The sequence below is a fragment of the Mobula birostris genome, chromosome 29, assembly GCF_030028105.1.
Source record: "Mobula birostris isolate sMobBir1 chromosome 29, sMobBir1.hap1, whole genome shotgun sequence".
Classification (NCBI taxonomy): domain Eukaryota; kingdom Metazoa; phylum Chordata; class Chondrichthyes; order Myliobatiformes; family Myliobatidae; genus Mobula; species Mobula birostris.
Window position 1 is genome coordinate 30,025,575 of NC_092398.1, and position 144,179 is coordinate 30,169,753.

General features: G+C 49.2%; 3 protein-coding genes across 8 annotated transcripts; 2 read left to right on the top strand and 1 right to left on the bottom strand.

Annotated features, from left to right (window-relative positions):
- Window positions 1–6,339: 6,339 nt before the first annotated feature.
- LOC140190193 (RNA-binding protein 10-like) lies at window positions 6,340–67,621 on the top strand. 5 transcript variants are annotated; one of them, XM_072246708.1, is made up of 27 exons: window positions 6,340–6,567; window positions 26,044–26,135; window positions 28,892–28,973; window positions 29,881–30,067; window positions 32,730–32,903; window positions 34,906–34,975; window positions 39,008–39,081; window positions 42,780–42,866; window positions 43,975–44,035; window positions 47,203–47,367; window positions 48,184–48,344; window positions 48,516–48,613; window positions 49,503–49,590; window positions 50,855–50,962; window positions 51,277–51,370; window positions 52,141–52,277; window positions 53,875–54,022; window positions 60,109–60,200; window positions 61,299–61,457; window positions 61,864–62,013; window positions 63,335–63,418; window positions 63,764–63,949; window positions 65,207–65,281; window positions 65,970–66,052; window positions 66,576–66,669; window positions 66,760–66,798; window positions 67,424–67,621. In XM_072246708.1, exons 3-26 carry the CDS (start codon window positions 28,957–28,959, stop codon window positions 66,760–66,762), a joined length of 2,595 nt encoding a protein of 864 aa, XP_072102809.1. In that variant the 5' UTR covers window positions 6,340–6,567; window positions 26,044–26,135; window positions 28,892–28,956; the 3' UTR covers window positions 66,763–66,798; window positions 67,424–67,621. The 5 variants fall into 5 exon arrangements, with proteins under 5 accessions (XP_072102809.1, XP_072102808.1, XP_072102810.1 ...); XM_072246707.1 differs by lacking the exon at window positions 26,044–26,135; XM_072246709.1 differs by lacking the exon at window positions 26,044–26,135 and having other exon boundaries at window positions 61,317–61,457.
- A 2,867-nt stretch (window positions 67,622–70,488) lies between these two features.
- On the bottom strand, window positions 70,489–93,370 carry tpk2 (thiamin pyrophosphokinase 2). Of its 2 annotated transcripts, none has more exons than XM_072246603.1 (9): window positions 93,246–93,370; window positions 92,173–92,420; window positions 91,054–91,117; window positions 90,657–90,787; window positions 89,923–90,041; window positions 88,052–88,184; window positions 73,207–73,303; window positions 72,649–72,885; window positions 70,489–70,712 (listed from the first exon to the last, which is right to left on the bottom strand). In XM_072246603.1, the coding sequence occupies exons 1-8, from the start codon at window positions 93,316–93,318 to the stop codon at window positions 72,839–72,841; spliced, it is 912 nt and encodes a 303-aa protein (XP_072102704.1). In that variant the 5' UTR covers window positions 93,319–93,370; the 3' UTR covers window positions 70,489–70,712; window positions 72,649–72,838. The 2 variants fall into 2 exon arrangements, with proteins under 2 accessions (XP_072102704.1, XP_072102705.1); XM_072246604.1 differs by lacking the exon at window positions 93,246–93,370 and adding an exon at window positions 93,181–93,220.
- A 21,079-nt stretch (window positions 93,371–114,449) lies between these two features.
- Window positions 114,450–137,992, top strand: LOC140190174 (protein SET-like; the record flags this gene model as incomplete). The annotated part of the gene is made up of 7 exons (XM_072246685.1): window positions 114,450–114,695; window positions 124,577–124,654; window positions 126,364–126,475; window positions 127,805–127,965; window positions 128,735–128,820; window positions 132,815–132,921; window positions 135,605–137,992. Coding segments are annotated over 7 exons (897 nt in total), but the record flags the coding sequence as incomplete, so codon positions are not given.
- Window positions 137,993–144,179: the final 6,187 nt, after the last annotated feature.

The following is a 144,179-nucleotide window of genomic DNA, read 5'->3' on the forward strand; positions in this document are numbered from 1 at the left end:
TCTGGACCACACAGTAGCAGCAGCAGTGAAGCAGGCATTTCAGAAGTTTCACCAGATGTTCCTCCGCGCTCTCACGTCCGTCTCCATCAAATCAAGATTGTGCATGGCACCCTACTTGACAAATAACAGACATCACCACTGGAGTGGCCGCTGCGAGCCGCGTATGGGGTATGGAGTGAAAGCAGGGGAGTGGGGATGACTGGAAGAATTGGATCAGCCCATGATTGAATGGTGGAGCAGTCTTGATGGGCCAAATGGCCTACTTCTGCTCCTATATCTTATGGTGTTATATATTTAATGTGGAGGTTGATAGTTTCTTGGTTAATCAGGGTGGTGCAGGAGAATGGGGTTGAGGGGAATGATAGATCAGCCATTAAAGATGCTGGAACAGACCTGATGGGCTGAATGGCCTAATTCTATTCGTAGATCTTATAGCAATCCGAAAGATGTCGATGGGGTGTTCGGGCAGGGTGATATAACGGTGTCACTCTTTGCAGAAGATGCTGATGTTAAGATAGCTCTCCTGAGGGTAGAGAGATTGGATTTATTTTCCCTCACATACACCGGGACACACGGTGAAATGCGTTGACGACCAACACAGACCAAGGACGAGCCTGCAAGTGTCTCCACGCTTCTGCCTCCAACATGGCAAGCTCACCTTACCTATACACTGTTGGAATGCGCGAGGAAATCATAGCACTCGGAGGAAATCTACACAGTCACGGGGAAAATGTACAAACTCCCTACAGACAATGGGAAAAATTGAACTGGGGTCACTGGCATGGTACAGATTTGCACCAAGCATTACACTGCCTTACCATGCTGTCCCAAGATCTGCGAAGTCCCCTCAACTCCTGGTTCTGCAGTGATCGCTGTAGGAACTCTGCTTTCACATTTCTTCCCCTTAGACTAATGACCAACATTTCATTTACCTTCGTTGATCGTAGAAAACTACAGTCCCTTCGGCCTGCGATGTTGTGCTGACCTTCTAACGTACATCTTCCCTCGCACATCACCAATGTGCCCATTGCAGAGTTTGTTAAATGTCCCTAACGCATCAGCCTCGCATCAGGCAGCGAATTCCATGCACTGTCCATTCTCTGTGTGAAAAACACTACTTCTGTGTGCTAAACCATGTATGTATGTTGTAACTCGGTTGCCTGTCTGGACACACACCCCTGCTGACTGCCCCTGTGGCTCCTCCCACAGAGTCCTGTATAAAGGTGTTCGCCTTGCCCCTCCCCCTCAGTCCGGGGGCAGACACTCACTGTGGAGGTCGTATTGTACAGCGAATAAAAACCTTTCAGTATTTTACCAAACCTCTGTCTTTTGGAGTAATTGAAGGTGCTTCAATTTTATTCACTGTACATTTTAAAACATGGAACAGACCCTGAGACCAGACAAGTTAGACCTCGATCTGCAAATGCCTGACGCTGGAAACGCTTTCGAACTCTGGCTGGCCTGCTTCGAAGCGTATCTAGAGGAGATTAAAGCGACCGACCCCGTAGCGAAGCGCAGGGTTCTACTCTCCAGGGTCAGTCCACGGGTCTATTCACTGATCAGAGACCAGCCGAACTACGACGGCGCGATGAACGCACTCAAAAGACAATACCTGCGGCCGATAAACAGCGTCTATGCTCGGCATCGCTTAGCAACACAGCAACAACGGTCCAGGGAATCGAGTGCTGAGTTTGTCCGGGCCCTACAGACACTCGTGCGGGCCTGCAATTGCCAGGAGCTGATGGCGGTGCAGCATGCAGAACTCCTAGTGAGAGACGCCTTCGTTACGGGGACCAGGTCAGTGTACGTGCGCCAGCGGCTGCTGGAAAAAGCCGATCTTACCCTAAATTCGGCGATCGAGCTGGCTGATACGTTGGAGGCCGCTCTGCATAACTCTGAGGCTCTCCAGGCACGCGATCCCCCGAAGCCCTCGTGGGCGCCGCAGACTCCGCAACCTGCCGGCGAATCGACCTCCGCTGCCGCCAGTCGTCAGTCCGCGAAGTGCTACTTCTGCGGACTGGAGAAGCACCCCCGGAAACGCTGCGCAGCCCGACAATCTACCTGTTCCAGCTGCGGAAAGAGGGACCACTCGCCAAGGTCTGTAAGTCAAAACCGCGAGTGAGATCGAGCAGCGCCGCGTGCGAGACATGGGGGTCGCCATTTTCCCTGCACGCCGCCACCACGTGCGAGACATGGGGGCAGTCATCTTGGTCAGCGCCACCTCCCACCGCCTACAACCAACGGGTGCTCACGGGCCACCCCACTGCGCCGGACCAAGACAGCGACCCCACCCTGGCTTCCGTGACCCTCGACCAAAGTGCTCCCCACCAGCTCGCAAGGTCAATGATGGACACCCTGGTGGAGGGGCACAGGACAAGCTGCCTGTTTGACACAGGCAGCACGGAGAGTTTTATCCACCCGGCCACAGTGCAGCTTTGTGGACTCATGATACGGCTGGTAAGTCAGAGGGTCACCGTGGCCTCCGGGTCGCATACAACAGACATCTGGGGGGGTTGTGTAGCGACGCTAGTGGTGCAGGGCACAGAATATCGGGACTTTACGTTACTGGTCTTGCCTCAACTGTGTGCCCCTGTGCTGTTGGGGTTGGACTTCCAGAGCCACCTGAAAAGCGTGACAATGAAGTATGATGGGCCCCTCCCGCCAATTACTGTCATAAATCCCCTGTTTTGTAGAGATATGTCACGTACCCCGCTACTGACCACACACACACACCGACCCGCGCATCCCACCCAACACCATGCCAACTGCCACACTACCGACACCACTTGCGGCCTCTCCACCCTCAGGATCCCTCCCCCACCGCTGTTCGCCAATCTGACCCCCGACTGTAAACCTGTTGCAACTAAAAGCAGGAGGTACAGCGCGGGGGACAGAGCTTTCATTAAGTCGGAGGTGCAGCGGCTGCTCAGGGAGGGGGTCATTGAGGCAAGCACAAGTCCTTGGAGGGCGCAGGTGGTCGTTGTTCGGAACGGGGAGAAGAATAAGATGGTCGTGGACTATAGCCAGACCATCAATAGGTTCACGCAGCTCGACGCGTACCCTCTACCCCGCATCGCGGATATCGTCAATCAGATAGCACAGTACAAGGTGTACTCGACCATAGACCTAAAATCCGCTTACCATCAGCTCCCCATCTGCCGGGAGGACCGCCCTTACACTGCCTTTGAGGCAGACAGCAGGCTTTATCAATTCCTGCGCGTCCCCTTTGGTGTCACGAATGGTGTATCTGTCTTCCAGAGGGCAATGGACCAGATGGTGGACCAGTGCCAACTGAAGGCCACGTTCCCATATCTGGATAACATCACCATCTGCGGTCACGACCAGCAGGATCATGACAACAACCTCCAAAAATTTCTCCAAGCGGCCAAATCTTTCAACCTCACCTATAACAAGGACAAGTGTGTATTTGGGACCACCCAACTTGCTATCCTTGGGTGTGTCGTGGAGAATGGAGTAATTGGCCCTGACCCCGACCGTATGCACCCCCTGTTGGAACTCCCTCTTCCCAACACCCTCAGAGCCCTCAAAAGGTGCCTGGGCTTCTTTTCATATTACGCCCAATGGGTCTCTAACTATGCAGACAAGGCCCGCCCCCTGGTCAAGTCCACCACATTCCCCCTCTCTGCCGAGGCCCACGCGGCCTTCAACCGCATAAAAGGGGACATTACCAAAGCAGCAATGCATGCGGTGGATGAGGCCATTCCCTTCCAAGTAGAGAGTGACACCTCCGACTTTGCGCTGGCTGCTACCCTCAACCAGGCAGGAAGACCAGTGGCGTTCTTCTCCCGTACCCTTCAAGGCCCTGAAATTCGGCACTCTGCGGTAGAGAAAGAGGCCCAGGCCATAGTGGAAGCTATAAGGCACTAGAGGCACTATCTTGCCGGCAAAAGGTTCACCCTGCTAACTGACCAGCGCTCAGTCGCGTTCATGTTTAATAATCAGCAGTGGAGCAAAATCAAAAATGATAAAATTCTGAGGTGGAGAATCGAACTCTCCACCTACAACTATTACATCATGTACAGGCCTGGGAAGCTCAACGAGCCCTCCGATGCCCTATCCCAGGGAACATGTGCCAGCGCGCAGATCGACCGGCTATACGCCCTACATGTAGACCTTTGCCACCCGGGAGTCACCGGGCTTTTCCACTTAGTGAAAGCCCGGAACCTGCCTTACTCCCTTGAGGAGATCAGGATGATGACCAGGGACTGCCAAGTCTGCGCAGAGTGAAAACCGCACTTCTACCGACCCGAAAAGGCACCACTCATCAAGGCCACCCGCCCCTTTGAGTGACTGAGTGTTGACTTTAAGGGCCCCCTTCCCTCCACCGGCCGCAATGTGTACTTTCTTAACGTAATTGACGAGTACTCGCGGTTCCCCTTCGCCATCCCCTGCCCCGAAACCACTACCACGTCAGTTATAAAAGCCCTGCGCAAGCTCTTCACTCTGTTCGGATACCCATGCTATATCCACAGTGACAGGGGGTCCTCGTTTATGAGTGACGAGCTGCGCCAATATCTACTGGCTAGGGGAATTGCAACCAGTAGGACCACGAGCTATAATCCCCGGGGGAATGGACAGGTGGAGAAGGAGAATGGCACTGTGTGGAAGGCCACACTCTTAGCCCTCAGGTCAAAGGGACTGCTGGTCTCCCGCTGGCAGGAGGTCCTTCCCGAGGCACTCCACTCCATCTGCTCCCTGTTATGCAAGGCCACCAATGCCACCCCTCATGAGCGGCTGTTTTCGTTTCCCAGAAAATCGACCACCGGGACCACCCTACCAACTTGGCTGATGTCCCCGGGGCCAGTGCTGCTCCGGAAACATGCGAGGAGCAATAAATACTCCCCGATAGTCGAGAGGGTTCACTTACTTCATGCGAACCCCCGGTATGCCTACGTGGTTTTACCTGATGGGCGGGAGGACACGGTCTCCATCTGTGACCTGGCGCCCGCAGGAGCTCCAGGCCCCTACCCTGAACACTCCGTGGTGACTATTGACCCCGTACCCACGAATGTATGTACCTACGAGACACTGTGCACCCCAAACCCTATACAGACACCACACGACACTCCCATACCGGGCGCGATGCACACGCACGAGGGATTACCGACGCCTAACGTGCTTGGCACCTGAAGTCAGGCTGGAGCCAGCACAACCGCCATCGCCGGTGCAATCACCGCCGGTGCTACGTAGATCACAGCGACGGACTCGACCGCCTGATAGACTTAACCTGTAAATATACTTCTTGTAAATATTGTCAGTCACTTCACCCCACGGGACTCTTTTTAAAAAAAAAAGGAGGGGTGAATGTGGCAAACCATGTATATATGTTGTAACTGGGTTAACTGTCCGGACACGCCCCTCTGCTGACTGCCCCTGTGGCTCCTCCCACAGAGTCCTGTATAAAGGTGTTCGCCTTGCCCCTCCCCCTCAGTCCGGGGGCAGACACTCACTGTGGAGGTCGTATTGTACAGCGAATAAAAGCCTTTCAGTATTTTACCAAACCTCTGTCTTTTGGAATAATTGAAGGTGCTTCACTCTGACACCCCCACACCTCTCCTTTCCTAGTCACCTTAAAATCATGTCTCTCCCCCCCCCCCCATATTAGCCATTATTGCCTCGAGGAAAAGGTCTCTGGCTGAATGCTTTATCATCAAATCTCCTGTCATTGTCCTTCGCCCCAAGTTCACTCAAAGTGCTCTCCAATCCAGGCAGCATCCTGGTAAATCTCCTCTGCATCCACTTCCTATAATGACGCGCCCAGAACTCGATACAATACCCCAAGTGTGGTCAAACCGTAGTTCGTTGTAAAATAAATGTTCTGAAAGATACAATGCAAATTTGACGTCGCATTTATCAACTTTCTAAAACATCACTGTTACTATCTTCCCAAAAATGTTTTCATTCATAAATTCTGCGGCAAAGAACTGCGACGTCCATTGGTGAAGAGTGCGGCGGGGAAGGGACCAATTGAAATGATGCGTGGTTCCGGCGGTGGAGTGGGAAGAGCCAATTGAAACCGAGCGTTTTGAAGTGGGCGGTACCCACTTGAATAAGCCATTGCGCCGGAACCGCCTGGTAGGCGGAGTCTATATGCAAATAGGGAGTCTTGTCTGAGACATGAAAATTTGGCGAAGGAAGGCAGGTTCGCGAGGGGCGGTGTCAATTTAAATAAGGCCGCGCTTTTCCACCAATCACAGGGGGAGATCCTCAGCAACGGATGGAGCGACAGCGAGGGTAACCCAATCATTTGGCCGGCGGCCCTGAGGGGCAACCAATGGAGAACCGCGGCGATGAGGGCGGGACCACGCGGAGGGTGAGGGGAGATGGAAGATCCGCGCCGCCATTTTATGCGTGCGTGTGAGGCGAAGGCGAGGGGCTGAGGTAAACCCCGGCGACGAGGGGTAGAGCAGCCCAGCCCGGGTTTAGAGCGCCTCAGCATCGCCTCCTTGTCAGCCGCGGCTTCGTTTTGTTTCGCTCTCCTGTCTGTTGGGTTGTTTTTATTTTCAGTTCCATTTGCGGAGCGATGGTGGCAGCAGCCATTTGAAGGTAAGACATGGCTGCATGTTAACCTCACCTCCCTTTGCAAAACACTTCGGGGCAGAGAAGAAGGACGGAGCGAACGAGAGGAAATATGAAGGGAACGATTGTTGCAAGTTAAATAAATAGTGGAGCACACAGGCAGGGGTGGTTCGGGTCTTCAATTTGTCTAGGCCACAAACCTGGGCATGCAGACCAGAGCTGAAGGGGGTGAGGGAAAGAATTACCAGGATATTGGCGAACTTCGAGCCAGAGAGGCTGGATGATTGCCCCATGAGTGAAATGCGCGGATGGGCGAGCATGTAAACATCATGAGGGAGGGGGCGTGGATCACTGACCTTACCCCACCGGTACCGTCCCGTCCCGTACCCCGGTGTTACACCCTGACAGACCCGTCCCCACCGGTACCGTACCCCGCTGTTACACAGTGATAGACCCGTCCCCACCGGTACCGTACCCCGGTGTTACACCCTGACAGACCCGTCCCCACCGGTACCGTACCCCGGTGTTACACCCTGACAGACCCGTCCCCACCGGTACCGTACCCCGGTGCTACACAGTGACAGACCCGTCCCCACCGGTACCGTACCCCGGTGTTACACAGTGACAGACCCGTCCCCGCCGGTACCGTACCCCGCTGTTACACAGTGACAGACCCGCCTCCACCGGTACCGTACCCCGGTGTTACACCCTGACAGACCCGTCCCCACCGGTACCGTACCCCGGTGTTACACAGTGACAGACCCGTCCCCGCCGGTACCGTACCCCGCTGTTACACACTGACAGACCCACCCCCACCGGTACCGTACCCCGGTGCTACACAGTGACAGACCCGTCCCCACCGGTACCGTACCCCGGTGTTACACCCTGACAGACCCGTCCCCACCGGTACCGTACCCCGGTGTTACACAGTGACAGACCCGTCCCCACCGGTACCGTACCCCGGTGTTACACACTGACAGACCCGTCCCCACCGGTACCGTACCCCGGTGTTACACACTGACAGACCCGTCCCCACCGGTACCGTACCCCGGTGTTACACACTGACAGACCCGTCCCCACCGGTACCGTACCCCGGTGTTACACACTGACAGACCCGTCCCCACCGGTACCGTACCCCGGTGTTATACAGTGACAGACCCGTCCCCACCGGTACCGTCTCCCGGTGTTACACACTGACAGACCCGTCCTCACCGGTACCGTACCGTACCCCGCTGTTACACAGTGACAGACCCGTCCCCACCGGTACCGTACCCCGGTGTTACACAGTGACAGACTCGTCCCCACCGGTACCGTACCCCGCTGTTACACAGTGACAGACCCGTCCCCACCGGTACCGTACCCCGGTGTTACACAGTGACAGACTCGTCCCCACCGGTACCGTACCCCGGTGTTACACAGTGACAGACCCGTCCCCACCGGTACCGTACCCTGGTGTTACACAGTGACAGACCCGTCCCCACCGGTACCGTACCCCGGTGTTACACAGTGACAGACCCGTCCCCACCGGTACCGCACCCCGGTGTTACACAGTGACAGACCCGTCCCCACCGGTACCGTACCCCGCTGTTACACACTGACAGACCCGTCCCCACCGGTACCGTACCCCAGTGTTATACAGCGACAGACCCGTCCCCACCGGTACCGTACCCCGGTGTTACACAGTGACAGACCCGTCCCCACCGGTACCGTACCCCGGTGTTACACAGCGACAGACCCATCCCCACCGGTACCGTACCCCGGTGTTACACAGTGACAGACCCGTCCCCACCGGTACCGTACCCCGCTGTTACACAGCGACAGACCCGTCCCCACCGGTACCGTACCCCGGTGTTACACAGTGACAGACCCGTCCCCACCGGTACCGTACCCCGGTGTTACACAGAGACAGACCCGTTCCCACCGGTACCGTACCCCGGTGTTACACACTGACAGACCCGTCCCCACTGGTACCGTACCCCGGTGTTATAGCGTGACAAACCCGTCCCCACCGGTACCGTACCCCGCTGTTACACAGTGACAGACCCGTCCCCACCGGTACCGTACCCCGGTGTTACACAGTGACAGACCCGTCCCCACCGGTACCGTACCCCGGTGTTATACAGCGACAGACCCGTCCCCACCAGTACCGTACCCCGCTGTTACACAGTGACAGACTCGTCCCCACCGGTACCGTACCCCGGTGTCACACAGTGACAGACCCGTCCCCACCGGTACCGTACCCCGGTGTTATAGCGTGACAGACCCGTCCCCACCGGTACCGTACCCCGGTGTTATACAGCGACAGACCTGTCCCCACCGGTACCGTACCCCGCTGTTACACAGTGACAGACCCGTCCCCACCGGTACCGTACCCCGGTGTTACACAGTGACAGACCCGTCCCCACCGGTACCGTACCCTGGTGTTACACAGTGACAGACCCGTCCCCACCGGTACCGTACCCCGGTGTTACACAGTGACAGATCCGTCCCCACCGGTACCGTACCCCGGTGTTACACAGTGACAGACCCGTCCCCACCGGTACCGTACCCCGGTGTTACACAGTGACAGACCAGTCCCCACCGGTACCGTACCCCGGTGTTACACAGTGACAGACCCGTCCCCACCGGTACCGTACCCCGGTGTTACACAGTGACAGACCCGTCCCCACCGGTACCGTACCCCGGTGTTACACAGTGACAGACCCGTCCCCACCGGTACCGTACCCCGGTGTTACACAGTGACAGACTCGTCCCCACCGGTACCGTACCCCGGTGTTACACCCTGACAGACCCGTCCCCACCGGTACCGTACCCCGGTGTTACACAGTGACAGACCCGTCCCCACCGGTACCGTACCCCGCTGTTACACAGTGACAGACCCGTCCCCACCGGTACCGTACCCCAGTGTTATACAGCGACAGACCCGTCCCCACCGGTACCGTACCCCGGTGTTACACAGTGACAGACCCGTCCCCACCGGTACCGTACCCCGCTGTTACACAGTGACAGACCCGTCCCCACCGGTACCGTACCCCGGTGTTACACAGTGACAGACCCGTCCCCACCGGTACCGTACCCCGGTGTTACACAGCGACAGACCCGTCCCCACCGGTACCGTACCCCGGTGTTACACAGCGACAGACCCGTCCCCACCGGTGCCGTACCCCGCTGTTACACAGCGACAGACCCGTCCCCACCGGTGCCGTACCCCGCTGTTACACAGCGACAGACCCGTCCCCACCGGTACCGAACCCCGGTGTTACACAGCGACAGACCCGTCCCCACCGGTGCCGTACCCCGCTGTTACACAGCGACAGACCCGTCCCCACCGGTACCGAACCCCGGTGTTACACAGCGACAGACCCGTCCCCACCGGTACCGAACCCCGGTGTTACACACTGACAGACCCGTCCCCACCGGTACCAAACCCCGGTGTTACACACTGACAGACCCGTCCCCACCGGTACCGAACCCCGGTGTTATAGCGTGACAGACCCGTCCCCACCGGTACCGTACCCCGGGGTTACACAGTGACAGACCCATCCCCACCGGTACCGTACCCCGGTGTTATAGTGTGGCAGACCAGTCCCCACCGGTACCGTACCCCGGTGTTACACGGGCTGTATCCTCGTGCCACACAGTTAGAGACCCAGACTCGTAACCTGCTGCCATGGTGACAGCTCTCCCCACCTCTTGTGAGATTCCTGTTCTGTATTGCAGTTGTACATTGACAGACCTGTTGCAAACACTAACCAAGTGCTGGATGGGTTCTCTATTCATATAGGTGTTTTACATTGTAAGACATGAGGGCAGATTTCTGAGGTGAAGTAGGTGGTGGTTCCCAAAGTTTTTTTATGGCATGGACGAGCAAGGTGTTCGTGCACTCTGGGTTGGAAGCCCCTGAGCGGCAGGTTTCAGTTGTGGCCATACTGATCTGCCAGGGGAAGTGGTAGAGGTGGGTGCACTTCTGTTTGAAACACTTCTGTGTTGGTGCACTGAAAGGATAGGTTTCGAAAGAAGTGTGCTAAATGTAGGCCAGCGGATGGGTTGTCCCTGAGTGAGGGATGTAAGGGAATGATTTGAAGGGGATGCTAGCGGAGAGTTTCTACACAGACATTGGTCCTTGTGCAGAATGAGGAAGTTGTACTGTTGGGTAAAGTTTTAATATTTTGATCTCATTTGGAGAGATGCATTGGTAGGAAAGTTTTTGAGGGATTTCAGCCAAGCGCAGGCAGGTTTGTAATTTTGCTGTTGTCAGCATGTCACAAGATATAGTGAAGAGCGTTTGCTTGTGTGCTATGCATTCAGATCATCCCCTACATCAGTATGTCGAGGAGTACAAAGGGAATACAGTCCCTAATTTGGTGTAGTTTGGGTGGACAGATAAAGTGACAGCCAAGTGGAATTGTCAGTGCACAAGAATGTGTATCCACAGGTGCAATGAACAGCTTACTTGCTGCGGCATCACAGGCACCCAGCATCAGATAAGCAATATTCACATTTAAACTTAAATTATGCACAGTTTTTACAATGAAAAGAGCAAGAGAAAATCAAGAACAAACTCCATGTTAGTGCAGAGTAGTCAGAGGGGTCACAGTGTTGCTGCACTGAGGTAGTGATTAGGGTTCTGCCAGTCGGTTCAAGAACCAAATGGTTGAAGGGAAGTGGCTGTTCATGAAACTGATAGTGTTGGACTTCTGGCTTCTGTGCCTCCTGGCCTGATGGAAGTTGAAGACAATGCCATGACCCAGATGGGGTGGAGGGAGGGGGAAATCATTGATGACGGACGACACCATCTTGATGCAGTACCTCCTGTAGATAATACCGAGGATGATTGGGATGTACCTGTGACATATCAGTCAAGTCCACTACTTCAGCAGTCCCCAACCAGCGGGCCGCAAGGAAACGACATGAGTCAGCTGCACCTTTCCTCATTCCCTGTCACGCACTGTTGAACTTGAACATAGGGTTGCCAACTGTCCTGTATTTGCCGGAACGTCCTGTATATTGGGCTAAATTGGTTTGTCCCATACGGGACCGCCCTTGTCCCGTATTTCCCCCCACTAAGGTAGAGCGTTCCTATGAAACCTTTCATGCCAAAATGGCATGAAGCGAAGAAGCAATTACCATTGATTTATATGGGAAAAATTTTTGAACGTTCCCAGACCCAAAAAATAACCTAACAAATCATACCAAATAACACATAAAACCGAAAATAACTCTACCATACAGTAAAATCAGGAAAGATATGATAAATACACAGCCTATATAAAGTAGAAATAATGTTTGTACAGTGTAGTCGGGAAGATTAAGCCAAAACCAATTTGTGGGAAAAAAGTTGGCATGTACGTGCATGCGCACGTCACATATGTGAACGTCACGCATGCGCACACAGGTGCCCACACAAAACTTCATGGTCATGGTAGTCTTTCTCGGCGTAAACAAGTGCCCCTTCAACACACACAAAAAATGCTGGTGAACGCAGCAGACCAGGCAGCATCTATAGGAAGAGGTGCAGTCGACGTTTCGGGCCGGGACCCTTCGTCAGGATTTGACTGCTACTTTTGCCCCTTATTTGGGAGTGAGAAAGTTGGTAACCCTAACTGTAAAAGACATGTTGAGGTGAGTTTAACCCCACTTGAACACCCCCCCCCCCCCCCACCACCACCAATGGTCAGCCGGTCCGCAAGAATATTAATCATATTAAACCGGTACGCGGTGCAAAAAAGGTTGGGGACCCCTGCACTACTTGACTGTGCATTTGAAATGGCATACCAGACCATGATGCAGCCAGTCAGGATGCTTTCAACAATACATCTGTAGAAGTTTATTCAGAGTGTTTGATAATAAGCTGAATTTCCTTAACGTCCTAAGAAATGAGTAGCAGAGGACCCTGCTTCCCTGTGATTGCATGTGTGTGCTGCTCCTAGGACCAGCATCTGAAATGTTAATCCCCAGTAATTTAAAGCTACTGACCACATCCACTACCAATTCAGAATCAGGTTTATTATTACCAGCATATAAGACCATAAGATATCGGAGCAGAAGTACGCCGTTCGGCCCTTCGAATCTGTTCTGCCATTCAATCATGGGCTGATCCAATTCTTCCAGTCATCCCCACTCCCCTGCTTTCACCCCATACTCTTTGGTGCTCTATCTAATCAAGAACCTATCTATCTCTGCCTTAAATACACGCAATAACTTGGCCTCCACAGCCACTCGTGGCAACAGATTCCACATATTTACCACCCTCTGACTAAAGTAATTTCTCCACCTCTCAGTTCTAAAAGGACGTCCTTCAATCCTGAAGTCGTGCCCTCTTGTCCTAGAATCCCCTAGCATGGGAAATAACTTTGTCATATCTAATCTGTTTAGGCCTTTTAAACATTTGGAATGTTTCTATGAGATCTCCCCTCATTGTCCAGAACTCCAGGGAATATAGTCCAAGAGTTGCCAGACGTTCCTCATGCAGTAACTCTTACATTCCTGGAATCATTCTCATGAATCTTCTCTGAACCCTCCAATGTCATTATATCCTTTCTAAAATAAGGAGCCCAAAACTGCACACACTACCCCAAGTGTGGTCTCACGAGTGCTGTAGTGAGCTTCAACAGCAAATCCCTGCTCTCTTATTTTATGCCTCTAGAAATGAATGCCAACGTTACATTTATCTTCTTCACAAACAACTCTGGAGGTTAACCTTTAGGGTATCTTGCACAAAGATTCCCAAGTCCTTTTGCATCTCTGCATTTTGAATTCTCTCCTCATCTAAATAATAGTCTGCTCATTTATTTCTACCACCAAAGTGCACAACCATACACTTTCCAACATTGTATTTCATTTGCCTCTTCTTCGCCCATTCGGCTGTTTGTTTCCTCAACACTACCTGCTCCTCCACCTATCTTTGTATCATCGGCAAATTTAGCCACAAATCCATTAATCCTATTCCAAATCATTGTCATACATCGTAAAAAGCAGTGGTCACAACACCGTCCCCTGTGGAACTCCGCTGGTAACTGGCAGCCAGCCAGAATAGGATCCCTTTATTCCCACACTCTGTTTTCTGCTGACCAGCCAATGCTCCACCCACGCTAGTAACTTCTCTGTAATTCCATGGGCTTTTATCTTGTTAAGCATCCTCATGTGCGGCACCTTGTCAAAAGCCTTCTGAAAATCCAAGTACACCACGTCTACTGTATCTTCTTTGCCTACCTTGCTTGTAATTTCCTCAAAGAATTGCAGTAGGTTTTTCAGGCAGGATTTTCCTTCCAGGAAATCGTGCTGGCTTTGGCCTATCTTGTCATATGCCTCCAGGTATTCCGTAATCTCATCCCTAACAATCGATTCCAACAACTTCCCAACCACTGATGTCAGGCTTACAGGTCTATAGTTTCCTTTCTGTTGCCTCCCAGCTTTCTTAAATAGTGGAGTAACATTTGCAATTTTTTGGTCATCTGATATATGCCAGAATCTATCAGTTCTTGAAAGATTATCATTAATGCCCCTGCAATCGCTCTAGCTACTTCCTTCAGAACCCAACGGTGCATTCCATCAGGTCCAGGAGACTTATCCACCCTCAGACCATTAAGCTTCCTGAGCACCTTCTCAGTTGTAATTTTTACTGCACAAACTTCACTTCCCTGACACTTGAATGTCCAGTATGCTGCAGACATCTTCCACTGAAAATACGCATTCAGGTCCTCTGCCATCTCTGCATCACTAATTACAATATCTCCAGCGTCATTATGCATTGGGCCTATATCTACCCTTGACTCTCTTTTACCCTTTATATACTTAAAAGCTTTTAGTATCTTCTTTGATATTAGTCGCCAGCTTCCACTCATAATTTATCTTTTCCCTCAGAATGACCTTCTTAGTTTTCTTCTGCAAGTTTTTAAAAGCTTCCCAATCCTCTATCTTCCCACTAGCTCTGGCTAACTTGTATGCCCTCTCTTTTGCTTTTACTTTGGCTCTGACTTCACTTGTCAGCCACAGTAGTGTCCTCTTTCCCTTTGAAAATTTCTTCTTATTTGGAATATATCTGTCTTGCATTTCCCTCAATTTTCGCAGAAACTCCAGCCATTGCTGCTCTGCTGTCCTTCCTGCAAATGTCCCTTTCCAGTCAACTTCAGCCAGTTCCCCTTTCATGCCATTGTAATTTCCTGTATGTCATGAAATTTTTAAAATTTGTGGCAGCATTGCATAATAATAGTGAAGAACTATTCCTATAAATGTGAATAATTCCTATAAGTATAAATAGAAATAAAAAAGTAGTGGGGTGGTGTTCATGGGTTCAATGTCTATTCAGAAATTGGATGGCAGAGGGGAAGAAGGTATTCCTGAGTCGTTGACTTGGTGTCTTCAGGCTCCTGTACCTCCTTCCTGAGAAAATGGCATGTCCTGGGTGGTGGGGATCCTTAATGATGGCACCGCCTCATGAATTTTCCCCCAGTGTAGACTGGTACATGTTCACACCCACCCAACACCCTGTCATCAACAATCGGCTATTTAGTTCATTCCAAGATGATGGGAGCTCAGGCAGCATCTGTGGAGGGAAATGGACAGTTGTGAAAGCCTCCAGCTTTCTGTGTGTTGCCCCAGACTGTAGCGTCTACAGCCACCTCCAGGAGAGTGATACAGACCCTTGGCAGTCTGTCAGTGCGGCCTGCTGTCCCACCTTTCGTCAGAGTTGGAGAAAACGGATAGCTTCACTACAAGCCCTGACGAAGGGTCTCGGCCTGAAACGTCGACTGTACCTCTTCCTAGAGATGCTGCCTGGCCTGCTGCGTTCACCAGCAACTTTGATGTATGTAGCTTCGCTACAGTTGGAAGGGGCACATTGACTTGTTGGGGGAGGGGTGTGGTGAGGCAAGACCACTGGAGGGATTAAAATGGTGCAATTTCAAGACAAGGGTATGGGGGCTACATGGTGGAGCTAGCCAGTGTGGTTCAGCAGACCCAGGGTGGATGAATATACAAATGCAACCACAAATGTTCTAGTGCATTAGGGCCCTGTTTATTTTCATCCACTTACTTGGTATGAGTGACGTTGAAGGAACTCGGCAGGTCAGGCAGCATCTATGGTGAGGAATAAACAGTTAACGCTTCAGGCCGAGTCCCTTCATTTCACTAGGGCGTGAAATGTGTCATTATTTGACACAATATTTCGCGTTTAATTGTTTGATGTGAAGCATGCAAAGATATAGAATTACAGTGAATTCTAAATATGATTAAAAAGGAGAAACCAGGTGGAGTTCATGGACCGTCTGGAAATCTGATGATGGAGGGGAGGAAGCTGTTCCTATGACATTGAGTGTGTGTCCTCGGCTCTTGTACCTCTTCTCTGATGATAGTAATGAGAAGAGAGCATGTCCTCGGTAGCGAGGACCACCAATGATGGATGCTGCCTTCTTGAGGCATCATCTTTGAAGATGTCCCTTGCTGCTGGGGAAGCTTCCAAATTAAATTTATTATCAAAGTACGTGTAGCACACCATATACAACCTAAGATTAATTTTCTTGTGGGCATACTCAAATCCATAATAGAATAATAACCATAATAAAATCAATGATCTATCAAATTGGGCGTTCAACCAATGTGGCAAAGACAACAATATGAACAGATAGAGAGATACAGTGGCATGTAAAAGTTTGGGCACCCCGGTCAAAATTTCTGTTACTGTGAATAGCTAAGTGAGTGAAAGATAATCTGATTTCCAAAAGGCATAAAGTTAAAGATGACATATTTCTTTAATATTTTAAGCATGATTACTTTTTTATTTCCATCTTTTACAGTTTCAAAATAACAAAAAAGGAAAAGGGCTTGAAGCAAAAGTTTGGGCACCCTTGCATGGTTAGTAGTAACACCCCCTTTGGCAAGTATCACAGCTTGTAAACACTTTCTGTAGTCAGCTAAGAGCCCTTCAATTCTTGTTCGGGGGATTTTCGCCCATTCTTCCTTGCAAAAGGCTTCTAGTTCGGTGAGATTCTTGGGCTGTCTTGCATGCACTACTCTTTTGAGGTCTATCCACAGATTTTCGATGATGTTTAGGTTGGGGGACTGTGAGGGCCATGGCAAAACCTTCAGCTTGTGCCTCTTGAGGTAGTCCATTGTGGATTTTGAGGTGTGTTTAGGACCGTTATCAGCCATCCTCTTTTCATCTTTAGCTTTTTTACAGATGGTGTGATATTTGCTTCCAGAATTTGCTGGTATTTAATTTAATTCATTCTTCCCTCTACCAGTGAAGTGTTCCCCGTGCCACTGGCTGCAACACAAGCCCAAAGCATGATCGATCCACCCCCGTGCTTAACAGTTGGAGAGGTATTCTTTTCATGAAATTCTGCACCCTTTTTTCCCCCAAACGTACCTTTGCTCATTGCGGCCAATAGGTTCTATTTTAACTTCATCAGTCCACAGGACTTGTTTCCAAAATGTATCAGGCTCGTTTAGATGTTCCTTTGCAAACTTCTGACGCTGAATTTTGTGGTGAGGACGCAGGAAAGGTTTTCTTCTGATGATTCTTCCATGAAGGTCATATTTGTGTAGGTGTCGCTGCACAGTAGAACAGTGCACCACCACTCCAGGGTCTGCTAAATCTTCCTGAAGGTCTCTGGCAGTCAAATGGGGGTTTTGATTTGCCTTTCTAGCAATCCTACGAGCAATTCTCTGGGAAAGTTTTCTTGGTCTTCCAGACCTCAACTTGACCTGCACCGTTCCTGTTAACTGCTGTTTCTTAATTACATTATGAACTGAGGAAATGACTACCTGAAAACGCTCTGCTATCTTCTTATAGCCTTCTCCTGCTTTGTGGGCATCATTTATTTTAATTTTCAGAGTGCTGGGCAGCTGCTTAGAGGAGCCCATGGCTGCTGATTGTTGGGACAAGGTTTGAGGAGTCAGGGTATTTTAGCTTTGAGATTTGCATCACCTGGCCTTTCCTAACGATGACTGAACAAGCCATAGCCCTAACAAGCTAATTAAGGTCTGAGACCTTGGTAAAAGTTATCTAAGAGCTCAAATCTCTTGGAGTGCCCAAACTTTTGCATGGTGCTCCTTTCCTTTTTTTCACTCTAAAATTGTACAAAACCAAAATAATACACTAATCTTGCTTAAAATGTTGAAAAGAATGTTTCATCTTTAACTTTATGGCTTTTGGATATCAGTTCATCTTCTACTCACTTAACTATTCACTCTAACAGAAATTTTGACCGAGGTGCCCAAACCTTTGCATGCCACTGTACTTTATTGATCCCAAAGGAAATTACAGTGTCACAGTAGCATTATAAGTGCACAGATATACAAATATTAGAGGAGAAGCAAGAAAAAATAAAAAATAAGTTACCACACTCTAACAGGAGGGAGTCATCACTTCCCTGGCTATAGGCTGACTCATTATGGAACCTAATGGCCGAGGATAAGAACGATCTCGATAGTGCTGTCTGGAGCAGTGCAGTTATTTTAGTCTATTACTAAAAGTGCTCCTCTGTTCAGCCAAGGTGGCATGCAGAGGGTGAGAAACATTGTCCAGAATTGCCAGGATTTTCCGTGGGGTCCTTTGTTCTACCACGGCCTCCAGTGTGTCTGGTTTGACTCCTATAACAGAGCCTGCCGTTCTAATCAGTTTATTGAGCCTGTTGGCATTACTCATGTTGATGCCATTACCCCAGCACACTGCTGCATAGAAGATTGTACTGGCGACAACAGACTGGTAGAACATGTGAAGGAGAGGCCTGCATACTCCAAAGGACCGCAGTCTCCTCAGGAAGTGGAGGCGACTCTGGCCCTTCTTGTACACGGCCTCTGTGTTGGTGCTGCACTCAAGGTGTCATCTGGGTGCACCCCCAGGTACTTGTAGATCCTCACCACATCCTCGTCCTCACCATCAGTAGTAACGGAGCAGTGCAGGCTTAGTCTTCCTAAAGTCCACCACCATCTCCTTTGTCTTACTGATACAAAAAGAAAGAAATGGTAAGTAATAAATATTGAGAACATGAGATGAAGAGTCTTTGAAAGTGAGTGTGACAAGTGAAGCTGATGACTCCCACCACCCAGGACATGCTGTCTTTTCATTGCTACCATCAGGAGCCTGAAAGCACACACACTCACTGATTCAGGACCAGCTTCTTCCCTTCTGCCATCCAATTTCTGAATGGACATTGAACCCATGAACACTACCTCACTTCTTTATTATTCCTATGTTTAACTAGTTATTTAATTTAACTAATATATATATTTACTGTAATTCTGTTTTTTTCTCTATCATTATGCATTGCAATGTACTGTTGCTGCAAATTTGACATATGTCATGACACATGCTGGTGATATTAACTCCTGATTCTGAATCGCAGTGGAGAGATCAGGAGCCTGATGGTTGAGGGTTAATAACTGTTCCTGAACCTGGAGGTGTGGAGTCTCCTGTACCATCTTCCTAATGGCAGCAGTGAGAAGAGAACGTCTTGAGTGTTGAGGGTCCCCGATGATGGATGCTGCTTTCCTGCGACAATGCTTCCTGCTCAGTGGTGGATGGGCCGCACCCACTACTTTTTGCAGGATTTTACTGTTCAAGGGCATTGGTGTTTCCATACCTGGCTGTGATGAAGCCAGTCAATATATGGGGGGTGATTGATAAGTTTGTGGCCTAAGGTGGAAGGAAGGATTTTAGAAAACCTATTTATTTTTCAACATAGTCCCCTCCTACATTTACACACATAGTCCAGTGGTCGTGGAGCATACGAATCTTGTACCTCCAGAAAGTGTCCACAGCAGGGGTGATTGGTAAGTTCGTGGCCTAAGGTAGAAGGAGATGAGTTATTAACTTCAAACTTTCTGCATAATCACTCAAAGAGTTGAACTGCACGTGCATGTAACGAGAGCTGTATAACTCATCTCCTTCTACCTTAGGCCACGAACTGATCGATCACCCCTCGTTCTCTACGTGTGCATGTAACGAGAGCTGTATAACTCATCTTTTTCTACCTTAGGCCACGAACTGATCGATCACCCCTTGTTCTCTACGTGTGCATGTAACGAGAGTTGTATAACTCATCTTCTACCTTAGGCCACGAACTGATCGATCACCCTCATGCTCTGCGTGTGCCCGAGATGGAGCTGGCTGAGCCTGCAACCATCTGCAGCCTCTTGTGATCCACAGGAGTGATGCAGCCAGTCAGAATGTGCTCCAGTTGCTTCAGTCTGTATTAGTCTCATATACTATAAAGCAGCTGGGAGGTGTGGTCAGACATGCTGCATTCTGATCCCGGAATATGTGCCAGCAAAGGATTGGGGACAAACTATCCCAGTTTGCAAAAGTTAACCTTGTGGGAGATCCCCTCTGACTTTCCCGGAGCAGCACTTGTCCTTGCAATCATCCCTTGGTCCTAACATAGTGACCATTTTCTCAAGGCAAATGGTGACCCACTTAGCACTAAGACAACAACCCCATACAGGAGGGTGCTCATGTTCTCAGTATAATTTATTTACTTTTTTTTTGTATTTGCAGTCTATCATCTTTTGCACATTATCAATCTTTGTACGTAGTTTTTCATTGATTCTCTAGAATTTCTTTGTTCTACTGTGAATGCCTGCGAGAAAATGAATCTCAGGGTCACATGTACATATTTTGATAATCAGTTTACTTGAATTGAGAATCTACCCCAGAGGTCAGGGTTGTCTGTTACTTGTGCATTTGGGGCTCGGATTGACAGGTTTTCTGTCATGTCAAGTGGGTCTAGTGTTTCAGCTTGTGATTGGGAGGTGCATAGAAGGGCATTGAGGGAAGAGAAGAGGGAGGAATCAGGAAGGGAGTGGGAGGTGAGATGATAGAGGAGCTGGGAATGAGGAAGAGGGAGGGAACTGAATCAAACTCTCAGAAGTTGCAGGGCTCAAGTGTGACTCTTGCAGACACTTCTGACTCTGAAGCAAGTTGTGCTCACATTGAGCTGTCTCCAAGCTTTTATCTTTGACTCACAGAGCCATTAAACCCCTTGAATCTATACTTTTCACCAATCAGCCTCCATCATCTACTTTGTTGTCCTCACCATTGGATCCACTCTGTAGACCCTACACCAGTCCAGAAGTTCCTCTCCACCACCTTCCTCGTGGCTCTCTGAATGAGGGCCGGTAAATCTCTCAACTTTCACCGTTCACTCTGAACTTGAGTAGTTATAAACAGATTGTACTCGAGCAGATGCACACCTGGGGCTTGAGCTTCAGGACGCAATGGACGACTTCTTCAATGCATATGAGGACGGGGACCTTGCACCAAGCACCTGAAAGACACAAGTTCCTTTACCAATCTGCCCTTTGACACTGTCATAGTAGGCTGCTTTGCTAGCCAGGGAGCGGGGAGGGAACCAACATGCTGGTTTATTATTGTCCCAAGATACAGTGAGAAGATCCCCTCATGTTGATCATGAAAATCAAGTTATCCAGTGCATTGAGGTACAACAGGGTACAGCAATAATAATGCAGAATTAAGTGTAACAGCTACAGAGAAAGTGCAGTGCTGGTAAAACAAAGTGCAAGATTATAACAAGGTAGGTTGTGAGGTCAAGGGTCCATCTTAAGAGTACTATTTAGAGTACCATTTAACAGTGGGATAGAAGCTGTCCTTGATGGTATGTGCTTTCAGGCTCTATCCTCAGCCTAATGGGAGAGAGGAGAAGAGAGAGAATTTCCAGGGTGGGTGGGGGTCTTTTATTATATTAGTTGCAGCGGGAAGTGTAGACAGAGTCCATGGAGGGGTGGCTGGTTTCTGTGATATCCACAACACTGTATTTTCTTGTCATGGGCAGAGCAGGTACTGACTGAGCCGTTATGCATCCAGACAGACATGAGATTCTGCAAATCCAGGGTAGCGCGCACAAAATGCTGGAGGAAGTCAGCAGGTCGGGGAGCACCTATGGAGGGGAATAAATAGTTGGCATTGTGGGCTGAGGCCCTTCATCAGGACCAGCATTTACCATGTGATGTGTTCATATGGTGCATTTTGCACCTGGGGAAATGAACATTGAAGATGAGAGTTTTAAAACTGTGGCTGAGAGCCGTTTGCTCAGCAAGAGTCAGGGCGATGAGTAAGAGTACAGTGAGAGAGCTGGCAGCAGAGCTTTGGATTAGAACATGTATAGCCAAGGTGCAAGAGAGCATTCGAATGGAAGTGTACCTGTGTAAATTGGAGTTCCTGGCAACATAGGTAGACGTGATGGTGCGGAAGAGGTTTTGCATTCTTGCCTTCATTAGTCAAATATAGAACTCAGGACTTGGGATGTCGTGTTACAGCTATGCAAGACTTTGCCACTTCTGGAAACCTGGGTGCAATTCTGGTCCCCTCTGTATAGGAAGGATGCATTAAACTGGAGGGGGTGCTGAAAAGATTCACGAGAATGTTACTGGGGGAGGGCTGGGGTTATAAGGAGGCTGGATAGGCCCCCCCACACCCTGGGGTGTAGGAGTTTGAGGGGTCACCTGCGGATACGAAGAACCAGAGTCACATGTTCTATGGAAAAGAGTAAAGAGTTGACGTTTTGGCCAAGACCAGTAACCGAGTGCTGATGAAGGTTCTCAGCTTGAAACATCAACTGTTTAATTCCTCTCCATGACCTCCTGAGTTCCTCCAGCATTGTGTGTGGGTGTGTGTACAGAGATTTATGAATTCATGTGGAGCATTGAAAATGTGAATAGCCAAAGTCTTGTCCTCAGGTTGGGGGGAGGTTCAAAACTAGTGGGCACGGGTTTAAAGTAGGAGTAGAATGTGAACCCCAGATTGGGTACCCCTGATAAAGAGGCTGCTGACTATAAAAGTGCTGCCAGGACATGAGGTAGAGGAATGAGGTAAATGTTGCACTTGCAACATTTAAAAGGCATTTAGATGCATGTGAACAGAAAATGTTTAGAGAGGTACAGACCAAATGCAATAAACAGAGCGGGCTTTTGTAGGCAACTTGGTCGGCACAGACGAATTGAGCCAAAAAGTCTGTTTTTCAGTGCTGTGTAACTCTTAAGAAATTTACCGTACTGCTCCAGGAAACCCATTTGATTTTTGAAAAATTGGTAGCTAAAGAGCTTGACTTGCTTTGTATATATGTGATCTCTACTGGTCTGAGGAAGCGCTCTCTGAGTTGGTGTTTCATTGTGAGCACTTCGTCATAAACCATTGTCAATAAATAAAATTTATGGCAATATGATGCAGAATTCAGCCCACTGGTGACCATAATATTGATGAATAGATCCCGGCTCCATGTTGCAGCATGTTAACCGGACCAACTTTCAGATGCGCAGTAAACCCCAAAAGATCTGCATGAGAGCCTTGCAAGAATATGCACTCATACCCAGTGGCCACTGAATGTATGTTGGTGGTTGTCTGCTGTTGTAGCCCATCCACTTCAAGATTCAGTGTGCTGTGTGTTCAGAGATGCTATTCTATAATGTGTGGTTGAGTTACTGTTGCATTCCTGTCAGCTTGAACCAGTTTGACCATTCTCCTCTAACCTCTCATTTTCACCCACAGAATTTCTGCTCACTGGGTGTTTTTTTTTCCTCCGTAAACTCAATACTGTTGTGTGTGAAAATCCCAAGAGATCATCAGTTGAGATACTCAGACCACCCCATCTAGCACCAACAGTCATTCCCTGATCAAAGTCAATTTGATGACGTTTCTTCCCCATGCTGATCTGAACAAAGCTGAACCTCTTGACCATGTCTGCATGCTTTGATACATTGAGTTTTTGCAACATGACTGGCAGATGAGCTATTTGCATGAGCATGCAGGTGTACTGGTGTATCCATAAAGTGGCCACTGAGTGAGTGTGTGTGTGTGTTCTGTGCGAACTTCATCACTGACAGAATTAGTTTATTATTGTCACATGTGCCGAGGTAGTGAAAAGCTTCTCTTTCATACTGTTCGGACAGATTGACTCATTACATCAGTACATTGATGTAGAACAAGGTAAAACACTAACAATGTGGAATAATGTGTAACAGTTACAGAGAAAGTTGCAGTGCAGGCACACAGTAAGGTGCAAGATCATAAGAGGTAGATCATGAGGTCAAGAGCCCAATTTATCATACTGCGGAACTTTATTAATATTCTAAAAAGAGTGGGGTAGAAGCTGTCCTTCAACTTGGTCATCCATGCTTTCAGGCTTCTGTGCCTTCTGCCCGATGAGAGAGGGGAGAAGAGACAATGTCCATGGTGGAGTCTCATCATTTCTTTTCCAAACCTTCGGGTCCTTTTCCTACTCAGCTGCCTGAAATGATGAAGGACAAATCTCAACCTGTGTCTCGAGTGCACTGAACCACAGAGGTCAGGCAGCAGGTGTCTTTTGCCACATCACCACCAATGAGCTTCCCATTTGCACACCACCCTGAGTGTAAATTGATTTATTTTATTCACCTGTAACACATATATTGCGTTCAGTTCTGGTCTCTGTGAGGTAATGTTACAGCTCTTGTGCGGGGGAGTGGATTTGAGAGCTGGTGTTCTTGTGTTTTGTGTGTGGGAGGGGGATTTGGGGGTCGATGTTCTTGTTGCTTTTTGAATTTGCACAGTTGCATTGGTTTCAATAGGTACATCTACTGCCAGAGAAATGTATACAATTTATATCCTGAAATGCTTTTTCTTTGTAAACATCTGCAAAAACAGAGGAGTGCCCCAAGGAATGAATGACAGTTAAATGTTAGAACTCCAAAGCAACCCCCCCCAGCTCCCCCTCCCATGCACAAGCAGCAGCAAGGCATTGACCCCTCTCCCACCAGCAGAAAACAATGGCACCACAGAGCACTCAAACTTACAGCAAAGCATCAATAATGACACAGACTTGAAGTACCCCAAAGACTACTTGTTCACCCGGTATTTGACATACCACGGGCTCTCTCTCTCTCCTTAATAAGGGAAAAAGGGGTGTTCCCATTTCACAGCGAGAGGGAAGACGTAACAAAACAACTTGCTGATTTCAGAATCAGGTTTACTATCAGCAGCATGTGACCTGAAATTTGTTAACTTAGCAGCAGCAGTTCAATGCAACACATAATCTAGCAGAGAGAGAAAAAAATAAAATAAAAATAATGAATAAGTAAATCAGTTACATATATTGAATAAATTTAAAAAGTGCAAAAACAGCAATACAGTATATTTAAAGAAAAAAGTGAGGTAGTGTCCATTTAGGGATCAGACGACAGAGGGGAAGAAGCTGTTCCTGAATTGCTGAGTGTATGCCTCCATGCTTCTGTACCTCCTACCTGATGGCAACAGTGAGAAAAAGGCATGCCCTGGGCACTGGAGGTCCTTAATAATGGACACTGCCTTTCTGAGACACTGTTCCCTAAAGATGTCCTGGGTACTTTGTAGGCTAGTACCCAAGATGGAGCTGACTAGATTTACAACCTCCTGCAGCTTCTTTAGGTCCTGTGCAGTAGCCCTTCCATACCTGTGATATAGCCTGTTGGAATGCTCTCCATGGTGGAATTATGAAGTTTTTTGAGTATATTTGTTGACATGCCAAATCTCTTCAAATTCCTAATTAAGAATAGCAGCTGTCTTGCCTTCTTTATAACTGCGTCGATGTGTTGGGACCAGGTTAGATCCTCAGAGATCTTGACACCCAGGAACTTGAAGCTGTTCACTCTCTCCACTTCTGATCCTTCTATATTTATGGTGTTAAAAGTCTGTTGTGTTGCTTTATCTGAGCTCTGTGCCTCTGGGCACACAGTCAGCAGCAAGCCCACTGCTTCTGATCTACCTTGTTCTCCCACAGCGGCACCAGCCTGTCTCCTGGGCCGCACCCTTGGGATATCGAAAAGCGGCCGATCGTGAGGCCCTGAGAGCGAGTCCCATTCCTGCAAAGAACCCTGAAAGTGGGGGGGAAAAAAAGAGATATCAAAGATAACAACAGAGCTGTTTCCGAAGATGCAAGCAAAGGAGATGGCTTTCAGTGCCATCGTCACTCAGCTCTGCCTCTTCCAATCCCAAGTTGGAGCGGTCTTTCATCAATTGAGGAAACCCACGCAGTCGGGGGGAGAACGTACAAACTCCTTGCAGGCAGCGGCGGGTAGTTACAGCTGGGTCGCTGGTACTGTAAAGAGTTGTGCTAACCACTATGCTACCCTGCCACCTCTGAGCTTGCTGGGGCTTGGCCTTCAAGCGAGCTGCACGATAAGAGGCATAGCCAGAGCGGGAATGCCTACGCCGTTTTAAGCCGTTTGAGGTGACTGGAAGAAACCTTGTGGGGGGGGGGTGGAACAGAGTAGGTTATGAGCTATGCAGGGCAGATGAGATATTTAGTTGTGGAGTGGGGTAAGATGTTGGTACAACATTCTATATTCTACAACCTCATGGAGGTGGACCATTCAGTCCACCATGCCTGCTAACCATTGAGCGTCCATCTCCACTAATCCTGCTCTCACTTGCTTCTCCATTCACCAACCTCCCCTGGCTGCTTAGTGGGACACTGTCCACACCAGGGGCAGTTTATATTAAAATACCAACAGACACATCCTTTGGCATTCCAGAGCTCTAGGGAGAAGCTAACAGAGTCACAGGGGAAGATGCCAACAGCACACCAACATTATCTACAGTCAGGATCGAACAGAGCTGTGAGCCGGCAAGTATCACAAACTGCTATGTGCAATCTGTACATATTATCCCCCATCAGGAAAGTCTCAAAGCTCTCCGCTTCTTTTTGCCCTATATACTTCCATCCCCCATCAGGAAGGTCTCAAAGCTCCGCTACTTTTTGGATTCCAGACCTAATCAGTTCCCCTCCACCACCACTCTGCTCTGTCTAGCGGAATTAGTCCTTACTCTTAATAATTTCTCCTTTGGCTCCTCCCACTTCCTCCAAACTAAAGATGTAGCTATGGGCACCCGCATGGGTCCCAGCTATGCCTGCCTTTTTGTTGGCTTTGTGGAACAATCTATGTTCCGTGCCTATTCTGGTATCTGTCCCCCACTTTTCCTTCGCTACATCGACGACTGCATTGGTGCTGCTTCCTGCACGCATGCTGAGCTCGTTGACTTTATTAACTTTGCCTCCAACTTTCACCCTGCCCTCAAGTTTACCTGGTCCATTTCCGACACCTCCCTCCCCTTTCTAGATCTTTCTGTCTCTGTCTCTGGAGACAGCTTATCCACTGATGTCTACTATAAGCCTACTGACTCTCACAGCTTTCTGGACTATTCCTCTTCTCACCCTGTCTCTTGCAAAAATGCTATCCCCTTGCAATTCCTCTGTCTCCGCCGCATCTGCTCTCAGGATGAGGCTTTTCATTCCAGGACGAGGGAGATGTCCTCCTTTTTTTTAAAGTAAGGGGCTTCCCTTCCTCCACTATCAACTCTGCTCTCAAATGCATCTCCCCCATTTCACGTACATCTGCTCTCACTCCATCCTCCCGCCACCCCACTAGGAATAGGGTTCCCCTGGTCCTCACCTACCACCCCACCAGCCTCCGGGTCCAACATATTATTCTCCGTAACTTCCGCCACCTCCAACGGGATCTCACCACTAAGCACATCTTTCCCTCCCCCCCCCCCCCGCTTTCCGCAGGGATCGCTCCCTACGCAACTCCCTTGTCCATTCGTGCCCCCCATCCCTCCCCACTGATCTCCCTCCTGGCACTTATCCTTGTAAGCAGAACAAGTGCTACACATGCCCTTACACTTCCTCCCTTACCACCATTCAGGGCCCCAAACAGTCCTTCCAGGTGAGGCAACACTTCACCTGTGAGTCGGCTGGGGTGATGTACTGTGTCCGGTCCTCCTGATGTGGCCTTCTATATATTGGCGAGACCTGACGCAGACTGGGAGACTGCTTTGCTGAACACCTACGCTCTGTCCGCCAGAGAAAGCAGGATCTCCCAGTGGCCACGCATTTTAATTCCACATCCCATTCCCATTCTGACATGTCTATCCATGGCCTCCTCTACTGTAAAGATGAAGTCACACTCAGGTTGGAGGGACAACACCTTGAATTCCCTCTGGGTAGCCTCCAACCTGATGGCATGAACATCGACTTCTCTAACTTCCGCTAATGCCCCACCTCCCCCTCGTACCCCATCCGTTATTTATTTTTATACACACATTCTTTCTCTCACTCTCCTTTTTCTCCCTCTGTCCCTCTGACTATACCTGTTGCCCATCCTCTGGGTCCCCCCCCACCCCCCCCCGGTCTTTCTTCCCGGACCTCCTGTCCCATGATCCTCTCATATCCCCTTTCCCAATCACCTGTCCAGCTCTTGGCTCCATCCCTCCCCCTCCTGTGTTCACCAGCAACTTTGATGTGTGTTGCTTGAATTTCCAGCATCTGCAGAATTCCTGTTATGTGCAATCTGTGTTCTTTCCTCATTGCCTGGACTGAGTTCAGGAACGAACTGTGCTGCGGCATGCACTGTCACCAGAAGGACTGCAAAGGGTCACTTGTCCTCCCGCTCCAACAACACACCCCAACATTAAAGTAAAATTATTATCCAAGTGTATGTATGTCACCATATACAACTGAGGAATTTAAGGGAATATAAAGGTTAAGAAAGTTCAAAGAATATTGGCTTTCCTAGAATAACCCCAGACGACAGAATTGAGCACAACACTGGGGTATCGGTCTTCTGTCGCTGTGTAACACCGGGATACGGAACTGGTGGGGGCGGGTCTGTCACTGTATAACACCGGGGTACGATACCGGTGGGGTAGTGTCTATCACTGTATAACACCGGGATGTGGTACTGGTGGGGACTGGTCTATCACTGTATAACAGCAGGGTACGGTACCGGCAGGGACGGGTCTGTCACTGTGTAACAGCGGGGTACAGTACCGGTGGGGACGGGTCTGTCACTGTGTAACACTGGGGTACGGTACTGGCGGGGACGGGTCTGTCACTGTGTAACACAGGGGTACGGTACCGGTGGGGTCGTGTCTGTCACTGTGTAACACCGGGGTACGATACTGGTGGGGTCGTGTCTGTCACTGTGTAACACCGGGGTACGATACTGGTGGGGGCAGGTCTGTCACTGTAACACCGGGGTACGGTACTGAGACCTTTCTGTCTCTGTAATGTAATTGTGTTTATAACGATAGAGATAAGAGGAATTGAAGGCAACTGAGTGAGTCATGAATTGGCTGTCATCTTGTTGTGGAAAATCAGGTTTGTTTCCAGCTTTACAACCCCTCTCTACACTGTCCTCTCCGCTTTCCCCACTTCACCCCACAATTGTCTTTCTCAAGTTCACCGAGGTAATTTGTGACTGTTTCCTGGTTCAGACATTGAACTGGCATTTACTGGTTGAGTTTTGGGTGGGTGTAGTTTGTTTTTATTCTGCTGTGCACAGGGTGGGCCTGTCAATTATGGTGACTTTATCTATATTGCAGGAAAGCTGCGAGGAAGACAGCTGTTGCACAACGAAGTTCTTGGGCACACCATCTGGTGGTGAGAGATGGAGTACGACAAACGGTAATTTACTAAACTCAACTGACCATCCCCTCCCCTCCCCTCCCTTTATGGACTACCTCTAATGGTATTCTGCAGTCAAACTCCAATAACCTGTTATTAAACTGGTACCAAATCCCATTGGCATCTGGCTGTCCTCCCTCATTGCGTATCTGGGCCCAGCTACTTGTGATGTTCAGTGCACAGGGTAACTGCTTCCTGTCCTCCTTCTGAACATTGTCTCTCAGTTCCCAGAGCCCACTTTCCCTTAATCTCACTGGGGACCAGGTCCCGCGGTTCCTTTAATTTCAACAGGAACTAGGCCTCACCTTCCCTTTAATCCCACTGGGGATCAGACACTGTGATCACTTTAAACTTGACGGGGACCAGATCCTGTGATTCCTTTAATCTCACTGCGGACCAGGCCCCGTAATTCCTTTAAGCTCACCAGGGACCAGGCCCCGTAATTCCTTTAAACTCACTGGGGACCAGATCCTGCGATTCCTTTAATTTCAGCAGGAACTAGGCCTCACCTCCCCTTTAATCCCACCGGGGACCAGACACTGCGATCACTTTAAACTCGCCGGAGACCAGATCCTGTGATTCCTTTAATCTCACTGGGGCCTAGGCCCCGTAGTTCCTTTAGGCTCACCGGGGACTAGGGCCCGTAGTTCCTCTAAGCTCACTGGGGACCAGATCCTGCGATCCCTTTAATTTCACCAGTGACCAGGTACCCCTGGTTTCTCTGCTGCTTTCACTGGAGCCCTAATTCCCTTGCTTCCTTTAAGCTCCCCGGGACCTCGGTTCTCTGCAATCCCTTCATTTTTGCGGTTGTATCCATGTGTGAACAGTTAGTCTCCACCTCATACTGTTGATAAGGGAAAGGGGAACTGGGAAGTAATCTGCTGTGTTTTCCCGTCTCTTCCTGCAGCTCAAGCCGCAGTGAGCGGATGGGACGCTATGGGAGTGACCGGTGCAAGGACGACCTGCGAGAATCCCGTGATAGGCGGGATCATGACTACAGGGACATGGATTACCGGTCCTACGACCCAGACTATGAGTGCGACACTGGCAAGGACTACGGCCAGCAGGATAGCTGGGGCTATGACCACTCTGAGGTACGCTTTTGCGTTGGGGGTGAGGTTCTCGCTTGGTTGTTTACAAGGGGGCCAGCATCCACGCTGCAGCTGTAGTGGACATGGGGTAGGCGGATTTGCTGAAGCTGAGCCTTGGTTTACAGGTTGGAAGACGGTGAGTTACTACACTTATACAGTGGTACTATTCGCATGGCTGTAGCTTCTTGGTGTTGGAGATCCAGGTGCAAACCTGATCTCCTGCCCTCTCTGTGCAGACTATGCACATTCTCCCTGTGACCTTGTGGGTGAAGATTGCACGAAGACATGGGAGAGAGTCAGTACATTAACTGGCTGTTGTGAATAGCCCACAGTGTGAAGAATGGGTGGAGTGGCTGGCAACATTGTGTGGAAGTGACTAATACAAGGGAGCATCACTTTAGGGTACTTCCTGTTATACTGCTGGCATTTCAGGTAGCATTGAAGGTTTTCTTCATTGCCTGTGCCGTAACAATTTTCTTTTACCAGTTAAGGTTGTTAGCCCTTAGCTGAACCCCTGAACCTGGAGGACTGGTGGATCACTTAGTCTGGCCTCTACCCTTTGACCTGTTTGACTTGGGTGACCCTACCATGAGTCAAAGCAGAAAGCCCTGACGCCAGCCACCATAGCTCTCTGGGTCATTGAGGCAAGCAAACCTCCAAACCATGACAATTTTAAGGTGATTGGAGGAAAATATAGAGGGGATGTCAGAGGTAGATTTTAAAATTTTTTACAGGGTGTTTACCGAACAGAGGTAGTGGTGGTGGAATAAATACATCAGAGCAGGGGTTCCCAACCTTTTTAATGCCTTAGATTCCTAGTATTAACCAAGGGGGTCTGTGGGCCCCAGGTTGGGAACACCTGCATTATGGACATTTGAGATGCCTAGATGGATGCATGGATGGATGGAAGAGAAGTTGAGGGCTGCGTAGGGAGACTGGTTAGATTGATCTTGGAGTAGGTTAAAAGGTCAGCACAAAATTGTGGGCTGAAGGATGTATATTGTCCTGTGCGTGTTCTGTGGAGTCTAATGTGAGGTGATGTGATCTGAGAATAAGATCAAGGTGGATGGAGCAGTTCAGTCACAAGTAAAGTCTGAGTCTGTGCTTCCTGGAGTGGAAAATACTGGGAGAGACACATGAACATGAGTGAAGTACATAACATTCGCAAAGGATATAACGTGGACTGCAGCAAATGTTCCCTCTCATCATCATCATTATGCCCTGTGTTGTATGACATGGGCAGTCATGGTCTTTCCATGACTATGATTGTTCTTGGCAAATTTTTCTATTGAAATGGTTTGCCATTGCCTATACTCTACAGAGGTTGTCTACCTGGCGTCAGTGGTCGCATAACTAGGACTTGTGATATGTACCAGCTGCACATTTGACCCTCCACCACCTGCTCCCATGGCTTCACGGTGACCTTGACTCGGGGTGGGGGGTGGGTTGCTACACCATGTTCAAGGGTGACCGGCAGGCTAGAGAAAGGAAGGAGCACCTTACACCTTCTTAGGTAGAGATGTATCTCCACCCTGCCACCGCCCCCTAATATAAGATTTGGATAAAACGCAAGGACTAAGTTTTAGGGTGGGTAGCTGAAATGGGATTTAGACAGGATCTGAGGGGATGACCACCTTGGTATTGGTTTATTATTGTCAGAGTCTTAAATACTGTTCATATATACCAAATCATTACACAGTGCATTGAGGTAGAAAAAGGTAAAGCAATAACAACACAGAATAAAGTGTAATTTACAGGAGGTAATTCAGAATCTTATAAAAGGGTAGAAGCTGTCCTTGAGCCTGGTGACACATGATTTCAGGCTTTTGTAAATTCTGCCCAGTGGGAGAAGGGAGAAGACAGAATGTCTGGGGTGGGTGAGGTCTTTGATTATACTGGCTACCTTACTGAGATAGCGAGAAGTCCAGACAGAGTCCACAGAGGAGAGACTAGATTCTGTGATGTGCTGAGCCATGTCCACAACTCCCTGCAGTTTCTTGCGGTCTCAAACAGAGCAGTTGCTGTACGAAGTCCCATAGAATGCTTTCTGTGGTGCATCAATAAAAATTGATATGGCTCAATATTGACGTGCTGGATTTCTTTAGCTACCTCAGGAAGTAGAGGCATTGGTGACCTTTCTGTCGCATCTATGTGGTTGGACATGGAAAGTCTATTGGTGACATTGACACCTAGGAACTCGAAGCTCGCAACCTCAACACGTTGTTGTAGAAAGGAGCATGAATAATCACCGCCCCCACCCCAACCCCATTTGTGAAGTGAATGACATTGAAGGGAAGATTGTTGTATTGACACTCTCTGTAAGCTTGTGTTATGGCAGCAAAAATCAAGGCTGTCTTTGTTGAATCACAGGTGGTTCTTAGCAGAGAATTCTGTTTAAGTATTCGGCTTGAACTGGTTGGGCCACAGTTAGGGCCAGTTATTTGCTATTGTGTTTCACTTTTTTTTGTTCTGAGCATCTAATAAAACAGTGTAACCACAAGATTTGCATCCCCTTCTTGCTTTCTGAAGAACCTGGAGAATATCATCTTCAGGTCCAGCGCTTCCCTCTGCCTTCTTGCCAGCCCATTGACTCCCGCTCTTCTCCTTGACCACTACAGTTCTCAGCCTCACACTGTGTTGTGTCTGACTCCCCCACTTACTGTAGGATTACAGAGAGGACGGCGACGGTTACAGAAACTACGACAACCTAGAAGACGCCTTCAGCTTCCCAGGGGACGGGGATTACAGAGACCAGGACTATCGGAATGAGACTGGAGAGGAGAAGGCCAGCAGGATCATCATGCTGCGGATGCTACCCCCCTCTGCCACCGAGAACGACGTACGTGAGGGAGCAGGGGATGCATGTAGAGCGGGGTTCCCAACTTTCTTTATGATATGGACCCCTACCAATAACTGAGGGGTCTGTAGACCCTAGCCTGCAGGTTGTGCTGTGAGGAGGGTTTGGCAGCACTGAGAGATGGAAGTACCCTTAATTGCAGGAATCATGGTAGCTTTCGCAGTAAAATGGACAAGGAGGTTTCCAGTCAGTGTTCAGAAGCGACACTTGTTTAAAAAAACAATCATATTATCTAGTCACAGCCATTTTGTTATTTAACAGACACTTAGTGGCCACTTTATTAGATAGAGGAGTGGAAATTGGTGTAGGCTGCTGCTGGTATAGACCATCCACTTCAAGGTTTGATGTGTGTTGAGAGATGTTCTGCTGAACACCACTGTTGTAACACATGGTTATTTGAGTTACTGGCTCCTTGTCAGCTTGAACCAGTTTGACCATTCCCCTCTAACCTCCCTCATTAACAAGGCATTTTCAGCCACAGAACTGCCACTCATTGGATGTTTTTTTGTTTATTGCACCATTCTCTGTAAACTCTGGAGCAGGGAGTCCCAACCTTTTTTATGCCATAGTCCAATACCCATTAACCAAGGGGTCTATGGACCCCAGGTTGGGAACCCCTGCTGTAGAGACTATTGTACATGGAAAATTCCAGGAGATGAGCAGTTTCTGAGATAACTCAAACTACGCTGTCTGGCTCTAACAATCTTTCCACGTTCAAAGTCACTTAGATCACATTTCTTCACCCATTCTGATGTTTGGTCTGAACAGCAGCTGAAGCTCTTGACCATGTCTGCATGCTTTTGTGCATTGAGTTGCTACCACATGAGATATTTGCGTTAATGAGCCAGTGTACCTAATAAAGTGGCTACTGAGTGTAAAACAGCACAGTAACAGGTCCTATGGCCCAGGATTTCTGTGCCAAGAATGACACTGAATTAAATTAAATCTCAAAATCCCTTCATTACTTGCATATGCAAGTGTCTTTCCGCTAGCTTCTTAGTCCCCTGTATCTGTGTCCATCACCATCCCAGGCACCCTCCACTCTCTCAAAGACAAAATAAAAAGCAACTTGCCTTGCACATCGCCTTTAAACTTTGCCCACTTGCCTTAAATGCCTGTCCTCTGATACCTGACATTTTGACTCTGGATGAAAGATTGTGAACATCTTCCCTATCTCTGCTTCTCATAATGTTATAGACCCTTGTCAGCTCTCTCATCAGCTTTTTGCCACTCAAGAGAAAACACCCGAGTTTGTCCAACCTCTCCTTATACGTTATACCCTCTAATCCAGGCCACATCCTGGTAAAGCCTCCTCACTATCCCTGTAATGGATGAGCAGAAGTGCACACAGTGCCCCAAATACAGTCATACACTTGCAACATGACATCCCGCCCTTCAACTGGCCGCTCTGACTGACGATGCTGTACCACCCGATCTTCCTGTGTTGCCCTTGTGGGCATTCTTCCCAGGTGAAGCCCGGCAGACTGAGCCAACTGTGACTGTGCTGCAGGGAACAAACACACAGGGATTTTAGTTTTTTAAAATTTAGACATACATTGTAGAGCAGGTCCTTTTGGCCCAGTGAGCAGCACGGTCCAACAACCCTAGCCTAATCACGGGATAATTTACAATGACCCATTGACTTGCTAACTGGTATGTGGGAGGAAACCGTAGTATCCTACACGATCATAGGGAAGAACGAACAGACTCCTTACAGATGGTGCTAGAATTGAACTCTGGACTGTCCTGAGCCTACTGCTGCACTACCTGGGTCACTGTATTTCCTTATCCTACTCTCATTTTCGACCTGCACATTTACAATGATGCCAAGTTGTGACTTCCTTACCCCTGTTTTGGCTGGGCATTATTGGTTACAAGTTGCTTGTCCTGATTGTAGGGAGTGGGGTGGTGAGGAGTGTTGTGTTGCTGTGTAGAAACTCCACCAGTCCATTACCATGTTTCCTTCTGCCATGTCTCCTTTCAGATCCGAATGCAGCTGCAGTATGCTGGTTACCAGCCTCGGGAGGTGCGCCTAATGAGGAATAAATCCTCAGGTGAGATTCCGTTGTGGGTTTTAAATGACGACTCTGGACTCTTCCTCTTTGCCCCAGCATTCCCTTCCCTCCTAACTTGTTTTGTGGCCCGGATGCTGAGTGGCTCCGACAGTTGAAGTAAACTGTGGTGATCTTGGTTATGTGTAGTGCCTCAACTGAACGAGGGGTTTGCTGTTGCCTCTTGCTGTGCTCTGTTCAAAGATAAAACAGAAAAGTACTTCTGTGACATTCATACACAATACCTCTCTCCCAAATCTTCCCACCCCGTCTGGTTGAACTTGTCGAGTTTTAAAGTATTTCAGCTTCATCATCTGAGGTAATTCCATTCTTGTTCCCTGCGTGCCTCAAAGGGATTTCTTGCATGTCGGAGTTCTGACCGTCACCATTGAATTTTGCACAGCCAAAGCTGAGCCCCAGGGGGCTTGTTTCAAATGGGACAGAATTGTAAAACAGAGCATTGTGTTGGTCTTCAGTTGGAGCAGTGTGCACAGTTCTGATGATGTGTGGAGGCACCAGGGAAGGTGCATGCAGGTTCACAAAACAGTGCCTAAATGGCCAGACTTTGCTCAATGGCAGTGAGGCTTCCACCTCTGAGGCATGATCTGGCAGAGGTCTTTCACATCACAAAAGACACGGCAGGGGGTGGGGGGGCAACATTTTGCTTTCCTTAAATTTAAGGTAATTGGGGGTTCCAGTCAGGTTAGGGAGAGGGGGAATGGGGGAGGGGGTGTCCATGGGGAGTCATTGCAAATGGTGCAAGAGGAAGAAAGGAACAGAGAACAGGATGACAAGGGGCTGTGAAGGCTGGTACAGTGTCCAGTACCAGCGACAAGCAGCTGGAGGAATTTCCACTGCGGCAAGTGGGCAGTTGAGAGCCTTCACCATGACTGGGCCCACAGCCTCAACTATCTATTGCCCCCCTCCCCCACGGATGCTGCCATGTCCTGCTGAGCTGCAGACTCCAGAATCTGCATTGCATTGTGTCTCCACTTGGCCTGTTTTGTTAAAGCTGGCGGGACAGGATGTGCTAGTGTTGGGTAGGGTCCAGAGAAAGTTCATGACAATTATCCTAAGAATGGAATGTTAATAAACGACGAGCATTTGATCGCCGAAGTTTAGAAGAACTGGTGATTGGTGGGGGGAGGGGGGGTAGGTGGTTGTCATTGAAACATCAAATATCGAAAGGTCTAGATAGAGTGAATGTGGAGAGGGTGTGCCCTATAGTGAGGGAGTCTCAGACCAGAAGGCAGAGCCTCAGAATTATTGAATGGTGGATCTGTTGAATGGGCCAGATGGCTGACTCCTGCTCCAGTTTCTTACTTTTGCATCTTCTCTGAGCTGAGAGAAGGGGTTGATGGAATGAATAACCCAGCTATTCAGGGCTGTTTGATGGAAATCATTGTCTGTGCCACAGGTGCAAAAACTATGGGCTGTGGGGTTGCAGCTGCTGCCTCTCAGTGCCAGGCATTGGGGATTCATTCCTGCACATGGGGGAGTGCGGTGTTGTGTGTGCGTGGAGTTTGCACGATCGCTGTTACCGTGTGGCTTTCCCAACAACGTGCTGGTGGGCTAATTTGCCTGTCAGCTACCCACCAGTGAGCAGAGGAATCGGGGGAGGGGTGGTATGAGTTGACAAAAGCGTGGGGAGAATTTTAAATCAAACCGGGATTGTTCTTGGGTGGTTTGATGGCTGTGACAGACCTGGCAGGCTGAAAGGGCATTTCCCATGCAGTATTTCTCTACAACTAAATGTCGGAAGCCCTTGGATCAGAGCAAGGTGGTGGCCCCCAGGAATGAGTTAAATGTTTGACCCAAGACCTTTCCTCAGATGGAATTCAGTGGATGGGTTGCAGCGTAGGGCTAGTAAGGATTTTCTGTGTATTTACAGAACCAAGGTTATGTGGGAGCTCTCGTGAGGTACCCGAAAGCCTGCCTGGCAATTGCCTACAGGCCACGGCTTCCCCCTCCCGTTTGTAAGGTGTGAGGGGCTAAGGACAGAAAGACAAAGTTGGTGAGTTTGTTAAGAGCAGACAGGGTTAGATGAACCATTCTATGTAGACAGGACATTGGCGGTGTTCAAACTGCACAAGACTCAAGTCAGCTTCGCATGCGGACCTTCCCTTCCATTCCACTTTGTTTTCAGTGCCCTTTGGCTTCGGATCTGGCTGACTGTTTTATTTCTGATCAAGAGATTCTGCAGATGCTGCAAATTCAGAGTAACGGTGTCAGTCTCGGCCCAAAGAGTCAGATCCTCATTCCCCTCCATAGATGCTGCCTGACCTGAGTTCCTCCAGCATTTTGTGTGTTACTTCTGATCAGCTGCTCTCATTAGGGACTGAAAGTCAGGGAACAGTTGCTAGTGGAGGTGGGAGGGAAGTGGGTAAATGGACAGGCTGTGAGAGACTGAGCGGCCAGTTGTCACGTGTACCTCTTGCCTTGGGTGGGAGTCAAGGAAGCAAGTGTGACTGCATTACACAGAGGGGATGGCCTCTTTCCAGCTTTGATATGGAGGCAGCTGCAACTTCACGACTGCACTATTGAGGGATTGGAATACTGTGCTGCCCCAGAAGTGGAAAGCTACCGTAGTGTTTTTACAAGAAAGTGGCTGCTTTGTGATCAGAAGTGAGATTAGCTTTTATTTCTAGATGTTTTATCTCAGTTTCTTAAATTGCCCTAAGAGTATTGGTCTGTTCATGTCTTTGGGACTCTTTATATCTCATTGCTGGCCCAATATTAGAATCCGTGCTCTCCCATATCCTGGACTGTGGGATTAATACTGCCCCATTTCACATCAGTAGTCCGGTAAAAGAACCCCATCCACTCCCATTGCCCCATCCCTCAACTCCTGTGAGATGTTGGTGAGGTACATTTGGAATATTGAGTTCGCGCCTGGTCACCCTGCTGTCTGAAAGAGTGCAGAGGAGATTGACAGAGGATGTCGCCAGGTCGTGAGGGACTCCGTTATATTGAGCAGGCTCGGACTGAAAGGTGACCTTGTCAAGGTCTGTAAGATCACGAGGAGCAAGAATAGAGTGAATGCACATAGTCTTATTCCCCAAGTTTGGGGAATCCAGAACCAGAGGACATCGGTTTAAGGGGAGAAGAGAGAGACTTAATAGGAACCTGAGGGGCAACTTTTTCACCCAGAGGGCAGTGTACACGTAGAATCAGCCGCCACAGGAAAAGGTGGAGGCGGAGACATTAATGTCGTTTAAATGACAATTATGTGGATAGGAAAGGTTTAGAGCGACAGAGGCCAGACAGAGACGGATGGGACTAACTTAGATGGGCAGCATGGCCCGGTTAGGTCAAAAGCCAAAGGGCCAGTTTCTGTGCTGTGGGACACAGCTCCTGAAACCTGAACCGTTGATGTCTGTCTCTCCTTTGGAAGGGAATGTGACTGTTCTCCATTGGATGATTGGTCAGGGTGGGCTTAAGACTCGGGTGGAAAGGAGGGGGCTGTAGATTGGGGATGGCATGTGCCTGGGGTCTGTCCGTGGCCTGTAAGCCCATGGGCCACTTACCCCCAGGACATCATATTTCAACCCAGTCATATGTCCACTGGGCTTCACGGAAGCAGTTCACAAAGTCAGGGACAGTGTGGGCTGGGGCAGAGAGGGCCTTCTGTGGAGTCGAGGGGTGCAGTGGAATTTTGTGGTGTTTGTCCCCACCCCGGGGGTGGTCTTTCTGGTCTCTTTCCACTCCGACTACTAGCAGATGGTATGAGGGGTCCTCCCCTGCTCCTGTTCTACAGCCAGGCAAAGACATCCACATCAGATCTGTACGGCAGACTAAAGGGGCCCCTCTACCCCCCCCATTGTACTTCTGGCTTGCTCTGCTGCGGGGTGTGTGCGTGTGACCGCGTGATGGGGAGGGTGTCCCAACACACCGGGTGATGGTGTTGAGATTCTGATTCAATCCTGCCTGTGCAAAAACAGGGTTTTCTGATTCTGCTGCGTGAAAAATAAAGAGAGAAGGCTCCTTTAATGCCGTGACTAACACACTGCGTCTATATTTGAATGCTGTCTCCAGGTCAGAGCCGTGGTTTCGCCTTCGTGGAGTTTAATCACTTGCAGGACGCTACCCGATGGATGGAAGCCAATCAGGTTGCTTTGCTGCACTTGAACACACAAGTACTGCCTCTGTTAATTGGGAGACCCAATGCCTGACTCACACGGGCTTAAGAGTCGGTCCCCTGAGCTGAGCTAAAGGCGGTCCCCCACCTCCTCCCCCGCCCCAGTTCCCTTGCCTTCCCCACCGAATGTGCAGAATCCTGAGCACTCTCTAGGTCCCTCCCCAGGCAAGGAAATCAGGCCTAGCCTTTCCTCCACCAGCACCCCCCACCCCCCAGTCCTCCACACAAGATAAGGCTCAGGTGGAGATTCCCAGAGATTCAGATGGGGCAGGGGAGTTGGAGAGATGGGGAGGATGTTGTGCGACATTATTTCTGCCAGTTTTTTCCCTGTACCCCCTCCCCCTCCCCTACCCCTACCCCCTTTGCTTTCTCTGCGAATGGATTGGGGGGTTGGGGAGAGGAGCACTGACTAGACCTACTGGGGGATGAGGGGTTTGCAGAGCCTTCCCCGAGTTCGTCTCTCAAGTGCACGTGACTTCCCGTGTCCCTGCTGCTGGCATGGAGTGGGTGGAAGGGAGGCCTGGTCTTTCTCTCACTGAACCGTCAGCACCAGCGCTGACGCCGCCCCCACGCCAGCCCCAGCACCTTTGCGCTCTCTCTGTAAGCCAGCCGACTCATTGCAGGAGTTTTGTGTGGGCCAGGCATCAGTGTCTCTTAAGATGTGGAATGAATTGTAATGTGTCAGTACACAAACACACACACATACACATACACAAACATGCAACATTTCTTTTGCCACAGAGAATATTTACCTTCAAAGTGTGGATAATTTTGGCAGTGTGATTATATTTTATGTCTGTTTTTGTTTTAAAAATGAGTGCATTTCCCCACCATTCTTGTACAAGTTGTAATGCATTGGGGGAAGCTTGCGATTTCCCTCTTTCTCTCCCAACGGTACCCGGCAGCTGTTGCACGTTAGGTTTGAGGGTGTGTACTCCCTCGCACGCCCACTTCTCCTCCTCCCCACCCCCACTCAAATTGTTCATGGTTGCCAGAGGTAGCCCTTTTGTGGTTCTTTTTTGTCTTAGTTACTCAGTGATATCTGCTGTGCGGTGTGCGATGGTGCAGAGGAGCTGTCGTGGCGTTTTTGCAGAGGTCCACGCTGATGCTTGGCCTCATTTGGAATTTGGCTTCCGCTCTTCCAGCGAGGTGGGGGGTTGGAGAAGACCACTTTCACTCCTTCCCTCTCTTTCTCACTTGGCCTGTTTCTTGGCACGTTCTGGTGTGTGTGCTGGTTTGGCCTTGATGGAGTGGCAGAGAGGAGGGGAAGAGGCTTGCTGGTCTACCCTTCTGCACCCTTGATGGCTTGGTGGATGTGAGAGACCTTGGATTGAGATCAGTATGGAGTAGATGGAATAAGTAGCCTCTCGTGGTGTGACAGTTAGACCTCCAGGTTAATGGCTTTGCGTCTCTTGAGAGTTGTGGTGATTAACTTCTCTCCCTTCGGGAGGGAAAGCTTCTGGGAGTGTGTGTTTGTGTGTGAGAGAGTAAAATGTTTGGACATGGACAGGCGGTTTTGATGTCTCTGGCTGGTAATGTGCCGATGCCCTGTTAAGTCCCACGCAGCCTGCTGTTAGAGGATCCTGCTTTTAATCAATGCCCAGTGACCTCAGACAGGGAGTTATTCTTTATGTAGCCACAGGCACTGAACTCCTGGACTAGATCCAAACCTTAACCCAATCCCAGGGATCTGTTATTCTATATATAAATCCCCTGAACCCCAGATTAGATTGCTGTCTGTAGTTCACTCTTGGGATCTGTTATTCTATATATAACCCCCCACCCCTTCCTCCTTCCGCCCCCCAACCCCTGGATTAGATCCCAACCTGTAAACCACCCCAGGGATGTGTTACTTTATATATGAACCCCTGGATTAGATCCCAATTTGTAATCCACCACCAGGCATCTGTTGTTTTACATCTGAATCCCTGGATTAGATCTCAGCCTGTAACTTCCTCCTGCGTGGCTCCCGGCACCCATTCGCTCATGAACCAGGAATGTGGATTGAGACAAGCTTTGGCTTTGATGTCGGGAGGAAAGTGAGTGACTTTTCATTCTGAAGCAGTGTCATTGCATTCCTGTTAGTGGTCACTTCATTTCAACTCTCTCACCTCCGCGTGCCCCCCCCCCCCAAATCACGGTCTCTATTTCAGAGGGTCTCATTTAAAATGAAAAGAGTTGGGGGCTTGTTACCAAGCCACGGCTGGGATCTGCTCTGCTTGGGCTGGGGTGGGGTGTGGTGTGAGGGGGTTCTGTAGAGTGACGCAGAAGACAAAGCATTGCTGCTGCAGTCAGGTGAATCATGTCCCTGTTAACAGGTGCAAGTGGAGAGGTCTTCCCGCGGTCAGATAGCCCTTTCTGTGCACCGTAGCCTGGGGTCTGTTTGGACAACTGCCGCCAGCCTCTCCCTGTCAGGAGGAGATGACTCTACCCCCCCCCCCCCCCCCAGTCTTTAGAAGGAACATTAAATAAGCTAGCCAAAGCTCACGCTATCGGTCACTGGGTAGAGGCAAGGCGGCCCTGTAGGACCAGGATGAAGTAAAAGTGGGGATTTATCCAGCCATCTTGCTCCTGGGAGTACAGGTCAAACATTAGCTTCTCTCTGTCTCTCTATCTTCTCATTCCCATACCCCCACACATTTGTCAACACACATCTCCTCTGGCTTCTGATTGCAAGCCTCTTGGTGCTCAGCAGTAGCCATCTGGGGACTGTGGATTGCTGGGCGGAAGCTGTAACCCAGGAGTTCGGGGAGGGAGCTTGGTCGGGAGTGAAAGGGTTGGGGAGGAGCTCAGAGAAGCCAAGGCTTCGGGCTGGCCAGAGTTGGCTGTGCACCTCACTGCTGTCATCACAGTGTGTCCTACTTCATCTTTCTGGGTGTTTATGGGGTGTAGTCTGGAGATTTTGGGTACAGGCAGACCCTTAAACAATGGTAGCTTACGACCTGGCGTACACGGGCTGACATTTCCCCTTTCCTGAATACTCTACCCTCAATGCCATTTTCTTCTTTCCCACGCCCTTGCCTTCTCTTTCCTGACATTGATGCTGCAGGGGAGGTACCGAGTAAACCCAGCAGGCAGAGTGGCGTGACTCCCCCTGGAGTACAAGTAGCTGCGGTCTGTGTGTGTGTGTGTGTGTGTGTGTGGTGCGGCATAATTGCCCTCAGCCCTCCTTCATCTGTGAAGGAATCTCTGACTCCGTTGTTTCTGGCTTTTAAAACAAAATCAATCATGCAAAAAGTTTGGCCTCTCAGTGGAGGCACGGTCGCTCCTCCTTATCCCTCTCCCAGCCAAAGGTGTTTTTGTGTGTCCAAGGTGAGGTTGGTCGGCTCAGGGCCGGGTGCCTTCGTTCCACAGTTGAAAGGTTACAAACTTTTCCATTTTTATTTCAGTTGTTTCTTTTTTGTTCTCCGATCTGTTCTCTCTTTCTCTCTTTCTCTCCCCCTCCCACCTCCCCATCCCCCACCTACTCTCTCTCCCCCCCAGCCGCACTCCCCCACTCCCTGACCCCGCTCTCCTCTCTTCCTCTCTCTCTCTCTCTCTCTCTCTCTCTCTCTCTCTCTCTCTCTCTCTCTCTCTGTGCAGAAGGGTTGTTTCACGATAAGTGGCATAAGGTTGGCATCTTTGCTTAGTGGGAGCCGACTAATTTTGTGCACCTTCTGTTTCTTGCAGCACTCCCTCATTATTCATGGCCAGCAGATCTCCATGTACTACAGCGACCCCAAGCCCAAGGCTAATGAGGACTGGCTCTGTAACAAGGTAGTGGCCTGGCTGGATGAATGGAGAGTGGGGGGGAGGTCAGGGGGGAAAGGTAGTCACAAATTCCCCTCCTCGATCACAAGGTACTGCATTGCTAGCGCTGGGCACCTGCACCACCTGTGACATTGTAGGGGCAGTGGTGAGGGAGTGTGGGGCTGTGGGAATGGGTAAGTGGAGGGATTCATCTCGAGGCACAGAGGGAGTGCCATCTCATGGGAGAGGGTTAATGCTGGGGAAGAACCACACTTTGATAGAACCAACAGTGAACTGCCATTTTAATTCAAGTTCATGGGAGTGTCCGTGGGTCTTATTTTCGCTGGAGTCTGTGACTAGAGGTGCTCTGCAGAGATTCAGAAGACTATAAGACATTGGAGTAAAATTAAGCCGTCTGGCCCAGTGAATCCACTCCACCATTTAATCATAGCTAATTTCATATCTCTCTGAACACAATTCCCCTGCCTTCCTCAGTAACCTGTGATGCTCTATCAGCTTGAGATGAATTGATGGCTCGGACTGCAGGGTATTGTTCTGTGAACGGTGATAATAGAAAGGCAGCACCATACTTGCGAGGGAGTGCTCCAGCAGCGCAGTTTGCCAAGACAGTAACAGTCAGCCGCTGGCACTGTCTTCCAAAACCCTGCTGCACTTTCAGATGGGCATAAAGGACATCACTCCTGGCCGAGGGGCCCCGCGTTCTCTCCAGTCCCTCAGCCAGACTGTAGAGCAGATTCATATTGCAACTGACCTGACCTGCTGTATGACGGGCAATGTCAAAGGGGCTTCTAACCCTGGGAGTGTGTGATGGGACGATGTGGAGGGAGCTTCACTCAAGTGTCTGACCTTGTCAGTGTGTGATGGGATGGTGTGGAGGAAACTGTGGATATGGACTAAATGTACTTTTTAATGGTTGACAGCTTCATCTTTTGGCTGTAGTGCACTAATCTGGCACGGGTTGTTGTGTTTGACTTTGCCCTGTACAAACTGGCCAGGATGATTACTGTCTAAAGCTCTGCACTTGCAGTAATATCTGTCATTGTGTGTTCACAATGCTGTTGGTACTGTTGCCAGTGATTGTATGTTGTGAGCCATATTTCCCTCTTATTTGCAGTGTGGAGTGCAGAATTTTAAACGGCGTGAGAAATGCTTTAAGTGTGGTGTCCCCAAGTCGGGTAAGTGTCGCACGATGGAAAGTAGGGAAAAAAGTACTGAAGTTGGAACTCTGAAACACAAACAGTAATTAGCAGAATTATCCCGTGCATTGAGCAGTAACTGTGGAGAAGTTTCTGCCTTGATGAGAGAGTAAATGGGAGGGCAGGGTTCTGGCCAGATGGGAGTGGGTTTTTTTCCATGCAACATCTCTCCCCACACCCCGAGCCATGACAGACCAAGGTGGAGCCAAGTGGAGCTGGAACGCTCACTGAGTCAGTGAGGACTTGCTGGCTGTCCACGTCCATCCTCTTCCACATGCCTGTGCTCTCTATTCCTGACTGACAAGCAGTTGTAGAGTCACAGAGCATGGAGAGAGGCCTTCAGGCACACCATCAACATTGTGAAGAACAGGCCAAAGTTTACGCTCAAGGTGATTGTACACGGCAGAAATAACCATGAAAATTAGCTCAGTACATTACAAATATGAATAAACTTAAATTGACAAATTATATATAATTTGCTATGTTGGCCTTCATCAGTCAGGCATTCAGTTTAGGAACAAGGGCATGATAAGTTGGTGAGGCCACATTTCGGAGTATTGTGTACAGTTTTGGTCTATTGGATGGACATGGTCAAGCTGGAGGGGTTGCAGAAGAGATTTTTAGATTTTGAAGACACGCAGTCCTCTTTTACTGTGATTTAGTAATGCATGCATTAAGAAGTGATACAATATTTCCTCCAGTGTGATATCACAAAACACAGGACAGACCAAGACTGAAAAACTGACAAAACCACATAATTGTAACATATAGTTACAACAGTGTAACAATACCATAACTTGATGAAGTCCATGAGCACAGTAAAAAGTTCAAAGTCTCTCAAATATCCCATATCTCACGCAGATGGGAGAAGGAAGGTCTGCCATGCCGACCACACTCCGACTCTGAGTCATCCGAAAACTTCAAGCCTCCGATCAGCTCTCCAACACGGAGTACTGAGCGCCATCTCTGTCCGAACGATTCGACCTCAATCTTGGTCACCAACAGCAGGCAAAGCCAGGGATTTTGAGGCCTTCCCTCCGGAAGATTCCCGGCTGCGCAGTAACAATAGCAGCAAACGAGCGTTTCAGAAATTTCTCTAAATGTTCCTCTGTGCTTTCACGTCCGTCTCCATCAAATCAGAATTGTCTACGGCCTCTATTTAACTGATACGATATCATTTTTCACCGGAGGGCTGCGCAAGCACAGCGCACTGCTCTCTCTCCTCCCGCCTCCATTTCTGAGAATGCTGCCTAGATGACAGAGCCTTGAATTAGAGAGAAAGGGAGGGACTGGTCACACTGGATCTTCACTCCTTTCAGAGCAGGAGAATTAGATTAATTAAGAAACAGAGCAGAATAGACCCTTCTGGCCCTAGACACGCCACCCAGCATTCCTCTGATTTAATCCTCGCCTAATCATGGGACAATTTACAATGTCCAATTAACCTACCAACCGGTACGTCTCTGGAGTGTGGGAGGAAACCCACGCGGTCATGGGGAGAATGTACAACCTCCTGACAGGCATAGGTGGGAATTGAACCCAGTTTGCTGGTACTGCTAACCATAGAAATTCATGGACAAACTGGGGGCCCTGGTCCTTACTTTGGGGAGTCCAAAACTTAAAGGTGCAGATACAAGAGGGTATATTCGTTAAAGAGGACTGAGAGGTACAGGTACTAGTTTATTCAGGTGGTAGTGCGTACCTGGAATGAGCTGTTGGAGGAAGCAGCCAAGGTAGGTACAGATGCATCAATTTGGAGACATTTGGATAGGTACATCGAATGGAGAGGTTCTGAGCTGAAAGCTAGCAACAAGGATTAGGAAGGATGTTGTGGTCAGTATTTACCAGTTGGGCCAAAGGGCCTGTATGACTTCTCTGACAAAATGAACAAATATAAAGATAATGATATTGGTGCATGTCAAGGGAAGTCATGTTAGTGCTGGAACCTGACGGCAGTGGGGTGGCATAGTGATTAGCACAACACTTTACATTACCAGCGACACGGGTTCAAACCCCACTGCTGCCTGCAAGGAATTTGTATGTTCTCCCCGTGACTGCATGGGTTTTCTCCGGGTGCTCCGGTTTCTCCCAAAGACCTGCTGATTGGTAGGTTGATTTGGGGGTTGCTGGATAGTGCGGCTCAAAGGGCCAGAAGGGTCTACATGGTGCTGTGTCTCGGTAAGTAAATAAATAAGTACAAGAAGCAGTTGTTGAATGTTGAGGTATGGTGTTCAGCCTCCTGTACCTCCTGCCTGATGTCTGCATCGAGAAGAGGGCTTGTCCCGGGTGGCGGAAGTCCCTGAAGATGGATGTTGCCTTCCTGAGACGTGGCTTTGATAGTGGTGGCAGCTGTAGCTGTGATGGAACTGGACGCTCTCTGTAGCCTCTTCCGTTGGTGTGAATTGAGAGTTCCAATACTAGGCCATGATGTACCCATTTATCACTGGGCTTAGGACAGATCACAGTGTCATACAGCAGAGAAAGCCCTTTCGGCCCAACTGGTCCATGCTGGCCCAACCAAGCTAGCTCTCCAAACTTTTTTGTTAATGAACCTGCCTCAACTACTTGCTCAGTCGATATGCCCATCTATGGGTAAACACTTTGCCTCTAATCTTTCCAAGCTGAATTTCAGTCCTTGTATTTACCCATACATCTATGGGTTTCTTTTTTGTGTGTTTCTCCTTAAATTTTTACTTCATTCTTTGTATCAACTTGCCTTAAATTAGAACAAAAAAAAATCTCAGACGCCTATTAAATCTCTCTCCTTTCACCTTAAACCTGTGCCTTCTAGTTATTGAATCCCAACCCTTTCCGCGCCCGTTGTGATTTTATACACCTCTATAAGATCACCCCTCGTTCTCCTACACTCCAGCAGGAAAGTCTCAACCTGCCCAATCTCTTTCCCCAACTCAGTCCCTCGAATTGCGACGGGGCCCTCGTAAGTTTCCACTGCGCTTCTTCCTGTAACAGGGTGACCAGAACTGAACACAATCCTGTAGACACGGCCTCCTCAGAGATGTTGACAACTGGCATGCAGAAGCTGCTTCCCCTCTGTCAATCTGTGTCGTATCCTGAGCTCGGGGATTCTCGTCCGCCCATGCCTGCTGTTGTAATGTGGATCACTCTTTCCCTCCCCTCCTCTGCAGAAGGGGAGATGCGGCTAGTGCCCGGCAGAAAGGATCTGCAGCAGCCCCTCCCGGATGGACCCACACCCCTGCTGAAGCTACCCCAGCCATTCCAGCCACCGCAGCTCAACCAGCAACACCCGCAGCACAGCCAGAACCAGCAGGCAAACGAGAACGCTAATGACAGTAAGTTCAGGGGATGCCATTATGCCATCTCTGTGTGGGGGGGTGGGGAAGAAGGGGGTCAGAAAATCTGCTAACATCTGTTCCCACACAGGTGCAAAAAGCTGAAGCATCCACCAGCCTCATCTTGCATCCAGGGTGGACAAGCTAAAGAAAGAATGCACAGGAGCATGTTATATTGAATGTGGAGTAGGCTAAAGGGTCAGCACAACATTCTGGGCCGAAGGGCATGTACTGTGCTGCACTGTTCTCTGTTCTGCATAAAGTTTTGCTGAATTAATATAAATCCACCCAAGTTGATTTAATTCCTTGAGACTACAGATATCTCTAGAACAGGGGTGCCCAATCTGGGGTCTGTGGACTCATTGGTTAATGGTAGGGGTCCATGGCCCTAGAGCATGAGCAAAAACATGTTGTCTTTTTCCTCTGGGTCGGTCACTGTGTATTACTGAGGCACGGTACCAGTGGGGACGGGTCTGTCACTAACACAGGGGTATAGTACCGGTGGGGACAGGTCTGTTACTGTGTAACACCAGGGTATGGTACCAGTGGGGGACAGGTCTGTCACTGTGTAACACCGAGGTACGGTACCAGTGGGGATGAGTCTGTCACTGTAGGGATATGGTACTGGCGGGTCTGCGCTGTAAAATGCCCCTCCCATTTAAAATATAATGCTTGTCCCTCAGCCTCTGCTGATGTAGGGTTAAAAAGCTGTCAGCCTATCCACTCCCTGCTGATAACTTAAGCCATCTAGGCCTGGAAGCATCATCTGTGATTTAACTTGCCTAACTTATCATTCTTTGTTATTTTCCCCTGAAGCCGTGATCCTACGTAATCTGAACTACCACACCACCCAAGAAACAATCCTCAATACCTTGGCTCCCTATGCTGTGCTGTCGCCCTCCAACATCCGCCTGATCAGAGACAAGCAGAGCCATCTAAACCGGGGCTTCGCCTTTATTCAGCTCTCGACGATTGTGGTGAGTTCCTGTCTCCTGCTGTGCTTCCACCTGGGACTGGAACCTCTGCTCGCCCTTACCCTGCTGGATTCAGCCCCTTCTGTAGTGGGAAAGGGAGGGCTCGGGGCTCGGACCTCAGGGACCCCAGGGTTGATGGGGGCTGCCTCTCAGCTTTACCTTGTGTACTTGCAGGAAGCCTCCCAACTGCTCCAGATCCTGCAGTCGCTGGAACCCCCTCTCGTCATTGATGGCAAGACCATCAACGTGGAGTTTGCAAAGGGTACAAAGAAGTAAGCAGCCCCCTGCCATCAGGACGGCTCACGGGCAATTGTTCGGCAGGTTTGAAGTGTCGGCGCTGTTGTGCTTCAGAAGTATAGTCATTGTTATAAAATACATAATGCTGTGACATACTGTGCATAACTGTACCCGTGTTGTACAGTGACAGACCCATCCCCACCGGTACCGTCCCGTACCCCGGTGTCATACAGTGACAGACCCATCCCCACCGGTACCGTCCTGTACCCCGGTGTCATACAGTGACAGACCCGTCCCCACCGGTACCGTACCCCGGTGTTGTACAGTGACAGACCCGTCCCCACCGGTACCATACCCCAGTGTTGTACAGTGACAGACCAGTCCCCACCGGTACCGTACCCCGGTGTTGTACAGTGACAGACCCATCCCCACCGGTACCGTAGCCCGGTGTTATATAGTGACAGACCCGTCCCCACCGGTACTGTACCCTGGTGTTATACACTGACAGACCCGTCCCCACAGGTACTGTACCCTGGTGTTATACAGTGACAGACCTGTCCCCACAGGTACTGTACCCTGGTGTTATACACTGACAGACCCGTCCCCACCGGTACCATACCCCGGTGTTATACAGTGACAGACCCGTCCCCCGCCGTCCCGTACCCCAGTGTTATACACTGACAGACCCGTCCCCACAGGTACTGTACCCTGGTGTTATACACTGACAGACCCATCCCCACCGGTACTGTACCCTGGTGTTATACAGTGACAGACCCGTCCCCACCGTCCCGTACCCTGGTGTTACACAGTGACAGACCCGAGTCGTGCAGAGTATGGCAGTTGTAGAGTATATCTGTGGATTTCTCTGATGGGATAATGAGTGTATCTATCAGGCTGAAACGCTCCTTGTTCTCCACTCCTCAGGGATGTGGTCCTGACGGATGGTAGCCGGGCCAGTGCCGCTTCAGTGGCCAGCACAGCGATCGCTGCAGCTCAGTGGGCAGTCAACCAGGTGAGTAAGCTGAGAAGAAGGTCCCAGGCACTGGCTGTGCTGCCTTGCGTAAATGTGAGGAATTTGTACGTTCTCCCTGAAAACGCAACTGTTTTATGTGGCTGCTCTGGTTTCCTCACACTATCCAGCAGCAGGAGGATTGGTGAGTGTTGGATCCTGGCAGTGTTGCTATTTGGAGCTTGCTTTGGAAGTCAGGAGTGAAGCTTAAAACTTGTTACTTTCAGCTCTTAATATTGAGCGTTAGAAGAGCTAAGGATGATCAAAGGAAAAGAGGAAGAGTAAAAAACAAAAGATAATAACATTCCAGTGGTAGCTGTTTACCTGTAAAATCACCAGAATCACCAGCCTTAGAAACATTAAGAAGCTACACTACATTAGGCACGTATATATCCACTGTATTTGTCAACGTGGAGCAGTGAGTTTGCTAATCTGTCCAGTGCAAAGGGTATTGGGAATGGCAAGGGTGGAGCAGCAGAGGAGGGGTGTGGGGGGGTAGCGGAGGATGGAGGTGTGGGGGGGGGAGCGGAGGATGGGGGTGTGGGGGGGGAGCGGAGGATGGGGGTGTGGGGGGGGAGCGGAGGATGGGGGTGTGGGGGGGGAGCGGAGGATGGGGGTGTGGGGGGGAGCGGAGGATGGGGGTGTGGGGGGGAGCGGAGGATGGGGGTGTGGGGGGGGGAGCGGAGGATGGGGTGTGGGGGGGGGGAGCGGAGGATGGGGTGTGGGGGGGTAGCGGAGGATGGGGTGTGGGGAGGTAGCGGAGGAGGGGTGTGGGGGGGGTAGCGGAGGAGGGGTGTGGGGGGGGTAGCGGAGGAGGGGTGTGGGTGGCGGAGGAGGGGTGTGGGGAGGTAGCGGAGGAGGGGTGTGGGAAGGGGTAATGGAGGAGGGGTGTGGAGGCAGACACACCTAGCCCTGACACACCTCTGACATCACATTTCTGAAGCATCAATGACAGTAGCTGGCTATTTCTCTTTTACATGTTGTTATGTATTGCACTGTGCTGCTGCCACAAAAGAACAAATTTCATGACACATGCTAGTGATAATAAACCTGATTCTGACCTACCGGATCTCCTCAAGCTCTTTCGGAGATCTGGAGGCTGGTGTGCCTCTGTCGTAACCGGAAACATCACGTTTTCCCCTTCCCACAGGTGATGCTCGACCTGCTGTGTTCCTCTGCTGATAGTACGTTGCTCCAGTTCCAGCGTCTTCTGTCTCTGGTATTTTACTGCAGGTTACACTGAACTTTCTGCTTCTCCCCCCTGCAGAGTTCCGATTCTGATAACCAGGGTGCGTGGCTAAACCAGGACAACCAGCGAGACTACTCGTACTACCGGGGAAGCCAGGATGACAGTTACCTGCGGCAGTACGCCCAGGTCAGTGACGTGGACTCGTATGCAAGCAGGTTGTCCAGCCCTTCTGCCCTGTCCCACCCCTCGAGCTGACCTGTCCCCTCGTGCTCCATTTGGCTTCACCCTCTGGAGATCATACCAGCCCCCAAAGAAACGCCCAGCCATCCTCGGGAGGGAAACTGAGTCTGTGTTTGACCTGGAGACGCGCCCGGCTCTCCCGTCTGATGGCGAAGTCCCTCCTTGTCGCTGGTCCTGACCCTTTTCTCCGATCTGCCTATGGGAGGGAGGGCGGTGCTGTGGAGAGAGCAAGCTCTGACACTTTGTTTTAACCGGTGCAGCGGTACGGTGGCCACTATTCCCAGGATGACCAGCAGAAATCCAGCAAGCGTCCTGTGCTGCCAACAACGTACGAGGCACCACCTACTGTTGCAGGTGAGTTGTTAACCGTCTGTCTGTGTTACTGCTGGGTTGCATGATTATTCCCATTACTGCCTTGAGAGGAAGTTTCACTAGTTCCAAGTATATCGTTGATCCTGATTTCACCAACACTTCCAGAATTTATTCAAAGCCTGCAGACAGGTAGACTTGGAGGGGGATGTTCTCCAGGCCTAGATACCTGCAGAAAGCCACAGCCAATGATCACAAATTATTGTCGCAAAGTCTCAAGCTAAAGAGAAGTTGCAGGTCACAATAAATTCTCACACTCACTCCGTGTGTCGATTTGTTCAGAAAGGTTATCATTCCTCTTACAGGGTGAGTGTGGTTGATCAGGACAGTGAGGAAGGAGCCTGTGTGTCTAACACTGGTTGTATGGTGTGGAGGGAGCTTCACTCTGTGTCTGACCCCAGGATTGTATGATGGGATGATGCAGACAGAGAGCTTCACTTTCTGTCTAACCCAGGAGTGTGTGCATGATGGCGCAGAGAGAGTTTTGCCTTGTGTCTGACACCAGGAGAGTGTAAAAGGATGGTGTAGCCAGAGCTTCACTCTGTGTCTGACCCTGGGAGTGTGTGATGGTGGTTTGGAGGGATTTCACTCTGTATGACTCCTAGAGTGTGTGTTGATAGTTTGGAGGGATTTCACTCTGTGTCTGACCCCGGGAGTGTGTGATGGTGGTTTGGAGGGCTTTCACTCTGTATGACTCCCAGAGTGTGCTCCTTCAGTCCTGATGAACCGAATAGATTGATTACGTTCTCCTGTAGTGTCGGAAGCCGCCTCGGAGCCTGGCATTCCAGGCGTCGATCCTCTCCCGAGCCCGCAGTCAGGGCAGGCAGAAGCTGCTCCACAGCTCTATCAGAAGTCATCCAGTACCTCGTCAGACAGCACCCGCACCACACAGGTAGGTCATGGTGTCATTCCACCCCACCACCCCTGAGAATTAACACTTCAAAAGCAAAGATGACACTCTTAATCACTGAACAGCCAACGGGAAGGGCCGACTCGCCATGGGAGAGCACGGTGGAGAGAGGGGCCGCCTCGCCGTGGGAGAGCGCAGGGGGGGAGGGGCCGCCTCGCCGTGGGAGAGCACGGTGCAGAGAGGGGCTGCCTCGCCAGGGGAGAGCACGGTGGAGAGAGGGGCTGCCTCGCCAGGGGAGAGCGCAGGGGGGGAGGGGCCGCCTCGCCATGGGAGAGCACGGTGGAGAGAGGGGCTGCCTCGCCAGGGGAGAGCGCAGGGGGGGAGGGGCCGCCTGGCCGTGGGAGAGCACGGTGCAGAGAGGGGCCGCCTCGCCATGGGAGAGCACGGTGGAGAGAGGGGGCGGCCTTGCCGTGGGAGAGCGCGGGGGGGAGAGGGGGCGGCCTTGCCGTGGGAGAGCGCGGGGGGAGAGGGGCGGCCTCGCCGTGGGAGAGCGCGGGGGTAGGGGGGCCGCCTCGCCGTGGGAGAGCGCGGGGGAGAGGGGCCACCTGCTGCAGGAGAGCACGGGGGGGAGAGGGGCCACCTCGCCAGGGGAGAGCACGGGGGGAGAGGGGCCGCCTCGCCGTGGGAGAGCGCGGGGGGAGAGGGGCTGCCTCGCCGTGGGAGAGCGCGGGGGGAGAGGGGCCGCCTCGCCGTGGGAGAGCGCGGGGGGAGAGGGGCCGCCTCGCCGTGGGAGAGCGCGGGGGGAGAGGGGCCGCCTCGCCGTGGGAGAGCGCGGGGTGAGAGGGGCCGCCTCGCCGTGGGAGAGCGCGGGGGGAGAGGGGCCACTTGCTGCGGGAGAGCACGGGGGGGGGAGAGGGGCCACCTCGCCAGGGGAGAGCACGGTGCAGAGAGGGGCCGCCTCACCATGGGAGAGCGCGGTGGAGAGAGGGGCCGCCTCGTGGGGGGAGAGGGGCCGCCTTGCCACGGGAGAGCACGGGGGGGGGAGAGGGGACGCGTCTTCATGGGAGGGGGGAGTGGCCACCGGGTTGTGGAGAGTGCAGGGGGGAGAGGGGACGCCTCGTCATGGTGGGTGCCGCCTTGACGTGGGAGAGCACGGGGCGGGGGGAGAGGGGCTGCCTCGTTGTGGGAGGCTGTGTGGGTGGGGATTGATTTGTGTCTCTCAGTGGGAAAGGGGCCGCCTCACTGTGGGCGAGTGCGGCTGGCAGTAGGGCTGCCTCGCCACGGGAGAGCGCAGGAAGGGAGGTGAGAGGAGGAGGGATGGAGGAAGTGAGAGGAAGAGATGAGAATTGATGGAAGGAGGGAACATCTCACTACAGAAGGGAGGGGTGTTGGGGAAAGAGTGTCTGTTGGCAACTGGTGGCGGTGTTGGAACATTGAGGGAGAACCTCACCCAGGAGAGTGTCATCTAAATCATACTTGACTTTGTCTTTTACAATGATCCTCCTCTGGGAGGAACAATTCCCTCCGATACTTTTCCAATCCCCCAGCACCCCATCCAGTCCATCCATCTCACCCAAGCAACATCAAGCCTCCCTATCTGTGTACATGAGCCCTCATGGAGTCACGTCTTCTCTCACAGACCTCCCGCACCCCTGGAAGCCAGAAGGTGGAGAATGTCCCAGGTCTGCCCCTGCCCCAGGTCAGTGCCAGTCATGCCTCGGGAGCCAACAGCAGCAGCCACTCTCTGACCAGCTCCTCTACTGCGACTCAGGACTACACCCAATACCGTAAGTACAGCTGCCCCTTGTGTGTCAAGGCCATCCGTGCCCCCGACAACGGAGACCACAATAATACAACAACAGACCCTTCAGCCCACTATGTTAGTGCTGAACATGATGTTCCTCTCATTCCCATCATACTACAGAAAGTCCCCGGGTTACGAACGACTTCTGATCCTAAGTCTGTCTTTAAGTCGGATTTGTACGCAAGTCGAAACAGGTACATCTGGTATTATTTAGCATCAGTTAGTCAAACATTTGTCTTAGTATATGTTTTACTTTTCTATGCATGTAAAACACTTAAGAAACATATGTATTTCAATAATTAAACCACTGCATTGCTTAGTAATAATTGTAGCTTTCATTGGGGCAGGGCCTTTCGCATGCTTCATTATTCTCACTTTATCCTTTAAAATTGTTCCGATAGTTAACGGACTGTGGCCTAACGCTTTTCCATTGACGGATGGGCGTTTCACCTCTTTCCGATAGCTTTATTATTTCCACCTATTTTCAATCGTGATCGTTTTCCGTCAACGGAACAGAAACACTGCGGATCAGCAGCAGCCGTGGGCAGTGGGTCCTGAGCTCCCCCAGGTCCTAAAGTCCACCCGCACTGAGACAGGTTAAATGGGGCAAGTGGGGGCGATGCTGACTGGAAAAGTTGTGGGGGGGAGGTGTTCAGGGTGAATCTTGCTAAGAAAAATTTAAGCCAAATACAAAGTTCCACACTCAACACAGCGTTAACAGCAACAGGATCCGACTTAAAATGGTGGACGGCGTTCTCCTTCCTCGAGCTGACGGATTTTTAATATAAGCTTTATGGCAGGCTGTTCGTAAGTACGTGTTGTTCATGAATGGGACGTTCGTAACTCGGGGACACCCTGTAAAAGATTAAACACTAGCTTTATTTGTCACATGGACATGGAAATGTACAGTGAAGTGCGTCGGTGAACCACACGGTCCGAGGATGTGCTGGAGGGGCAGCATGCAGGTGTTGCCCAAAGTAGCATGCCCACAGCTTGCAAACCCTGACTGGTGTGAAGTTTGTGCTATGGGAGGAAACCTGCATGGTCACGGGGAGAGGATGTACAGACAGCGGCAAGAATTTAATCCAGATCGATGCTTGCTGGCACTGTAAAGCAATGCGGTAACTACTACGCTGCCAGGGCACGGTGTGTGTCTGAAAGCCCGTATAAAAATAAATCACTGTCGTATCTGCTTCCATTGCTTGCTCTGGCAGCACATTCATACATCCCCTTTAAACATCCCCACTCTCACCTTAAAGTTAAGTTGGTAAATTGCCTTATGGTTACATTAGTGTAACATAGAACCTCACACAATGTGGCCCTTCGTCCCACAATGTACTAACCTCTTAACCTACTAAGATCAATCAAATCCTTCTCTCCTACATAGCCCTCCATTTTTCTGACATCCATGTTCTTATCTAAGATGCTTTTAAATGTCCCTGATGTCCCTCTACCACCACCCCTAGCATTGCATTCCATGCACCTCCCCAACTCCCAAACTGTGTTTTCAAAAAAAATCTAGCTCTACCAGCCCACCTATACCTTCTTCCAAACACCTTAAAATCATGCAACACACATCAAAGTTGCTGGTGAACGCAGCAGGCCAGGCAGCATCTCTAGGAAGAGGTGCAGTCGACGTTTCAGGCCAAGACCCTTCGTCAGGACTAACTGAAGGAAGAGTGAACTTCTGCCCTGTTGAAAAAAGTATCTGTATATGCCTCTTATTGTCTTGTACACTACTATCAAGTCATCTCTCGGTTGCCTTTGCTCCAAAGAGAAAAGCCCTAGCTTGCTCAGCCTATTCCCTAATCCCAGCAGTCATGCTCTCTAATTCAAGCTATTTCACCGCCATTAACTTGGGTTCAGTTCCCACCGTTATCTGTGAGGAGTTTGTATTTTATTCCTGTGATCACGTGGGGTTCCTCCAGTGCCGCAGTTTCCTCCCACATTTCGAAGGTGTATGGGTTAGTAGGTTAATTGGTCTCATGGGTGTATTTCAGCAGTACGGGCCTATTGGGCCGGAAGGGTCTGTATCTCTAAAGCTAAAATCCTAAGACCTAATTTCCTAAAGTTTACAGGAGTAAGATATGGTTGCAGGAAAAAGTTTGTGAGCCCTTAGCGTAATTAGTTTTCTGCACTAATTATGCATAAGGTGTGGTCTGATATTCATCTAAGTCACATTAATAGACAAACATCATCTGCGTAAACTAATAACTCAGATAATTGTACTTCCTCTCGTCAATACTGAGTACACCATTTAAACAGTCACAGTCTGTGTTCAAAAAATTATGTGAACCTCTGGGTAATAGTTTCTACAAAAGCTATTTGGAGTCAGGTGTTCCACCCAGTGAGATGAGATTGAAGGTGTGGGTTGTAGAGGTGCCCTGCCCTATATTTAAAAAAAAAAGACACACAAAGTCAGGTTACTGACAGAGCCTGCTGTTCTCAAGAAAGGTCTGTTTACGTGCACCATGCCTCGATCAAAACTACTTGCAGAGGACAATAGAAGAATTGTAGAGATGCATGAAACTGGAAAAGGCTACAAAAGCATTTCTAAAGACGTCGAGTGTTCATTAGTCTGCTTTCAGAGAAATTGCCTACAAATGAAGGAAATCCAGTAATATTCTATTCTCCCCTAGGTCAGCATTGCATGTTGTGTTCTTGGTATGAAGGAGGCGCAGAAGAAACCAAGGATAACAGCAAAAACCCTGCAGAAATCTCTAGAACTTGCTAAAAACTGTTCATGTGTCCTCCATAAGAAAAACACTGAACAAGAATAGTGTTCATGGAAGGAAACCACAGAAGAAACCACTGCTCTCCTAAAAGAAACATTGCTGCGTGTTTCAAGTTTTCAAAAATAAAACGACCTGGCTGTTCCACAGTGCTAATGGGACAATGTTCTGTGGACAGATCAGACAATAGTTTGGCAGAAATGCACGCTGCTATGTTTGGAGGGAAAAGGGCACTGCACACCAACACCAAAACCTCATCCCAACTGTGAAGCATAGTGGAAGGAGCATCATGGTTTGGGGCTGCTTTGCTGCCTCAGGGCCTGGACAGCTTGCAATTGTTGAGAAAACAATGAATTCAAAATTGTATCAAGAGACGTTACAGGAGAATATCAGGGTAGCAGTCCATCGCCTGAAGCTTTATAGAAGTTGGATGATGCAACACAACAATGACCTGAAACACAAGAGTAAATCAACATCAGAGTGGTTTTAAAAAGAAGAAAATTCATGTTTTGGAATGGCCAAGTCAGAGTCCAGGCTTTAACCCAATTGGGATGCTGTGGCATGACCTGAAGAGATAACGTGCAAGGTATCCCAGAAATATTGATGATCTGAAACAGTTTTGTATAAAAGGTGTGGTCCAAAATTCCTCCTCATCGTTGTGCAAATCGTATCAGCAGCTACAGGAAACGTTTGGGGGAGCTTATTGCTGCTAAAGGAGGTTCTTTCAGTTATTAAACACAAGGAATTGCATACTTTTTCCGGCCTGGACTGTGAATGATTAATGTGTTCAACAAAGGCATGAAAAGTACAATTGTTTATGTGTTATTAGTTTAGGCAGATTGTGTTTGTCTATTATTGTGACAGATGAAGATCAGACAACATTTTATGAGTAATTAATGCAGAAAACCAGGTAATTGCAAAGGGATCACAAACTTTTTGTTTGCAACTGTATATCAGCTAGTTGAGTGGAGTCGCAGCAACAACCTTGCACTCAATGTCAGTAAGACCAAGGAACTGATTGTGGACTTTAGTAAGGGGAAGCTGAGGAAACGTACACCAGCCCTAACAGGGATCAGAAGTGGAAAGGGTGAGCAATTTCAAGTTCCTAGGTGTTAATGTCTCTGCAGATCTCTCCTGTGCCCAACATACCGATGCTGCTACAAAGAACACACAACAGTGGCTATATTTCGTTAGGATTTTGAGGAGATTTGGTATGTCACCAAAGACACTCGCAAACTTCTATGGTTGTACAGTAGAGAGCATTCTAACTGGATGCATCACTATCTGGTATTGGGGGCGCGTGGGATAGGTCTTCAGCACAGGATCACAATAAACTGCAAAAAGTTGTAAACTTAGTTGGCGCCATCATAGGTACCAGGCTTCGGAGTGTCCAGGATCTCTTCAAGGAGCGATGCCTCAACAAGACAGTATGTATCATTAAGGACTCCCATCACCCAAGACGTGCCTTCTTCCCATTGCTGCCATCAGGGAGGAGATACAGGAGCTTGAAGGCGCACGCTCAACGCTTCAGGAACAGTTTCTTCCCCTCTGCCATCCGATTTCTGAATGGACATTGGACCCATGAACACTTCTTTTTGTATTTCATGCTTTTTCTCTATAATCATGTATTACATTGTATTGCTGCCACAAATACAACAGATTTCACAACATATTCGTGATATTAAAGCTGCTTTGAAGTCCTGAGGTACAGTGGAAAAATGTTTGTTTTGCCTGCCATCCATACAGCTCATTTCATCACATCAGTATATGGAGGTAGTACAAGGGAAAAGGAGCAACAGAATAGAGTGTTACAGTTAGAGGGAGTGCAGTGCAGCAGACCGTATGGTGCAAGGGCCACAGTGAGGTAGATTGTAAGGCCAGGTGTCCATGCCAATTGTTTAGGACTCTGTCCAATGGTCTTTTAATAGTGGGATTTTATTTATTGAGGTACAGCATGACCCTTCTGGCCCTTTGAGCCGAGCCACCCAAAACCCCCCAATTTAACTCTTTACAATGACCAATTAACCTACCAACAATCTTTGGACAGTGGGAGGAAGCAGGAGCACGTGGAGGAAACCCTCACAGTCACAGGGTGAACCTACAAACTGCTTACGGAGAGCTGCGGGAATTGAACCTGGGTCACTGGTACTGTAAAGTGTTGAGCTAACCACTGTGCTACTGCACTGCCCCGATAGAAGCTTCCTTGAGCATGATTTTACATACATTCTGCCCATGGGGGGGGGAGGGGGGTGCAGAGAATATCTGGAGTGGGAGGGGTCTTGAGGCAGTGAGAAGATATGCCTTCTAGTATTTGACATTTTACCCTGGGTAAAAGTAAGACTTCTTGATGAGGAAGGAATCCCATTGGACCCCAAGCCTTAGGATGCCCAAACCTAACGAGGATAGTCTGTTTCCACCATGTTAGGGTGACAAGGTGGAGCACAGAGCTGTTGAATGGCCTTGGGGTGAGGGGGTTAGAGAGGGTCCAAGGAGGAACTTTCCCTCCCAGAGGTGTGGAGAGACCAGACTGGGAACCTGGTAGAGGCGGGTGGAATGGTGAGAGACAGCGACAGGGTGGAGAACAGAAATCACCCCATAGCAGAGGTGTCTCAATCCAGAGGGCATTGGGTTATAGTGAGGGCTGCAAAGGGGATTCTAGGGAGGAATTCTCCCAGCCAGGGGGAGAGGCTTGGATTTGGAACGCACTGCCTGAGGTGGTGGTGGAGGCAGAGATTCTCACAATAGACATCCATTGGCTGTGAATCTGCAAGTCCACTGGAAGCTGGGTTTTGTCCTGGGGTTGAAGGACTATGTGTGTGGGTAGGTGGGAGGAGTGAGGCTTGTTTTGTTGCTTGTGTTGTTCTGCTGAACATTGAGAACATGCGATGTTGCTTCTAGACTCTGGTGACCCTTGCTGGCTGCCCCCCACCCCTCAAGCATATCCTTGGGTTGTTAACGCAAATAACACTTTTCCCTGTATGTTTTGATGCACTTGCGATTAAATAAGGAGCCCAAGTGCCCGAGGATGTGTAAGGGTGAGTGCATCTCTATGTCATGGGAGTAGTCACCTCAGACTGCGTACAAATAGCCCCTGAGACCTACCCTTAACATCTGCGGACGGAGTTTCGCAGGTGACGTTTCAAGCCAGAGGTCATCGGACCCAGAAAGAGGCCTCTGCTTTGAAATGCTAACTCTTCATCTCTATCCACAGATGCCGTCTGGCTTGCTACATGTTTTGATCTAGAGTCCATGCATGGTCTCTCAGCTGCTAGTAAGGGGTGATTATTTAACCTGACCTGTGATATTAACCCCAAACCTGTTCCCTTCTCTTTTACAGCCGTGCCTGATGTCTCTACTTACCAGTATGACGAGATCTCGGGATATTATTACGACCCCCAGACCGGACTCTACTATGACCCCAACTCACAGGTAATGAGGGGGAATGGGGGGGGTGCATGGTGCTGACCTTGCTTGTCCGGGGTGGGAGGGAAGCATTGGAGGGTGGTGGGGGACAAACGTAAGAAGGCCATCCATAGCCTCCACGCTCCTTTGAACCCTTTCTGGGATTAATTTGCCACAATGGCCCCTGTTTATAGTTGTCACAGTATCAGGTGCTCCAATAGTCGCCATAGGACAGAGGAGCAGAATTAGAACCATCAGCCCATCAAGTCTGCTCCACAATTCCATCTTGGCTAATACCCTTCCCAAACCCCACTCTCCCGCCTTCTCCCTGTAACCTTTGACGCCATTACTAATCAAGAACCTATCACCCAATGACTTGGCCTCCACAGCCATCTGTGGCAATGAATTCCACAGATTCACCACCCTCTGGCTAAAGAAATTCCTCCTCATCTCCGTTGTAAAGAGACATCCTTCTAACTTGAGGCTGTACTCTCTGATCCTAGACTCTCCCACTGTAGGAAACATTCTCCTCACAACCCCTCTATCTAGGCCTTTCAATGAGATTCTCCCCCGCCCCCCTGACCTCCATTCTTCTAAACTACACCGAGTGCAGAGAGTGTCATTAACATTATTGACATGAACACGTGGCTGAAGTGTGTTAGGGGGTCAAAAGTGCATCAACAATGCAGAATAAAGTGCAGTGCAGGTAGACAATTAGCTGCAAGATCATACCGATGTAGATTGTGAGATTGAGACTCATTGTTCTAGGGGACTGTTCAATAACAGTGGCCTAGTGATACATGCGTTTTGGCTTTTGTATCTGCTGCCCGATGGGAGAAGGCCCAGGGTGGGTGGGGGGTCTTTAATTCTGCTGTCCTCAGTGAGGTAGTGTTGACAGAGTCCGTGGAGGGGAGGCAACACATCTTGCGATGCCCGCAACTCTCTGCAGTTTCTTGGGGTCAGATGCAGAACAGTTACACTTCCAGATAGAATTGGCCCTGTTCACCCCTCCTCGAGTGTGTGTGTTTGTGCTTGTGGGAGAGTAAGAGTGAGTGAGAGAGAGACCCACCACCCCCTGGTTTGAGCCTCCCGCGTTAATAGCGGTCTCTGTGTACATACGTGCAGTACTATTATAACGCACAGACACAGCAGTACCTGTACTGGGACGGGGACAAGCAGACCTACCTACCGGCCCCTGACCAGAGCGCTGATTCCAAAGACGGGTCCGGCCTGAAGGAAGGCAAGGAGAAGAAGGAGAAGCCCAAGAGCAAGACAGCTCAGCAGGTGAGAAGCCGAGGGCGGGTGGCGTGTGGGGCTATTCCACTGTCTGCCTCCGCCAGCACCCTCCGATGCTCCAGTCCTGGGGGTGTGGTGGGGAGGGGGCCATGTGTCCACATCCCAGGACAAGGGCACAGCGCGCCCACACCCATCCCCCAGCTAACTCTCCCTGACACGGTGCAGGCACAGTGTTTCATATCCAAGTCCAGATCTAACATACCATATCCTTGTTCCCAGTGTAGCAGGCTGGAAGCCCAGGGCCAGAGGCACCAAGCTTTGCCAGGGCCATGCGGCCATCTGGGGGTGGGGAAGAAGTCTGTGCTGTGGGGTGCTGCGGGGACGAGGGCTGCTACTGCAGCAGCTGTCAGTATGACTGCCTTCCTTCCCTCCCACCACCACCCTCCCCCCTTAGATCGCCAAAGACATGGAGCGCTGGGCCAAGAGCCTGAACAAGCAGAAGGAGAACTTCAAGAACAGCTTCCAGCCACTGAGTTACATGCGAGAGAACGAGCGCCGGGAGTCGGCCTCTGCCGACGCGGGCTACGCCATGCTGGAGAAGAAGGTACCAGACTAGGCCAGGAGGGAGGGGTGGGGGGCACCTCCTGCCAATACTCCCAATCCTGGCTGGGCTTTCTGCCTCCCCTCCCCCACCTCCCAGCCACCCGTCCCACCTCGTCTGATCTCTCTCAGAACTGTATACCGCAGAAACAGGCCTTTTGGCCTATCTAATCCAACCTCCAGTTTCTTCTGGAGCAGAGGAGGCTGCAGGAGACCTGATGGAGGTTTCTACATTACAAGAGACAGTCGCTATCTGTAGTTAAGGTGTCTAATGCTACAGGGCACACATTTAAGGAAGTTCAAAGGAGATGTGTGGGGAAAGGTATTTTTTCACAGGGAGTGCTGGGTGCCTGGAATGCTCTGCCTGGGGTGGTGGTGGAGAGCGATACCATTAGAATTGTACAGTATATGGTGAAATTTATTGTTTTGAGGTAGCAATAGAGAGTAAGACAGTTAAAAAAAAATTACAGTAAATTACAAAAATATATAGTGCCAAAAAAGGAATAGTGAGGTAGTGTTCGTGGATCTGATGGATCAGAAATCAGATGGCAGAGAGGAAGAAGCTGTTCCTGAATCATTGAGTGTGTGCCTTCAGGCTCCTGTACCTTCTCTCTGATGGTAGCATTGAGAAGAGAGCGTGTCCTGGGTGATGGGGGTCCTTAGTGATCAGAATCAGGTTTATTGTCACTGAGGTACGAGTGAAGTGTGTTGTTCAGCGGCAGCAGTACATACAGTCCGATGGCATACCAGTCAGTAGGTTAATTGGTCATTGTAAACTGTCCGGTCATTCAGCTGGGGTTAATTTGAGGGTTGCTGGACGGTGCGGTTCAAACAAGTTCTTCCTGTACTTCTGTGTTCTGTGGTCCCTGCTGACCAAAATGGTTGTCGAAGCAAGTCCCGTTTACCTGGATTTAGTCCGTCACCCACCCTTTCCAATCCACGAACCTGCATAACTGTCTCTTGGGCGCCCCTACCGTACGTACCCACCTCTATTTCCGCTAGCAGTTCCTTCCACCTAGCTTTGGTCCCGCCCGTCACTGCGAGGCACCTCCCACGCAGATGGTGACAACCCCATGGGCTCACTCCACGGCAGAGATGGGTGAGCAGTGAATGTGCAGTCCTGTCCTCCCCCCAATTACCTCACCCCACAGAGGAGGTTCCTGTTGCCTCAGCCCCAGCCCATGGAGCCATTCTGCCCTTCTGGACTGTACTGACAGCCGAGGTGAGGGGAAACAAAACTCCCTGCAGTTTGTGGACGGGAGGTGGGGGAGGAGTGGTCTGTACCATGCAGACAGTTTCACATGATTGTTCCTCCCGCACTGCAGAGCACCCTGGCTGAGCGTCAACACGTCATGATGGAACACCTGAAACGCACCAGCGACAAGATGAGGGACGATGACACTCGGACGGTAGGGAGTGACCAGGGTTGGTGAGGGTGACCGTGCTGAGTGAGAGGCGATGGGGTCGGTCACTGTTGTTTTCGGTGGGGGGGAGGGGAGGGTCTGTCTTCTCCCCCTTTCAAACCCCTTCTATCTCCCTTCCTTCCCACTTAACTTCCCTGACTGTCCTCTGCCCCTGCACCCCTCCTTCCTTTCACCCCCTCCCCGTGTTTTCTCTGCCTCTCCCACTCCCCACCGTGTGTCCCTCCCCCAGCTGTTCGCCGAAGATATGTGTTGCAAACTTGAGTGTATTGGCGTTCACCTTAATGTGGCATGGGTTGGTCCTTACACCTGTGTACTCCCCCCGCCGAACAGAAGTCGAGCCCACTGCGGGGGCTGGTGGCAGCCTACAGTGGCGAGAGCGACAGCGAGGAGGAGCCAGAGGAGGAGCAGGAGGAGAGGCTGACCGACTGGCAGAAGCTGGCCTGTCTGCTGTGCCGCAGGCAATTCCCCAGCAAAGAGGCTCTCATCCGTCACCAGCAGCTCTCCGAGCTCCACAAGGTAACAAGCCTACACTCCAAACCCCAAGCCCCTTCACCACTCCGTCCCAGTGGTCGGAAACGCGTGTCAGCTCAATTCCAGAACCCACAGGAGAGTGTAAGACCCTGAGTCAGTCCCCCCGGGGCGACGGGCTGTGGTTCATGACACACACAAGCAGAATTAGGCCATTTGGCCCATTGAATATGATGCACCATTCCATCATGGCTAATTTATTATCCTTCTCAACCCATTCCTCTGCCTTCTCCCTGTAACTTTTAATGCCCTAACTAAACAAGAAACTATTAATCTTCGCTTTAAGCGTACCCAATGACTTGGCCTCCACAGCCGCACATGGCGATGAATACATTTTCATACACTATATTTCATTGCCATTACTTCACCCATTCTAATAAGCCCTGCTTCCTGAACACTACCTGCCCCTCCATCTGTTTTTATATTGTCTGCAAACTTGGACACAAAGCCATCCAAACCATCGGCATAAGGTGTGAGCTTTCTTTGTCGCATGTGAATTGCGGTGTTTGCATCAATGACTAACAAGGTTTGTGGATTGGGCTGGGGCAGCCGGCACGTGTGGCCATGTTTCTGATGCCCATGTGGCAGACACAATTCCCTGACCCTCATCCTTACCTCTGGAATATGGGAGGAAACCGGAGCACCCAGAGGAAACACACAGTCACCTGGAGAATGTACAAACTCTTTACAGACAGATTGCAGCTGCGATCATAACATTACGCTACTGTGCTGCCCTTGGAGTTATAATTGTAGTCTCTCCCTCCCCCCCCCCCCACTACACCCAGAGTGAAGGTGTTGAGGTGAGGGGATCCTTGTTTCCAACGTTCCTGGATCACCCCTATCCTCATCACCCTCGCTCCAACCCCCACCACCCTGCATCCAACCCTGTTGGTGAGAGGCAGCCAGCGTGTGCCAGGGCACCCTCCGTGTGGATTGTGGGTCTCCATCCGCGGACCTCCTCTGCCCCAGCCAGTCCCATCTCAGCCCAGACCTCGCCTGTCCAGGAACAAGGGATGTGTCTGCCACTGCCTGAGCAGTTCCTAGCATCGGGCTTTCCTGTTACCGATGCCCCGTGGTTCTGCCTGTGAGGTGCATCTGCCCCGTCTCTGGGTGGGGCGGATTGTGCCAATAATCAGTGGGCCTCTGCAGCCGTTATCGGGGGCGTTCTGTGTCTGTGTGTGTGTTCTGTCTGTGTGTGTGTTGAGTACAAGTCACAGTTCAGCTGATCAATCCTCCATCTTGCAGCAAAACCTTGAGATACACAGGCGCTCGAAGCTGTCAGAGGCCGAGCTGGAAGCCCTGGAGAAGAGTGAGAGAGAGGTGCGTGTCTCTGTGCATTCGCTAGCGAAGTCGTCTTGTGGATCAACAGCGGAGGAACAGAGGGATCTTTGGGTCCACGTCCATTGATCCGTCAGAGTTGCCGCACAAGTTGATCGGGTAGTTAAGAAGGCGTATGGTGTGTAGGCTTTCATTAATTGGGGGTAATGTTGCCGCTCTATAAAACTCTAGTTAAAACACACTGGGAGTATTGTGTTCGGTTCTATTCACTTCATTATAGGAAGGATGTGGAAGCTTTACAAAGGGTTCAGAGGAGATTTACCAGGATGCTACCTGCATTAGAGAGCGTGCCTTATGAGGATAGGTTGAGTGAACTAGGGCTTTTCTCTTTGGAGGGAACAAGAATGAGAGGTGACTTGGTAAGAGGTTCTCCCGGTGTGGGTTTGACCCATGAGATATGGAGATAGAAGCTGTACATGGTGCTCCAAGTGTGGGTCCGTTCCAGGGATGCAGGGATGGGAACTGTGCACAGTGCTCCTAGTGTGGCTCTGACCCAGGAGTTACGGAGACGGGAACTGCACGGTGCTCCAGTGTGCTGTGAATGAGTAATCTAGATGAAGTAGTGCACCATTTTGTGCCAGTTCACCTGCCCATGGACACCTCACAAGTGAATGCAGTTGACGAGTGCCCTCTGTTAATCATCCCCTCTCCCTCTCATTGCTGCCCACAGCTGAAGTACAGAGCAGCAGAGAGACGGGGCAAGCTGCCCATGGCTGATGTATCGGAGCCCAAGAGGAAAAGGACACAAGCAACGTATGCTGCCTATTGTTTAATGTTAACGTGCTGCTTGACTCCTCGGGCCCTCCTGTCTGCCCTCGCACTCCCCTCTATCCACTTGCCCTCCCCTCCAACCCACCGTCGCCCTTCCCTCTGCTCGCATCCTTCTTCCCCACTCGTTCACTTTTAACAAGTGAGTGGTGGTTCATTGCCTGAACCATGTGCGTGAAGCTGAGCCCCTTCTCCCTCTCCCCCCTCATCCTCGTCCCCTTTGAACATGAGTGGTTGTTAGATGTGAACCCGCTGAGCCCCCACCCCTCCTCTCTCCCTCTGCTCCGTATCTTCCTCTCTCACTCCCTCCCTCTCCCATTGTTTCCGTCTCTCCCACACTCATTAGTTGTGTGTGGAGCTGAGCTTTGTCTCTCTCTCTCTGCCATTGTCTTTCTTCCTCCTCTCCCTGTCCTCCTCCCTCCTCCCCCCCAACTCATTAGTTGTGAAGCTGAACTGTGTGTGGAGTTGAGCCCCCCCATCTCTCTCTCTCTCTTCCCCACCCTCTCAGGTTCGATGGACTAAGCCAGGACATTGGAAACCGTATGATGGGCTGGAAGGCCGGCAGCAGACTGGGGAGCAAAGACTCGGGCCTGTCCTCTCAGGTACCTCCCCCCTCCCTCACCACCCCACGCCCCCTTGCTTCACCCCGGCCGTCCCACAGCACCAGCTAAACTCCCCTCTTCTCTCCGCAGTAGCCCTGAGGCTTCGTGGGAACCTCATCGTCCGTGTCGGTAAGTATGCTGAGGCTACATGTGGTGCCTGGGTGGGGATCTACTCCAGAAACACCGGGTGGCTGTGACACATAGCATGGATATAGGCCATTGGGCCCAACCAGTCTGTGCTGACCAGAGTGTCCACCCAGCTATTGTAGCTGACTTAACCACTTCCTGTCATATGCTCACCACCCTCTGTATGAAAAGGTGGGTCCTTGGGTCTCTTAAATCTGCCTCTCACCTGAACCTATACACCGTAGTGTTAGACTCTTCTGCTCTGGGGAAAGGATTGTTCCCATCCCCGTTCACCCTATCCAGCTTTAAAAATACTTTCTTGTGTGTCGTGACAAGACTGTGACAGCCATTCAGTCTCTGGTCAATCCCCTCAACCTCAGCTCCTGCCAATTTAGCAAATCAGCGATCCCAGAAGTCACTGGGACATGAGAGGAACATACACGCGTGCGCACGGAGTGGGTTCTGTCCCACTGCCCTTGGGGACTGGTATCGGGGCCATGTCCACCCTGTAATGCTGCCATTAATGGCAGCTCGCTGAGTTGGAGGGTGGGTCACTGTACTGTCTCTGGGACCTCCGCTGCATGCACTGCTCCTGCACCTCTCATTTTGTTTGTTTCTGTCTCTGCAGTTGCCTGGAGAGTGTGGTGAGCGATGCCCAAGACTCCCACCCACCCCACCGGTGAAAGGCAGAACACCTCTGCTCCCTGGGAGTCCACAGCACTTGCCGTTCATCCTGACCAGCTCAGAGAAAGACTGTAAATATTTTTATCAGCCTCCAAAATATGTACTTTTTTTTTCTACCAATTAAAACTAAACTGTTTCTGAAGGTGTCGAGCAGTTGGCTGTGGTTTGGTGGTTGGGGGGCTTGGGGTGGAGGACGGGATTTGGGTTAAAGCAGGGCTCCATGGCATAAGAAAGATCGGGAGCCCCTGCTGAGGAGGGTACTGGACACGTAGGGGCACAGGAGATGTTGGAAATCTGGAGCATCTTTTGAGGGTGCGGCTAACTGGGGAGGAAGCAGGGTTAGCTCTCCGGGACAGTCACTCAGCATGAAACAAGCCCTTGAACCCAGTTTTTCCATGCTTTCCCAGCTAGTCCCGTTTGCCCATAGCCCCAGATGTGTGATGGCTTTGCAGAGCATTTGCTTGGATTAGAGGGCATAAGCCATTGGGAGAGGTTGGACAAACTGGTTGTTTTCTCTGGGGGGGGGGGGCCTTAGAAACCTAGAAAATAGGTGCAGGAGTAGGCCATTCGGCCCTTCGAGCCTGCATCGCCATTCAGTATGATCATGGCTGATCATCCAACTCAGAACCCTGTACCTGCCTTCTCTCCATACCCCCTGATCCCTTTAGTCACAAGGGCCATATCCGACTCCCTCTTAAATATAGGCAATGAACTGGCCTCAACTGTTTCCTGTGGCAGAGAATTCCACAGATTCACCACTTTGTGTGTGAAGAAGATTTTCCTCATCTCGGTCCTAAAAGGCTTCCCCTTTATCCTTAAACTGTGACCCCTCGTTCTGGACTTCCCCAACATCGGGAACAATCTTCCTGCATCTAGCCTGTCCAATCCCTTTAGAATTTTATACGTTTCAATAAGATCCCCCCTCAATCTTCTAAATTCCAGCGAGTGTAAGCCTAATCAATCCAGTCTTTCTTCATATGAAAGTCCTGCCATCCCAGGAATCAATCTGGTGAACCTTTGTACTCCGTCTATGGCAAGGATGTCTTTCCTCAAATTAGGGGACCAAAACTGCGCACAATACTCCAGGTGTGGTCTCACCAAGGCCTTGTACAACTGCAGTAGTACCTCCCTGCTCCTGTACTCGAATCCTCTCGCTATAAATGCCAGCATACCATTTGCCTTTTTCACCGCCTGCTGTACCTGCATGCCCACTTTCAATGACTGGTGTATAATGACACCCAGGACTCGTTGCACTTCCCCTTTTCCTAATTGGCCACCATTCAGATAATCTGTTTTCCTGTTCTTGCCACCAAAATGGATAACCTCAGATTTATCCACATTAATCTGCATCTGCCATGAATTTGCCCCACTCACCTTAACCTATCCAAGTCACCCTGCATCCTCCTCACAGCTAACACTGCCACCCAGCTTTGTGTCATCCGCAAACTTGGAGATGCTGCATTTAATTCCCTCGTCTAAATCATTTATATTGTTAACAACTGGGGTCCCAGCACTGAGCCTTGCAGTACCCCACTAGTCACTGCCTGCCATTCTGAAAAGGTCCCGTTTATTCCCACTTTTTGCTTCCTGTCTGCCAAGCAGTTCTCTATCCACATCAATACCTTACCCCCAATACCGTGTGCTTTAAGTTTGCACACTAATCTCCTGTGTGGGACCTTGTCAAAAGCCTTCTGAAAATCCAAATATACCACATCCACTGGTTCTCCGCTATCCACTCTACTAGTTACATCCTCAAAAAATTCTGAGATTCGTCAGACATGATTTTCCTTTCACAAATCCATGCTGACTTTGTCCGATGGTTTCACCGCTTTCCAAATGTGCTGTTATCACATCTTTGATAACTGACTCTAGCAGTTTCCCCACCACCGATGTTAGGCTAACCGGTCTGTAATTCCCTGGTTTCTCTCTCCCTCCTTTTTTAAAAAGTGGGGTTATATTAGCCACCCTCCAATCCTCAGGAAGTAGTCCAGAATCTAACGAGTTTTGAAAAGGTTTAGAAGATTATGCAAGGCATAGATGCATGTCCGGTGTGTTTAGTGCCAGAGGTGCTGGGGATGGGGGGGGGGTAAAATCTGTGTAGGGCAAATTTTATTATATGCAGGTATTGGCGGCTGCCTGGAACAAGCTGTCAGGTGGTGGTGACACGAGTGCTGTGTCCAAGAGGCTCTTCAATACAATTGATTGTGGATTTCAGGAAGGGGAAGTTGGGAGAACACTGGAGTCCTCATTGAGGTGGGGGGGGCGGGAAGCAGCTACAAGTTCCAGGGTTCCAACATTTCAGAGGATCTCTGCTGGGCCCAACACATTGTTGCAGTCATGGAGAAGGTACTCCAGTCGCTAGCCTTCATCAGGAATATGAGGAGATTTAGCATGTACTGTGCAGAGCATTCTGACAGGTATGGAGACACCAACACAAGATCATAAACTGCAGAGGGTTGTACGTGCAGCCAAGTCCATCGGAGGCACAACCCTCCCCACTAGTGAAGTGGTTCCTAATGAAGGCAGAATCCATCAAGAGCCCTCACCACCACCAGCAAGGAAGTAATTTAATACCTTTATGACATTGAACTGCAAATGTCACACCTGTGATGATGTGCAGACAGTGGAAGGCTATGGACTATGTGTAGGCAAAAGGGACTAGTTTGGTTAAAAGAGACATGTTATTGGTTTGGCACAACACCATGAGGCAAAGAGCTGGTACCGGTTCATATCCAACCCCTATTCAAATACATTTTAGATGCTGTAACATCCCCATCATCCTCATGCAAACATTACACCTCACATGTCTCATGTCTGGTTTTAGAACCCCCTTACCACCACACCGATACCTCCTGAACATCCAGCCCACATTGTTATTCAGGCTGACCACCACAAATCTAGAATGACTGGGGCCTGTGCAGTGGTTACATTAGGTTTAAGTAAACACCTCTAAACCACTAGATGATCACCTCACCCATGGATGATAAAAAGAAACAACAAATGAAAAGCAAGTGATATTTATTGAAGTACAGTGCAGGCAAAATATCTTACAAGGTATCTGCATTTACTTGCATCAGAAGGTTGGTTATTGACACTTCCAAAGCACAGTGACATGTCTGTAAGTGATGGTCATCAGGATTGACGTCTTTCATCTTGAAAGATGTTTGAATCTTCACGACCTGGTGGTGGTGGTGTTGAGGTTGACACAACATCTTCAAGAGGTTGCAGCACATCTGTGTGAGCCGAAGTTGACAGCAATGAATTTTTCAAGTGTTGACTGGTCTCGTACTTAGCTATTTTTGTTTCATGTATGTCTGTCTGTGATCAGTTCATCTTGCGACACGTGCACATTCATTACAGTAATAAAACTACGATGCTCAAGATCTTGTATCAGTTCACCTGTCCGATCAAGACATTCTTTTGGCTACCTCTTCCTCGTTTTCACCCCACAGTCTTTTGTCTCTGGGCTCACAACCATCTGCACAATTTCAATGTCAGTATGATGTTGAACAGTAGGCTCATTATCATCACTACCCATCCACCCTATTATCTGCATCCATTACAGCAGCATCACTTACATCTTTAGCAATTAAACCCTAGAAAGTCATTTACAATTTCCTCACCAGGTGCAGACTTGAACATTAAACCCAAACACAATTTATATTATCTATTCTTCAGGTTTGATGCTTCTGCTGCCTTCCATAAGTGTACAGTGAGGTAGTAGTTAAATGGTGTAAACATTATTCTTTACCAGGAGTTCTGCTTTTGGATGTGCAGGGCAGCTATCTAAAATCAGCATGATGTTACAGTTTTTGCCCAGTCACTGTGAGCTGTTGCTTCCAGAATAAAGTAACATTCGATCCACTGCAGTGTAATCCACCCCTTTCCGTTGAGCACGGTAAATTACTGGAAACTGCTTCATACCTTTGAAAGTTCTGGGATGAAAAAATTTGCTGACTAACAACCTATAGGTTCCTGCAGGTTTAGAGCAGCCCAACACAGTGGCACAATCAGTATTCCCTTATACAAGGCAGTTTCATCTGCATTGTAGACCTGCTCACGACTTATATTTTCATCAGAAACTAACTCTATTTCACCACACACTGTTGAAATGCTGAAGCTACTCTTCACTGTAATCACACTCAGAATCCAGTCCTAATTCTCCTTAGATAATTTTACCTGTTCATCTCTCCTGACAGTTCTGCACCTTCACTGATGCAAGGTTTAAACCTCTTGATAACTTTATCTAGTCATGAACATCTCCCATCTTTCATTGTTTCCCTCTTGCTCATCACTGTTGGCAAAGAATTGGAGCAACTTCTTGTTTCTTTACATCATAAACCATGGAAGAGTCACATATGCTTTTCACAGAACCTCCACCTTGTCTTCGATAGATAACATATGGTGTTTGCGTTTTACACCGGGGAAGCATTTTCTTTATTCAATGAGCACAGGTTATAAACAAATGCAGAATAACACAGAGGAATGGCTTGCTTCTTTTAAAGATGCCACCAGAAAAGTGACCACACGTTGGCACAGCGCCACAGTAACAGGCTGACAAAAATTACGTTCGAACCAGCACTGGGACTGGATTACTGATTTGCCGGATTCGAGGTGGTCAACTTACTCCAAACCAGCTAAAAAGTAAATCAAAAACTCATCCCTTCACCCTACACCATGTCGACAGCCCCCCATCTTCCTCATATCCATGACTCTTCGAAGGGTCTAATGTACTTGCCTCCACCAACACCCCAATACCTCTCCCCAAGTAAAAATTCCACTTTGAGCCTACGCCCTCTCACCTTCAATGCCTGCCCTCTGGTATTAGACCATGAGGGGTGGAGTGAAAACAATCCCAGCCTTGTGATGGGTCTCCTTCTTCCACAGAAACCAGCCCTACTAATGCTACCTCACCCCTTGTGCCCGTACAATGTCCATACTCTGCATTTTCACTTGCTTGTCACAACCTCCACCACCATGCTGCTGTGCATTCCAGGCACACACCTTGCCTAGTGCACATCCTATAAACTTCACATCCTTTTCACTAAAACCCTCTGGTATTGGACACTTCTACTGTGAGGAGTCAAATTATCTCTCCCCCTGAGTCTTTGCTGCTCCGAGTGTGCCCCCCCCCACCCCGTGGTTAGAATATGTGATTTATACTCTTACTCCAAATCTCCCAGAGGAAACGACATGCAGGGAGAGCACTTTAATCGTGGACCCCCTCGGTCAGTCCCCACCATAGTTCTGCTCCCAGAATTGGACGGGGAGAGGGGAGAACCAGCAGCCGGGGTTCCTGTCAGTCAATGGCTCGATGCTCGAGAGATTCAGCGACAAGTTCTCATGTGGAGGTAATGTCTCACAGTTCCCGGTGCAGACCCTCGATGAACTGCTGGTAGTATCGCTCTGAAACACAGAAGAGGGGTTGGAGTGAGAGGCGAGGCTGAGAGAAGGGGAGGGAGTGCCGTGCTCATGGAGGGGAGCGAGCTGGTGATGAGGAGGGAGCCCCATACTGGGGCAACACCATTGTGCACAGCTCCAACTCTGAGGTGACTATCCTCAGTTGAGGATGGGGGGTGGGCGAGAATGTGCTCGGTGATGGAGTGCACTCATTGTTCTGCCGCTGTGACTGCCCCCACCCCCATCTAAGCCCCTCAGTGGGAGGCGTCCACTTCCCCGAGCAACTCAATATTAACCTTAACCCCAACCCCCTCGCCTCGCACTCACCTCCATCAGCATCAACCACTCCGTGCCGGATGAGGAAGTCCAGGGCCACCAGGGCACAATTGGGTTTGAACTCCGAGCCCACAATGGCCTCTCTCACCTGGGGAGGGAACAGATTGAGAGAAGGCAAGGTCATGGCAGGGTGAGGGAACAAGCACTATTTCCTGTCCAGCACTTGCACCACATAACCTGGGCTCCTGCTGGCACTGGCATGCTCTCCACAACCCCTACGACACAGGTGACCTCCGGAACATTTAAAGCCTCCCCTTCCCATGCCGGAGTCAGCCAAAGAGCCATCAAAACTTCCATACACCATGCCACTCCCCTGTTCCCTGCACTCCCTTTCAACTCACCCAGGACCACAAGACAAAATTAGGCCGTTTGGACCACCCAGTCTGCTCCACCATTCCATCATGTCTAACATACTATCCCCCTCAACCCCATTCTCCTGCCATCTCACCATAACCTTTGACACCCCGACTAAACAAGAACCTGTCAACAACCACTTTAAATATACCCAATGTCCTGACCTCCACAGTCTGTGGCCATGAATTGCACAGATCCATCAACCTGTGGATACAGAAATTCCTCCTCTGCTCAATTCTGAAGGGATGTCCCTCTGTTCTGAGGCTGTACCCTCTGGTCCTAGATTCCCCCAGAAGAAACATCCTGTCCATGTCCACTGTCTAGGCCTTTCAACATTCAATAGGTTTCAATGAGATCCCCCCCGCCCTCATTTCTTCTGAGCTCCAGCGAGTACAAACCCAGGGTCAAACACTCCTCATGTGTTGGGCCCCTTCATTCCCACAATCATTCTGTTAGCACACCATTTCTCCCTTCCCATCCCCTATAAACTCAGCGAGGGCCCTCTCCTGTTCGCTATGAACCTTACCAAGATCACCTTCTTGTCTCCTGGAACCTCACTTACTGTTCAACTGTGAACATTGTTTAAATAACTGAACGCAAAGTATTATGAGGAGGTTATACACCCCAGGGCTGTGTGCCGAGCCCACTGCTCACACATGACACACTGCACAGCCAAACACCCGTGAAATCACATTGTCAAGGTCACTGATGACTCAGCACGGGTGCAGCTCATCACCAGTAACGATAAGACACCCTACAGGGAGGAGGTGATCTCTTCCCCAATATCAAGAGAAGGAGATGGTTATCATCTTCGGGAGAACTCACACTCAGCACAGCAGGGGAAACTGTCAGCAGTTTCAAGCTCCCACAAGTGCACATCTCGTGGTCCGAGAACACATTCCACACAATCGGGAAAGCTCACCAACACCTCTACTTTCTGAGAGGAGGCTGAGGAGAGCTGGACTCTGCACGTCTATACTCACCCACTCTACAGATGCACAGAGGAGGAGCCTCATACGGAAAATGCACTGCAGTAGGTGGGCGGCAAGGCTCATGGACAGGTAGCCAAACTGCCCAACGCCTCTGTGGCACCTGCCTGCCCGCACACAGTACATACAGAAAGGATCCCTCCCGCCCTGCTCATGGACCGTCTGTCTCACTCCCATCAGGGAGGATGCCACGTAGCATCCACGCCAGGACCACCAGATTCAAAAACAGTTTGTGTCCCGTCCTTTGTGATTTTTTTTGTGCTGTATCAGATCAGGAGTAACTATTCTTTTGTTCTCTTTTACACTTGAGTCCTGGAAATGACATTTAAAAAAATATTGAATCTCAAAAACAAAAACAAGCAGACTAGGATTTTAAAATTTTCTAGCAAGGCAAACTGTCAATGATTAGTTTGGTTAAAGCACAAGGTACAAGTGTGTTTTGCAGCATCTGACATATGCAGCAAACATTGTCAGATCTTTTCCCAAAATCCCCAGTCTGACAGAATGCAGATTGAAGCCAATGTTTTTTTTCTTTCTTTTCAAATCTTTATTATCCAAAATTAACAAGAGTACATCGAAGTAAGCAACACTTACAATGTCTCAAGAAAAAAAACATTTTAAAGATTGAAAAAATTTGGTTATTAACAAAAACCCTACTAAGCAAGAAAAAGTGGGGGAAAAAACCCCATTGTACAACCCCGGTGTCATGCGTCATACAAAAAGCTTCTAAAGATAAACATCAAACTGCCAGCAAGAAAAAAAGTACCAAAAATTTACAATTAGATCATGGAGGAAATCTATCGATTAACTCAAATGATAGTGAAGAGCAAATGAACCCTATCTTTTCTCAAAATCAAACATAGATTCAAAGGTTCGACTTCTAATTTTCTCCAAACTAAGACATAGCATCACGAGAACCATTGTGACAAAGTGGGAGCTGATGTTATCCCTTTACTCTGTACAGAACATGTACGGCATAATTAAGGATCTAAGAATATGCATGATATTTACGCAGACAGGTAGAGAGCATCTCGTTTCCCTGCGGTAGGGGGGCCAAAGGCAGGAGGGAAGAGGTTTAAGGCAGCAGCCCAGCTCAGCTCCTTCAGGCAGCTTTTGCGTGTGTATGAGCTTCCGTAGCTGCTGCAAGTTCAAATCCGTCAACAGTGCAATCTTCTTTGCTAGCCGCTATCCCATCTTTCATGCCAGGTATTACTACTTCCCCCAGGTCCCCCTGAGAAGATGCCCTGGCCACTAAAGGTCAAGGTGAAGGAGGTTTGACGGAGACCTGAGGGGTGAGTGTTTCACACGGGGTGGGTGATGCTGGCAGAATCAGACACAATCACAACATTTAAAGGGGAGCAGAAGTTGTGGGAAAGCAAGGGTTAACAACATCCAGGCAAGGGTAATTTATAGGACAGACAGCCCAGGCAAGAAAGGGTTTTGTAGGGCATAGCCACCCTTTGAGCACCAGGGGTCTGGAGACCAGATTACAGTCACAGGAGGATTCAAGCACAACACATCATCAAAGGGATAATTACTAACTTCAAAGCATCGTAGGTTCCAGATATTTTTTTAATACCCGTGTTGTAAACAACGATTGATCTAATTCTAGCAAGTAAGGAATCTAATTATTTAGCACCTTTACCAGCCACAACCCGACAACCCGATTTAACCCTAAGCTAACCATGGGACAATTTACAATTACCTATAAACAAACAACCTGGCGAGTCTTTGGACTGTGGAAGGAAACCCACAGAGTCCACAGGGAGGACGTACAGATAGGGGACACCGGGACTGAACTCCAAAGCCCCCAGCTGTAAGATCACCCTAACGTACACAGTTTACCAACTGGTCAACACCTGTAACCGACAGCCAATTCTGTACAAAAATGGAATTTCTCTGCTCAGTATTCAGAACAGTGTGGGTGACAGGGGACATGTGTGCACGAGTAAAAGGAATGAGTGAGTTTTCAGAGTCCAGTTCACCAGAGATTTGAGTAGACAAGGTACAGAGGATATAGTCCTGATGCGGCCAAATGGAATTGGAGGGAGAGGCGGGCAACACAAAATACTGGAGGAACTCAGTGGATTGGAGGAAAATTTATAGTTGACATTTCAGGTCGAGACCCTTCATAAGGGCTGAAAGGAGGGGAGGTAGCCAGTGTATTTCAAAAAAGATCATAAAATACAAGAGCAGAATTAGGCCATTTGGCCCATCCAGTCCACTCCATTTCATGACTGATTCATTCCCCTCTCAGTCCCAATCTCCTGCCTTTTCCCCATATCCCTTCATGTTCTGACGAATCAAGAATCTATCAAACTCTGCCTTAAATATACTGAATTGGCCTCTCCAGCCACCTGAGGCAATGAAATTCCACAAATTCACCACTAGCTAGCTAAAGTAATTCCAACTTGCCTCCATTCTACAAGACATCCCTCTATTCTGAGGCTGCGCTCTCTGGTGCTAGACTCCCCACCATAGAAACATCCTCTCCACATCCACCCTGTCAAGGCCCTTCACTATTCAACAGGTTTCAATAACTCTAGTGAATACAAACCCCGAGTGCTCTTCACGACATGCCATTCAATCCTGGAATCATTTTCCTGAACCTCCTTTGACCTCTCTCCAACGTCAGCACATCCTTTCCAAGACAATGGCTCACGGGATGGATCGGAGTGAGGGAGTGGGAAGAGTAAAGGCTGATTTATACTTGTGCGTCAAACGGACGCCATAACCTACGCAAGTGGCCTACGCACACTGTCAGCATTTATACTTGTGCGTTGGTGTGTCTGCGTCGCTCTGCAATTCGGGCACGTCGCGCATGTACACACACCTGCCCGCGTGAGGCTTCATGGTCATGGTAGTCCTTCTTAGGGTAAACAAGTTTAAAGTGAGCATCTTTTTTTCGTAAAAGCGAAATGTGTCCTCCATAATTTCGGAGGTCTGTAAAGCTTTATGGAAAGCATTGCAGCCAGAGCTCCTTCCCTGCCCTTCAGTCGCCCAATGGGAAGCTATTGCAGCGTAGGAGGAAATGCGATGTTACCAAGCGGACCAATCACAGTTGTTGCGGTCTGCGTTGCCGCGACGTGTAGTTACATTTTGGGAGAAGTGCGTGTCAGGCTACAGCGTACGGATCTGCGTAGGCACTGCGTAGGGTTCGCGGCGACGCCGTACTTGACGCACAAGTATAAATCAGCCTTAAGGATCAAGCAAGAAGCTTGAGAGGTGATGGGTAAAAGTGACAAAGAGTGGACCACGGAATAAAGGTGAAGAGTGTAGATGGGAAAGGTCAGCATGAACATGTTGGGCTGAAGGGCCTGCGTCTGTGCTGGACATCTCTGGATCCCAGTGTTTGGACTGGTAGGAATACATCCTGTGAGTCATCGACTCGACCGTGTGCCACTCAAATCGGTCACCACTGATCTGCAGTCATTTACCTGTCTCGCTCTTCAGTCTCTCCACCATCGCCTTAAGAATATTTACAAACCCTCCTTTTACCACCAAGTTCCAAAGCCCTGAAGTTACCTGTCGACAATTTAGATTCTAAACAAGGACCTCTAGTTCCCAACCTCCCACATGGTTGGTTCCCCACAGTAGGCTCATAGAGGAAGTCAGGAGACATGGGGCTCAGGGAAACCTGGCTGGGTAGATTCAGAATTGGCTTGCCCACAGAAGACAGAGGGAGGTTGTAGAAGGAGTGTATTCTGCCTGGAGAGCAGTGATCAGTGGAGTTCCGCAGGGATCTATTCCGGGTCCCCTGCTCTTTGTGATTTTTATAAATGACTTGAATGAGGAAATGGAACAGTGGGTTAGTAAGTTTGCAGATGACACGAAGGTTGGAGTTGTGGATAGTGCAGACGGGGCATTTATAGGACACAGATGGGCTGAGAAGCGGCTGATCAGTTCAAAGAAGAAAAGTGTGAAGTGCTTCACTTTGGAAGGTCGCAACGGAAGGCAGGGTACAGAGTTAATGGCAGGATTCTCAGCAGTGTGGAGGAACAGAGGGATCTTGGGGTCCACATCCACAGACCCCTCAAAGCTGCCGGGCAAGTTGAGAGGATGGTTAGGAAGGTGCGCTGGCCTTCATTAGTCAGGGAATTGAGTTCAAGAGCTGTGAGGTAATGTTGTACTTCTATAAAACCCTGGTTAGACCACACTTGCTCTGACTTCTCATCTTTCTTTTCCAGTCCCGATGAAGGGTCTCGGCCCGAAACGCCGACTGATAGAGGCTGCCTGCGGATTTCCTCCGGCATTTTGTGTGTGTGTGTGTGTGTAGGGGGGGGGGGGCTTGGTTTGCCTTGAGTGTTCCAGTGTTGGCTTTCCTCATTAGCTCAGACTTCTGATGACTATTTCTGTTCCTTACCGTATCTACATGTTTTTACACCTCCGAGGTCATGTTGACTGGCTGGCAAGTTACCCTTGTACAGGGGGTACCACATTTGCAGTTTCCTCTGCTCCATCCCCTCTCGACCTGACAAGGACTGTAAGATTTCTGCCTACCTCGCCCCGCTTCCCTCAGTGATCCTGGATGTGTTCCATCCAGTGGCTTGGTTACGTTTAGGACTCCCTTTCTAGTGCCCTGTTTCGCAAAGTGAAGGTCACAACGTACGAGGGGTGATTGATAAGTTTGTGGCCTGGGGTAGAGGGAGTCAATTTTAGAAAACCTAGCACATTTATTTTTCGACATAGTCCCCTCCTACATGTACGCACTTAGCCCAGCAGTCGTGGAGCATACGGATCCCTTCTTTGTAGAAGTGGTCCACAGCAGGGCCTAGGGTGGAAACATAGGCAATAGGTGCAGGAGTAGGCCATTCAGCCCTTCGAGCCTGCACCGCCATTCAGTACTATCATGGCTGATCATCCAACTCTGAACCCTGTACCTGCCTTCTCTCCATACCCCCTGATCCCTTTAGCCACAAGGGCCATATCTAACTCCCTCTTAAATATAGCCAATGAACTGGCCTCAACTGTTTCCTGTGGCAGAGAATTCCACAGATTCACCACTCTCTGTGTGAAGAAGTTTTTCCTCATCTCAGTCCTAAAAGGCTTCCCCTTTATCCTCAAACTGTGACCCCTAGTTCTGGGCTTCCCCAACATCGGAAACAATCTTCCTGCATTGAGGCTGTCCGATCCCTTTAGAATTTTATATGTTTCAATCAGATCCCCCCTCAATCTTCTAAATTCCAGAGAGGATAAGCCTAGTCGATCCAGTCTTTCATCATATGAAAGTGTTTTGGATCTCCAGGTGGTCCACCGCAGGGGTGATTGTTCAGTTCGTACCTAAGGTAGAAGGGTATGAGTTATACAGCTCTCGTTACACGCACGTGCAATTCAACTCTTTGAGTGATAATGCAGAAAGTTTGAAGTTAATAACTCATCTCCTTCTACTTTAGGCCACAAATTTATCAATCACTCCTGCTGTGGACCACCTTCTGGAGGTCCAAGACACCGACTTCTACAAAGAAGGGATCCGTATGCTCCACGTCCGCTGCACTAAGTGTGTAAATGTAGGAAAAATAAATGTGCTTAGGTTTTCTAAAATTGACTCCTTCTACCTTAGGCCACAAATTTATCAATCACCCCTCATGTTATGTCACCATATACTCCCTTGAGATTTGTTTTTGTGCAGGCGTTTACCAAAAAATAAAGAAGTACGACAGAATTTACAAAAGAAATTAAACACAAAGCAAGAATGGCAAACGACCAATGTGCATAAGAAGACAGACTGTCTTCACCGAAGGAGGTGTGAGGTGATCCTTCCCTCCGCTAGCCTGCAGGTCACCCTTGGGCAAGGTGTAGCACCTGCTTAGTCCCCGATCAGGGTCACATGAACCCATGGGAACAGGCGGTGGATGCTCGTACGAGCGGCCGGTGCAGATCACAAGTCCTGGTGATGCGACCACTGATGCCAGGCAGACAATCTCTGAATAGTATTGATAATGGCTGGGGGGTCACCTATCTTGTAAAGACACTGCCCAGAAGGCGGCAACGGCAAACCACTTCAGTAGAAAAGTTTGCCAAGAACATTCATGGTCCTGGAAAGACCATGATCGCCCACATCATGCGGCATGGCACATAATGATAATGATGATGTTATTAGTAAAGAAAGCATTCATTATGCTGGTAATGAATTGGGAGACTTTCTACAGGATCCCCTCAAGTTTAATTTGCAGGTTGAGTCAGTGGTGACGAAAGCAAATGTAATGTTAACATTCATTTAAAGAGGACGAGAACATAAAAGCAAGGGTGTAATGTTGAGATTTTGTAAAGCATTGGTGAGGCCTCACTTGGATAGTTGTGAGCAGTTTAGGGCCCTTTATCTAAAAAGAGGATGTGCTGACGTTGGAGAGGGTTCTAAGGAGGTTCATGAAAATGATTCTGGTGTCGAATGGCTTGTCATATGAAGAGTGTTTGATGACTCTGGGGCTGTACTCACTGGAATTCAGAAGAATGAAGTATTCAGTGGAGTATTATGTTCAGTTCTGGTTACCTCATTATAGGAAGGATGTGGAAGCTTTGGAGAGGGTGCAGAGATTTACCAGGATGCTGCTGGATTAGACAGCATGTCTTATGAGGATAGGATGAGCGAGTTAGGGCTCTTCTCTTTGGAATTGAGGGTGAGAGGTGTACAAGATAAGAGACACAGATTGAGTGGACAGCCAGGGCAGAATGGCTAATATGACAGGACGTAAAATGATTAGGGGAAAGTTTAAAAGTGATGGGATGTCGGAGGTAGCTTCTTCCGCCCCCCCCCCCACATAGAGACACAAACACACATGGAGTGGTGAGGTGGTGGGTGTGTGAAACACCCTGCCGGGGTGGTAGTACAAGCAGATCCTTTAGGGATATTTAAGAAACTCTTGGGCACAGGGTGAAAGAAAAACAGAGAGCTATGCGGGACTGATCTGGGAGTAGTTTAAAATGCTAGCACGTCACAGGCCAAAGGGTCTGTACTGCGCAGTTCTACGTTCGAGGAAACCCTCTCATCCGCTGTTTCTAAATCCAGTAAATCTGTAAACAGCTGTCCCTTGCACACTGGTCAAATGCCCAAGCCGGTGTGGTCTTTCATTGATTCTGTTATGGGTTTACTGTGAATGCCCACAAGTAAACAAACCTCAGGGTTGAACGTAGTGACACATGTGTACTTTGATAATAAATTTACTTTCAACCTTGCTGCCAATGTTTTAACATCCTTCCATACACAAGGAGCACGATAACATCTATTGTTTTTTACCACACTGAATCACAGTGAATATAATTTGGCTTTTTTTGACACTGATCAGCAGAAAAAGAAAACAGAAATGAAAACAGATCTCTACAAAAATGGCCTAAATTAATTAAAACACAAAATAATTAATTGCACAAGTATTCACCCCCTTGAAAATGAGACACGAAATCATCACTGGTGCAGCCAATTGGTTTTAGAAGTCACATAATTAGTTAGATGGCGATCACCGTGTGTAGACAAGGTACTTCAATTGATTGTAGCTAAAAAAAAACCTGTATCTGGAAGATACAACTGCTGGTGAGCCAGTATCCTGGCAAAAACTACACTATGAAGACAAAAGAACACTCCAACCAACTCTGCAAAAAGGTTATTGAAAAGCACAAATCAGGAGATGGATACAGGAAAATTTCCAAGTCACTGAATATCCCTTGAGTACAGTTAAGTCAGTCACCGAGAAATGGAGAGAATATGGCACAGCTGTAAATCTGCCCAGAGCAGGCCGTCCTCAAAAACTGAGTGTCCGTGCAAGAAGGGGACGAGTGAGGAAGGTCACCAAGGGACCTATGACAACTCTGGAGGAGTTCCAAGCTTCAGTGGGTGAGATGGGAGAGACTGTGCATACAATCATTGCCCAGGTGCTTCACCAGTCACAGCGTTATGAGAGAGTGGCAAAGAGAAAGCCACTGTTGAAACAACTTTGTGTGAAATCTTGGCTAGAGTTTGCCAGGAGGCATGTGGGTGACTCTGAAATCAACTGGAAGAAGGCTCTACGGTCCGATGAAACAAAAATTGAGCTTTTTGGCCAACAGATTAAACACTATGTTTGGCGTGAGTAGATCATCGAAAACACACCATCCCTATCGTGAAGCAAGGTGGTGACTGGATCATGTGGGGATGCTTCACTGCAGCAGGCCCTGGAGTTGAATATTGACTTGAAGGGGGTGATTAATTATGTAATCAATTATTCAGTGTTTAATAACTGTAATAAATTTAGACCAAATTGTAGAAATTTGTTTTCACTCTAACACGAGTCATTTCTGTTTATCAGTGTCAAAAAAGTAAAATTAAATCCACTGTGATTCAACGTTGTAAAACAATAAAACATGAAAACTTTAAATACTTTTTATAGGCATTATACGGACTGAGTTTGTCCGCCATTTCTGTCCCTCATTACCCTCTCCAGCATCACTTTCGTGGTCTGATATGTACTCTCACCTCTCTTTTACTTTTTGTATAGCTGAAAAAAAAATTGTGTCCTCTTTTACATTATTGGCTAGCTTATCTTCATATTTCCTTTCTTGCACAAGATGAGCGAGATGAATAACAACAGACAAATAACCAGCCAATATGCTGGACGAGTGCAGCTATTGGTATCTTCTGTTGGTTTCTAAAAGCTTCCCACTAATTTTGGTATATCTCTTATTTTTATACTGTCATTGACTTCCCTCGACAGCCACGGTTGCCTCATCCTCCCTTTAGAATACTTTACCTTTGGGATGTACCTTTCCTGTGCCCTCCCAGAACCTGTCACTGCTGTTCTGCCATCATCCCTACTAATGTTCCCTTCCAGACAACTTTGGCCAGCTCCTCTCTCATTCCTCCAAAATTCCCTTTACTGCACTGTAATACTGACGCATCTGACTTCACCTTCTCCCTCTCAAACTGCAGAGTGAAATATATATTACAACTACTGCCTCCTAAGGATTCCTTTACCTTAAGCTCCCTAATCAAATCTGGGTCATTACATAACATCCAATCCAGAATTGCCGTACCCCTAGTGTGCTCAATCACAAGTTGCTCTAAAAAAAATCTTAGAAACATAGAAACACAGAAAAATTACAGCACAGTACAGACCCTTCAGCCCACAATGTTGTGCTGAACATGTACTTACTTTAGAAGTTACCTAGGGTTACCCATAGCCCTCTATTTTCTAAGCTCCATGTACCTATCCAGGAGTCTCTGAAAAGACCCCATAGTATCCGACACCACCACCATTGCCAGTAGCCCATTCCACACACTCACCAGTCTTTGCGTAAAAAAACTTACCCGACATCTCCTCTGTACCTACTTCCAAGCACCCTAAAACTGTGCCCTCTCATGCTAGCCATTTCAGCCCCCGGAAGAAGCCTCTGACTATCGACACAATCAATGCCTTTAATCATCTTATACACCTCTATCAGGTCACCTCTCATCCTCCGTCGCTCCAAGGAGAAAAGGCCGAGTTCACTCAACCCATTCCCGTAAGGCATGCTCCCCAATCCAGGCAACATCTTCGTAAATCTCCTCTGCACCTTTTCTATAGTTTCCATATTATTCCTGTAGTGAGGTGACCAGAACTGTGCACAGTACTCCAAGTGGGGTCTGACCAGCGTCCTATATAGCTGTAACATTACCTCTCATCTCTTAAACTCAATCCCATGGTTGATGATGGCCAATGCACCGTATGCCTTCTTAACCACACAGTCAACCTGCACAGCAGCTTTCAGTGTCCTATGGACTCGGACACCAAGATCCCTCTGATCTTCCACACTGCAAAGCGTCTTACCATTAATACTATATTCTGCCATCATATTTGACCAACCAAAATGAACCACTTCACACTTATCTGGGTTGAACTCCATCTGCCACTTCTCAGCCCAGTTTTGCATCCTATCAATGTCCTGCTGTAACCTCTGACAGCCTTCCACACTATCCACAACACCCCCAACCTTTGTGTCATCAGCAGATTTACTAACCCATCCCTCCACTTCCTTATCCAGGTCATTTATAAAAATCACGAGAGAAGGAGTCCAAAACAGATCCCTGAGGCACACCACTGGTCACCGGCCTCCATGCAGAATATGACCCGTCTACAACCACTCTTTGCCTTCTGTGGGCAAGCCAGTTCTGGATCCACAAAGCAATGTTCCCTTGGATCCCACACCTCCTCACTTTCTCAATAAGCCTTGCATGGGATACCTTATCAAATGCCTTGCTGAAATCCATATACACATTTACTGCTCTACCTTCATCAATGTGTTTAGTCACATCCTCAAAAGATTCAACCAGGCTCATAAGGCAAGACCTGCCTTTGACAAAGCCATGCTGACTATTCCTAATCATATTATGCCTCTCCAAATGTTCATAAATCCTGCCTCTCAGGATCTTCTCCATCAACTGACCAACCACTGAAGTAAGATTCACTGACCTACAATTTCCTGGGCTATCCCTACTCCCCTTCTTGAATAAGGGAACAACATCTGCAACCCTCCAAAACCTCCCCCGTCCCCATTGATGATGCAAAGATCATCGTCAGTGGCAAAGCAATCTCCTCCCTTGCTTCCCACAGTAGCCTGGGGTACATCTCAACCGGTCCTGGAGACTTATCCAACTTGATGCTTTCCAAAAGCTCCAGCACATCCTCTTTCTTAATGTCTATATGCTCAAGATTCTCAATCCATTGTAAGTCATCCCTACAATCGCCAAGATCCTATTCCGTAGCGAATACTGAAGCAAAGTATCCATTAAGTATCTCCACTATCTCCTCCGGTTCCATACACACTTTTCCACTGACACACTTGATTGGTCCTATTCTCTCACGTCTTATCCTCTTGCTCTTCACATACGTGTAGAATGCTTTGGGGTTTTCCTTAATCCTGTTTGCCAAAGCCTTCTCATGGCCCCTTCTGGTTCTCCTAATTTCATTCTTTAGCTCCTTCCTGCTAGCCTTATAATCTTCTAGATCTCTATCATTACCTGTTTTTTTCAACGTTTTCGCAAGCTTTTCTTTTCTTCTTGACTAGATTTTCAACAGCCCTTGTACACCATGGTTCCTGTACCCTACCATCCTTTCTGTCTCATTGGAACGTACATATGCAGAACTCCATGCAAATATCCCCTGAACATTTGCCACATTTCTTCTGTACATTTCCCAGAGAACATCTGTTTCCAATTTATGCTTCCAAGTTCCTGCCTGATAGCCTCATATTTCCCCTTACTCCAATTAAATGTTTCCCTAACTTGTCTGTTCCCATCCCTCTCCAATGCTATGGTAAAGAAGGTAGAATTGTGATCACTATCTGCAAAATGCTCTCCCACTGAGAGATCTGACTCCCGACTAGGTTCAGTTCCCAATACCAGATCAAGTATAGCCTCTCCTCTTGTAGGCTTATCTACATATTGTGTCAGAAAACCTCCTGAACGCATCTAACAAACTCCATCCCATCTAAACCCCTCACTCTAGGGAGATGCCAATCAATAATTGGGAAATTAAAATCTCCCATTATGACAACCCTATTATTATTATTACACCTTTCCAGAATCTGTCTCCCCATCTGCTCCTCAATGTCCCTGTTACTGTTGGGTGGTCTATAAAAAACACCCAGTAGAGTTATTGACCTCTTCCTGTTTCTAACCTCCACCCACAGAAACTCAGTCGCCAATCCCTCCGTGATTTCCTACTTTTCTGCAGCCATGACACTATCTCTGATCAGCAGTGCCACACCCCCACCTCTTTTGCCTCCCTCCCTGACCTTTCTGAAACATCTAAAACCTGGCACTCTAAGTAACCATTCCTGCCCCTGAGCCATCCAAGTCTCTGTAATGGCCACAACATCATAGCTCCAAGTACTGATCCACGCTCTAAGCTCATCCGCTTTGTTCATGATGCTTCTTGCATTAAAATAGGCACATCTCAAACCATCGGTCTGACCGTATCCCTTCTCTATCACCTGCCTATCCTCCCTCTCGCACTGTCTCCAAGCTTTCTCTATTGGTGAGCCAACAGCCCCTTCCTCTGTCTCTTCAGTTCAGTTCCCATCCCCCAGCAATCCTAGTTTAAACTCTTCCCAATAGCCTTAGCAAACCTTCCTGCCAGGATATTTGTCCCGTGATTCAATTGCAACCCATCCTTTTCGTACAGGTCACGCCTGCCCCAAAAGAGGTCCCAATGATCCACACATCTGAATCCCTGCCCCCTGCTCCAATCCCTCAGCCAAGCGTTTATCCCCACCTCACTCTATTCCTATACTCATTGTCGCAATGTCTTGTAGGCATTCTACAAATTTCCCCTCTTAGGATCCAGCACCAACCTGATTGTCCCAATCTACCTGTATATTGAAATCCCCCATGACTATCGTAGCATTTGCCCTTTTGACATGCATTTTCTACCTCCCATTGTAATGTGGGACAATCCTGGCTACTGTTTGGAGGCCTGTATACAACTTCCATCATGATCTTGATACACTTGCAGTTTCTTAACTCTACCCAAAAGAATTCTGGATCTTCTGAACACGTCATCTCTAAGGATTTGATTTAATCTTTTTTTTAAACCAACAGAGCGAAGCCATACCCTCTGCCTAACCTTTCCATACAATGTGTATCCTGGGATGTTAAGCTCCCAACTATGACCCTCTTTCAGAGATGCCTGCCAATCTTTAACTGTGCTATAAGGTCATTGACCTTATTCTGTACACTGCGTGCATTCAGATATAACACCTCCAGTCCTGTATTCGTCACCCTTTTCGATTTTGTCCCATTACACTTCAACCCATCCCACTGACTGCAATTTTGCCCCATCGTCTGCCTGTCCTTCCTCAGTCTCTCGTCACACTGCCTCAGCTTGTGCATCCTCGGCCCTGCCTGTCTCTCCCCCTGCCAAATTAGTTTCAACCCTTCCCAACAGCTCCAGCAAACCGGCTCGCAGGACCTTATTCTCAGGACTTCAGGAGAATGAGGGGAGATCTCAGGAGCAGAATTAGAATCTTAGGGAGGTATACTGAACTATGAAGGGTTAGGGTGAATGTAGACAGACCTCCTACCCCCTCGGGTTGGGTGAGACTAGAACTAGAGGTTTTAGATTTAAGGCGAAAGGTGAAATGTTTAAGGGAAACTTCACTCAGAGGGTGGCAAGAGCGTGGAAATGATGGACGCAAGGTCAATGGGAACAGAAATTTGGATTGGTGTACGGATGGGAAGGGAGGGGGACTCTCATTGAAGTCTACCGAACATTGGAAGGCCAGGATAGGCTGGACATGGAGAGGATGTTTCCAACAATGAGGGACTCTAGGACCAGAGGGCAGAGACTTAGAATAGAGGAACTTCTTTAGCTAGAGGGTGGTGTTTCTGTGGAATTTGTTGCCACAGATGGCTGGGGGATTCACAGAAATTGATAGATTGATTGATTGGTAAGAGGTCTAAGGTTATGGGGAGAAGGTGGGAGAATGGGATGAAGGAAAAAAATGAATGGGGGACATTGGTGCTGAGAGAGAATTACAACCCCACTTACTTGCTCCAGAGGCCAGAGGTAGAATTCCAGCATCTCTCCGTCTTCCACCTGCGGCACCAAGTCTGCAGGGACCTCCAGGTCGTAGACAAACTGGCACTCGGGAAAGATGCCACGCTCATCTTCGTAGGTGTAACTGCGGTCCAAAGGAGAGGGAGAAACCATGGGTGGGAGGTGGCTCGCCCGAGACCCCTGCCTTGCGGTTGCACCCCCAGATCTCAGTGACTGTAGACCTGGGTTTCAGAATTTCCTTCTGAATGTCTCCACCCCCATCTCGCCCTATCCGGTTGCGCCCGGCTTGGTACGGCAACTGCTCTGCCCGAGACAGCAAGGGACTGCAGAAAGTCATAGACACGAGTTTCTGCAGACGCTGGAAATCCACAGCAGCATACACAAAACGCTGAAGAAACTCAGCAGGCCAGGAAGCACCTGGGAGGGGAATAAACAGTCGACGGTTCGGACCGAGACCCTTCATCAGGGCTTCAGAGGGCGTGGACGTAGCTCAGCACATCACGGAAACCAGCCTCCCCTCCATGGACTTCCCGCTGCCTCAGTAAAGCAAAGATCCTGGACATTCCACTTCCTCTCCCCCAGGTCTGAAAGCACGTCCCACCAGGCTAAAGGACAGCTTCTACCCCGCTGGTATCGGACTATTGAACGGTTCCCTAGTACAATAAGATGGACTCTCGGCCTTGTGACCGACCTCATTATGATCCCTGCAGCTTATTGTCAGCCTGCATTTTCTCTGTAAGCGTTACACTTTATTCTGCATTGGTATTGTTTCACCTTGATCTACCTCAATGCTCTGCGTAATGATCTGATCTGCATGAAAGAGGAGCTTTTCACTGTATTTCCATACAACCATATAACAATCACAGCACGGAAACAGGCCATCTCGGCCCTCTAGTCCATGCCGAACTCTTACTCTCACCTAGTCACGCTGACCTGCACTCAGCCCATAACCCTCCATTCCTTTCCTGTCCATATAGCTATCCAATTTAACTTTAAATGACATCGAACATTTTCAACCACTTCTGCTGGAAGCTCATTCCACACAGCTACCACTCTCTGAATAAAGAAGTTCCCCTCATGTTACCCCTGAACTTTTGCCCTTTAACTCTCAACTCCTGTCCTCTTGTTTGAATCTCCCCCTACTCTCAATGGAAAAAGCCTATCCACGTCAACTCTATCTATCCCCCTCATAATTTTAAACACCTCTATCAAGTCCCACCTCAACCTTCTATGCTCCAAAGAATAAAGACCCAACTTGTTCAACCTTTCTCTGTAACTTAGGTGATGAAACCCAGGTAACATTCTATTAAATCTTCTCCGTACTCTCTCTATTTTGTTGACATCTTTCCTATAATTCAGTGACCAGAACTGTACACAATACTCCAAATTTGGCCTCACCAATGCCTTGTACAATTTCAACATTACATCCCAACTCCTATACTCAGTGCTCTGCTTTATAAAGGCCAGCATACCAAAAGCTTTCTTCACCACCCTATCCACATGAGATTCCACCTTCAGGGAACTATGCACCATTATTCCTCGATCCCTCTGTTCTGCTGCATTTTTCAATGCCCTACCATTTACCATGTCTGTCCTATTTTGATTGGTCCCAAAATGTAGCACCTCACATTTGTCAGCATTAAACTCCATCTGCCATCTTTCAGCCCACTCTTCTAACTGGCCTAAATCTCTCTGCAAGCTTTGAAAATCTGCTTCATTATCCACAACACCACCTATCTTCAGTACATGTGACAATATTAAACCAATTCCAGTTCCCCCTCAACACATCTAGGGGGCTGAATGACCTGGCCAACCCCCCCCACAAAAACCCCAGGGAAGGGAGCCAATGGAGCAGGCCTTACCTGACACTGCCGACCGCTCTGGCCCTGCTGGCGATGCACTCCGGGATGGACGCCTCCTCCGCGCACTCCTTCACCAGGGTCTCCTTCACACCCAAGCCAGCCGCCAGTCCGCCCGCTGCCTGCCCAGGACGGAGAGGTCAGTCTGAGGAGTCGGCGGGGGGAGACAGATGCTGCCAACGCCCGGCGGGGACAAGGCTGACGGGACAACCCAAGACTGCCCGGAGTGACCCCAGTGGCCTGGACGCACGGATGCAGTGGTAGATGATCCCGCACCCAGGCGGGGCAGAGCGATGGACAACTGGTGAGTCTGGGTCCTGCTTCCGGGGGCAGGGGGCTACGGGCAGTTGACCACAAGCAGAATTCGGCCATCAAGTCTGCTGCGTCATTCCTTTGTGGCTGATTTATTATCCCTCTCACTCCCATTATCCTGCCTTCTCCCCGTAACCTACCAACCCCCACTTTAAATATACCCAATGACTCGGCCTCCACAGCCGTCTGTGGCAATGAATTCCACAGATTCACCACCCTCTGGCTAAAGAAATTCCTCCTCATCTCTGTTCTAAAGGGACATCCTTGTACTCCAAGGCTGTGCCCTCTGGTCCTAGACTCCCCCGTGACTGGAAACATCCTCTCCACACCCACTCTATCTTGGCCTTTCAATATTGGATAGGTTTCAATGAGATTCCCCACCCCACAGCCACGAACATTCCCAGGATCATTCTCGCAATCCTTACCAGGTTGTCCAGCATTCCAGGGAAGGTGGGCTTGGAGTGTGCCCGTCTGCCCACCCACATGGCCATCCCTCCATCTGGCAGGCGGGTGAATCCGTTCACGTGGACCCCGTAGGTCTTTATCCCAAACAAACCTGGCGGGATGAGATCGGGTGGAGGGTTCAGGGATTCAGGCTCACTCCCACCCCTCCCTGCACAGTTCGCGCACCACGTCATCACGCCAGACGGGCTGGCGTGCACACAGGCGCAGGCCTGCTCTCACTCACACACACACACACCCTGACTGCACGTGAACACAGACACAGGGGAGGGACACATTACATGGGATAGGGGTCGGTGGGAGAGACACAGAGGAGACACTCTCCCCCACCCCACCCCCCCCAGCATGTCAAAGACTCACTGGCTGCCGACCGCTCCAGCTGCAGAAGAGGTAGGTCACAGAACCTGGGCATCACATCGTAACTCTGCCAAAGCACAGAGATGGGCGTTAGAGAGTGGGGGTGCTCCCCCACCTTCCACCCAACCGGAGTGCCTGCCCCTCCTACGGCACTCCCTCCTCAATGCCCCTCCCACAGCCCTGTCTCCCTCTCCACCACCTTGGAGTTGTGGACAGTGGAGAAGGTTGTCATGGTTTACAACAGGACACCGACAGGATGCGGAGATGGGCAGAGTGGTGGCAAATGCAGTTTAACCCGGTATAGTGTGACGTGATTCACTTCGTAAGGTCGAATTTGATGGCAGAATACCGGGTTAATGGCAGGATTCTTAGCAGTGTGGAGGGATCTCGGGGGTCAAGTCAATGTTACAGCACAAGTTGATTGAGTGGTTAAGGAGGTGTGTGGTGTTGGGGTGTGGTGAGGGTTGTATTGAAGAGCCACGAGGTAACATTGCAGCTCTATAAAACCCTGGTTACACCACACTTGCAGAATTGTGTCCAGTTCGGGTCACCTCATTACAGGAAGGATGTGGAAGTTTTTGAGAGGGTGCAGAGGAGATTTACCAGGATGCTCACGAAGAAAGGTTGAGTGAGCTGGGGCAAAGGACGACGAGAGGCGACTTGATAGAGGCAGAGATGGTGGATAGCCAGAGATTTATCCCAGTGTGTGATTGGTGAAACAAAGTGGATATTAATGGATTTTAAGTCCTGCTGAAGGTTTTCCCCCATAGATGTGGCCTGGCGTGCTGAGTTCCTCCAGCACTTGGATATAATTTTAAGGTGCTGGAGGAAAGTGTGGGGCAGGGGATCTCAGAGATTGTTTTTTTTTGCAGAGAGTAGTGAATGTCTGAAATGTGCTGGCAGGGGTGGTGGCAGAGGCAAATACATCAGGACCATTTAAGAAAGTATTAGGCAGATGGATGATAGAAAAATGGAGGGCAGGGGAGGGGAGGCTTAGATTGATGGTGGGTTAAAAGTCAGCACCACCATGTGGGCCGAAGGGCCAGTACTGTACTACATCTGATGTAAACCTCAACACGCCCGGCAAGGGTGTCCGGGAGTCCATCTGACCGACTGCCTCACCTCGTCTCTCCACCCGCGGAGGCAGCCGAAGAGCTGCAGGTGCCTCCAGTGGTCGAGGACGCGGCGGAGGGCGCGGGACCGCTCTTCGTAGGTGGAGAGCCCGGCGCACAGCTCCACCGGCCCCAGCTCGCCGGGGGACAGCCGGAAGACCTCGGGGTAGTCGGCGAGGTGAGCGGCGACGCGGGGCTGTACCATCCCGACCTGCTGGCCTGCCACATACAAGGGTCTGCAGGAGCTCCTGGAGGACCCTGCGGTGGGGAGGGAGGTAAATGACAAGGCTGGGGGAGTGCTGGTGTGACATTCCCCTCCCCCCCCCACGGTACAGTGCTCCCTCACCACCCCCTCGCTCCTTCACTGCCTCTCCCCTCCCTTGTCCCCCCACCCCTCCCACTGGCGGCGCTCCCTCCTTGCCACCTCGCACCCCTCCTGCGGCGATCCCTCATTATCTCCCCCCGCCGCCGCGCAGCGCTCCTTCACTGCCTCTCCCCTCCCTTGTCCCCCCACCCCTCCCACTGGCGGCGCTCCCTCCTTGCCACCTCGCACCCCTCCTGCGGCGATCCCTCATTATATCCCCCCGCCGCCGCGCAGCGCTCCTTCACTGCCTCTCCCCTCCCTTGTCCCCCCACCCCTCCCACTGGCGGCGCTCCCTCATTGCACCTCGCACCCCTCCTGCGGCGATAAATTATCTCCCCACCCCCGCCGCCACGCAGTGCTCCCTCACCGCCACCACACCTCCCTCCCTCCCGTGGGCACAGCGCTCTCTCGCCGTCACCCTCCCGCTTTCCCCTCACCGCCCCACCCGCCCGCGGCGCTCCCTCACCGTCGGCCTCCAGCTGTGCTCCCTCGCTGCACCCCTCCCCACAGCGCACCCACCCACCCACCGGCACGGAGCTCCCTCACCGCCTTCTCCCGCAGCGTGGCGCTCCCTCACCCAGGAGTCCCAACACCCTGCGCAAAAAAAGTTCTGCTGCTGCGACCTTTAAACCCTCTTATTTTTGCAACAATTACAGGTAGGGGCTAAGAGATCAACATTGCATCAGGGCTGGGGCAGGAGGGGCGACAAAATGCACAACCCTGCGAGTGGAATGAATTCATCCTCTTCAGGAGCTGGAGCACCGCCGCCGACCAAGATCCGCCCCCCGCCATCTCTTCCCAACTCGACTCCTCACCGTCCCGGCCGGTTCCGCGGCACCAACGCGCATGCGTATCTAACCGGCTCAGGCGGAAGACCATCATCGCGCATGCGTAACCAACCGGCTCTGGTGGGAAATCACCACTGCACATGCGTAACCAACAGACTCAGTTGAAAACCACCACTGAGCACGCGCAGGAAGCCGGCTCCGGGAAACTTACCATTACTCACGCGCAACCAGCCTAAAAGACTACATTTCCCAGCATCCATCGCCCCCCCGACATTGTCCCGGGCGTATGCGTGGCTCGGAGAACACTGGCTCGACTCGAAATTAGAAACTGGGGGTTGTATTACAGATTTCTCTCCCCCCTCCCGCTTCCGCACTTCCACTCCGTTCTCCACCTTCCTCAGAGAAAGGCTGTCGTGGTCAAAGAAAAAGGACCAGAGACCCCTCTACATTCCCCGAATCTTAACATCCAGAAACTACCCCTATCCCGATGTGATTGACCAACCAAGCCTCTGAGGAGAGAATTCTGGAGATTCCCCACCCTCTGAGGGAAGGGATTATCTACCACCTCCACTCTGACACTTCATCCCGAGACTGTGACCTCTAATCCTAGCCTCCCGCATCCACCCAGTCTAGTATTTTGACCCCCGTTGGGGAACACACGCTCCCTAAATCCACCCTGTCTAGGGTTTCGACCCTTGTTGGGGAACACACTCTTCCCGCATCTTCCCTGTCTAGAGACACTGACTAGGGTTTCAACAAGATCTCCTCTTCTTCGAAAGACCAGACAGGTCTCCCATCATCAGCAAGCCATTCCTGGAACCTGTGTGGTAAACCTTGGCTCGTCCTCCTCTGTGGCAAGTCTTTTCATAGTGCCCCTGGTGTGCTTTCCCCAAATAGCAATTATGTCAACCAAGATGGTCCCCACATACCTCCCCAGTTCTGTTACCCACTCCGGTCCCTATACACCTCACCATCTCTGTGACCCGCTCCCTCCCCTACAACCCTCCCTGACTCTTCAGAACCTACGTGCCACCTGTTACGTACCCCGTAACTGGGTTGCCAAACCAGCAGAAATGGATCACTCAGTTGGAGTCTGGATTACTAGGACTAAGAAAGTTTTATTAAAGAAACAAGCAACACAGTAATCGAAAGGATAATAAATGCAACAGTTCAGCAATGATAAACGCACATGTGCACAGAATTAAGATAACAGCATCAATCAAGCTCTATCGTTGTCTAGGGGTAAATGACCAAATTTCAAAGTGACACAAAAGTTCAGTTCGCAGTAATCGTTGCCATGGCGATGGACAAAGTGGGGGGAGAGAGAGAGAGAGAACGGGAACGACTGATCATTCAGACACGGCTTCCACTCACAGACCGGCGATATTTGCTCACAGGCAGCTTCCGGGCAGGTCCTTGGTGATGTCACCTGAGGTCACCGACTGTGACCCCTCCTCCAGATGCGTTCGATCCTCTGCAGTGAACCCGGCACCCAAGCGAGGGTGGACACACACCGGGTTCCCGCTGATCGTACCTTTCCACCCTGTGCATTGTCCGGTACTTCTCACCGACTCGTGAGAGGCGCACCGCTTCCAGGGTCTCGTTACCTCGGGTGTCGTGTGTGTCCTGCCTTAGCGAACCGGTCCCTTTTTATCCCCCTGCTGGGGTATCGCCTGTCCATCACTTCAAACAGTTCAGGGTTCAAAGGGGGAGCCGCTCTTGACAGCTCTCTCTCCCGTCCCTTCATTACACATCTCCAGATGCTGTTTCATTGTGTTCCTCATCTCTCTCTTGAAGACAGGTGACAGACCAACTGCTGATCACCCAGGACAGCTAACATCTTATCTATGTGTATTCTCGTCACACACCTCACTCGGAGATCCCCTCTGAACCCCTCAGTCTTCTACTCTCTCTGTCATCCCCTATACCCAGCCTCTAGTTCTTCCCCTGATTCGCGTCCCCCCTGTCCCCCAAGCTCTGGAAATCCCTCCTAAACTGCTTACTGTGTCAGTCTCTCATCCTTCGATTTTAAGGTCTTTCCCTCTCATCCCCACTGAGTGAGTTGCTCTCGACTTCACGTCCTCGTGTGTGTTTATAATTTTAAAATGAGTAAACTCAATGGGCTGAATGGCCTAATTCTGCTCCTGTATCTTATGGTCTTGTGTGCTGAGCAGCATCAGTGTTTGGGGTGGGGTGGGGGGAGAACTGTTGATGTTTCAGGTCAGGGAGTGAGAGAGGAGAGAAGGGGGCAGCAGTATAGACAGGAGAAGGGGTGAAACGGGCTGGTAAGTGATAGGTGGACTGAGGAGGGGTAAAAAAAATGGGCAGTTGGGGAAGGGTGGTGTGACGAGGGGCAATCTGCTTGGTGATAGATGGAGGACAATGGGAGAGGGAGAGGGAGAGGTGGTGTTGGGGGACAGAGGCAGGTGAGACAGATTATGAAGGGCTGGTGGAACCAGGTGAGGGAAGGGAATCAGATTTTTTATCACAACTGAAACACATGACATTTTTTGTTCTGCAGTAGCAATACAGTGCAAAGACATCAAATTACTACAATTTACAAAATAATTCATTTGTTGTGTGCTGTGTCATATGACGTGGGTGATCACGGTCTTTCCATGACCATGACTGTTCTTGGCAAATTTTTCCCCAGAAGTGGTTTACCATTGCCTACTTCTGGGCAGTGTCTTTACAAGATGGGTGATCCCAGCCATTATCAATACTCTTCAGAGATTGTCGCCCTGGTGTCAGTGGTCGCACAACCAGGACTTGTGATATGCACCGGCTGCTCATACGACCATCTACCACCTGCTCCCGTGGCTTCAACTGAACCTGATCGGGGGCTAAGCAGGGGTGACCTGCAGGCTGGCGGAGGGAAGAAACATCTTACACCTGCTTTGGTAGAGACATCTCTCCACACCGACACCCGAGCAAAATAAATAAACAGTGCAAATGAGGAAGGAATATCGAGCAGGTGCTCGTGGGTTTATGGACCGTTCAGAAATCTGATGGTGGCAGGGAAGAGCTGTTTCTGAATCATCGTGTGTGTGCTTTTGGCTCCTGTATGCCCTTGTTGATGGTAACAGTGAGAAGAGGGCATGTCCCAGATGGTGAAGTCCTTGGTGATGAATGCCGTTCTTAAGGCACTGTCTACTGAAGGTGTCCTTGAGGGTTGAGCCCATGATGAGCTGGCTGAGTTTGCAAGCCTCTTTCGATCCTGGGCGTTGGAGCCTCCACACCAGACGGTGATGCAATCAGGCAGAATGCTCCCCACAGTACCTCTGTGGAGTCTTTGGTAACGTAGCAAACCCCCTTAAACCCCGAATCAAACATAGCTGCTGTCGTGCCTTCTTTGTAATTACATCAATATGGTGAGCCCAGGATAGACCTTCAGAGGCATTAACACCCAGGAACTAGAATCTGATCACCCTCGCCCTTCCACTGATGACTCCTCGATGACGACTGGTGTGTGTTCCCTCGATTTCCCTTCCTGAAGTCCACAATCAATTCCCTGGTCTTGCCGATGCTGGGCGAGAGGTCGTTGTTGCGACACCCCTCAACCAGCTGATCGATCTCACTCCGGTACCCCTCAGAATGATCCCTACCGTTAATACCTCACTCCGGTACCCCTCAGAATGATCCCTACCATTAATACCTCACTCCTGTACCCCTCAGAATGATCCCTACCATTAATACCTCACTCCGGTACCCCTCAGAATGATCCCTACCATTAATACCTCACTCCTATATGCCTCAGAATGATCCCTACCATTAATACCTCACTCCCGTACCCCTCAGAATGATCCCTACCATTAATACCTCACTCCTATACGCCTCAGAATGATCCCTACCATTAATACCTCACTCCGGTACCCCTCAGAATGATCCCTACCATTAATACCTCACTCTGGTACCCCTCAGAATGATCCCTACCATTAATACCTCACTCCTGTACCCCTCAGAATGATCCCTACCATTAATACCTCACCCCGGTACCCCTCAGAATGATCCCTACCATTAATACCTCACTCCGGTACCCCTCAGAATGATCCCTACCATTAATACCTCACTCCTGTACCCCTCAGAATGATCCCTACCATTAATATCTCACTCCTGTACTCTTCAGAATGATCCCTACCATTAATACCTCGTTCCTATACACCTCAGAATGATCCCTACCATTAATACCTCACTCCTGTATGCCTCAGAATGATCCCTACCATTAATATCTCACTCCTGCACGCCTCAGAATGATTCCTACCATTAATACCTCACTTCGGTACCCCTCAGAATGATCCTTACCATTAATACCCCACTCCTGTACGCCTCAGAATGATCCCTACCATTAATACCTCACTCCGGTACCCCTCAGAATGATCCCTACCATTAATACCTCACTCCGGTACCCCTCAGAATGATCCCTACCATTAATACCCCACTCCTGTACGCCTCAGAATGTTCCCTACCATTAATACCTCACTCCTGTACGCCTCAGAATGATCCCTACCATTAATACCTCACTCCGGTACCCCTCAGAATGATCCCTACCATTAATACCCCACTCCTGTACGCTTCAGAATGTTCCCTACCATTAATACCTCACTCCTGTATGCCTCAGAATGATCCCTACCATTAATACCTCACTCCTGTATGCCTCAGAATGATCCCTACCATTAATATCTCACTCCTGCACGCCTCAGAATGATTCCTACCATTAATACCTCACTTCGGTACCCCTCAGAATGATCCTTACCATTAATACCCCACTCCTGTACGCCTCAGAATGATCCCTACCATTAATACCTCACTCCGGTACCCCTCAGAATGATCCCTACCATTAATACCTCACTCCGGTACCCCTCAGAATGATCCCTACCATTAATACCCCACTCCTGTACGCCTCAGAATGATCCCTACCATTAATACCCCACTCCTGTACGCCTCAGAATGTTCCCTACCATTAATACCTCACTCCTGTACGCCTCAGAATGATCCCTACCATTAATACCTCACTCCGGTACCCCTCAGAATGATCCCTACCATGAATACCCCACTCCTGTACGCTTCAGAATGTTCCCTACCATTAATACCTCACTCCTGTATGCCTCAGAATGATCCCTACCATTAATACCTCACTCCGGTACCCCTGAGAATGATCCCTACCATTAATACCTCACTCCCGTACCCCTCAGAATGATCCCTACCATTAATCCCTCACTCCGGTACCCCTCAGAATGATCCCTACCATTAATACCTCACTCCGGTACCCCTCAGAATGATCCCTACCATTAATACCTCACTCCCGTACCCCTCAGAATGATCCCTACCATTAATACCTCACTCCTATACACCTCAGAATGATCCCTACCGTTAATATCTCACTCTGGTACCCCTCAGAATGTTCCCTACCATTAATCTGTGGAATCTTTGGTAACATAGCAAATTTCTTCAGACTCCGAACAAAGAGGGATGGGTGAAACTGGAGAGAGAGCATGGAGAGGGGTAGATGAGAGTGGAGATCGAGGATCGAGGGTAATAGGCAGGGACACTGTTGCAATCAGATACTGTAAGGAAGGAAGGATAACGGGAACACCTCTAAAATAGCACGCACAAAATGCTGGAGGAACGCAGCAGTCAGGCAGCATCTGTGGAGGGAAATAAGCATTTAACAATTCCCAATCTAGATTTCCAGCACCTGCAGAATCTCTGGTACTTCGGTAAAGTTTTATGGAGGGAGGTGGAGTGAGAGCAGAGGACTGGTAATGCAGCGGTTAGTGTAACACTTTGCAGTGTCGGCGACCCGGGTTCGATTCCGCCCCCCCCCCCCCCCACCGCTGACTCTAAAGAGTTTCCACGTTGCCCCTGTGACCCACATTTGGGTGCTTTGATTTCCTCCCACACGCCAAAAAGGCAGACGGGTTAAGGTCAGTGAATTAGGGGCACGCCATGTTGGTGCCGGGAGCATTGCAACAGTGGTGGGCTGCCCCCAGCACATCATCAGACTCCGTTGGCCATTGACGCAGAACGTTGCATTTCATTGTACGTTTCTGCATTTCAATGTATGTATGACAAATAATCTTTTGTTTTCATAGATGCCAGGGCAGGCTCACGTCCTGATAAAAGTGGGCAGGACCCAAATCCTGGAATGGAAGGCCTCATCCCAAGAGCAGACACCATGTAGACGGCGTGGCATTCGACGACACCACAGACACTGCTCAGACCCCTGAGCCCCTCCAGTGGCTGATTTTTACTGGAGGAGGAGGTCAGGTACCGGAGAGAATCCAGCAAGTGAAGCACGTGGGGAGCTGGTGGATGGAACCTGCAGGAGAGAAGGGGGCAAAATGGGAGAGGGGGTGCTGGAGGGAATGGTGTTCTGGGGGGGTGCTGGAGGGAATGGTGTTCTGGGAGAGGGGACAAATTGGGTGGAGCAGAGGTGGATTGAAAAGATTTTTTTAAAGATTCAGCATCATTGATTTTTGCCATGCCCATATGAGATAGGTGATCATGATTGTTCTTGGTAAGTTTTTCTACAGGTCGGCCATTGCCTTCTGCTTGGCAGTGTCTTTACAAGATGGGTGACCCCAGACATGATCCATTCTCTTCAGAGAGTATCTGCCTGATATCAGTGGTCGCATAACCAGGACTTGTGATATGCACCAGCTGCATACAGACTTTCAACATTACTGTATGGTGCAGAAGTTTTAGGTACATATACTCTATACAGCTAGGGTGTCTGAGACTTTTGCACTGTACCCTAATAATTTTATGTATTGCATATAATGTGAGTGCTGATAAACCTGATTCTGATGTGGGTCTCTTTGTGGACTGAGAGTGGGGAGGGGGCAAGGAGAGGGAAATCATAGTTGGGCAAACGGGATGGGAGAGGGGAGGGAGTGGAAAGCACCAGGGGGACATTCTTTAATGATCAATAAATCTATTGTTTGGAATCAAATGACCTTGCCTGGTGTCTCAGGTCTGGGAGCGTCTGCACGCACCCCTTCCACGGTGCTCCACGCTCACCATTCCCAACATCCTTTGCTCCCACCTGACACAAACTTTCTCTCTGCTCCACTCACAACACACTGGAGGAACTCAGCAGGTCGGGCAGCATCTGTGGAAGCGATGAGTCGACGTTTTGGGCCGGAACCCTTCGTCAGGACTGAAGAGGGAAGGGGCAGAGGCCCTATAAAGAAGGTGGGGGGAGGGTCGGAAGGAGAAGGCTGGTAGGTCTGGTTGAAAAACCAGTAATTTAAAAGACAAAGGGGGGGGAGGGGAAGCAGGGAGGTGATAGGCAGGAAAACAATGAGTAGTAGAAGGAGGCGGAACCATGAGGGAGGTGATAGGCAGCTGGGGGAGGGGGCAGAGTGAAATAGGGATAGAGGAAGGGAGGGGGAGGGAATTACCAGAAGTTGGAGAATTCTATGTTCATACACCGGAAGTTGGAGAATTCTTACTTTCTAGGGCCTCTGCCCCTTCCTTCTTCAGTCCTGACGAAGGGTTCCAGCCCGAACGTTGACTGATCATTTCCACGGATGCTGCCCGACCTGCTGAGTTCCTCCAGCGTGTTGTGAGTGTTGCTTTGACCCCAGCATCTGCAGATTATTTTGTGTTTATGATTCTCTCTGCTCCATGTTGACAATTACAGTGCTGTTCAAAATTCTCAGACACCCTAGCTGTATCGAGTATATGTACCTGAAACCTCTGCACCGTTGAATGTCTTCAGACAGATCTTGATGTTGCCTTTGAAGCATTTCCTTTGCTGGCCTTCCTTCAACTGAGAGTGAAGGGCTGTGCAGCGCGGCAGATTTAAAAGGAACAGAGCCTCATAGAGCGGGCAGCGGAGTTTGCGGGCGGCGGAGTGAGCCGGGAGCAGAATGAAGACTTAAGGGCTTCGGCTCAACGGGCTTAGGCGGAAACGGGTGAGGCGAGGGAGGTTTGGCATTCATTTTCTGTTGTTATTTGAGGAGAGGGGCAGTATGAGTGTGAGGGCAGTTTGCTGTTCTCGGTGTCGGATGTGGGAGGCCCTGGAGTCTCCAAGCCTCCCGGACGTCTACATCTGCGCCAAGTGCATCGAGATGCAGCTCCTAAGGGACCGCGTTACGGAACTGGAGCTGCAGCTCGATGACCGTCGTCTGGTCAGGGAGAGTGAGGAGGTGATAGAGAGGAGTTGCAGGCAGGTGGTCACGCCGGGGCCACGGGAGGCAGACAAGTGGGTCACAGTTAGGAGGGGGAAGGGGAAAAGTCAGGTAATAGGGAGTACCCCGGTGACTGTGCCCCATAACAACAGGTACTCCTGTTTGAGTACTGTTGGGGGGAACGGCTTACCCGGGGGAAGCGACAGTGGCCGTGCCTCCGGCACAGAGTCCGGCCCTGTAGCTCAGAAGGGTAGGGCAAGGAAGAGGAGGGCAGTTGTGATAGGGGACTCAATAGTAAGGGGGTCAGATAGGCGATTCTGTGGACACAGTCCAGAGACCCGGATGGTAGTTTGCCTCCCTGGTGCCAGGGTCCGGGATCCACCCATCACCTCCCAGCTCTGTCACTATTCCCACCCTCCCTCCTCCCTAGATCCACCCATCACCTCCCAGCCTCTGTCACTATTCCCACCCTCCCTCCTCCCTGGATCCACCCATCACCTCCCAGCCACTGTCACTATTCCCACTCTCCCTGCTCGTCTCGATCCACCCATCACCTCCCAGCCTCTGTCACTATTCCCACCCTCCCTCCTCCCTGGATCTATCCATCACCTCCCCGCCTCTGTCACTATTCCCACTCTCCCTCCTCCCTGGATCCACCCATCACCTCCCAGCCTCTGTCACTATTCCCACTCTCCCTCCTCCATGGATCCACCCATCACCTCCCAGCCTCTGTCACTATTCCCACTCTCCCTCCTCCCTGGATCCACCCATCACCGCCCAGCCTCTGTCACTATTCCCACTCTCCCTCCTCCCTGGATCCACCCATCACCTCCCAGCCTCTGTCACTATTCCCACTCTCCCTCCTCCCTGGATCCACCCATCACCTCCCAGCCTCTGTCACTATTCCCACTCTCCCTCCTCCCTGGATCCACCCATCACCTCCCAGCCTCTGTCACTATTCCCACTCTCCCTCCTCCCTGGATACACCCATCACCTCCCAGCCACTGTCACTATTCCCACTCTCCCTGCTCGTCTCGATCCACCCATCACCTCCCAGCCTCTGTCACTATTCCCACTCTCCCTCCTCCCTGGATCCACCCATCACCTCCCAGCCTCTGTCACTATTCCCACTCTCCCTCCTCCCTGGATCCACCCATCACCTCCCAGCCTCTGTCACTATTCCCACTCTCCCTCCTCCCTGGATCCACCCATCACCTCCCAGCCTCTGTCACTATTCCCACTCTCCCTCCTCCCTGGATCCACCCATCACCTCCCAGTCTCTGTCACTATTCCCACCCTCCCTCCTCCCTGAATCCACCCGACACCCATCAGCTCCTGTGTCACCATGTCTCTTCTCCTCCGTACACCAGCTACCTCTGTTTCCCCTCCTCCATCTGCTCATCACTCCTCCTCACCCGATCCAACTCTCTCGTGTTCCACCTCTCTTCATGCTGTCTCCCCCTCCCCTTTCTGCCTGGGGCGGGGGTTCTCAGCCGCTTCCGTGCCACGGACCCCTACCGGTAACTGAGGACCTCAGGTGTAGACGAAGGGCCTCGACCCAAACTGTTGACGCTCCATTCCCCCCCTCACCCCACAGATGCTGCCTGACCTGTTCTCCTCGGGCAGCTTGTGTTTCGGATATTTTGTCGCCTGGTTCTGTACCTGCTGCTGCTTTCGCTGTGTGTTTCTGATGCCATACATTGTCTGTGAGTTTCAGGCGGGCTCGGGACTCGGTACAGCAGAACCAGTCTACGCTTCTCCCTGCCTCCACGAAGCAACCAGCGTAATCGAAGACCCAACGTGGAGTGCAGAAGAGTTCAGCATAGGAACAGGCCATTCGGCCCACAATGTTGTGCCAAACCTGCTAAGAAGCAAATCAAACACCCCCAGTTTCTTCCCCCCGGCCAGTAAACTTGTCAAATTCCAGCCGCAATGTATTCCAAGTGTCACTGGTTAATCCGTACCTTACAATATTTAATATTAATGCTTTTTAGTTTGTTATTTATGTGTAGATTTTATCTTTACTTTCATAAGTTATCGTGTGTTATGTGTACTACTGTGCTTTACACCCAGCTTTGGAGAAACACTGCCTCATTTCTATATATATCACACATAAATAACAAACCAAAGTGTATTAATATTAATTACTGGAAAGGTATGGAACAGGTTAACTGGTGACACTTTGAATGCGATGGAGCAGGGAGTTCAGAAGCCTAAAGGCCTGGGGGAAGAAACTGTTTCTCATCCTGACTGTTTTCGTCTTTATGCATCGTAGCCTCCTGCCTGACGGTAGAAAGTCAAAGAGGATGCTGGATGGATGGGTGGGATCCCTGATAATGCTAAGGGCCCTGTGTTTGCAGCGCTCCTGATAAATGTCCCCGATGGATGGGAGGGAGACCCCTATGATCCTCTCAGCTGTTCTCACAGTCCTTTGTAGGGACTTCTGGTCTGATGCTCGACTAGCCCCATACCAGACGGAGATGCAACTTGTCAGGATGCTCAATGGTGCTCCTGTAAAACACAGTTAAGATGGGGGTGTGGGGGGAGAGCCTTGTTTGCCTCAATCTTCTTAGGAAGTGAAGGCACTGTCGTGTCTTTTTGTTCATAGAGTTTCATGGAGGGACCATGTCCATATTCCTCCATCTTCCTTACATCCATGTGTCTATCCGAATGTCTCTTAAAAGCCTCCAATGTATTTGCCTCTACCACCACACCAGGCAGCGCTTTGCAGGATCTGCCACTCCCTGAGTAAAAAAACTTACCTCCCCACATCCCCCTTGAGCCTACCCCCTCTCACCTTCAATGCATGCCCTCTGGTATTAGACATTTCTACCCTGGCAAACAGATACTCCCTGTCCACTCTCTCTCTGCCTCTCATAATCTTGTAAACCTCTATCAGATCTCCCCTCAATCTTCACCACTCCAGAGAAAACAACCCAATCCAGCCTCTCATGATAGCCTGCATCCTCCAAACCAGGCAGCATTCTGGTGAACCTCTTCTGCACCCTCTCCAAAGCCTCAACATCCTTCCTATCGTGGGGAGACCAGAACTGTATGCAAGAGTCCAGATGCGGCCTAACTAGCATTTCATAAAGTTGCAACATAACCTCTTGACTTTTGAACTCAGTGCCTTGACTAATAAAACCAAGCATTCCATAAACCTCATTAACCACCTTATCAACCTGTGTAGCCATTTTCAAGGAGCCATCAACTTGGATCCCAAGATCTCTCTGCTCAGCAACACTGTTACAGATCTTATCATTAACAGAGTACTGTCTCCTTGCATTTGCCCTGCCAAGGTGCAACCCCTCACATTTATCTGGGTTAAACTCCATCTGCCATTTCTCTGCCCACATCCGCAACTGATCCATATTGCACTGTATTCCTTGAGCCTCCTACACCAGGGGTCTCCAACCTTTTGCACACTGTGGACCAGTTTAATATTCACAATATTCTTGCGGACCGGCCGACGGTGGGGGGGGGGGGTTTCAAGTTCAACAGTGGGCGTGACAGGGAATGAGGAAAGGTGCAGCTGACTCGCAGCGTTTCATATCGCCAAATCATATCGTTTCCTCGCAGCCCGGTGGTTGGGGACCGCTGTCCTGCACTATCCACAACTCCACCAATCTTGGTATCATCTGCAAACTTACTTACCCACCCATCTACATTTTCATCCAGTTCATTTATATACATTATAAACAGCAGAGATTCCAGCACAGATCCCTGCGGAACACCACTAGTTACAGACCTCCATCTTGAATAAGTACCTTCAACCACTCCCCTCTGTCTTCTACGTACAAACCCGTTCTGGATGCAAACAACCAATTTGCCACGGACCACATGCACCTTAGACTTCTCGCTTAGCCTCCCATGAGGGACTTTAACAAACAGCTGACTGAAATCCATGTAGCAACATCCACTGTCCTACCCTCATCACATTGTCCAAAAACTCAATCAAGTTGGTAAGGTGTGACCCGCCCCACACAAAGCCATGCTGGCTCTCCCTAATTAGACCATGAGTTTCCAAATGCTCGTATGTGCTATCCCCCATAATTTTCTCTAGCGATTTCCCTACAACTGACATGAGGTCCACTGGTCTACAGCTCCCAGGAGTTTCCATTGTTCCCTTCTTAAAGGAACTTGGAAGGATAAATTGGAAACAGATGTACTCAGGGAAATGTTCAGGGGATATTTGTGTGACACTTTGCGTAGATACGTTCCAATGAGGCAAGGAAAGGATGGTAGGGTACAGGAACCATGGTGTACAAAGGCTGTTGAAAATCTAGTCAAGAAGAAAAGAAGAGCTTACGAAAGATTCAAAAAACTAGGTAATGATAGAGATCTAGAAAATTATAAGGCTAGCAGGAAGGAGCTTAAGTTAGGAGAGCCAGAAGGGGCCATGGGAAGGCCTTGGCGGACAGGATGAAGGAAAACCACAAGGCATTCTACAAGTATGTGAAGAGCAAGTGGATAAGACGTGAGAGAATAGGACGAATCAAGTGTGACAGTGGGAAGCAACACACATAAAAGTTGCTGGTGAACGCAGCAGGCCAGGCAGCATCCCTGGGAAGAGGTACAGTTGATGTATCGGGCCGAGACCCTTCGTCAGGACTCTTGAAGGGTCTCGGCCCGAAACGTCGACTGTACCCCTTCCTAGAGATGCTGCCTGGCCTGCTGCGTTCACCAGCAACTTTGATGTGTGTTGCTTGAAATTCCAGTATCTGCAGATTTCCTCGTGTTTGCTTGACAGTGGAAAAGTGTGTATGGAACCGGAGGAGATGGCAGAGGTACTTAATGAATACTTTGCTTCAGTATTCACTATGGAAAAGGAACTTGGCGATTGTAGGGATGACTTGCAGTGGACTGAAAAGCTTGAGCATGTAGATATTAAGGAAGAGGATGTGCTGGAGCTTTTGGAAAGCATCAAGTCGGTTAAGTCCCCGGGACTGGATGGGATGTCCTCCAGGCTATTGTGAGAAGCGGGAGAGGAGATTGCTAAGCCTCTGGTGATGATCTTTGCATCATCAATGGGGGCGGGAGAGGTTCCGGAGAATTGGAGGGTTGCGGATGTTGTTCCAGTATTCAAAAAAGGGAGTAGGGATAGCCCAGGAAATTATAGACCAGTGAGTCTTACTTCAGTGGTTGGTAAGTTGATGGAAAAGATCCTGAGAGGCAGGATTTATGAACATTTGGAGAGGCATAATATGATTAGGAATAGTCAGCATGGCTTTGTCAAAGGCAGGTCATACCTTACGAGCCTGATTGAATTTTTTGAGGATGTGACTAAACACATTAATGAAGGTAGAGCCGTAGATGTAGTGTATATGGATTTCAGCAAGGCATTTGATAAGATACCCCATGCAAGGCTTATTGAGAAAGTAAGAAGGCATGGGATCCAAGGGGATATTGCTTTCTGGATCCAGAACTGGCTTGCCCACAGAAGGCAAAGAGTGGTTGTACACAGGTCATATTCTGCATGGAGATCAATCACCAGTGGAGTACCTCAGGGATCTATTCTGGGACCCCTATTCTTTGTGATTTTTATAATGACCTGGATGAGGAAGTGGAGGGATGGGTTAGTAAATCTGCTGATGACACAAAGGTTGGAGGTGTTGTGGATAGTGTGGAGGGCTGTCAGAGGTTACAGCGGGACATTGATAGGATGCAAAACTGGGCTGAGAAGTGGCAGATGGAGTTCAATCCAGATAAGTGTGGAGTGATTCATTTTGGTAGGTCAAATATGGTAGCAGAATGTAGCATTAATGGCAAGACTCTTGGCAGTGTGGAGGATCAGAAGGGATCTTGGAGTCCGGGACACTAGGACACTCAAAGCTGCTACGCAGGTTGACTCTATGGTTAAGAAAGCATATGGTGCATTAGCCTTCATCAATCGTGGGATTGAGTTTAACAGCCAACAGGTAATATTGCAGCTATATAGGACCCTAGTCAGATCCCACTTGGAGTACTGTGCTCAATTCTGGTCGCCTGACTACAGGAAGGACGTGGAAACTATAGAAAGGGTGCAGAGGAGATTTTACAAGGATGTTGCCTGGATTGGGGAGCATGCCTTATGAGAATAGGTTGAGTGAACTTGGCCTTTTCTCCTTGGAGTGATGGAGGATGAGAGGTGACCTGATAGAGGTGTACAAGATAATGAGACGCACTGATTGTGTGGATAGTCAGAGGCTTTTTCCCGGGGCTGAAATGGCTAGGACGAGGGGGAATAGTTTTAAGGTGCTTGGAAGTAGGTACAGTAGAGTGTCAGGGTTAAGTCTGTTACTCAGAGAGTGGTGAGTGCACGGAATGGGTTCCGGCAACGGTAGTGGAGGCGGATACGATAGGGTCTATTAAGAGACTCCTGGATGGATACATGGAGCTTAGAAAAATAGAGGGCTATGTGTAAGCCTAGGTAGTTGTAAGGTAAGGACATGTTCGGCACAGCTTTGTGGGCCGAAGGGCCTGTATTGTGCTGTAGGTTTTCTATGTTTCTAAATACAAGTACAACATTAGCCACTCGCCAGTTCATCTGTGGCTAAGGAGGAGACAAAGATACTAGTCGAGGGCCCAACAACATCATTGCTTGCCTCCTTCAATGACCTGCGGTACATCCCATCAGGCTCTGGGGACTTACCCACCTTTATGCTCATTAGGAGGCCCAACACTTCCTACTCCTTGACCTCTAAACACCCTAACCTATTTATACACGCAGCACTGATCTACTGGTCCTCCACATCATTTTCCTTGGTAAATACCCATTAATACCTCACTCATGTTCTCCACATCCATGCAAATGTTCCTCCCTTTATCCTCTAGTGGCCCCACCCTCCCCCCGAGTTATCCTCTTGCTCTTGATGTATGTATAGAACACCTTGGGATTCACCTTGATCCTGCTTGCCAAGGACTTTTCATGGCCCCTTCCAGCTTTCCTACTTCCCTTCTCTAGTTCTGTTCTGCCTTCTTTATACTCCTCATGTGTTCCACTTGATCCCGACTTCTGAAGCTTCACATACTTTTCCTTCTTGACTAAATTCATCACCTCTCCGGACATCCAAGGTTCTCTTATCTTCCCATCCCCGTCCTTCCTTCTAACATGAACATACCTTTCCTGTGCTCTGTGATCTTTAAACACCCTCCACATGTCTGCTGTGGACTTGCCAAGTAAAAGATGTTCCCAATGAACTCTTTTTAGTTCCTGCCTGGTGCCCTCATAATTTGCCGTGCTCCAATTTAAAACTCTTCCACAAGGACCCCACCTATGCTGAAAGGTGAGGAGTTGTGGTCACCATTCCCCAACCGTTCACCCACTGAAAGGTCAGTCACCTGGCCAGGCTCATTACTCAAAACCAGGTCCAGTACAGCCCCTCCCATCATTGGACCTTCCACGTATTGATTTAAGAAACCTTCCTGGATACACTTAACAAATTCTGTCCCATCTAAACCCCTCACACAAAGAAAGTCCCAGTTTACATTAGGGAAGTTGAAATCCCCCGTGACAACAGCCCTATTATTGTTACGCATTTCCTTAATCTGATTCCATATCTGTTCCTCAGTGTCCTGGTGCCTATTAGGGGGTCTACAGTTCAATCCCATCAGTGTGATTGCATCCCTCCTATTCCTGAGCTCCACCCAAATGGGCTCGGTGTCTGACCCCTCCCGTGAGTGCAGTTGTGATATTGTCCCTGATTAGTAGTGAACCCCCTCTCACTCTTTTACTCCCCCCCCCCCACTTTCTTTTCTAAAACTTGGAAAGCCTGGTACATTAATCACTCACATGAGAAGATCTGCTGGAATTCCAAAATGCTGGAGGAACTCAGCAGGTCAGGCAGCATCTGTGCAAAAGAATCAATGGCCGATGTTTCTGGCCGTGACCCTTGAACAGGAATTGATTCACTATTCCCGCCCTTCTCTCAACCAAGTTTCAGTAATGGCCACAACATCGTAGTTCCATGTACCGATCCACGTCTAAGTTCATCACCCTTACCCATAATTAAGCATTTAAATATACACATTTTAAATATCAGACCCATCACACGTGTTAGTTTGATTCTCCCTGATAGCTACCTTAAGTTCTGACTCTTTGCTTACTGACCTGGGGCTCCTGTGAAACTAGTTTAAACTCTCCCGAGTAGCATCAGCAAACCTCCTGGCTGGGATATTGGTTTCCCCCCAGTTCAGGTGCAACCCGCCCCTCTTGGACAGGTCCCTCCTCCCCCAGAAAAGCCTCCAATGATCCAAGAACTGGAAACCCTGCCCCCTGCACCATCTCCTCGGCCACGCACTCATCCGGGCTGTCACCCCCAGTCCTATGCACCGGCCCGTGGCACAGGGAGTAATCCAGAGATTACAACCTTGGAGACTCTTCTCTTCAGCCTCTTTCCCAACTCGATATACTCACTGCCTGGGACCTCTTCCCCTTTACTACCCATGTCATTGGTGCCAATGTGCACCACAGCCTCTGGCTGATCCACCCCCCCCCCCCCGAGAATATCTCCAGCCACATTCTGTCTTAGAACATAGAAAAGTACAGCACAGGAACAGGCCATTTGGCCCACAATGTTGTGCTGAACCAGCTAAGAAGCAAATCAAAAACACCCCAACACTAATCCCTCCTACCTACACCATGTCCATATCCCTCCAACTTCCTTACGTCCATGTATTTTCCAAACGTCTCTTAAAAACCTCTAATGTATTTGTCTCTACCACCAGACCAGGCAGCGCATTCCAGGCATCAATAGGCAATAGACAATAGGTGCAGGAGTAGGCCATTCGGCCCTTTGAGCCAGCACCACCATTCACTGTGATCATGGCTGATCATCCACAATCAGTATCCTTCCTGCCTTATCCCCATAACTTTTGATTCCGCTATCTTTAAGAGCTCTATCCATCTCTTTCTTGAAAGCATCCAGAGACTTGGTCTCCACAGCCTTCTGGGGCAGAGCAGTCCACAGATCCAGCACTCTCTGGGTGAAAAAGTTTTTCCTCAACTCCATTCTAAATGGCCTACCCCATATTCTCAAACTGTGGCCTCTGGTTCTGGACTCACCCATCAGCGGGAACATGCTTCCTGCCTCCAGCGTGTCCAATCCCTTAATAATCTTATATGTTTCAATCAGATCCCCTCTCATCCTTCTAAATTCCAGAGTATACAAGCCCAGTCACTCCAATCCTTCGACGTATGACAGTCCCGCCATCCTGGGAATTAACCTTGTGAACCTACGCTGCACTCCCTCAATAGCAAGAATGTCCTTCCTCAAATTTGGAGACCAAAACTGCACACAGTACTCCAGGTGTGGTCTGACCAGGGCCCTGTACAGCTGCAGAAGGACCTCTTTGCTCTTATACTCAATTCCCCTTGTTATGAAGGGGAATTCTTCATAACACTTCATCCATCACTCTCTGAGTAAAATACTTGCCCCTCATATTCCCCTTGAACCTACCCCCCTCACCTTCAATGCTCGCCCTCTGGTATTACACATTTCTACGCTGGGAAACAGATACTCTACTCTAATTATGCCTCTCATAATCTTGTAAACCTCTTTCAGATCTTCCCTCAGCCTCCGCCGCTCCAGAGAAAACCACCCGTTTGTCCAGCCTCTCCCTCTCCCTTGGGGCAGAGGATACAAAAGCCTGAAAGCACTACCACTAAGGAGAGGACAGCTTCTGTACCCCTTAGACAACCAGACAGTCTTCTAGTATGATCAAATGTACCGCTGACTCCACAGTCTACCTGGTTATGACCTTGCACCTTATCGTCTGCACTGCCCTTTCTCTGTAACTGTGACACTTTATTCTGCATGGTTATCGTTTCACCTCAGTGCTCTGTGTGATCTGTATGAACAAGCTTTTCACTGTACCCCAAAGCAATAACTTTCACGACATAAGCCAGTGATGATAAGCCCAGTTCTGATTCTTACCGGGTCCGTTACCCTAAACTCCGCACTGAGGGTCAGCAAGCTGCTGGTCTCCACCCTCGACGCTGCAGGAGAAAGCGATCTCTCTCTCTCCCCCTTGCTGCAAAGTCTGTCTGAGATACCAACGTGCTGCAGTTTTTAACGGATTGTAGAGCAAGTACCCTTTGGGGGCTTTTGCTATTCCTTGCACGGTTGGGGGGCGAGGGTCGGTGTTTCTGTTAGTACAAGTGGGGGGAGAGTTGATGCTGCTTGTGCACGGGGGAGGGCGGAGGGCAGCTCCAGGGTACCTTTCATTCTCAGGGGCTTCATGGATGTCTGTGAAGAGTAAGAATTTCAGGTTGTATACTGCATGCATTCTCTTAGATTTTTTTTTCCATATAATACTTTCATTCTTTTGCCATCCCAATTATTCTTTTGATGTCCAAGTCACACCTGCCATCTGATGTCACCCAGCTTCCTAAGTAGCAAAAGTTCTTTACTTGTTTTATGTCTTCCCCATCTATTCTCAGCCTGCAGATAGGATTCTCCTTCTTTTTGGATATCACCATACATTCTATCTTTTTGCAATTTCTTCAATAATTATATCAATTAAGTTTTGTAGTTCTTCCTCCGTACTTGCAATGTTTATCCAGTTATGTTATATGGCTCAGAATTTTGGACAATATCTAGTAACATGAGAAAAGAGATAGCAGCAGAGATGTGGTTTCTGAAGAGGATGCAAAGAATATCATGGATGAAACAAATATCTAATGAGGATGTCATGAACAGAGCAAACACAAAAAGAGAAATAATGTATGAGATCATGAAAAGGCAACATAACTTCAATGGACATGTGATTAGGAAAGAGGAGTTAGAATGCACAGTAATTATGGGAAAGATTGAAGGGAAGAAAGCAAGAGGAAGATAAAGACAAATGATGATGGAGACAGCAGCCAGAGAATTGGAAATTAATACCAATGAACTGATCCACTTGACCCGAAACAGGAATGTGTGGGCCATGGCAGTCAAAGCTCAAACTGGGCATAGCACCTGATGATGATGAAATTTACTATATTTCAATATTATGAATTAATCAATTCGTATGAATATAAAGTAAGGAGTTTGTATGTGCGATTCAGAATAATGTATTTGATATATTTCTTTTTTCCTTGAACTCTGTATTCTCCTATGTAGAAAATTAATAAAAATATTGAAAAAGAAATTGAACCACTTGATTGGCAGGGGTGGGTCTGCATCCTCATTCTCCTCTCCCCTCCCCACTCAGAATCAGCTTGTGATTGGCAGGTCTGAGGTTGCCCCTTATTCCTCTCTCCTCTCCCTCATTTGTACCTCTACCAAAGCCAGCATTTACCTGCCGTCACTACCTTGTCACGGTCCTTACACCTTATTGTCTTCCTGTACTGCAACTTTCCCTGTAACTGCGATACTTTATTCTGATACCGCTTTTCCCTTGTGCTGCCTCAATAAACTGCACAGAAGGCATACAAAACAAAATCTTTCACCGTACCTTGCTGCATGTGGCAGTCATAACCAATTTACCAAAAAAACTCATCCAAATCTGAATTTGTGGGTGCTGGAGGAACTCGGTAGGTCAGGCAGAATCCATGGAAATTGATAAACAGTTGTTTTGGTCCGAGACCCTTCACTTAGGACTGGAAAAGGAAGGGGAAAGACGCCAGAATAAAAAATGTGGGGAGAAGGAAATGTAGAAACCAGGAGGGTGGTAATGGTCGAGGGCTATAAAGAAAGGAATCTGATAGGAGAGGAGCGTGGACAATAGGAGAAAGGGAAGGTGGAGGGCACCCGGGGGAGATGATGGGCAGGTGAGAAGAGCTACGAGGCCAGAGTGGGGAATAGAAGAGTTAATTTCTTTTCCCGCATTTCCTGTGTGATCCATAATTCAGAAATTAGATGAGTGTTTTTGGTCAGTTGGTTTCGACCGACACGTACGGTGAAAAACTTTGCACGCTTCTGTTCAGATTACTAAGGCAGTGCAAAGGGAAAACAATAATATGAATCATGGATACTGTTTGGCCATCTAGTTTGTATTGTTACTGAGCTATATTCTATCTCTTAAGTTACTGTTTGCATTCCAGCTAATTTTACCAATGAATCTGCATTTTTAAGGATGATTCCTCTTTTTTGGAGGGAAAAGTGAAAATTGTCAAGAAAGAGAGACTTCCAATGGTAACGTGGTGACTTTTGACCCCTTACTCTGAACCCAAATCGTTGCAAACCTCCTTTAAACAAAGGCTACCCAAACGAAGAATTTCGGGGCTGTGCTGAATCAACAGGGTCTTTTTATTGCCAACTTTAAAGCGATTTAATCGCGCTGGACTACCCGGAAGCAGAAAAAAAGTCGGACAAAGGGCGGGAAGAAGAGAATTGACCAATCAGACATGAGCTTGCAAATAAAATTCACGCCCATTCAATCAGAGATACGTCTATTGGATGATGACGCCCGTCCATCTGCAGCGCAGCCGTTGAGAGAGCATCCTCTGATTGGTGGAGTGGTACACAAATAACCGCTGCCGCCTACGACCGGCGACTGGAGGTTTACGGCCGGCCAATCAGAATGCTCGTTCCTCAAGCTAGGGGACTGACCTCCCGCCCCGTGGGAAATGACCGCCTCCGATTGGAGGAACCGGAAGCAGCCACGTCAGGAAGGATGACCCCTCCGATTGGGTGAGGACGTCGGCGACGTCTACCTATGACCAACCGGAGGCACCACCGGCTCGGTGAACGGCTGTCGCTGATTGGCGGAGAACAGGTGGCCAACCAACCCCGAAGGTGTTTACTGACGGAGCGGCGGGAGGGGGGGAACCGAGCGTGATCAGGGCCACGATGAGGTAAAGTTTGCTTTTAAAGCGTTAACCGGCCGTTCAAAGTTTTGACGGACGACTTTTTTTTTAAAAGCCTTCCTCACCTACCCGGAGGGGCGGCCAACGATGAGCAGCGGGGCTCCCGAGGCCAAGCAGCGGCGGCTGGACGCGGGCGAGAAGGCCGAGGCGGGCGGCGCGCGTGCGCCGGAGGCGGCCGTCGGGCTCGAGGCGGCGGTTGCCGGGCAGCGGGGGGGAGCCGAGGCCGGGGCGGGCGCCTGCGCAGCAGCGGCAGCGGCGGCGGCGGCGGCCGCGGTTGCCGGGCAGCCGGTCTCCGGGGCGACGCAGCGCGCGCTGGAGGCGGTGGACGCGTGCCAGCGCGAGTTGGAGGCGCTGAGCGAGCGCGCCGGCGAGGAGATCCTGCGCGTCGAGCGCAAGTACGGCGAGCTGCGGCGGCCGCACTTCGAGCGGCGCAACCGGCTGATCGAGGACATCCCCGGCTTCTGGGTCACCGCCGTATCCTTCCCCTGTCTCCGCCCTTGCAAACAGCGCCTGCATTTCTCTTCTGCATTCTGGCCGGTTGCATAAAATGTACGGGTGCCCATCTTAGTAGCTTGTGAAAGTTGTGCTCAAACTTTTTCGCTGGATTGCATTGAGGTTGCATTCGCGTCCTGGCTTTGCAGTTTGCGCTGAATGTGTTGCTGCATCTGTGTCTGTATTGCATTGCTGTAAATGATACACAGCCTTTTCTCTGTTGCACGATGCTGATCGAGGGCGTAGCACTCTTTTGCTATGTGTTGCCTGTATTTTGCGTTACTGTTGTGTGTTGCCTGGTGCTAAATCTGCGTCATTTTCTTGGTAAACACGAGGAATTCTGCAGATGCTGGAAATTAAAGCAGATGCTTCATTTTCTTGGTGTTGCATTTCAAGTTCAAAGTAAGTTTTATTACCAGAGTACACCTACATCACCACGTACCTGCGGGCAAGCTCAGCAAATGTATAGAATAGTGACTATAACAGGATCAATGGTGGATCTGCTAGAGTGCAGAAGACAACAAAACTGAGCAGATGCAGATATAAATTAATAGGGAGAACTTGAAATAACAAGATTAAGAGTCCTTACAGTGAGATCATTGTTTCTGGGAGTGTAGTTATTCCCTTATGTTCAAGAGCTTGATGGTTGAGTGGTAATAGATGTTTCTGAACCTGGGTGGTATGAGTTCTGAGGCTCCTGTACCTTCTGCCTGATGGCTGCAGTGAGACGACGGGATAACCTGATCGGTGAGGATCTCCAACGATGGATGCTGCTTTCATGTCGATGTGCTCAGTGGTTGGGAGGGTTTAATTGTCATTCAACCATACACCTGTATACAGCGAAATGAAACATCGTCCCCCTGGTGGCAAGGTGCAAAACACAGCACCAGTGGCCTAATTCTGCACCTATATCTTTCACGTCTATTAACATAAGCACATTGTTAACTATTTGCATAACTGCATTGCATTTTAGTTTTTATTTTGCAAACTGTATTCACAGCTGGTTGTACAATACAACTTGTGATTGGCATATGGTATTCAGGTTACAGCTGACTGCATTGAATGAGCTGAAACGGTTTATTTTGCGTTTCCTGTGAAGCTGCAGGAAGTTGTGAACTCAGCCTCACCGTGGGCACTGGCCTCCACAGCATCCAAGGCATCTGCAAGCAGAATGTCTCAAAAAGGCGGCATCCATTATTAAGGACCCCATCACCCAGGGCATGCTCTCTTCTCATTGCTGCAATTGGGAAGGAGGTGCAGGAGCCTGAAGACACACACTCGACGATTCAGGAACAGCCTCTGCCCCTCTGCCATCAGATTTCTGAATGGACGTTGAATCCATGAACACAACCTCACTACTTTTTATTTTTGCTCTACTTATTTAATTTAACTTTTTATTATATGTACTGTAGTTTAGTTTTTTTATTAGCATGTATTGCAATGTGTTGTTCGTCCATCGTCGACATCAGTGAGAACCTCGGCACCATTATGATGGTGTCGAGACTAGCGCGTCATTTGGATTTAAGTGAGGGAGAGTTGTGCAGCATCAGCCTCACTCTCTCGTCCCAATTCCCAGCTACATCCAGTGGCAAGACAGAGTTGAGACGGCTGGAGATGGGACTAGGCTCAGTGGATGACCAGGACGTCTTCTGTGTCTTGTCCTGCTCTACACGTTCCACAACGCTTCCAGAGACCGTTTTCTTGACCGTTAGACCTTCCACTGGTCTCGTCCGCTCAATCCACCGGAGTCTGTCTTCACATGCTGGGATAGACAACTCCCTATCTCACCGAGGGTTTGAGACCCGTCGGCTACCCTCAGCTGGTTTAGCCAGCTTGTTGAAGCCGTTGCCCGGGGTGTGGCCGCTGTCGCAGGCAAACAGCTACGGGGAGCCACAGGTGAGAGCTGAGTGCCAAGTAGGGACCAAAGGTGGACTAACCGCCCTGAAAAGGACGCGACATGTTCCCCCACCAGAGGGGCTACCCCTCCCTGACACCCCATACACCCACAAAACAAGGTTTCACAGTCCATGCCGGTGGGAAAAAATCAGAATCGGGTTCATTATCACCAGTATGTGCCGTGAAATTTGTTAACTTAGCAGCAGCAGTTCAATGCAATACATGATCTAGCAGAGAGAAAAAAATAAAATAATAATAAATAAACAAGTAAATCAATTCCGTAAATTGAATAGATTTTTTAAAAGTGCAAAAACAGAAATACTATTTTTTTTTAAAGTGAGGTAGTGTCCAAAGATTCAAAGTCCATTTAGGAATCAGATGCCGGAGGGGAAGAAGCTGTTCCTGAATCACTGAATGTGTGCCTTCAGGCTTCTGTACTCCCACCTGATGGTAACAGTGAGATAAAGACATGCCCTATGTGCTGGAGATCCTTAATGATGGATGCTGCCTTGTTGAGGCATTGCTCCTTGCAGGTGCCTTGGATGCTGCGGAGGCTCGTGCCCATGATGGGGCTGAGTTCACAACTTTCTGCAGCTTCTCAGGAAATGCAAAATAAACCCAAGATGGGTCCGACTAAATGTACAGCCCTCTGCAGCTTCTTTTGGTTCTGTGCAGTACCAGACAGTGATGCAGCCTGTCAGAATGCTCTCCACAGTATACCTATAGAAGTTTTTGAGTGTATTTGTTGACATACCAAATCTTTTCAAACTCCTAATGAAGTATAATCACTGTCTTGCCTTCTTTATAACTGCATCGGTATGTTGGGACCAGTTTAGGTCCTCAGAGATCTTGACACTCAGGAACGAGTAGATGGTATGATTAACCATTAGACATACGATCAGGATTATGCCATTTGGCCCATCGAGTCTTCATGGCTGATTTATTTTCCCTTTCAACCCCATTCCCCTACCTTCTCCCCATAACCTCTGACACCCTGACTAATCAAGAGCTTCTGCTTTAAGCACACCCATAGAATAATTCCACAGGTCACCACCCTCTGGCTAAAGAAGCTCCCACCTTTGTTCTAAATGGACATCCTTGTATCCTTGTGGTCCTAGACCACTATAGGGAACATCCTCTCCATATCCACTCTATCCAAGCCTTTCAATATTCGAAAGGTTCAATGAAATCTCCCCACCACCCCCCATTCTTCTAAACTCCAGCAAGTGTTTTGCCTGTTGTATGATTTGCACTGTTAGGGTGTACATGAAGGGCGCAGTCAGGGTTGCATCTCCTGCTAAGGTGCATGTTTAGTGTTGCAGAGAACCTGCGCTGCCCATTTAGGCAGTTGACCAGGCGCCCGAGTAGTTTGCAGGACATCAGTGAGACGGGAGTTTACCTTGGGCTTTTTACTTGTTTAAATATGTTGGAGGGTGAAGGTGAAGGTTGTCATGAGAGCACGTTGAGCAGAGTTGGCCCATAACTGGCATATGTCGTCACGTGACAGCAGTACAATGCAATCCATAAAAAAGCTGACTTACAGCAAGTGTATACATATATTAGTTAAAAAAGTAGTGAGGTTCATGGGTTCAATGTCCATTCAGAAAGCTGATGGTAGGGGCGAAGAAGCTGTTCCTGAGTCGTTGAGTGTGTACCTTCAGGCTGCGGTACCTCCTTCCTGATAGTAATGATGAGAAGAGGTGTGTTGGGGCTGGACGCTGCTTTTTCTTTTTGATGCATTGCTACTTGAAGGTGTCCTGGACTAAGTTTATAACTCTGCAGCATTTTTTTGATCCTGTGCGGTAGACCACACCGCCCCCCCATACCAGACAATGATGCAGCCAGTTAGAATGCTCTCCATGGCACGTCTGTAGAAATTTGTGACTCCTAATGAAATATAGCTGCTGTTGTGTCACCTTCGTAGCTACATCGATATGTTGATCCAGCTTGGGTCCTCAGAGGTATAGACACCAGGAACTTAAAATTACTGACTCTCTCTGCTTCTGATCCCTCTGTGAGGATTGGTGTGTGTTCCCTCGTCTTACCCTTCCTGAATTGCACAATCAGTTCTTTGGTTTTACTGACACTGAGTGCAGAGTTTGTTGCTGTAACACCACTCAACCAGCTGATATATCTTGCTCCTGTACACCCGCTCGTCACCATCTGAAATTCTGCCAACAATAGTTGTATCGTTAGCAAATTTATAGGTGGCATCTGAGCTGTGCATAGTCAACACAGTCTTGTGTGTAGAGAGAGTAGAGCAGTGGGCTAAGCACACGTCCCTGTGGGGCGCCCGTGCTGATTGTCAATGAGTTTGCCATCATTGGAGTTTAGGTGAATGAGACACAAGCTCGTTTAAGCATCAGGTCTACCAAGGATTAGTTCTGCTAGAACGTTTTGCTGATGCTTTGAAAGCATCGGTCAGACCACACTTGGAGTATTCGGAGTGATTTTGGGAGCCATATCTAAGAACAAATATGGGGGGGGGGGGGCAAATGTGTTGGCATTGGAAAGGATCCAGAGGAGGTTTGTGAGAACGATTCTGAATAAAAGGGTTTGATGAGGACCATCTGATGTCTCTGGGCCTGTATTTGCCAGAGTTTAGAACAGGTTCCCAACCTGGGTCTGAGTCAGGGTCCATGGCATTAAAGAAAGGTTGGGAGCCCGTTTAGAATGAAAGGGGATCTCATTGAAAACTATCGGACATTAAAAAGGCCTTGATGGATTGGAAATGTTTCCTATAGTGAGGGAGTCTAGGACCAGAGGTCAGAGCAGACGGATGTCCCTCTAGAAAAGAGATGAGGAGGTCTTTGGCCAGATGGGGGTGAATCTGTGGAATTCATTGCAACAGAGAGCTGTGGAGGCTGGATCATTTGGTATATTTACAGCGGAGGTTGATGTGTTTTTGTTTAGTCAGGCTGTCAAAGTTTACAGGGAGAAGGCAGGAGCCTGGGTTGAGAAGAATAAATAATCAGTCTCTGTTACTACCTCTGGCAGTGCTTTCTACTCACCCACCACTCTGATTAATAAAAAAAACTACCTCTGGCACCCCTTCATACTTTCCTCCAAACACCACCCTTGGAAGAAGTCCTAGCTCACTCAGCCTATCCTTGTAAGACCTCCGGGCAGCATCCTGGTAAATCTCTGCAGCCTCTCTAAAGTATTTACATCCTTCCTTTAGTGAGGTGACCAGACATGAACGCAATATTCCTAACTGGAATTTGCTAAAGCTCTGTAAATAGTGTGCCCAACGGTGAGCCAGAGCTGAAGATTGTGACCAAGTGTTGTTCAGCTAGGCGAGAGAGTGGCAGCCAGAATCGGTCCCAAAGGTCTCTTTCAAGGGGTGACGCACCTTGATAATTTGAATGCTTGTGACGGGTGGGGAACTGCCCCACGTGAACCTGTTCCACCCTTGTGTGTATTGATGGCCAAGGAATTCACTCTAATCCATCACTTAAAATGTGCTGGTGCCGAGGGTTGAGGTTGAGACCATGGGTGTTGTGACCTAGCTGTCTAGTTACGCATCAGAGACGGATACATTTTAGCACCTGTAATGTCGCAGGAGTTGCCGGGCGTCTTTGAACTCATTGTGGCACTGCCTCAGGGATTCCAGCTTTGGACTTTTTCCTCCGGGTTTACTCCTGGAGTGGGTATAGCCCCAAGGTAGTGGAAATTTGAGATCAGAATTTTTCCTTCTAGATGAGCTGCTAACCATGGGTGATGAGCCCCGTCTGTCTGAAGCGACTGCCGTTAAGGTGCCAGTAACCCACCTTTGTCCCTTCTGCCAGCAGAAAACATTTTGCTGGGCTTATGTGAAGGCCAGGAGCTGGACTTGGTTGTCAGAGGCTATTTGAGACGCACGCCATTGGGAGCGTTTAATAGGTAATGGGAGCTAGTCCCCAATACCCCCCCCCCCCGGCTATAACAACCTTAATATGCCAGGGAAGGCGATCAAAATCGCTGACATGTTTCATGAAATGTGTCATGAAATTGATGTATTGGTTGGGATGCACTGAATTCTACAATTTTAATTATATATGTGCTGGTCACAAAAAACGCATGAAATATGCTGTTACTGAGCAAATAATAAGCCACACAGTGGGTCAAGCAGCATGTGTGGAGGGTGGAGGGTACAGGACAGTGAGTCATGCTCTCACAGCACAGAAACGGCCCAAGGTACCCTGTCCAAGCTGGTCACACTCACTGCGATTTGACCATAACTTTCTAAACCAGAGGTTCCCAACCTGGAGTCCACAGACCCCTTGCTTAATGGTATTGGCATAAAAAAAGTTTAGACACCCTGCTGTAAACCTTTCCAATACACGTACCTGTCCAACTGTCTTTTAAAAGTAATTTATTTTACCTTCCACAGCCACTTCCCTGACACCAAATCCACAAAGATCCCATCCTTTACATGTATAAATAAAAGTTTCCCCCTAATTTCCTTTCAAGTCTTTACCTCTCACCTCAAACCCACCCCCTCTAGTCCTTGGTTCTCCAACTCTGGGGGTGGTGGGAAAAGCTGCAGTATCATGCAAAAGTCTTGGGCACATGTACATAGCAAGGATGCTTAAGACAGCAGGGTACTGCAGGATTTTATGTGTTGCACTGATCTACTGCTGCAAGAGAAAACAAATTTTATGATGTGATTGATGATAAGCCTGATTCTGATATGGGTCTCTATTGTGAACTCAGAGTGGGAAGGGGGCAGGGAGAGGGGAATAGTGGTTGGGGAAAGGGAGAGGGAAGCACCGGAGAGATATTCTGTAATGATCAATAAACCAGTTTTTTGGAATCAAGTGACCTTGCCTGGTATCTCAGGGTTGGGTGTGTCTGCACCCTTGCTAAGTTCTGTCCCTGGCACTCCTTTGCAGATACAATAGGGTCTTTTAAGAGGCTCCTGGATAGGTACATAGAGTTTAGAAAAATAGAGTGTAACCCGAGGTAATTTCTAAAGTAAGTACACGTTCAGCACAGCATTGTGGGCCGAAGGGCCTGTATTGTGCTGTAGGTTTTCTGTTTTCTTTTTCCCTTCTCTGCCACCTATCACACACCTCTCCCATACCATTTCCAGCATCCTTCCAGGATTTACAAAGTCTTGTTCTGCTCCACCTTGACAAAGTTAGTAGTGTGCATTCACCCTCTCTCTGCCCCTGATAAGGTCATCCCTCAGTCTCCTACACTAAGGCAAGGGTTCTTAGCCTTTTTTTTAAATGCCTTCAATCTCTACCATTAAATGAGGGATCCATGAACCCGAGGTTGGGGATCCCTGCCCTAAGGGATAAAGTCCGACCCTGTCTGGCCACTTTGTATTTCAACACCCAGCAGCATCTTTGTAAATCTCCTCTGCACTTGTTCCATCTTACACAGGCTGAGCGAAACAGACCGCGGTACTCTCGAGTGTAGACTCACCAGCACCTCGTACGACTGCACTGTGGCCTCCCATGCCCTAACTGATGCTGAAAGCTGTCTGTTGTTTTGGGTTACAGATATCCAGGAGTTTGGGTTTGTTTCCGATTCCACCCTCTGCACCATCATTATAATGTCCTCGTGCCGTATGACGTGGGCGATCGTAGTCTTTGATCATTGAGATGTACCCCAGGCTACTGTGGGAGGCGAGGGAGGAGATTGCTGGGCCTCTGGTGATGGTCTTTGCATCATCAATGGGGATGGGAGAGGTTCCAGAGGATTGGAGGGTTGCAGATGTTATTCCTTTATTCAAGAAAGGGAGTAGAGATAGCCCAGGAAATTATAGACCAGTGACTAGTGCTTTGTGGATCCAGAACTGGCTTGCCCACAGAAGGCAAGGAGTAGGTGTAGGTGGGTCATATTCTGCATGGAGGTCAGTCACCAGTGGAGTGCCTCAGGGATCTGTTCTGGGACCCTTACTCTTCGTGATCTTTATAAATGACCTGGATGAGGAAGTGGAGGGATGGGTTAGTAAATCTGCTGATGACACAAAGGTTGGGGGTGTTGTGGATAGTGTGGAGGGCTGTCAGAGGTTACAGCGGGACATTGATAGGATGCAAAACTGGGCTGAGAAGTGGCAGATGAAGTTCAACCCAGATAAGTGTGAAGTGGTTCATTTTGGTAGGTCAAATATGGCAGAATATAGTATTGGGGAGCATGCCTTATAAGAATAGGTTGAGTGAACTCAGCCTTTTCTCCTTGGAGTGACGGAGGATGAGAGGTGACCTGATAGAGGTGTATAAGATGATGAGAGGCATTGATAGTGTGGATAGTCAGAGGCTTCTTCCCAGGGCTGAAATGGCTAGCACAAGGGGGCATAGTTTTTCGGTGCTTGGAAGTAGGTACAGAGGAGATGTCAGGGGTAAGTTTTTTACTCAGAGTGGTGAGTGCGTGGAATGGGCTACCAGCAACGGTGGTGGAGGCAGATACGATAGGGTCTTTTAAGAGACTTTTGGATAGGTACATGGAGCTTAGTAAAATAGAGGGCTATAGGTAAGCCTGGTAATTTCTAAGGTAAGGACATGTTCAGCACAACTCAGTGGGCTGAAGGGCCTGCATTGTGCTGTAGGTTTTCTGTTTCTGTTGTTGTTGGCAAATTTTTCTACAGAAGTCGTTTGCCATTGCCTTCTGGGCAGTGTCTTTACCAGACGGGTGACCCCAACCATTATCAATACACTTCAGAGATTTTCTGCCTGGCGTCAGTGGTCACATAACTAGGACTTGTGATCTGCACTAGCTGTCTATACGACTATATGCCACCTATTCCCATGGCTTCACGTGATCCTGATCGGGGTGGGGGGGGGTGCTAAGCAGGTGCTACACCTTGCCCAAGGGTGACCCGCGGGCTTGCGGAGGGAAGAAGTATCTTGCACCTCCTTTGGTAGTGACGCAACTCAATCTTGCCACCCAGCAGATTCTTGTTTCTCTGTTAAATAGTGCACTGTTGCTAAATTAAAATAACGTTTTGCCTTTTGCATGTCTCTCTAATGCTGCTCCAGCACCAAGCGTAGCTTTTAATTTTGGGTAAGATGCATTTACGCCAACGCAGACCCTGAACGCTGTCCAAGAAGCACTGGTGCCGGGCAGTTTGTGTGTCGGGTCTTGTCTTGCAGGAAACGTGCAGAGTGGTTGGCTTCTGATTTCGCAAGTTGTTGAAGTCCTTACGTTTTATCAGGCCGCATTGAATGCCCTATTGCCAAATAAACCCCATTTCCTGAAGTTCACAGGGAACAATATTTCAGTGTGCTCTGGTCGATATTTCTTAATGTTGAATGTAGCATAAAAGGGGGCTGTCACTGAATCTCTCAAATACTGAGAGGCCTGGATAGAGTGGACGTGGAGAGGATGTTTCCTATGGTCAGGGTAGAAGGCAGCGTGCCCTCCATGCCCTTTTCTCATTACTACCGTCACGGAGCCTGAAACAGCTCCATTATGGACATTCCAGCAACAGCTGGGCACGTGAATGATGGCGGGCTTGATCTTGGAGTAGGTTAAAAAGTCGGGACAATATTGTGGGCTGCAGGCTCTGTACTGTGCAGTAGTTTTCTATGTTCTGTATGTCAGTAATGATGAACCTGATTCTGAAACTCACCGGTCCATTGCGATTTCCCCCAAAAACCCAACTGAGATTCCTCTCTTCCCCCCCGCCCCCAACAACTTCTCACACTCTCCCTAAAGTGACGGGGACCTCCTCCCAGTCTTTCCCCCGCCCGCTTCCTCAAACACAATAGGTGCTTGATTAGTCGGGGTGACAAAGGTTACAGGATGAAGGCAGGAGAATGGATTTGAGAGGGATGGAATGGTTGAGCAGACTTAATGGGCTGAATGGCCTAGTTCTGTTCCTATGTTTTATGGGCTTATGGACCGAGCAAGGGCAGGTTCAGGTCAAACATTGCTGCCTCCCATGGTAGCCCATAAGCCCGGGAACTCTGGGCAAGGCAGGCAATTGTGTATGCTTTCAGTGTTAGAAATGTCTTCCTTGACTCGCTCTTCTCCAGTTCCTCAACCATCCACAGCTCTCTGCTCTCATTGACGAGAATGACGAGGAGGCATTTAACTACATGATGAGGCTGGAGGTAGGACCATGAATGTGTTTGACTTGCCTCTCTTCTCTACACCGTCCCATCACACACTCCCGGGGTCAGGCACAGAGTGAAGCTCCCTCCACACCGTCCCATCACGCTCCCCCAGGGTCAGACACAGAGAGAAGCTCCCTCCACACCGTCCCATCACGCTCCCCCGGGGTCAGACACAGAGTGAAGCTCCCTTCACACCGTCCCATCGCACAATCCCGGGGTCAGACACAGAGTGAAGCTCCCTCCACACCGTCCCATCACACACTCCCGGGGTCAGACACAGAGTGATGCTCCCTCCACACCGTCCCATCACACACTCCCGGGGTCAGACGCCGACTGAAACTCCCTCCACACCATCCCATCATACGCTCCCGGGGTCAGACGCCGAGTGAAGCTCCCTCCACACCGTCCCATCACACACTCACGGGGTCAGACGCCGAGTGAAGCTCCCTCCACACCGTCCCATCACACACTCCCGGGGTCAGACACAGAGTGAAGCTCCCTCCACACCGTCCCATCACACACTCCCTGGGTCAGACACAGAGTGAAGCTCCTTCCACACCGTCCCATCACACACTCCCTGGGTCAGACACAGAGTGAAGCTCCTTCCACACTGTTCCATCACACACTCCCGGGGTCAGACGCAGAGTGAAGCTCCCTTCACACCGTCCCATCGCACAATCCCGGGGTCAGACACAGAGTGAAACTCCCTCCACACTGTCCCATCACACACTCCCAGGGTCAGACACAGAGTGAAACTCCCTCCACACCGTCCCATCACACACTCCCGGGGTCAGACACAGAGTGAAGCTCCCTCCACACCGTCCCATCACACACTCCCGGGGTCAGACACAGAGTGAAGCTCCCTCCACACTGTCCCATCACACACTCCCAGGGTCAGACACAGAGTGAAACTCCCTCCACACCGTCCCATCACACACTCCCGGGGTCAGACACAGAGTGAAGCTCCCTCCACACCGTCCCATCACACACTCCCGGGGTCAGACACAGAGTGAAGCTCCCTCCACACCGTCACATCACACACTCCCGGAGTCAGACACAGAGTGAAGCTCCCTTCACACCGTCCCATCACACACTCCCGGGGTCAGACACAGACTGAATCTCCCTCCACACCGTCCCATCACACACTCCCGGGGTCAGACGCCGAGTGAAGCTCCCTCCACACCGTCCCATCACACACTCCCGGGGTCAGACACAGAGTGAAACTCCCTCCACACCGTCCCATCACGCTCCCCCGGGGTCAGACACAGAGTGAAACTCCCTCCACACTGTCCCATCACACACCCCTGGGGTCAAACATAGAGTGAAGCTTCCTCCACACCACACACTGCCATAGTCCATAATCCTAATTTCTTAAGTATTTCACCTGCTAAACTCTAAACCCACAATTGTAGTATTAAATCTGTTTCTACCACTGGTCCTTTTAAAGGCAAGCCCGTTGCCCCAGGCATCCTCTCTTCCCGAGCTTCTCAGGCATCCACGTGCTACTGTCAGTCCTACACCAGTCCTACTGTCAGTAGTTCTACACCACTGCACCGCAGTGTCCGTGCTGAAGTTCATTCTCCCCCTCCCCACCCCATCCCCTACGGCAGGGTTCTCTTCCCCACCCCAACCCCTCCCCAACGCCCGGGGTTTCCTGAGACGGGACTGACGCCTCTGGAGGGGGCGTGTCCTGTTTTATCTCGAAGGTGGAAGAGTTTGAAGACATCAAATCCGGCTACCGGATCAAGTTCCACTTCAGCGAGAATCCGTACTTCGAGAACTCGCTCATCATCAAGGAGTTTCACCTGGGGACTGGAGGTGAGAGGAGATGCTGTTCCACAGGGTGTGGTGGGGGGGTGTGGAAGCTGTGGCAAGACCAGTTAGTCTCCTACTGAGGCAGAGAGGGCGAGAGTCGGAGGTGGGGAGGGAGGCGGGGGCAGAGGCAGGGAGAAACCCCCTCCTCCCACCCCATCCATCGATGATGAGCGTAACTCTGATCAGAATCAAGGATCAGTTGAGAGGGCAGATGGTGCACGATTGAAGGGGTGGGTGTGTGGAGGTTTCCCTGACTGGTGGATCCACCTTGTACCTTGGGAAGAGTCTGAAATTACACCCATGGCCCCCAGTGGTGTCTCACACCAAGTGTGTCTGTAGTGGGAGGGTGCCAATACCTCATCTCCCCTCAGTCAGGGTAGAGAAGACCACCACATCATGCACATCCTCTCTTGAGATGGCAGTTCTACCACGATTAGGTTGGTTGCTGTGGGAAAGGAATGCTTTAGCAGGTCAGCATAGCAGGGTTTAGAAGGAACTTCACTCTGTCTGACCCTGGGAGTGTGTGATGGGACAGGATAGAGGGAGCTTCACTCTGTGTCTGACCCTGGGAGTGTGTGATGGGGCAGGATCGAGGGAGCTTCACTCTGTGTCTGACCCTGGGAGTGTGTGATGGGGCAGGATAGAGGGAGCTTCACTCTGTGTCTGACCTCGGGAGTGTGTGATGGGACGGTGTGGAGGGAGTTTCGCTCTGTGTCTGACCCCGGGAGTGTGTGGTGGGACGGTGTGGAGGGAGTTTCGCTCTGTGTCTGACCCCAGGAGTGTGTGATGGTATGGTGTGGAGGGAGCTTCACTCTGTGTCTGACTTCGGGAGTGTGTGGAGGGAGCTTCGCTGTGTCTGACCCTGGGAGTGTGTGGTGGGACGGTGTGGAGGGAGCTTCACTCTGTCTGACCCTGGGAGTGTGTGATGGGACAGGATAGAGGGAGCTTCGCTCTGTGTCTCACCCCGGGAGTGTGTGATGGGACAGTGTGGAGGGAGCTTCACTCTTGTGTCTGACCCTGGGAGTGTGTGATGGGACAGGATAGAGGGAGCTTCACTCTGTGTCTGACCCTGGGAGTGTGTGATGGGGCAGGATAGAGGGAGCTTCACTCTGTGTCTGACCCTTGGAGAGTGTGATGGGACGGTGTGGAGGGAGCTTCGCTGTGTCTGACCCTGGGAGTGTGTGGTGGGACGGTGTGGAGGGAGCTTCACTCTGTCTGACCCTGGCTGTGTGTGATGGGACGGTGTAAAGGGATTTTCGCCTTGTGTCTGGCTTTGGGAGTGTGTGATGGGACAGTGACAGTCCTGACCCTATTGTCTCACTCTGCTCACAGGGAAGCCAGTGTCGCAGTCGACTCCTATCAAGTGGAAGAAGGGAATGGACCTGATCTCGCTGAACCGAGGGATTGGCGAGAAGGGCAGGAAGCGTGGACACCGCAGTTTCTTCTCCTGGTTCACCGAGCACCGTAACCCCACCACCGATGAAATCGCAGAGGTACGTCCTAGCGCCCTTTTGAATAGTGGGGTAGTGTTGGAGAGCGATGTGTTCCTTTACAGAGTGTAGTGGGCAGCACAGTTTTAAACCCTTCTCTTTGTGTGTCTGATCCAGCGGTGGGGGTTGTAATCTACTGTGCATCCTGTTAGCATCCTCCCCAGTTGTGCTGTCTGCCCAGATAGATCCCTGTTCTACAAAGTGCTGAGGTATGAGAGCTGAATCTGGCAATTCAGCACGTCTAGTCTGCTCTGCTCTTCTAAGCCTTAAAGTATTCGATGGATTTTAAAGGGACTGACCCAGGGAGCGTGTGATGGGATGTTGTAGAGGGAGCTTCACTCTGTGTTTGACCCCAGGAGTGTGTGATGGGATGTTGTGAAGGAGATTTACCTTGTGTCCAACCCTGGGAGTGTGAGATGGGATGTTGTGAAGGAGATTTACCTTGTGTCCAACCCTGGGAGTATGAGATGGGATGTTGTGAACAAGGTTTACCTTGTGTCCAACCCTGGGAGTGTGTGATAGGACAGTGATTGTCTCACTTGCTCACAGGGAAGCCAGTGTCGCAGTTGACTCTCATTGAGTGGATGGGATCTCCCCTCATTCTTCTAAATTCGAGTCCAGGTCCGAGTAGGTTAACCATTTTCTTCCTAGGATAATTTTTGTGAACCTCCTGTGGGCCCTCTCCAGGATTAAGCTACAGACCCCAGAACTGCTCTCAATATTCCCAGTGTCTCTGCTGTCTACCCATTTGACCATCTCCCTCTCTCTTCAGGTACTGAAGGATGATATGTGGCCGAACCCACTCCAGTATTTCCTGATTGCGGAGAGCGAGAGTGGGGAAAACGGCCTGGATGACAGGTGAGAGCGCAGGGTCCGCCTCCCACGAGCCCGCTCGCCACCTCCTTACCCCCCAGCCCAGCAACCAGTGGCTGAGCTGCCACTGGGGGAAAACTCATCGAACTATCAAAAATTGAGAGTGACGGTAACAGTCTTTACCTTCAGGCGAGGCAGCCCAATACTAGGGGGGCGGGGGGTAGTTTCAGGATGAGTGGGGAAAGATTTCAAAGTGACCTGATGGGTAAAGTTTTCACACGGGGGTGGTGCATGAATGGAAACTGCTAGGTGAAGTGATAGAAGAGGGCACCGCGGTACCTTATAAAAAGAACAGATAGGCACATGGAGGTGTGGGACTTGGTGAGATATAGACTGAGCATTGGAAATTGGGCACCGTGGTCAGTATTGACGCGATGGGCTGAAGGACCTGTATCCCTGCTATATAGTGCTGTCTCCCTTTTTATCACCAGTTGTGACCCTCCAAAACCTCATCTACCTCAGACCCTTGTAATGATCCGTCATCCACCACCCGTGGATTAGAGAGACGAAATTCCAACATCCCCTTTTGCCTACACTTCCCACTGCCTAGGGAAAAACAGCTGACATAACCAAAGTCCCCACCCACTCTGGATACTCTCCCTTCACCACCAACCCCCTCCTCCTGCCCATGTCAGACAGAAGATACAAAAACTTGAAAGTACATACTCTTGGGCAGCTTCTGTCCTGCAGTCCTAGTTGATACGGTCCTACTATGGTAAGGTGGACTCTTGAACTCGCGCTCTATCTTGCACCTTATTGTCCGAACTGCACTTTCTCTGTCACTGTATCGCGTTAGTCTGGATTGTTATTGCTTCCCTTTCTACAATCTGTACGTGCTAACGGAGGGATCGATCTGGAAGGCGGGTAGCCAGAAGGTTTTTCACTGTATCTCGACATACGCTCAGTGGCCACTTTATTACGTTCCTCCTGCACCTAAAGAAGTGGCCACTCAGTGTACGTTCGTGGTCTCCTGCTGCTGCAGCCCATCCACTTCAAGGTTCAAAGTGCTGTGTGTTCAAAGATGCTCTTCTGCACATCGCTGTTGTAATGGTTTCTGTCATGTTCCTGTCACCTTGAGCCAGTCTGACCATTCTGCTTTGACCTCTGTCATTCACGAGGTGCTTTCACCCACAGAATTGTTGCTCATTGGATGTTTATTGTATTTTACACCATTCTCTGTAAACTCTAGACCAGGGTGTCTCAACCTTTTTATTGCCACCGATCAATACCATTAAGCAAGAGATCTCTGGCTCTCTGGACCCTGAGTTGGGAGCTCCTGCTCTAGAGATTGTTGTGCGTGGAAATCCCAGGAGGTCAACAGTTTCTGAGGTACTCGAGCTACCCCCTCTGGCATCAACAATCATTCCACGGTCAGAGTCACTTAGATAACATTTCTGCCCCATTCTGATATTTGGTCTCAGCCTCTTGACCATGTCTGCATGCTTTGATGCATTGAGTTGCTGCCACATTGGCTGTTTGGATATTTGCATTAACCAGCACGTGTACCTCATTAAGTGCAGGTGACAATTTGCAAGATGTAAAACTTTGCTCCTCAATCCAATAACCAAGTCCTCTCCCTTCTGACTCTCCCACTAGTGGAAATATCTCAACTCGTGTCTTCAGGGTAAATTGTGATATGTACAGTGAAAAACGAGTTTTACTGCCATCCATACAGATAATTTCCATCACCTCAGGGTAACAATAACAGAATGCAGAATAACATGTTAGTTTGAGAGAAGTGTATTGTTGGCAAACAGTGAGGTTTAAGCTCGATTGTTAAGTGGAGAGTACATGCTATTGTATTGAGCGACCATTTTGTAGTTTTTCCAAACTGCCCTTGAGCCCGGCGTACATGCTGTCAGGGTTTTGTATCTTCTGCCTGGTGGGAGAGAATGTCTGGGGTGGGTGGGTGGGTGGGTCGTTGATGCTGGCTGCGTTACTGAGGCACTGAGAAATAGAAGCCAGAGTCCGTGGAAGGAAAACTGGTGAATATGATGCTGAGCTGCATTTGCAATACTATCTGCAGCTTCTTGTGGTTATGGGCAGCATGGTTGCAAAACCCAACCATGATTCATCTAGATTGGATGCTTTGTGTAGCACATTTATTAGTGAGCCAGAGGTCATGCCAAATTTTGTTAGCTTCCTGAGGAAGTACAGGTGTGTCTATATCTTCTTATTCAGATATGAGGCAATGTAAGAGGCCCTTTCCGGCCCATGAGCCCATTCTGCCCAGTTACACCTAATTGACTTGCCCTGCACACCTTTGGAATGTGGGAGTTAACCAGAACACCCAGAGGAAACCCACGCAGTCACGGGAAGAGTACAGAACCCTTACAGACAGCGGTGCCAATTGAACCCTGCTGCAGTAGTGTTACGCTGATCGCAGAGAGCTTCCTTGTCTGTGTTTGGCCCAGAACAGACTATCGTGATCTTCACTCTGAAGAACTTGAAGCTCTGAACCTTTCACAGGATTCCCTTCCTTGTGATCATAGTGACCAGCAGGGCAGGTTTAAGTGTCAAGCAGCTTGTTCCTGTTTTCCCTGTGGAAGAAACTGCCAGAGTAGCTGTTCTGAGCTTCTGATTATCCCCCTGGGCAGAATACAGGAAATCAGCGCAGATTAAATGACATTCGGCTGGCTAGGTGCACCAGTAAAATCTTGCATCAAAATTGTATTGACAAGATATTTTTAAGTATAAAAACAAAATAATGCTATATAATACACAATAATGAAAAGAGCTCATCAAATATATATTAGTCTATATACAGTGGTCCCCAATGAACCAGAACCGGGCCGCGAGGAGACGGTATGATTTGGTGATATGAAATGATACGAGTCAGCTGCACCTTTCCTCATTCCCTGCCACGCACTGTTGAACTTGAACACCCCCCGGTTGGCCGGTCCACAAAAATATTGTCAATATTAAACCGGTCCTCGGTGCAAAAAAGGTTGGGGACCCCTGGTCTATAACGTGCACGGAATTGTTAGAGCTCCAAGTTGCGTAATCAATCCATTTTGCTTCACTTCATTTACTCACGGTACCAAAATGGTTCTGCACTGAAGAGATAGTCCAAGCAGGGGTTTTTAAACAAAAATGTCCAAGGTTAAGGCGTCGAACTTCCTCCAATGTCATATGCTATCTGGCTAACTGAAAGTTATCTGCATAGTCTTCATGAGATTTTTCTGACACTTGTACCTGTCCTTCCAAATCTGGTCCTGTAAGCGTTTTACCATGTTCTTCCACTATGTTCGTTGTCTGTTTCCATTCTCCCTTGTCTTTCTTTTTCAATGCCACACTCTCTTGAAGATGGCTTCCTTGTTCTTTACCTGCACTCTCTGCAAAAAAATGTTAACGAGACGAATCCTATAGGCTAATTCAGCAAACCTACCTTATCGACAAAAATTTTAAATACCAAAATTTAATACTAGAACGTATATGTAATTAAAGAAACATTTTTTATACAGATTTGCATTTTGAGAAGATCTACAGACAAATAAAATGCTCAATAGCATAACGGTATAAATAAAATTAAGCCTGGTCTTAAACCGGGATATTATAGATACAGTAACAATACTGTTAGAAATTGTTATTTTTCTATTCTTTTTAAAAATTTTATAGCTTTTGAAAGATGCTTCACAACAGTGCATACGTGTAAATGAGCAAAAGGACTCGTCTTCTGTACTTTCTTAAAAAAAAATCTTATTTATTGTTACTAATTCATTAATCAATGATAATCTCTGCTTAAAATTGCCATGGTGCACAAGCGCATTTTTTTAGAAGATTATTGGAAATATGGGTAATCACTGTCACAAAGAGGCACTGCCCCTGAGCTAGACATTTAGATAAGTGCGTGGACGGGAAGGTTAATGCCCAGCACAAGGAAGTGGGACAGTCCCAGGGAGGCGCCTGGGTCATCATGGACAAGCAGGGCTGAAGGGCCTGTTTCCAGCACTGCCTGATGCAAATCTCCCTCCCACAGCGATGAGGAGAACGGGGAGGGCTCGGTGGTGATCGTGGATGAGGACGATGATGAGGATGACGTCCAGGAGATTGTGGACAACGAGGATGAGGAGGATGATGTGGAAGGTGAGATCTGTTGACTGACTGGGCTTTCCCTAATACCTAGTTCGCCATGAACACACACTGCAAGCTGCAACTACAGAAGTGTGATCATGGATTCTGGTAGAAGGAATGAAAAAGAATTAGTTTTGTTATCACGACATACACTCAGTGGCCACTTTATTAGGTTCAGGAATGGAGCCTGGAGTGGTCTTCTGCTGCTGTAGTCCGTCCACTTTGCACATTCCGTACACCACTGTTGTAATGCATGGTTACTTGTGTTACTGCCACCTTCCTGTCAGCTTTAAACAATCTGGCCATTACAACTGACCTCTCGCATTAACGAGGCATTTTCATCCACAGAACTATTGTTCACTGGATGTTTTTTGTTTCTTGCACCATTCTCTGTAAACTCTAGAGACTGTTGTGCATGAAAATCCCAGGATTTCAGTAGTTTCTGAGATGCTCAAACCACCCCATCTGCCATCAAGAATCAGTCCACAGTCTAAGTCACTTGGATCACATTTCTTCCCCACTCTGATGTTTGGTCTGAGCAACAACTGAACCTCTTGACCATGTCTGCATGCTTTGATGCATGAAGTTGCTGCCACATGATTGGCTGATTAGATATTTGCATTAATAAAACAGCAGTACAGTGCAACAGTTTCTGTAAGGTACAGTAAGAAATTAAATAATGTGAAATAGGTGGTGTTCATGGGCTGTTTGGAAATCTGATGTCCAGGGGAAAAAACTCCTAAAACATCTAATGTGAGTCTTTAGACTCCTGTGCTGAGAAGCTGGCATGCCTTACTGAGAGTCCTTCATGATGGGTGCACCTTCTTGAAGATGTCCTCTGATTGCATTGATCGTTGGCCATCGACTATTTTCGTAAGTGGGGAGAAGACTCAGAAATGGTAGGTACAAAGGGACTTGAGAGCCCTGGGGCAAGGTTAACTTGCAGTTTGAGTATGTAGTAAGGAAGAATGCAGAGTGTTTGCACGGAGAGGACTAGAATATAAAAGCAGAGATGTAATGGCTGTAGCTTAAGGCATTGGTCAGGCCATATTTGGAGTGTTGCGAGTAGTTTTGGGCTCTGGATCGAAGGGTGGATATGCCGGCATTGGAGAGGGTTCAGAGGAGGTTTGCGAGAATGGTCCTGGGAAAGGAATGATTAACGGATGAGGAGTGTTTACTGGCTCTGGGCATGTACTCGCTGGAGTTCAGAAGGATAGAAAGGATCTCATTGAAACCCATACAATATTGTAAGTCCTGGATGTGGAGAGGATGCTTCCTATAGTGGGGGAGTCTAGGATCAGAGGGTACAGCCTCAGAATAGAAGGACGTCCCTTTAGAAACACAATGAGAAGGAATTTCTTTAGTTAGGGGGTGGTGAATCAGTTTTACTCATTGCTACAGGTGCATTTAAATTAGTAAGTCTAATTTAAAAGTTATTTAAAGCAGAACACAATAAAACATTAGAGCACAGTATGTACCCTTCAGACCACAATGTGCCTAAGTCCACCAACAGTATAACCCTCCATTTTTGTTTCATCCATGTGCCTATCTGAGTCACTTAAATGTCCCTAATGTATCAGTCTGAATCACCATTCCTGGCAGTACATTCCAGACCTAACATTCTCTAAGTACAACACCGAAACAGGTCCTTCAGCCATCTAATCCGTGCCAATCTATTTAGACTGCCTATTCCCAGTAACCTTCACCATCAATGTACTTATCCAAACTTCTCAAACATTGAAATTGAACTCACATGCACCATCTCTGCTGGCAGCTCGTTCCACAATCACAACACTGTTGAGAGGATCCACATTCTCATGGCCCTCTTGAGTAAAGAAATTTCCTCTCAGGATCCCCTTTAATATTTCACCTGTCACTCTTAACCCATGACCTCTAGTTGTAATTCCACCCAACTTCAGTGGAGTGTTGTAGAAAAAAAAACTATCTCACACTCTTTCTGTCCGCACCTCCGACCCACCCAAAAACCTCTTGCACCCACTTTAAAAGCATGTCCTCTGGTACTGGCCATTGCCACTCCGGGGTGACTGTCTACTCTATGCCTCTTATAGTACACTTCTGTCGAGTCACTTGTCATCCTCTGCTCCAAAGAGAAAAGCCATAGCTCGCTCAACCTTCCCTCATAAGATGGGTTCTCGAATCCAGACAGCGTCCTGGTAAATCTCCTCCTCTGGCTGCTCTGTTCCAGATGGAGTTGAGCTTCTAAAGATTTGTTGGAACCGCAGTCTCCCCAGGCAAGTGGGTAGCGTCCCACCACACTCCTGACGTAGACAGCAGAAGGGTAAGGTGGTGGATGTGGAGTGCATGGACTAACTCCACACAGGCAAGTAGGGAGTGTCCTATCACACCCCTGACTTGCGTCTTGCAGAGATGGTGGGCAGCTGGTCTGTGGAGGTTTGTTAATATCTGGAGAACCTGCTAATGAAAGTCGAGGCACTGGTGGTGTTTTTGAGATGCTGCTTGTGTTTTGGTTGAAACTGTTGTTGGAACTGTGCTGGAACAGCTCAGCTTGAAGGCATGGCTCCTTCTGGAGCGCAGTACGGTGATTGGTTCACGCTATCCAGTAACTCAGGGCGGGGTGGTGTAGGGGGATTCCACCTTCTGCATCGGGTGCTGATGAGCCTTCTTGACAGCCGGTGTTGCCTGTGTTTCCTCCCCTCTCCCCCTCTTCCCTCAGGCTCGGAGGACGACGAGGACGTGGAGGAGATCAATGAAGGCGAGGAGGAGGAGGGGGTCGAGGTGGAGGGAAAGGAAGATGCAGTGAAGGAAGGCGGCGATGGCTAAACAGAACCTCCCTCTCCATGGCTCTCTCCCCCCCCCCCCCCCACCAAAACAAAATCCCTTCCAAAAACAAACTTTGTAAAACGGGTGCATTTGCTGCTGTATGCGAGAGAGAGAGAGAGAGAGAGAATGAGTGAGTGTGGGGCACCTGTAGACCAGAGTGAATCGACCACCTTTGGTCCGATGGGCCTTTCCACAAGCGAGACTGGGGGGTGGGGGGGGGTGACATTTTTGGGCACCACAGTAGTGAAGAGGTTAACGCAACGCTAAAAGAATTTGGGGCATTCCAGAGTTCAATCCTGGTGCTGTTCTGTGTGGAGTCCCCGTGGAATGATGTGAGATTTCTCCAGGTGCCCCAGTTTCCTCCCACAGTCCAACAACATACCGGGCAGGTCATTGTAAATTGTCCCATAACTAGGTTAGGGTTGGACGTACTGGGTAGTTTAAGTGGTCATTGTAAATTGTCCCATGGTTAGGTTAGGGCTGGACGTACATAAATTGTCTAGTGGTTAGGTTAGGGTTAATCAGGTTTCTCAGTGGTTGCTGGGGGCAAGGTAGTCTGGAGGGTCTACTCCACGCTGTATGACTAAATAAACATATTTTTATAATCTGATTTAGGCGCTTTCCCCATTGGGAGGGTGGGATTACAGGAGAAGAAAGGGGTTCCAAGGCACAGTGGGGGGGGGGGAGGAATTATACTTTTTTTTTTGTCCGAGAGAGGAAGAAAATCCCAGCCCTTTGACTTCAGCTTCAGACAGTGTAACCCTGGCTCATCGCCCAGACTAGCACTCACAGGAACATACAGCATCTATGGATGGGAATAAACAGTCGATATTCTGGGCTGGAAAGGAAGGGGGGCAGAATCTTCCCTAACTTGTTTTATTCTGGCTTCTGCCCCTTTCTTTGCCTGGTCCTGACAGCGGCTCTTGGCCCAAAAAACGTTGACTGTGTGCTTCCCTCCACTCATGCTGTTTGACCTCCTGAGTTCCTCCAGCATTGTGTGTGTGTTGATCAAGATTTTCAGTGTCTAGTGTCCCCACTTTCTGGCCCAACTTGCCCTTGTTGTCCATCTTGCCTTCCTCAGCTACCCCCTATTAACCTGCACGTGGCCAATTTCCCTCTAACCTTTTCCTTTCCATGTACCACTGCCATAATGAGGCCAGACGCAGGTTGGAGGAGCAGCACCTCAGATCCTGTCACTTTTTTTTCATCTAGACCCTGGAGATTCTGGCTGTGACCTTGTCCTGTCGGTGGTCGTCCCTAACTTCCCCTTCCTCCCCCCCCCTTGCTTCTCAGTTGGATATATCTCCCCTCCCCTGAGGAAGTGATGCTCTGCTGCCCCTGACTCTCCTTGCAGTGGGCCCTGGCTGTGCATTTGCAGCCGTGGCCTGCAGCTGAGCCATCAGATAGATACCAAACGCCTTGTTGCGTTGCTGTTAGCTCAGGGTGTCGGAGTACCGAACTCAATCTCAGAATCCTCTGTATGTCCTCCCGATAAAATGACTCTCCCACCTTAGGAAACATCCTGTCCATATCCACTCTAGCGTTCGATTAGATTTCACTGAGGTCTCACCTCCTCTCCTTCCCTGCCTGTCCCCTGTTCTTGATCTTTAAAATTTTCAAGGAAACCTGCCCCTCCTCCGCATTTGCCCCAGCAGCAGGGATCTGGGACATTGCAAGGCACTTTCCCAGTTCTCTCCACTGTCAAACCCTTCCTCAGCCTGCGATAACCTTGCCTGGTTAGAGGCGTGGGACTTTCTAAATTCAGGTGTGTGTGTGATGTGTGTGTGCGCGAGCGTGTAATCTTCTAAACAGCCTCTGTGTGCAGCAATAACTCCGACCTTTCTGAGGTGAGCAATGCATCAGCATTGGACTTCCATGCAGAGAGGAGGAGCCCGTGCATTCTTGCCACTGAAGTGTGACGACGCCTCTCTGCATTGTATTCCAACAACCTGCTTCCCTTTCTCTGTCCCTCCCCACCCATCCCACACTCAGTGTTGAGAGACATAAACTTACCGCCGCAATATTTTTTTATTAGACAGTTCTTCGAATAAGTCCTGCTTCGCGCAAGGGAAGGGGTTGTTTCCCCTCATCCCCTTCCCTGCCTGCCACCTGTCCTTGTTCTTTAAAATTTTTAAGGAAAGCAGTTTTTATGTTGTAATTAATATTGTGTAGTTCAGCATTGAAATCCAAAATGTATTTTTTTTGGAGGCTGCAAAATTATTAGTCACAAGCACTATGTGAGTTCCTATCTTTGGCCAATAAATCTGTTTGTCTTTATGTATTTGCCATGATCTTAGACTGATTCTGTTCCGATTTCCTCCACCCCACCCCATCTCCTGTCCTGTCCCTTCATTAAGGGCATCAAAGGTTACAGGGAGAATGGGGTTGGGGGAGATGATAAATCAGAGCAGACTTGATGGGTCAAATGGCCTAATTCTGCACCTACATCTTACGGATTTTGGGATCCAAATGCCATTTAGTGATGGGAGAAAATTGTGGTTGCTCAGGAGGTAAGGAAAATGTGATGATGTTTCAGAAGATTATTGCAAGGAAGTGAATATTTGCACACTTTACAGTGCATTAGGGTGGATAAATCCCCAGGGCCTGGCTATGTGCATCCTTGGACTTTGTGGTAGGCTAGAGAAGGGATTGCAGAGATGTTTACTTTGTGGTTAGCCACCGATAAGATTCCCAAAGATTAGAAGATGGCTAATGTTCTGTTGTGTAAGGAAGGTAGCAAGGGGAAGGCAGGGAACTACAGGCTGGTCAGCCTGACATCAGTAGTGGGGAAATTACTGGAGGGACTGCTGAGCATTAGAATAGACCTGTGATCAAGAGTCAGTATGGGCTGTGCTTGACTAACCTTTTGGAATTGGAACCTTTTGAAGGTAGATGAGGATAGGGCAGTGCATGTTGTCATGGACTTTAGCAAAACCTCTGACAAGGTCCTGAATGGTAGGTTGTTCTGAAAGGTTAGATCCCTTGCAATCCAGGGAGGGCTGATTAGCTGGATTCAAAGTTGGCTCAGAGGTAGGAAACAGAGGGTAATAGTTGAAGGTTGTTTAATTTTCATTGAGAGATGCAACATGGTAACGGGCCCAATGAGCCCACGTTACCCAGTTACACCCATGTGACCCATTAAGCCGTACATCTTTGTGTGGGGTTCCTCCCACATTCCAGTCACAGAAAGAACATACAAACTCCTTACAGACAGTGGTGGGAATTGAACCCGGACCCTTGGCACTGTAATGGCTAGCTGCTGTACTGCCATGCCGCCCCGTTTCTTGGAGTGGAAGCCAGTAAGCAGTGGGATCATGGAATCCTAGGGTACTATAGCACAGAAACAGGCCCTCCAGATGAACTGTTACTCTGCCTAGTCTCAGTCATCCCGCACATGGACCACAGCCTCTTTGCCACTCCCATCCATGTTCAGTACTTATCCAAGCTTCTCTAAAGGGTCAGGGTAAGGACCCTTGTTATTCGTTAGTTATAAAGTGTTTCGGGTGTGAACATGAGGCTTGATCAGTACATTTTGCAGCTGACATCAAATTACAGGCGGCTTTGATAGTGAAGAAGTTGATTGCAGATTATGGGGGTGAGTGGTCTTTTTCAGTGAAGGGAGTGAGCTGAGGCATGGCCAGTGGATTTCAGTACGGATGGTGCGTTCTGGAAAGTCAAGCCAGGGCAGGGCTTGTACTGTGAATGATAGGGCACTAGGGAGTGTGGTAGAACGCTGAGACCCTTCATGGGGACTGGAAAGAAGGAGGTGCCTGAATAAGGTGGTGGAGGGGGGTAGGTGAACTATCTGGGGGGAGGTAAGTGAATAGGTGGAAAAGTAAAGGCTGCTGAAGAGAGGAGAGTGCACCATGGGAGAAAGGGGAGGAGGAGGGGCACCAGGTGAAGAAGAGAGCCAGAATGGAGAATGGAAAAAGAGAGGAATGTTACAGGTAGACTGGGCGGTAGGAAAATAGTTTAGCATGCCGGCCATCACCGGAGTTCAATGTTGTAGTTGTACAAGATGTTGGTGAGGCAGCATTTGCAGACTGTGCCCTGAAAGGGTGTGGTTTAACTGGAAAGAGTGCAAGAAAGATTTACAAGGATGTTTCCAGGACAAAGGTTACAGGGATATAACTTACAGGGGTAACTATAAAAGTTATAGGGATAGTTCAAGTATATTGTCTGTTGACTATACATACATGCAACCAAATGAAACTGTTCCTTGAGATGATGGTGTGCACGTCTCACGCAGCACATAAAACAAAATATTACCACAGATAAGGTGATAAAATAGAATTCAAAGTGTATGTAATGTGCAGCATAGTTAAACAGTGAACTTCTCACTGTCCTAGTGACAAGACCTTGGTGTTTGTTAAGAGTCGCAGCCTAGGGGAAGAAGCTTGCCCACTCTGGCAGTCTTAGTACCCATTTACTGATGGTAGTGAGTCAGAGATTGGGAGGGATCCTCAACAATGCTTTGGGTCCTTTGTCTACAGCATTCCTGGTAAAAGGAGAGGTAGCCACCCCCCCCCCCCCCGTGATCCCCTTGGCAATTGGCCAGGCTGGGCCTTTATTCCATTGTACACAGGAGGATGAGGGGTGATCTTGTACAAGTTTCTGGGGTCCACTGCTTAATGGTATTGGCCTGTGGCATAAAAGTATAAAAGTCTTGGGACCCCTGAGGTAGACGGTAACAGTCCTTGCCTCAGGGTATGAGTGTCTGCACTTAAGGGTGTAGGGTGAGAGGGGAATTAGTGGAAAGGAACTCGAAGGGGCAACTTTTTTCACCCAGAGGGTTTTGAGGATATGGAATGAGGCAGCTACAATAGTGACATCAGAAGAAACTTGGACAGGTACATGGTGGGGAGGGGCTTGAAGGAATAAGGGCTGAATGCAGGAAATTGGGGCAAGCTGGGTGGCCAGCATAGACTGGTTGGGCTGAAGGGTCTACCTCCATGCTGTGCTACTCTGAATACATGCTATTTTCCCAATGACTTGCCTGTGGGGAATTCCCTTGCTGGCAGGCTAAAAATCAGAATTAATTGGGGTCCTGAGAGGTTGGGAAAAGTGCAATGAGAAAGGAAGGTGCATTTTGATCTAGCAATAGTGAAGTTAAACGAAGAAGGCAAGTTAAGGATGCAAAACTACTCAGCAAAGTGTCCTCAGCTGTGTTTCCATCATAGTGGCCATTGACCTGGGTTCAATTCCTGTCAATGTGTGTAAGCAGTTTGTACATTTCTCTATGACACTGTGGTTTCCTCCTGGTGCTCTGGTTTCCTCCCACATCCCGAAGATGTGCGATCAGGGTTAGTGTGTTGTGGAAATGCTGTTTTGGCGCCGGAAGCACTGTGACACTTGTGGGTTGCCCACCAGCAAATCATCGGAGTGTGCTGCCTGTTGGTCTAATGACACATTTCACCATGAGCTTGGATGTACACATGACAAATAAATCTAATCTTTAACCTGGTGGTGGGGGACAGAACCAAGGCGGTGCTCTCAAAACATTTTGTGCACACCGTTGCAAAGGTTTCAGAGTGTGTCGGGTATTGTTGGGAGTTTGCGGTGTGTGTATTCCCACATGCTGTCACGGGAGGCAGAGGAGTGGCTACTGGATTGCTTTGAGTCGGTGGACTGGGCATGTTCAAGGACTCGTCAGGGGATCTGAATGAGTACACCACAGTTGTCACAGACTTCATAAAAACAGTCGTGAAGGTGTGTGTTCCCACAAAATCATTCAGACCTTCCCCCGCCAGAACCTCTGGATGAACCACGAGATCAATCTGAAGGCCAGGTCAGGGACATTCAAGTTAGGTGACCAAGAAAGCTATGAGAGGTCCAGGTATGATCTCTGGAAAGCTGTCTCACGGGCAAAGTGGCAATTCCGGACTAAATTTGAATCAATGAAGGATGCTGGACAGCTGATGGCAGGGCATGAATGCTAAAGTAAAATCAAACAACAACAGGGCTTTGCTTCCAGATGAGCTCAATGCCTTCTATGCTCACGTAGAGGAATCATCACTAACTCCCAGGCCTCCTGATCATCCCGTGATTTCTCTGGGGGCAGAAGTAAGAGCATTCTTAAGGAGAGTGAACCAACAGAAGTCACGTAGCCAGGTGGAGTACCTGGCCGAGTACTGATCAACTGGCTGGAGCATTCACTGAGGTTGTTCACCTCTGGCATCAGCAGCCTGAGGTACCCATCTGTTTTAAGCAGGCTTCAATTATACAGGTGCCTAAGAAGATGTGGTGGCCTGTCTCAATGACTATCACCCCGTAGCACTTGCATCCACTGTGATGGAGTGTTTTGAGAGGTTGGTGATGAAATGTATCAACTCCTGCCTGAAAAATGACTTGGATCCACTCCAATTTGTGTACCAGCACAACAGGTCCACAGCAGGTGCCATCTCATTGGCTCTTCACTGAACCCTGGAACATCAGGATGCTCTTTATCGACTATAGTTTACCATTCAATACCATCATCCCTCAAAGCTAATCAATAAGCTACAAGACCTTGGCCACATTTGGATCCTCATTTTCCTCACTTGAAGACCCTAGTTAGATTATGAAGACACGCAGTCCTCTTATTGTCATTTAGTAATGCGTGCATTAAGAAATGATACAATATTTTCTCTGGCGTGATATCACAAAACACAGGACAGGCCAAGACTGAAAAAACTAACAAAATCACATAATTATAACATATAGTTACAACAGTGCAACAATACCATAACTTGATGAAAAACAGTCCATGAGAACAGTAAAAAGTTCAAAGTCTCTCAAATGTCCCACATCTCACGTAGACGGGAGAAGGAAGAAAAACTCTCCCCGCCATGCCCGACCACAGTCCGACTCTGAGTTGTCCGAAAACTTCAAGCCTCCGATCAGCTCTCCGACACCGAGTACCGAGCACCATCTCTATCCAAATAATTCGACCTCAATCTCGGTCGCCAACAGCAGGCAAAGCAGGGGATTTTGAAGCCTTCCCTCCAGAAGATTCTCGATCGCTCAGTAACAACAGCAGCAAACAAGCGTTTCAGAAATTTCTCCAGATGTTCCTCTGTGCTTTCCTGTCTGTCTCCATCAAATCAGAATTGTCCACGGCCTCTATTTAACGGATGCAACATCATTTTCACCGGAGGGCTGTGCATGCACGGCGTGCTGCTATCACTTCCTCCCGCTGACTTTAGTTCAAATTGGCCACATTTCCACAATCTCCATCAGCACAAATGTGCCAAAAGGCTCCCCTGCTCTGCTGGCTTTACACTTGAGTTTGGCTAAGCACAGCTCCAATCCCATGTTTGTGTTTGCTGACAACACCACTGCCAGAGGCTGAATCAAAGGTGGTGACGAATCAGCATGTAGGAGGGAGATTGAAAATCTGGCTGAACGACAATCTCCACTCAATGTCATAGTCATAGTCATACTTTATTGATCCTGGGGGAAACTGGTTTTCGTTACAGTTGCACCATAAATAATAAATAGTAATAGAACCATAAATAGTTAAATAGTAATATGTAAATTATGCCAGGAAATAAGTCCAGGACCAGCCTATTGGCTCAGGTTGTCTGACCCTCCAAGGGAGGAGTTGTAAAGTTTGATGGCCACAGGCAGGAATGACTTCCAATGACGCTCTGTGTTGCATCTCAGTGGAATGAGTCTCTGGCTGAATGTACTCCTGTGCCCAACCAGTACATTATGTAGTGGATGGGAGACATTGTCCAAGATGGTATGCAACTTGGACAGCATCCTCTTTTCAGACACCACCGTGAGAGAGTCCAGTTCCATCCCCACAACATCACTGGCCTTACGAATGAGTTTGTTGATTCTGTTGGTGTCTGCTACCCTCAGCCTGTTGCCCCAGCACACAACAGCAAACATGATAGCACTGGCCACCACAGACTCGTAGAACATCCTCAGCATCATCCGGCAGATGTTAAAGGATCTCAGTCTCCTCAGGAAATAGAAGCGGCTCTGACCCTTCTTGTAGACAGCCTCAGTGTTCTTTGACCAGTCCAGTTTATTGTCAATTCGTATCCCCAGGTATTTGTAATCCTCCACCATGTCCACACTGACCCCCTGGATGGAAACGGGTCACTGGTGCCTTAGCTCTCCTCAGGTCTACCACCAGCTCTTTAGTCTTTTTCACATTAAGCTGCAGATAATTCTGCTCACACCATGTGACAAAGTTTCCTACCTTTGCGGAGGAAATCGGCGGTCCATGAACCAGTCTTCACTGACGGCGAGGGTCAGCAACTTCAGTGTTATCGTTCCAGAGAACCTGTCCTGGGCCCAGCACGTAAGTGCAGTTATGAAGAAAGCTCAGCAGCGCCTCTACTTCCTTAGGATTTTGCAAAGATTTGGCATGATATCTAAAACTTCAACAAACTTCTATAGGCGTGCAGTGGAGAATGTATTGATTGGTTGCATCACAGCCTGGTATGGAAACACCAATGCCCTTGAATGGAAAATCC

Excerpts from the sequence above, each read along its gene's own strand:
- LOC140190193 (XM_072246708.1), top strand. Across the intron at positions 48,614-49,502 it reads TTTGCAAAGGGTACAAAGAA|GGATGTGGTCCTGACGGATG; the intron begins GTAAGCAGCCCC and ends TCCACTCCTCAG. Across the intron at positions 63,950-65,206 it reads AGCTCTCCGAGCTCCACAAG|CAAAACCTTGAGATACACAG; the intron begins GTAACAAGCCTA and ends TCCATCTTGCAG.
- tpk2 (XM_072246603.1), bottom strand. The coding sequence starts at position 93,318 with ATGGCGGGGGGCGGATCTTGGTCGGCGGCGGTGCTCCAGCTCCTGAAG. Across the intron at positions 73,304-88,051 it reads ACCTCTGGCCTCTGGAGCAA|GTGAGAGAGGCCATTGTGGG; the intron begins GTAAGTGGGGTT and ends TTCCCTCCCCAG. Across the intron at positions 72,886-73,206 it reads AGTGGTTGATGCTGATGGAG|AGCGATACTACCAGCAGTTC; the intron begins GTGAGTGCGAGG and ends TCTGTGTTTCAG.